The sequence below is a fragment of the Phyllobates terribilis genome, unplaced genomic scaffold (genome assembly GCF_046119375.1).
Source record: "Phyllobates terribilis strain yellow unplaced genomic scaffold, ASM4611937v1 Scaffold_5__5_contigs__length_657084704, whole genome shotgun sequence".
Classification (NCBI taxonomy): Eukaryota; Metazoa; Chordata; class Amphibia; order Anura; family Dendrobatidae; genus Phyllobates; species Phyllobates terribilis.
The window spans coordinates 458,391,745-458,535,923 of NW_027362765.1; the positions used below are offsets into that span (position 1 = coordinate 458,391,745).

Genomic DNA, 144,179 nt, shown 5'->3' on the forward strand with positions numbered 1-144,179 from the left:
TGATATGTTGGGGTAGAGCATTCCAGAGTAGGGGGAAGCACGGGAGAAATCTTGCGATTGTGGGAAGAGGAGATAAGAGGGGAGTAGAGAAGGAAATCTTGTGAGGATCTGAGGTTGCGTGCAGGTTAGTACAGGGAGACTAGGTCACAGATATATGGAGGAGGTTGTGAATGGCTTTATATGTCATGGTTAGAGTTTTGAACTGGAGTCTCTGGGCAATGGGGAACCAGTGAGGGTTTGACAGAGAGGAGAGGCCGGGGAATAGTGGCATCCTAACCTTCCAGCACCCCCATGTATGCAATTTAAGCCACTCCGGAGGACTAAACTGGCTCTGGAAATTATGCCTGCCCGGTTCAGAAGACAGGTGACTATACCAGAGTGTCATCAGATATCTCTCTGATGGTGTGCTCTTCTGATCATGTGACCGTTGCAGCCAATCACAGACTGCAACTGTTTTCTGACTTCCAAACTGGGCAAGCATTGCGTCTGGAGCTGAAGCACATATCTGGAGTGGCTTGTGCTGGAGGGTAAGTATTCCACTATTTTTTATTTAAGTCATATTCATGTCTTAAAAAATATTTTTTCTACTTTGGACTTATTAAAAATGAACTGATGTTGGAGTAACCGACTACAGTGAATGTGAGAATCAGAGTCCCTAAGCACATTTTTACAAATAGAAGTACAATGATCACTGTGTAGACACTTGTTTGCCCCCCAAAAATGCTACCTTTTTTATAGAGTTCTGATATGCCAGTCATTAGAAATCTCATGTAGAAGAAATATGCAAATCAGACTGAAAGTGCACTAGGGGCGTGTCAATGTATTTGGAAGAGACAGTCCCTTTGCACAGACACGTCTCCAATGTACTTCAGGCCTGATTTGCATATGTCTTCTACACTAGATTTCTCATGACTAACACATCAGATCTCTTTTTATTAGAGGACAAGTGCCTATACAGCCATACCACTACTTCCATATGCGAAAATGTGCTGACACTTTTTCTTTAATTATTTGACAATGAAGCATTGTTTGATTGGGGTTCACCATAGACCCCACTACTGTATGCATTGCACTTCTAAAATCACTGATAGTTGTTTTAGAGACACAAAAGACTGTTGACCCCCTCACTTTCTGATATTTCCAACAGCTCAAGCAATGTTAACTTCATAGAAACAGTAGATCTGGCTCTAAATTCACACTGAATATGTAACTAATTCCAGTATACGGCGTGTGACCTTTATGGAACCTATTTGGGTAATTTACGGGATTGCTGAAATTCCCAACCACCGGCAACTAAATCCCTTTGAATGATTCCCTTATATATTTTTGTAGGTTCTCCAAGGTAAGGTTATACTGTAATACAAGCTAGAATAGATATACATTGGCCCACCACCAATGACATCACGTGCCACCATGGTATATCGTACAGGATGTATATACATTTCTGAAATGGAATATTTATTTGTAGAGTGATTTAGATCTGTCCAGCTTATGTCATGGAGCAATTATCATTATTATTAATATTTATTTATGCAGCACCATTATCCTCAATACTACAAAAATGGTTTCCGATAGGGTAAAGCTTCCCGAATGTGGCCAATTACAGATGTGTGTGGTATAGGTCCAGATACATCACCATAGTCTGATCTGCCTTATATGGGAACATTGCCCAAAATAAGAAGTATGGAAATACAGTACAGACCAAAAGTTTGGACACACCTTCTCATTTAAAGATTTTTCTGTATTTTCAGGACTATGAAAATTGTACATTCACACTGAAGGCATCAAAACTATGAATTAACACATGTGGAATTATATACTTAACAAAAAAGTGTGAAACAACTGAAAATATGTCTTATATTCTAGGTTCTTCAAAGTAGCCACCTTTTGCTTTGATGACTGCTTTGCACACTCTTGGCATTCTCTTGATGAGCTTCAAGAGGTAGTCACCGGAAATGGTCTTCCAACAATCTTGAAGGAGTTCCCAGAGATGTTTAGCACTTGTTGGCCCTTTTGCCTTCACTCTGCGGTCCAGCTCACCCCAAACCATCTCGATTGGGTTCAGGTCTGGTGACTGTGGTGGCCAGGTCATCTGGCGTAGCACCCCATCACTCTCCCTCTTGGTCAAATAGCCCTTACACAGCCTGGAGGTGTGTTTGGGGTCATTGTTCTGTTGAAAAATAAATGATGGTCCAACTAAACGCAAACCAGATGGAATAGCATGCCGCTGCAAGATGCTGTGGTAGCCATGCTGGTTCAGTATGCCTTCAATTTTGAATAAATCCCCAACAGTGTCACCAGCAAAGCACCCCCACACCATCACACCTGCTCCTCCATGCTTCATGGTGGGAACCAGGCATGTAGAGTCCATCCGTTCACCTTTTCTGCGTTGCACAAAGACATGGTGGTTGGATCCAAAGATCTCAAATTTGGACTCATCAGACCAAAGCACAGATTTCCACTGATCTAATGTCCATTCCTTGTGCTCTTTAGCCCAAACAAGTCTCTTCTGCTTGTTGCCTGTCCTTAGCAGTGGTTTCCTAGCAGCTATTTTACCATGAAGGCCTGCTGCACAAAGTCTCCTCTTAACAGGTGTTGTAGAGATGTGTCTGCTGCTAGAACTCTGTGTGGCATTGACCTGGTCTCTAATCTGAGCTGCTGTTAACCTGCGATTTCTGAGGCTGGTGACTCGGATAAACTTATCCTCAGAAGCAGAGGTGACTCTTGGTCTTCCTTTCCTGGGGCGGTCCTCATGTGAGCCAGTTTCTTTGTAGCGCTTGATGGTTTTTGCAACTGCACTTGGGGACACTTTCAAAGTTTGCCCAATTTTTCACACTGACTGATCTTCATTTCTTAAAGTAATGATGGCCACTCATTTTTCTTTACTTAGCTGCTTTTTTCTTGCCATAATACAAATTCTAACAGTGTATTCAGTAGGACTATCAGCTGTGTATCCACCTGACTTCTGCACAACACAACTGATGGTCCCAACCCCATTTATAAGGCAAGAAATCCCACTTAATAAACCTGACAGGTGTTACGGGTCCGGGTGGTGGAACCTCTGTGCCGAGGTGCAAGGAGGGACCCAGAGGGGCGTGACTAAGTATCCACCCGAACCGACCCTGGTTGTACGGCAGCTAACGACACCGTGACCAGGGAGGATCCGGGCTGAGGGACTAGGTGCTACTCTGGGGACGACCTTGTAAGAGAGCAGGTGGCTCCCACGGGTCAGATGGCTGGGACTGACCGGTATGGCGGATGGACACGGCAAGCAGGCGGAAGTCTCTGGTAGCTGACAGGTGGTCACAGTTCGAGAAAGCAGGGCAAGTAGCAGTCTTTAGGTTTACCAGGAAGGTGGTCACAGCAAGTGACGGCAGGGTCTCCAGGCAGGCTGGCAGGAAACAGGCAGGTGCTCCCTGGTGAGCGGGCAGACAGACGAGGCGGGTAACTGACAGGTAACTGGTGGGCGCTCCCAGGTGAGCAGGCTGACGGACACAGCAGGTAACAGGCAGGTAACTGGTGGACGCTCCCAGGTGAGCAGGCAGACAAACGAGACAGGTAACAGGCAGGTAACTCGTGGACGCTCCTAGGTGAGTGGTCTGACAGACGAGGCAGGTAACAGGCAGGTAACTCGTGGACGCTCCCAGGTGAGCGGTCTGACAGACAGGGCAGGCGGATGCTCCCAGGTGAGCGGACAGATAGCCAAGGCAGGTAACAGGCAGGTAACAGGTGAGCGCTCCAGGTGAGCAGGCTGGCAGGCTCGGCAGGTAACGGGCAGATAACAGGCTGGCAGGCAGGACGAGAAGTCAGGCTAGCAGCGGGACCTGAGGGCTGAAGCACAGAACAGACACAGTGCAAACAACTTTGCTCGGGCACCTCCATTTTGGAGGAGGTGCCTTATATATGGGAAGTCCTCCGGCAATTGGCCGGGGACTCTTTAGGACGACGCGCGCGGCCCCTCTAAGAGAGGGGGAGCGCGCGCGCCCTAAGCACAGTGCCCGGGAAAGAGCGCACGCCGGCAGCAGCGAGGGAAGGAGCGCTGGAGGACGCCACGTGCTGAACAGGAAGGTGAGAGGGTCGGCGTCTCTGCCTAGCAGGAGGCAGAGACGCCGATGCTACAGTATCCCCCTTTAGGCCCCCCCTTTTTTAGGCCAGAGAGAAATTTCTCAAGGAGAAGCGGAGCGTTGATGTTCTCCCTGGGTTCCCAAGTTCTTTCCTCAGGACCAAACCCCTTCCAATCCACCAGAAAAAAGGTTCTTCCTCTTACCCTCTTGGTGGCCAGGATACTCTCCACTTCAAAGACGTCCTCAGCAGAAACCGAGGTAGGAGGAGTACCTGGATTGTCGGAAAAAGTGTTAAGGACAACGGGTTTGAGGAGGGATACGTGGAAGGAGTTGGGAATGCGTAGGGTGGCCAGGAGTTTTAATTTGTAGGCCACTGGGTTAATTTGCCTGAGGACTTCGAAGGGTCCGATGAACCGAGGGCCCAACTTGTAGGAGGGTACTTTGAGCCGCACATATTTGGAAGAGAGCCAAACCTTGTCTCCCGGACGGAATTGAGGTGGATCCAGACGTCTCTTATCAGCATATCTCTTCATCCGCTCGGAGGACAGAAGAAGAGCGGACCTGGTACTCTCCCAAATAGTAGAAAATTCGCTGACAAGAGACTCTGCGGCAGGGTTGTCCACAGAAGCGGAGACAGGAACTGGAATCCGGGGGTACTGGCCATAGACAACGGGGATTGGGAAGAGGATTCGCTCTCATGGTTATTATAAGAGAACTCGGCCCATGGTAGGAGATCCACCCAATCCGAATGGTGGGCATTAACGAAGTGCCGGAGGTAGTTGGTCAGGATCTGATTGATCCGCTCCACTTGACCATTGGACTGTGGGTGGTAAGCGGAGGAGAAATCCAGGGTGACGTCTAGCAGCTTACATGTGGCTCTCCAGAAGCGTGAGGTGAACTGAACCCCACGATCCGACACGATTTGGAGGGGTAGGCCATGGAGACGGAAGATGTGACGGAAAAAATCCTTGGCCAGCTCCGATGCAGACGGGAGACCAGGCAGAGGAATGAAGTGGGCCATCTTAGAGAAGCGGTCAACGACCACCCAAATGACTGTACAACCGGCAGAAACAGGAAGATCGGCGATAAAGTCCATAGCAATGTGCTGCCATGGAGCAGCAGGTACGGGCAGGGGCAAGAGATGGCCAGCTGGTAGATGTCTGGGAACTTTGTTACGGGCACAGGATGAACAGTCCGTGACGAAGTCTGCAACGTCCTTATGCAGGGTAGGCCACCAGTAATGCCAGGCAATGAGCTGGATGGTCTTCTTTTGGCCAGCATGGCCAGCTAGTTTAGAAGAACCCTCTCCCGATCTGGTACTGCTACAAACGTCTTACCGGGTGGAAGACGAGTCAGATCCAAGGGGGCCACATTCATCACCTTGGAGGAGTCAATGATGTGCATAGGCTCCTCCTCTTGATCAGAGGACAGGAAGGACCGGGACAAGGCATCAGCTTTGAAGTTCTTGTCCGCCGGGCAGAAGTGAAGAATGAAGTCGAAGCAGGCAAAAAACAATGACCACCGGACCTGGCGAGGATTGAGTCTCTGGGCATTTTGGAGAAATGCCAGGTTTTTGTGATCCGTGTAGATGATTACCGGGTAAAGAGCCCCTTCTAGCAGATAGCGCCACTCCCTCAGTGCCAATTTGATGGCTAGCAATTCACGGTCTCCTATGGAGTAGTTGCGCTCAGACGAGGAGAAGATTTTGGAGAAAAAGCCGCAGGTTACCATTCTCCCGGTAGAAGATATTTGGGTGAGTACCGCTCCGGCTCCGGAGGAGGAGGCATCAACCTCCAGGTAGAATTGTTTATTACAGTCCGGACGATGCAGGACGGGGGCAGAGGTGAAGGCTCTCTTTAAGGAAAGGAAGGCCTCCTCGGCTTCAGGCGACCATACCTTGGGATTAGCCCCCTTATGGGTAAGCGCAGATATGGGAGCAGTCCGGGACGAGAAGTGTGGGATGAAAAGACGATAGTAATTAGCGAAGCCCAGGAATCGCTGTATCGCCTTCAAACCTTCTGGACGGGGCCATTTTAGAACAGAAGAGAGCTTCTCTGGATCCATTTGTAGACCTGTCTGGGAGATAACATAGCCCAAGAATGGAAGGGAGGTCTGGTCGAAAAGGCACTTCTCGTATTTGGCATAGAGGTGGTTCTGCCGGAGCCTAAGCAGGACCTGACGAACATCCCTCCTGTGTGTGGGGAGATCCGGAGAGAAGACCAAGATATCGTCCAGGTAAACCACTACGCAGGAGTACAGGAGATCACGGAAGATGTCGTTGACCAGCTCTTGAAAGACAGCGGGGGCGTTACAGAGACCAAAGGGCATCACAAGGTACTCATAGTGACCATCCCGGGTATTGAATGCTGTCTTCCACTCGTCTCCTTGACGGATACGGACCAGGTTATATGCTCCTCGTAGATCCAGCTTGGAGAAGATCCTGGCACCCTTGTGACGGTCAAACAATTCGGAGATGAGCGGCAGGGGGTATTTGTTTTTCACTGTGATTAGATTGAGTCCTCTGTAGTCAATACAGGGACGTAACGAGCCGTCTTTCTTTTTGACAAAGAAGAATCCGGCTCCAGCCGGGGAGGTAGATTTTCGGATAAATCCCCTAGCCAGATTCTCTTCAATGTATTCAGACATGGCCCGGGTTTCAGCCGCAGACAACGGGTAGATACGCCCACGGGGAGGAGTGGCGCCAGGTACCAGGTCGATCGGGCAGTCATATGGTCTATGGGGTGGCAAAGTCTCCGCTTCCTTTTTACCGAAGACGTCCGCATAGGGCCAGTATGGAGCCGGGAGACCGGGTAGATTAGCTGGAGTAGGCGGAGGGTGAGCTGGGCGGACCGGAACCAGGCAGGTCTTATGGCAGTCAGGACCCCACCGGAGTACTTCGCCGGATCGCCAGTTCAATACGGGTTCATGTGTCTGGAGCCAAGGTAGACCCAGCAACAGGGAGTGAGAGAGTCCGGATAGCACATGGAAGGAGATCTGCTCAGAGTGCAGCATTCCCACCTGCAGAGTTAAGGGTTCAGTGACGAGCAGGATGGTACTGGAAGGAGTTTACCATCCACGGAGGCAACTGACAAAGGTTCAGTGAGAGGCTTGGTGGGAATACGGTATCTCTCTACTAAGGACTGGGAGATGAGGTTCCCTGCCGCTCCAGAGTCCAGGTGAGCGTTTTCAAAGTGTCGATCCTCTCCCCAGGAGAGAGAGACAGACAAAGTCAGGGAGAGAGAGGACTTACTTTTGTCTAGGACGACCTCTCTGAGCGATCCTAGACACCGGCGTTTCCCGGCCTCTCCGGGCAGGAACGGATCAGGTGCTCCTTGCTGCCACAATAGAAACAGCTCCCCTCGGCCCGGCGTGACGCCTGGCGGGATTTGACCAACTTGGTCTGGTCGACCTGCATGGGCTCGGGTGAGTGCAAGGCGGGGAAACTTTCTCTCACGGGTGGTTTCCTTGGTACGTTCCTGGAACCGGATGTCAATCCGGGTAGCAAGTGACACCAGGTCGTCCAGGGTGGTAGGGATGTCTCGACCGGCAAGTTCATCTTTAATCCGACCGGAAAGACCCTCCCAGAAGACGGACAGCAGGGCCTCGTTATCCCAAGCAAGTTCAGAAGCGAGGGTACGGAACCGTATGGCATATTGGCCTACGGTGAGACTCCCTTGGCGGAGACGTAGCAGAGAGGAGGCTGACGAGGTCTTTCGTCCCGGTTCATCGAAGACTTTCCGGAAAGCAGTGAGGAAAGCTGACAAGTTGGATACTAGGGGATCCCCTCTCTCCCACAGGGGATTTAGCCAAGCCAGTGTTCCCCAGTGAGATGGGACATGATGAAAGCCACTTTGGCCCGGTCGGTGGTAAAGTGATGTGCCAAGAGTTCAAAGGGCAGGGTGCACTGGTTTATGAAGCCCCGAGCTTGAGCGGGGTCGCCTCCGAAACGAGGAGGTGCAGAAATCCGGGGTCCGGAGCAGGATGCCATGGTATTGATGGGCAGCGGCGCTGCCGGGGTGCGAGTCGTGCAACTAGCGGTGGTTGCTGGTGGAGCAGTCAGTGTGTCCAGGCGGGAGTGGACATTCCGCAGGTGGTTCAGGATGGACTCCTGCTGGGATCTCTGACGGGAGACTTCCTGGTATAGGTCAGACAGCGAGGGAGCTTGGGTGCCACCGGGTTCCATGGCCCGAGCAAACTGTTACGGGTCCGGGTGGTGGAACCTCTGTGCCGAGGTGCAAGGAGGGACTCAGAGGGGCGTGACTAAGTATCCACCCGAACCGACCCTGGTTGTACGGCAGCTAACGACACCGTGACCAGGGAGGATCCGGGCTGAGGGACCAGGTGCTACTCTATGGACGACCTTGTAAGAGAGCAGGTGGCTCCCACGGGTCAGATGGCTGGGACTGACCGGTATGGCGGATGGACACGGCAAGCAGGCGGAAGTCTCTGGTAGCTGACAGGTGGTCACAGTTCGAGAAAGCAAGGCAAGTAGCAGTCTTTAGGTTTACCAGGAAGGTGGTCACAGCAAGTGACGGCAGGGTCTCCAGGCAGGCTGGCAGGAAACAGGCAGGTGCTCCCAGGTGAGCGGGCAGACAGACAAGGCGGGTAACTGACAGGGAACTGGTGGGCGCTCCCAGGTGAGCGGGCTGACGGACACAGCAGGTAACAGGCAGGTAACTGGTGGACGCTCCCAGGTGAGCAGGCAGACAAACGAGACAGGTAACAGGCAGGTAACTCGTGGACGCTCCCAGGTGAGCGGTCTGACAGACAGGGCAGGCGGATGCTCCCAGGTGAGCGGACAGATAGCCAAGGCAGGTAACAGGTGAGCGCTCCAGGTGAGCAGGCTGGCAGGCTCGGCAGGTAACGGGAAGATAACAGGCTGGCAGGCAGGACGAGAAGTCAGGCTAGCAGCGGGACCTGAGGGCTGAAGCACAGAACAGACACAGTGCAAACAACTTTGCTCGGGCACCTCCATTTTGGAGGAGGGGCCTTATATATGGGAAGTCCTCTGGCAATTGGCCGGGGACTCCTTAGGACGACGCGCGCGGCCCCTTTAAGAGAGGGGGAGCGCGTGCGCACGCGCCCTAAGCACAGTGCCCGGGAAGGAGCGCGCACCGGCAGCAGCGAGGGAAGGAGCGCTGGAGGACGCCGCGCGCTGAACAGGAAGGTGAGAGGGACGGCGTCTCTGCCTAGCAGGAGGCAGAGACGCCGATGCTACAACAGGGCACACCTGTCAAGTGAAAACCATTTCCGGTGACTACCTCTCAAAGCTCATCAAGAGAAAGCCAAGAGTGTGCAAAGCAGTCATCAAAGCAAAAGGTGGCTACTTTGAAGAACCTAGAATATAAGACATATTTTCAGTTGTTTCACACTTTTTTGTTAAGTATATAATTCCACATGTGTTAATTCATAGTTTTGATGCCTTCAGTGTGAATGTACAATTTTCATAGTCATGAAAATACAGAAAAATCTTTAAATGAGAAGGTGTGTCCAAACTTTTGGTCTGTACTGTATATATCCAGCATTCTTCATTAGTTGGAGGAACAGAACTGACAGAATTTTTTTACATTTCTATATTCTTCTTTATGAATCATCCTTTACGTGCCATACAGTGCAAAATAATACTGTCCCCAATCTCACTGTAACATGACACATTTAAAGGGGATATCTAGATACAGAAAACTCCTGTCCCCTTAAAAAAAACAAAGGGTGCTTTACTCACCCTCCTCGGGTCCAACGCTAAGTCCCCATTATTGTCTGCAGCACTGATATCACGTGTATAACTCTGTAGCCAATTGGAGAGTTTAGCGGCTGTGAGCGGGTCATGTAGTCAAATTGGGTCAAGTTGCCGAGCTCACTAATTAGCTACAGCGCTTCTGACGTGAAGATAATTTTTTTTAAACAATCTGCATCAGGGTATAGACGTTTTTGGAAACTGGAAAAATTCCTTTAATAGACTCTGCAATATCACATGATAGTATCACCAGCAGTGTCCATAAAGTCGTTTCCCACAGTGCCCCTGCATTAGTGCCTGGAAGTGCCTGGAGCACAGGAGTGCCCAAAAAATTATACATATATATATAAATATATATACTTTTATGTTTTTGGTTGTCTTTAAGATTTAAAAAGAAAAAACACAGTAGTTTGACAATAAATGGCTTCACCCAACCAATAACCATGAGTGGAGAAAAAGTTTTTTTGTTATCTCATATTCTCTGAAACAAGGCCAAGAAAGAAAAAATTCTGCCGGTGTATGTAAACTTTTGAGCACAACAGTATGTCAGAAAATCGCGACACAAACCAAATTTTTTTTTACAGATTCAGATTTTTTTTAAACACTAAAATATTTTAAAAATATGTTTGGTATTGGCATAATCGCACTGGACTGAAGAATCATGTTACCAGTTATTACTGCATGAAGAAAACTGTAATGCCAAAACCTAAAAAAACAATGACAACATTTTTTTTTCTTCATTTTTTAAAGCATTTTTTGGTAAAATGAATGGTGTCATTAAAAATTACTCCTTGTCCTGCATAAAACAAGCCTTCATACAACCTATATGTCATTGGAAGAATAAAAAAGTTTAGCACTTGGAAGAAGGGAAAGAAAATAAAAGCACAAAAACTAAAAATCGCCCAATCGTGAAGGAGTTAGGGCTCACTCACACTGCCGTATAACATGGCCGAGTGCTATCCGATGTTTTATCGGATAGCACTCGCCCCAATGTTATACTATGGGGCAGAGCTGACTAGCACTTTTTTTCTAATGCCAAATATAAATGAGAAGAAAATCACAGCATGTTGTGAGTGCATCCGATAATCGGAACATGAGCACCCATACAAGTCTATGAGCCCTTGTAAAACATCGGAGTGCACTCAGATTTGCGCTGATACAGACAATGGAGAAGATGGAGAAATTAAGTTCTCTGTCTTCACACCTGTGAGATGATTTTCTCATGCAACAGAATCGGATCACAGTAAGAGGACACTCAGATCAGACTCTGACAGAGTTTGAGCTGAGAGTCATTAACATAATTCTCTCACATGAGAGAATATACGGCTGTCTGACCACTGTGTTAAGATGCAAAGTTTGTTATACAGCCATTCTGACATGGTTTTTAAAGTGCGCACCCCAGTCCCATCATGTCTAACAGAGCTATTTAATAATGTATGTATTGTAAGATCTGGTGATTAATTAATCCCCTATCAGATTTTGGGGAGATTTGGATACTGCATGATTTCAATTTTGTATCCATAAATTAGACGCATATATAGTGGTATAGTGGGGTGCAAAAAAGTCTTTAGGTTCCCTTTTGCTCTTATTTTTATGAACCTTTATATTTTAATACCTTTAAGTGGATGTCAATTGCCAGCTTTCTAATATAACAAACCTAGATTCATTAATAAAGGGCTTTTTGTATGAGTCTTCCCTATGTGTCTATAGTCAGGAGGCTCAGCACTGACAACAATGATGTCTACTGTCACTGCAGCCATGTACACAGCACTGTACACGGGGCAAAGTGCAAATTGTGTCTAGAATCTGCTTGGTTCCATCCCAAGATAAATAAATGGTGAGGGGATCTTTGTCTCGACTCCTGTATTCCATGCGCCCTAAAAGTCTCCTCGCAGCTTCTCTTCCTCACTGTGTTTATTATTAGGAACTTGGTCCCGTCTTCTGTAATCGTGGAAGTAGTAGGAATATGTCTTTTCTTCACTTCAGGGGTTTTCTGTTCCTTAGTTTGACAATTACAGGCGTCTGCTCATTTTTATTTTTAATCTTTAATTACAAACAGTCCAGATGAGTAATAATTAGGAAACATTGGTATTTCCCCCAGTTATTATAAATTATTAACATATTCTCTTCTATCAAGTTGGTAAAAACATTTTTCCGTCAATTCTTTGTTTTTTTATCTTTCTGGAAAAGCTGAGTGACAATCAATATGTCACCCTTCTATTCTATGTTCTTAAATTGAAATGTGTTCTAAATGCTAAATTCCCAACTCCTGTATTGTAGGGGTTCAGGGAAAAAGACTCAAGTAGCTGTGGACATAGTAATCCTTTGAATGCCATGTTGCATGAGCTATTAGAGCATATGGACATCATAGAGGGGAGTTGAGCCGCCCGTACATGACACAGACAGCCATTCCTCTGAATGGTGCCATTTAATACCTGAATAAGGCCACGTTTACACAAGCCAAAACCAGGAGTGGAATAATCAGAGGAAAAGTATAATAGAAACACGTCACCACTTCTGTATTTATCACCCACTCCTGGTTTTGGCTTACAAATACTGATGTGAAATACCGACCAAATACTGATAGTGTGACCGTTGCCTTAAAGTGAGTCTGTCAGCAAAGAATAACTATTTAAACCAAGTACAGGCACTTGGTGCACCCTTGGCATGGTCAAACACTTTCCACCAATTTGTTTTCCCTTTATCTTCGCACCTCCCTCTATCTTGATTGACAGCTCTGGTTTTATAGAGCCATAGAAGGGTGAAGATTGATGGAAAATAAGCAGGAAGGAAGGTGCACTGAACTGTTTGTCCCCACCATGATGCACCGAGCGCCTGTACTTGGTTCGATTAGTCATTCTGTGTTGACTCCATTTATGGTCCATTTATACTGGTTAATAAGTCGTCAGAGTCTAATGGTAATGACCCATCATTCATGATAATTGCGTAATGTGAGTGAAAGGAATGACTGAATGATGTGTCCAAAAACGCTCGTTCATCGTGCCTATAATCGTTTAGGTGAGCAAAAAAAAATTCTTGTTCAATTTTCAAAAATTGTGAATGGAAATTGTTCGCTTGTTCAACGATTAGACAAGCAAAAAGGAGGAGTGGAAATTCAAGTCATAAACAGGGTTGACAGTGTTCCAAGGCAATAGTTCAGCAGCAGTTAGGGCATTGGAGCGAGTTCATATTCACAGATGGAACAAGAACATATTCGTAATTGGAGAAAAAAAAATATTTGCTTTGCTAATTTACTTCTTTTTAACCAATGGAAATGATTGTACAATACTTTATCAATTAATGTATTGGACATACAGTACAGACCAAAAGTTTGGACACACCTTCTCATTTAAAGATTTTTCTGTATTCTCATGACTATGAAAAGTGTATGATCACACTGAAGGCATCAAAACTATGAATTAACACATGTGGAATTATATACTTAACAAAAAAGTGTGAAATAACTGAAAATATGTCTTATATTCTAGGTTTTTCAAAGTAGCCACCTTTTGCTTTGATGACTGCTTTGCACACTCTTGGTATTCTCTTGATGAGCTTCAAGAGGTAGTCACTGGAAATGGTTTTCACTTCACAGGTGTGCCCTGTCAGGTTTAATAAGTGGGATTTCTTGCCTTATAAATGGGATTGGGACCATCAGTTGTGATGTGCAGAACTCTGGTGGATACACAGCTGATAGTCCATCTGAATAGACTGTTAGAATTTGTATTATGGCAAGAAAAAAGCAGCTAAGTAAAGAAAAACGAGTGGCCATCATTACTTTAGGAAATGAAGGTCAGTAAGTGCGAAAAATTGGGCAAACTTTGAATGTGTCTCCAAGTGCAGTTGCAAAAACCATCAAGCACTACAAAGAAACTAGCTCACATGAGGACCACCCCAGGAAAGGAAGACCAAGAGTCACCTCTGCTTCTGAGGATAAGTTTATCCGAATCACCAGCCTCAGAAATCGCAGGTTAACAGCAGCTCAGATTAGAGAACAGGTCAATGCCACACAGAGTTCTAGCAGAAGACACATCTCTTCAACAACTGTTAAGAGGAGACTTTGTGGAGCAGGCCTTCATGGTAAAATAGCTGCTAGAAAACCACTGCTAAGGATAGGTAACAAGCAGAAGAGACTTGTTTGGGCTAAAGAACACAAGGAATGGACATTAGACCAGTGGAAATCTGTGCTTTTGTCTGATGAGTCCAAATTTGAGATCTTTGGTTCCAACCACTGTGTCTTTGTGCGACGCAGAAAAGGTGAACGGATGGACTCTACATGCCTGGTTCGCACCGTGAAGCATGGAGGAGGAGGTGTGATGGTGTGGGGGTGCTTTGCTGGTGACACTGTTGGGGATTTATTCAAAATTGAAGGCATACTGAACCAGCATGGCTACCACAGCATCTTGCAGCGGCATGCTATTCCATCCGGTTTGCGTTTAGTTGGACCATCATTTATTTTTCAACAGGACAATGACCCCAAACACACCTCCAGGCTGTGTAAGGGCTATTTGACCAAGAAGGAGAGTGATGGGGTGCTACGCCAGATGACCTGGCCTCCACAGTCACCAGACCTGAACCCAATCGAGATGGTTTGGGGTGAGCTGGACCGCAGAGTGAAGGCAAAAGGGCCAACAAGTGCTAAGCATCTCTGGGAACTCCTTCAAGATTGTTGGAAGACCATTTCCGGTGACTACCTCTTGAAGCTCATCAAGAGAATGCCAAGAGTGTGCAAAGCAGTCATCAAAGCAAAAGGTGGCTACTTTGAAGAACCTAGAATATAAGACATATTTTCAGTTGTTTCACACTTTTTTGTTAAGTATATAATTCCACATGTGTTAATTCATAGTTTTGATGCCTTCAGTGTGAATGTACAATTTTCATAGTCATGAAAATGCAGAAAAATCTTTAAATGAGAAGGTCCAAACTTTTGGTCTGTACTGTAAATAGTATCACTTTTGTGATTTGATCGTTGAACACATAACTGCACCTTATCTGTGAACACAGTGCAGCATGTCCGATGTTACAGTGTATTGATCCTTATTCAACCATTTCATTCACGATTCTCGTCCTTTATAAACACCTGTCTGACATTGTTTGCTGGTCATGAGTTATGGTTACATTGTTCATCATTTAAACAATTATTTGCTCATGTGGATGAACCCTTACTCTAGTAAAATCAGAAGATCCTACTCCCAATCTCTATCCAGCACATGTTCAGAAGCATCAGCATCATGAGAACATTATACAGCATTGATGAGTAGTGTAGCTGTGAATCCAGCACTGAAGTTAGACTGCATTTATGAGAAGCAGCAGAATATGTATGTGTGTGTGCCTCTGCCCCTTTTCGTCTCCATAGACTTCTATAGGCATCATGTTAGCTAATTCCTCAGTGAGATGAAAGTCCATCTGGTCTCTCAAGACAGAATTTCAGAGTTTTGGAGACTGATCCCTGAAGGCACTAGAGCCGTAATCTCCAACTGTGGCAATCCAATTGTTCCAAAACTACTACCCTTATTGTTTTCTAATAGCCTTAAACAGTTATCTCCATTCTGTGTCTTTACAACATTTGCAAAACTATAGCTCCAACTCTTGGCTGTCCGAATATGCTGGGAGTTATAGTTTCACACCAACTGCAGGTATCTGCAGTTTTTAGGGTGACCAAGTCTATGCTGAGTCTTAATCATTTTATGGTTTGATAATTAACACTTGACGATGAGCAGGAGAAATGGATAAGAATCTTGTTAATTACTATGTCGATGGGGACCTGGAGGCGAGAAGCTGTCGTGCTGATTATTACTCGATGTGACCCTGAATATTAAACATATGGACGTAAAGCTGTGGGAGAACAATACTGCTTTTTATTTGTTTTCAGTTTATGTATCAAGCTGGAGAAGAAAGAACAATGATCTTGCAAAAGAACATGTTGCATAATTTCAATTGCATTATATGTGTCATTCCTGTGTTAGTATATTAAAATCACTTGTGCTAAATATCAGATATGGCATGTATTACAGAAACTGCTTGGGAGCTTGGAAGGTTTTCCAAAAAATCAATTTTCACATAATTGAAAGCAATGGCATTTTGTATTATTACCCTTGTATTTCACAACACTGTACATCTAGTGCCTGGGTAATTAGGAGTTCACACAGTGCAGATTTGGGGCAGATTATTGGATGTGTTTTTTTTTAATGAACAAAACTGGATAAAAAAAAAACTACAGAAATTGTTTTATTGTTGTTATTTTTTTATTCATTTTTTCTATATGCATCTTTTTTTGACTTCTTAAGGTATAGTAAAAATGTTATTGAAATCTGTTAAAAATAGCGTTAAAACCCTATGCTGCTTTTTGGAAAAAAAATGACACAAATTATAACGCGGTCACCCACATTAAGCAATTGCTTAGTACTTTTTTTAGTCATATGACTTACCTGTTGTGTGACATGTTTATTACTCATTTTCAGTAGAATTTTGTGCCAAATACAGCAAATCTGGGGTAGGACTTTCAGCTTGGTCAGGATTTAAAAACTTTAATAGAATTCAAAAAAATTTAAAAAACCGATCAGTTGCAAAATACATAGGTACACGGATGATGGCACAGAAAAAGTGCTGTATCTGTAATCGTGGGATTCATTGTCACTGTAGCCAGTCTATTCACTATCCATGGATCTGCTGCCAGAGAAAGCAAAGCTCAGTGCAATTTTAGACATTTGAAAAGGAATCTGTCATCAAGTTTTTGCTACCCCATCTGAGAGCTGTATATTGTAGAGACAGAGTCCCTGATTCCAACGATTTGTCACTTACTGGGCTTTTGTCTACAGTTTTCATTAAATCACTGTTTTATCTGCTACAGATCTATCAGTTTCCTGAATGCTGAGCTCTGGGGCTGTAGCCATGAGCTAGGTACTTGTCTTTAAGGCCCGGGCGCGTTACATCAAGATGGGGGTCCTGGCTGGGTGTGTGGACTTGTGCAATGGAGACGCTACGCCCTTGCAGGCCGCATGATTCTGGTGACTTTGCCTGGCCAGGAGCAAGTGTTGTAAAGTTCAATGAGGGAGAACACAACTCAACAATAAACTGTCTTTTACTCAACAGCAAATTGGTGGGAACTATGTACAAGAGATAGCAGGTGCAATACTTCACAAACGTTTCCTTTAATACATAGAGCACCTTCAACATCTTCACGTACATTCTTCCTGTGCTTCCCAGAATGACTCGGTTCTGTTTCACGCTTCTCTGTCTTCACCACTACCCAGCCCAGTACAACAGTCCAGTAAGTGAGAGTCCTGCTCTCAACCCGCTGTTCCGCATCCTCTTTCCTCTTAAGGGTACTATGTTGCCACTATGGCCGGTCCTTAGCTTCTCTGCTGCTGACGCCTTGGAACTTCCGCCTGGGGCATTCCCTACATCTCACGGTTTCTGCCCTGTCCTGGTCCGCTACCTCTCTGAGTTATAAACTCGGGGACGTACTGCTAGGCGTTCTGTCCCAGGACCTGTCTCCAGTGCATCACCCATCCTTCGGTCACTTCTCACTTTTTCTTTCTCTCTTTACTCAGGATCATGCTTTCCGCTGCCTCGGTCTCCACTCACATCAGGAACACCCACGTCATGCGGCTCTGCTCACTAGTCAGACCAAAGGTCTGCTTTTACAGCACACTGCGCCCTATCTGTATTCCTGACAGAAAACTGTCTCTGTCCCTTTACCTTATCCCCTCCGACTCTGGGCCAGTCCCAAATATTAACCCTAACTCTGTCTGTACAGAGAGAGAAAGTCCGCACCTGTGCAACTGGTGAACAAATCCCCTGGACCGCAATCCAAATGAGAGACAAAAGAAATCCACAGCTTCCAACATGACCAGGTGCTTACCAACAATAGAGTAAATGTGCAAAACAATGAAAAAAGGAAAAAAGGTAGCACTCACCTTCTTATTAAAAGCCAACAATTTATTGATCCATTAAAAATGGTACAGGGGGAGAATGGAAGGAAACCTCCGGACGACGGCCGTTTCGCGCCTTCTTGCGCTTCAACGGGTCCCGCTATGGAGCCCATAAGCCACTTGTACAGATGTATGTCAATATTGCGTTCTTTTGGCATTTGACATGATTACATCAGGATACCTGTCATGCACAGTGTAGGAAAGACAAAGTGTGACACAAAGGGATGAGGGGAAGGGAGCCCAGACACTAGGGAAAGGGGGAAGTGGAGACCTTCTAGGCTGATCTGCAATCATCCTGTCTCCCCTACCATCCGTATATTGGTTCCTTACCAATCGCCGTACAGGAACCTATAACTGTATTTCCCTAGTGCTTGGCCCCGGATAGGGAAGGGGGGTGGGGTGAGTGGTAGTCAATCCCCACTGAAAACTAAAGACAGCAAGGGGAGACAGACACGGGGGAAGTAGCTTAGCTTGAGTCGACGTCAGAGAGATGGCACACACATCCTCTTAGCACCGGAGAGGAAGAACTGCACTTGCTCCAAGCCTTCACAAGGGGTCATGTGAATATCACCGGCACCTCTGTGTAGCAACCAGGGAGTATTTAAACACCCCAGCCTGATTGTCAATTAGAGCAGGAGGGAGGTAACCGCTGGGTCCTAGAGTGAGACAGCTAAGAAGGTGTCTGTAATGCCAAAGAAAGATCTCCTGCAACCAACTGCAAGGCGACTGTCTGTCACATCTGACACACCCGTGATAATACCTTATTCCAGTAGTGAAATGTGTAGGTTACTTCATATTACAGAATTGCCAAAAATATTTAAATATATATCAGTTTTACTGGTGGCTTGAACACTGGCAGCAAGGGTATGGTGAGAAATCCTAAAAGTAAATGATTTAACAAATTGATTATTTTGAAATTTTTTGTAAATTTCATTGAACTAGTCAGTACATGACTCAATGTTTGTAATTGATGGCACTGGGCACTACTGAATAACTGCATCACTGTGCCATGGGCACATTATCTGCTATGAAATTTCAGCGGTAAAATTGTTGTAGAAATGGTGCAGATTTACTGTACTTTTCTCCCTTTGCATTTCAACAAGGGGAAATCTGCTCTGAGGTCCACAGCATAAAATGACATTCTGGGGATTTCAAATCCAAAGGAATGGTCAATTTACCGTATACTGCTAATTTTTGTGCATGATACTTAAAATCTTATTAAAAATGATGCTGCTGTAGTATGCAGTGGATTTTACATAGGTAAAATCTGGATCGAAAGGGATCTAAAGGCGACTGCATGTGTGATCCATGTGCACAAGAGTGAATTCCAACACTTTGTAGATTTTGATGCAGATTTTCATTTCTGTGGCTGAAAATTGATTCCATTTATCAGATTAGGGTTTTTACAGATGAGTGAGATAGTTATGGAACTTTCCACAAAAAAATCTGCAGTGCGTGAATTCAGCCTTAGGGCTTGTACACACATTACGTTTTTGCCACCTTCTATTCCATGACTTTTTCAAGGCTAAAAAATGCTTCAGTTTACAGTACCAGCAACATTAATGAGATTTCTGGAAACTCATCCACACGCTGCTTAATTTTTCCTTGCGTACTTTAACCATCAATGTGTATTTTCAAATCTATAGCACATCAATTTTCTTCAGCATTTTTTCACCCATTGAAATGAACGGAGAAAAAAATGCAACTAAAAACGCTACAAAAACATGTCAAAACTGGGCGTACAGTACACTGCGTTTTTCCTGCTCTGGTTTTTGCTGCAGAAAAATTTGATGCAAATGCTCAATGTGTGCACATACCGTATATATGTGTGCCCGCACTGTTTTTTGATCAGTTTTCAGAGCAGAAACTTTTTAACTCTTTAAACCTTTAAACAAAACTTGTCATTTTCAAACTCCTCATGGTTATTAGAGAGTTTCTGCTTCAACAGCTCTACAAAAAAGCTCCAATGTGAACACAACCTGAGACCTCATTCAAATGTCCATTTTTCACATACATGTTCTATCCATGTTTTTCTATGAATGGCACACATACCCAATATAATCTATGGGGCTGTTCACATGCCAATGATTTTTTGTGGACAGGAGACATGTTAATTTTTAATCCACGTCACGGTTCAAAATCGCAAATGACAGTCAAAAGGGCCGTGAAAAATCCACTTATCATCCAAGTGCTGTCCATTTTTCACTGTTTAATGGCTAGGAGAAGCTAGAATTTTTGTTGTTGCATATTAGAAAAATAGATGGCACCCTGATATATGCCCCATAGCACAAAAAAAAAATCACAGCATTCACAAGTTGGATCCGATTATCGGATCACACTCAACCATGCAAGTCAATGGGTCCGTAGAATACATCGGGCTGCACTCAGATGGCATATAAGTGCAGTCCAATTTCCACAGAGTGACCGAATGGAGAAAATGGGGACATTTTTTTCCCATTTGCTCCTCATCTGAGAGAATCGGGACACATTATAATCAAACTCTGATCAGAGTGTGATTAGCATAATTCGCCCAATCCTCTCGGATGAAAAAAATTATACGCTGGTCTAAGGATTGCAAAATTTCTGCAACAAATCTGTCACATATGAAGTCAGTTTTTTTTTTCATAGATATTTTAGAAATGATCTGTGTCATGTGCACTTGGCCTCCTAATTCCTTAAAATCTTCAGAATTTGTCCTCTTATTTCAACTGTTTCATAACTTTATTTATTTCTGGGAAAGCAGAGTGACACTTTACTTCTATCACTCATCTGCCCAGTTACTACTTTTACATCTCGCAATTTGATTTGTCATTCAGTTCTATGGGAAAGATAGGTGTCATCATCACCTCTGCGAGCTGTAACAGCAGCCATATTAGTTGTCACCCAGCTTTCCTAGAAACACATATACCTAATCCGACAGCTGTATCCATTTTTTTTTAAACTGATTGATTGTAGAGAATGGGTCAGAGACTTAAGCGCATTTATTAGTGATTTTAGGAGAAAATGTTCTTAAGGCCACATTCACACGTTCAGTATTTGGTCAGTATTTTATATCAGTATTTGTAAGCCAAAATCAGGAGTGGAAGAATCAGAGGAAAAGTATAATAGAAACATGTCACAACCTGTGCAAGTGGCCATAGACTTGCATTAGATGCGGAAAATCTGCAGGTAAAAAAGCGTCTGTGCATTTTTAGTGCGTTCTGCTGCGGAAACGCATCAAAAACGCACATAATCCGCACCTAAATGTATCAAGAAATTTTTGGTCAAAGACAAAATACCAAGAAGTATCAAAAATAAAGGAGCTTTATTTAAAGCATGACACACCAAAAGAGCCAAAAATGCATTAAAAACGCATATTAAAAAAACGCAAGTAACCTAATTTACATAAAGGTGAAGAAATGGAGCAGAAAATCTGCAGCATCAATAGCTCAGTGTGGGGAGGTAGCCTTAATGTTTATATGATACCCTGGGTGTCGGCGGCTGTGATGTCACAAATGGCGCTTTATCTGTATATAATTTAGGGTGTATATTAAAGAGGTAAAAAGAACTAGAGAGAAAGAGACGGAAAAAGAGCCAGAGCGCACATAGCATAGTAATTCCAATACAAACAAACCATCCCTCTGTGCAGCGATGTGTGCCAAACTCTGCAACACAGAGAGAAGGAGGGAATATGGATGGGAGGGATGCAGAGAAAAGGCTGCTGCAGAAAGCCAAAAGCAGGGACAGAGGATTGGGCAAGGGGAAGGACTAGAAGTTCAGATTGCAGACAGGGAGGAGTGGCCAGGGAGGAGGAAAGGGATGGGAATGTGCATGAAGAGTGAGGGGGAGGGAAAAGCCTCATCCACTTTCCATTGCTCCTCACACTCAGGCTGCCCTGCCTGCACCTCACCTCTCTGCTCACTTTTGGAAGTTCACATATTTGTTACATATGTTGCTTGTTTGTTGTTTTCATGGAGTTGATACAATTACACTGGTGTTTGGGGAAATGCTTGAACTGATGTGGATTGTTGCACCTTGGATTGCTACTTCTTAAAGCATTAAAAAAAAAAAAAAAAAGAGACTTTTTTTCATCTTCCAAGAAAAGAACACAGGACTTGTGCTGACCTCACTCATTCACCCTGGATGGGGGATCTGGCTGTTTCCCCTCTTTTGAACCTCACTCACTACTTGCTGTTGGGTCCTGCTGCTTGAGGATTACACACTCTGGACTGTGCTTTCCTTGGGATCCTTATGTCCATTTCTTGGAGAGAAGGGAATTAATTCTTCTGATTGCTAGAACTGAACTTGGGAATCTGTCCCTAGAGAGTTATTGAAACCTCTGTGTTTCCTCTTGCCAGGCACACGCCTGCTGCAAGACAGGGGGATCTTTTTACACCACAGTCTTTGCAGGTAATGCCAACAAAGTTCATTTCACTGCTGCCGTTTTACTTGCTACCCCCCCCCCCATATCCCGAAAGTTCAACCGGTGCTCCCCAGGTTTACCATTGATTGACGCTGATTGTTTCTTGACTTAATTCTTGTAAGAAACCTCTTTATTAGTATAGGAATGAGGCTAATATTCAAGAGCACTGCCATAGAGGGTCAATAGGTATATGGCTCCTAAGGCTACATTCCCACAATGAGTTTTTGCCGAGTTTTTCACGCTGCGTATTTTTGAAAAATAAAAAATAACCTATTTTACTTATCTATAACATCAAAAGCTCATTGTGGGAATGTAGCCTAATAATTCCCTTTTAAATGTTTTTCTCTTTTTTTTTTGTGGCTACATAGGGCGGTTGTTATTAAAAGGAATAATTAAGATCATTTACATAATGAGCATAAATAAGTAAAAAAAAAAAAAAGTAAAATCATAACACGTGTCTAACATTGATGTAAACCTGAGCGCTTATTGGCATTGCTACAATATTGTGTTACATGTAAATACAGGTATTGGCAGTACACTCCTTTTTTTTTTTCACGTAAATGATCCTCTAGGTAAAATTTTGCAAAAAATCAGCGAGTGATTAGTGGCAGTGGTGCACGGCTTAGGTAGGGTTAATCTGCCCCTATATGTGAACCTGTCTTGTTTCACGTGGGCGAAATATAAGTCTTAATTGTTGAAAAGTGGAACAATAGTAAAGGGAGGTCCTGTTTTGTCATTGTATTAAGACTCTGCTTTGGTTCACTGGGTTCGCCTTTGTGTATTATCTGTATTTTATCCTATGGGATTGGCTGGAAGTGTTTGACTGGAGAACAAGTTTCTATTACTGGTGAAGTTGTCCAAACACTTAAGGATTCATTCAAAACCAAGTGTCCTAAAACCTTGCAAAGATGCAGATTATTCATAGACACGTGCTTTAATGACTGCGGATTCGCTACCGGTATACTCAGTGTTCATCATATAACCGCTTATGATATTCCTAAGTATACATGACATCATTATGATATATGGCAATCAATCAGAAGTTACTAACCTGTCCAATAAATCTCTCCGGTTAATGGTTCTTGCACCATAAACTGAATAATTATTAATACAAGACTCAGTATTAGTCATATTATTCAAGAAATTGATGTGTGCATGGCCAACTGGACCAATAAAAAGGCTTGCTGCTGCAGCACCTCTTGGAATATGTCCTTTATTTGTACTTATTGGTAACTATACTGCTGCAATAAGTCTTTTCTTCCCATCAGGCTGTGTTTCTTCACTTTATGCCTGGCGTGCAGTGGGTTAAATGCTTTAAGGCGCTCCAGTCATTGCATTCTTCAATTCATAGTCTCTTGCACTGAATAGGTTGGACCTGACTGGTTATAAAACTGTCTTAACTAGTGACAGATTTACACAGTCTGGGGGTAGGTACAGGAGAATTGTAGGGTTTCACTCCTGTCTGGGGCCTGCTTGGAATGTCACATCCCTGTGTAGTGTAAACCTATTTTCTCTGAGAGGCCTTTTATGTTCCTCATTATAACAAAGGATTCCTCTTCTGTGCAGTGAAAGTTAGAAATCACTGCTTGTTTAACTAGTTATACCCCAAGAGAGCTCCGGGGGTAAGAGTTACGTCGATATATGCTTAGAATTTATACATCCATCCAAAATCTTAAGTATATGTGCATTTATTACTAAACTGTATTTCAGAGTTGGGCGTTTATTTCCAGCTTGTAAAAAAAAATTTGGGAATTTTTAGGCATTTTTTTTCCCCATGTATTTCAGTTTCCAATAGAAAAGTTTATAAAAAAAAATTTGAATAAAAATATGCACCAATATGCTAGCTTTCTAACCAAAAGAAAAAAACTTCAAGGATCCCCCAAAAAAGAACCAAAAGTGTTAAAAGTATACTATTTTTAATATGTTTCCTATTGATGGGCAACAAATGGCGACCGCGATTAAAAAGAAAAAAAAAAACGCTGCAGCTTTCACTGCTGAAGTGCTAGGGGTTTTCATCACATTCCACCCTTTGCAAATCTGCGGTAAAATCCGCAGTATAAATGGACAAACTGCAGGTTTTAGATCTGCAGTTTAGGTGAAATTTTGGGAAAACTCATTTATAGTGCAAATAAACTGTCCATTTTTCATGCACAAGTTCTTTCTGTCATATTCACAAATAGAACTATGGTAGTCTATGAGGCTGTTTTACATATCTGACTTTTTTTTTTCCTATTGGACTGAGTGGTCTGTGCATAATCACGGAGATGTGTCTGATATTGATCCGAGCGTCAGATCAATAACTGTAATGGAAGTCTATGGGCCTGTGAAAAAAATCAGACAGCACTTGGATGCCGTCCGTTTTTCATGGACTTATAGGAAAGGTTGGGGACACTTGAGTAAAAAAAAATCTGAGAAAAACTGATTAAAATCACTGTTGTATGTGAAAAAAAATGGATATCTGAATGAGCCCTAATACGCAGTCTAGGATGGAAATCCTGGCCAAAAATATGCTGCGTCTATGTACATACAACTAAGTTTTCCACTCCATAGATTCTTGTTAACAATCTGACCAATAAAAATTGCAGTGTCTATGGTTATACAATCATCAGTTCTGCTCAAAGTAAAAGCGTTTATGTATTTGAAACTTTTATTGGCTCGAACTTCAAAAATAAATGTGGCATGATGGATGGGAAAACTTATAGAAAGAAAACTTTGCCTCTTTCCCAATGGAGAAGCACATTGGAAGCTGGTCAGATTGAGGAGGAATCTTCAGGTCTTTGGCCAGCCTGAGTATTGTAGATAAATAGCCACAGGTTGCCATCCCCGACTCTAAACACTGGAGTGACTTAATTATGATGCACCTCAGGAGTTGAGTAACATATGCCAACTGCTGCAATTCTTCTGCTTATAATGTGCCCAGTGTTTGGATTCTTCCAGGGTTGTAAATGGTCCTTTCATGCTCGGATCTGAAGTGTTTGGGGGAAAAGTGCTATCTAATTAAAGTAATTATCAGTACTCTCCAAGCTATAAGACCAGAGTGTTTTGTTGAAGAAAAACCTAGATGTCCTTTGTATGAAACATGTATTGTGCAAGGCTTGGTGAATATACTTTGTGCTCTGGCATCTGGGACTTTTACGGTTGTATGTTCGTGTGAAATTCTGCATTCTTAACCTGTAGGGTGAAGTGTATGTGACGGCTGTAGAGGTTTTCAGGTCTCATTGTAACTTTTAATGGGGGTTGCAAAAGCTTCTTGATTCTAAGTAGTGAGTGATGGGGAAGAGGCTGCCCCCCTCCCATGCCTTTTACAGAATGCCAATTAAAATGCAGATTAGAAGCATTTTGTGATCCCTACAAAGCTTTAGAATTAATATCCATGGTGGGGTGTTAAGGGAGGAGGCCAGATCTTCTTGGAACTAAAATAAGAAATTCTATATGGGATTTGTAAGCACAATTAATGGCGATGAAGGCACTTTGCCTTCTAGGGATTTGGATTTAATGGGGAGCAGGGGTTAAACCCCTTTTTTACATGGAGGCTTTAAAGAACTTTAGAGATAGCTATGTTAAAGAGCGATGAATCGTGTAAAGAAGGTGCCATTTTAATGAGGCGAGATGTTCTTATAATTGGAATTTTTGGCCATAGAAACGAGTTGCTTGAAGTGGGAAGAAAAATGAGACTACAAGTTGGCTCTGACATTGCTTAGAGATGCTCTTCTAATTGATATCGTGCTGACAACTGTAATGATTTCAAAAGTGGCTTTGACAAAATTGCTTTGAACTACGTTTATCAGAAGAGTTGGAGGACAGCAACTCAACTTTACCATAGGCCTCTTATTTCACATGTGCAGGAGCTCTTCTAAGTCCTTCAAGTGCCCTCTTAAGCAAAACTGCTGAAATCCCAATTAATTAGGAACACGTAATAATCGCAAATATGGACGCCTTCAAAGCTTCTACATTCAGTTGTCTTTATATGGGCAGCACGGTGGCTCAGTGGTTAGCATTGTTGCTTTGCAGCGCTGGGGTCCTGGGTTCAAACCCCACTAAGGACAACATCTGCAAGGAGTTTGTATGTTCTCCTCGTGTTTGCGTGGGTTTCCTCCCAAACTCCAAAGACATACTGATATAGAATGTAGATTGTGAGCCCCAATGGGGACAGTGATGACGATGTCTGTAAAGTGCTATGGAATAAGATGGCGCTATATAAGTAAAATAAATACTCTTTCCCAGAAATAGACGCTGAAGATATTTTAGGTGAAACTGAAAACAATGGAAAAAGTCTCAATATTGCAGATTGAGGATCTTGATACAAAGGCTGTGGATGAATTGTTTCTGTGGAACTGAAAGACTTTTATTGTGCTAATGTCGTCATTTAAAGAAAACAATGCCTTATGAGGGGTGGAGAGGCACAATAGCCTTTTGTCTCTTTGTCTTGTTCCAATGTCTCAATTAAATCTGCCATCATCACAAAATTGTTTAAAGCTGTAGTGAGCCCTTTTCAGAAAATGATATTTAACACATAAGTATAGGTTAAAGTAATGTATCCAACTCCAACTCTACAAAGTTTCTTCTTTGAGTTAAACAACTTTTGTTTCCAAACTAGACCAAAGACAAAAGAAGCAGTGATACTGTCTGCCATTGTGCTTCTAATGAACTGCCTAGTGAAAAAGTAAAAATATCAATGATTGACCATGAGATCTTAAAGGGGTTAAGATGACAAAAAGGGTCCGCATTTTCACCAGAAACAGCAGTACTCTTCTCTATCTGATATTGCTTGAACTTTGGGCTGGGATCACATTTTGTGTATTTGGTGCCCATTCTACCCCTAGGTTTCTAAACTGAAATCCACAGCATTTCTATATAAAATAACAGCGTGTATTTTGAGTACTTATTCATATGTTTTTATGTGCAGATTTGTATCATCGGGTTAAATTTTATATATCTAGGGTTCACATTGAAAATAATGGGTAAAATTATCACCAAATAGGTTAATTTCCAAAGCAGAAATTGACATGCTGAGGATGTAAAAAATAATTAAATAAATAAAAAACACAACTAAAATTAATTACTGTGCGGATTCCGCAACTCACAATCCACAGCATGTGAATGTTGTCACTGTAAAATGCTGCGGATTTATATTAAGAAAATCCGCACCAGATCTGCAGTGTGTGATCCCAGCCTCAAATTGTATCTGTGCTTTTAGTTAACTTTTTTTGACACATCAGATATTTTGATCAGGTTTACAGGTGCTGAGATTCACAACTATCACTAAATTGAAGGTCCAGAATTTCTCAACTGAGCTTTGTGCTCCTTCGAGACAGAAGGATGTCGCCTATTTCCTCATCTTCAGTCTCAGTGCATGGCTCAACTAAGGTTTTCCACCTCCATGTTTTTTTGATAAGTGGGTATCACAGCACCTGGACCCCCCACATATCTAAACTTCTAATATGTGAAAAGTTTTTGAAAAGTGCATTTACACTTTTGGTAAGCTGCAATACCAGGCACAGCCAATGCACTAGGGTGGCACTGTTTCTGGGGATGGGGAATTAATATGTCTATTCATTGAACATAACCAAAATATTGCTTTTTTGAAACTTTTGTTTTACTTTGATTAGTAGAGAGAAATTCATATTCTAGTCCTATAGGGGTTTGAAAAAGTTTCTGCATATCCCCTAATGTATACAAGAGTATGTTCTACATATGTGACCACTGATATTCCTGTTGCTCCTACATTGGTAAGGAGGGAATTTCCTTGGCTTGAGGTGTCTCATTAGGAGAAAGATGTGTCTGCTTGAAATCTCAGTCATTTTGTTTATATGTTTTAGCTGAACTATGGACAGTCGCCCCCCCACTCTTTCTTCTCCAGGGGTCTATCTGACTGGCCAGATTGGGAGAGGTGTGATGGATGGATTAGTGACTGGGATATGTAAACTGCTCCAGTTCCCTTAAGATCTAGTCCTAAAAGTGAAAATAAAATAAACAAATATCCAGTAATGGTCTCCAGGTGCTAAAATCCTCACTCCCCTGATATAAACTAATTGATTTATGCAGCCCCATTCTGGAGGTGGACAATGGCTGTTTACATTGTAAATGGTCAGTTATTGTGTATTCTTTGCACTAATTTGGGAGGTATATGGCCTGTTAAGGATATCAGGGGAGGTAGACCTACCTTCAAATTGACTCTCTTTCCATGAAGATGAGTTTACTTTAGCTTTTTACCTTTCTTCACTTGAATTTTGGACAAGTACAAGAAATGGATCCTACATATCTATACAAAATGTAAGGTGATCCAAAATAGTTTTTCCATCTTATTCTTTATGGGGCATTCAATTGTGGCTTTCTGATGCAAAAACTAAAAGAGGATAAAATAAAAACTACTAGAATGATTTCTGTATACTTTCCCTCCCTTTTTAAGATCCATTGGCCTGTAAATCTGCATTACAACGGCATCCTCAGGTCAGTGTGTGACTTTGCTCTTCCCAGTGATCCAGTATCTGACTGACATTTCCATCATTATTAGCATTGTTCCTGTGCCGCAATTTTCACACACATGTTCTGCCATGTGCATCTAACCTATGGCTAACTGCATGTGTTGTTTATTTTGTACCCAAAGTCGGGATCTGCTCCAAAAGGGAGACATATGATACTTTCTTTTATGTTTCCCCTTTCATTAGGATCTGATCATGGTTTTGGGTAATAATAAAAATACATATGAAAAATGTCCTGGAAGTAAAACCATGTGGACTAAGCCTTATTTAGAGAAAAAAAATGGATGTGCAATATATCCAGTACTCCCTCTTCATTCACTTAAAGGGGATTCCAGGCTCAACTTATTTAACGTAGGAATTGAAAGTACACTTGAGAACCCTTGTGTCTTATGTCATGCCCCCTTATGGCATATGTTGGAGCCTTCCATTGGAGTTGTATGCCAAGAGCATATTTATCTCCGATGGAAGGTTCATGTGCAATGGAACTTCTACTACCTAGCTCCAAGGAAACGAGCCCTTGGTTTTTTGCCTAGTAGTAACCTAAATTTTTTTTGAGCTAGCAAGCCTGAGATACAATCCTATCTGCATTGTCCCTCTTAGCCATTGCTCTAGGTGTCTTCAGAGTCTACCAACACTCCAAAAAGTCAGGTGATGGCATCAATGTTCTCTTCAAGTTGGTTCCCTGGCCACTGGGTTTTGTCTTTTTGGATAGCTCTCTATCCGCATTAGATTATCCGAACATCTTGCAGCTGTCATGACACAAATGTCATAAATCTAGAATGTATCACATTGAATAAAACATGAGGGTTACAATAATATAACCTTTTTGGGAATAATTCTTTTTGCGAGCTGATGCTCAACAATGAACTTAGTGTCCGCACTCGTCCATTCTGCAGGGGAAGTTATTTTATGTGGGAATGCATTCATATTTTGCTAATAAATTTACTGTTATTTTTGCTCTAGTGCTAACACAGACACGGAGGAACAAGAGGATGTATTGAGTAACTCTACGACCAGCACAATATAAGCTTATTATTCACTGGACCACCCCGCAAGGGGCCATAATGTCACAGTTGTTTTGCTGTTAGGAAGGTATTCGGCACTTTTCCCTGCCAAATCTCCTTGGTCTCATTTCTTGAGTTTAGCCAAGTCATTCTGGCATTGTCCAGTGTGCATGGCTCACAATGGGAGGGATGGAGAGTATGCAGTGAATTGGTGATTGTGATTGCAGGCCTCTGCTTGTACCGGTGCGAGTTTAGCAGCCTGTACTTGGATGTAATTAATCATTGGCAGGTTGACAGCTTCACACTGGAGCTCTGCTCTTTGGTAGACGTGAAACTGGCATTTGGGGATGACATAAAACAGACCCCGAATCGAGTGAGGAAAAGAATCAACAATTAGGGCAGTTTGAGGCGGCTGCAGGTTTAAGGTAGCAGTTACAGACTATTCCAAGCCAGTTAATAAAAAAGCAAAATGTGGACTAACTCCTTGTACTGCACATTCAGAAGCAGCCACACTCCGTAGTTGCAAAGCACGGCGAAATTCACATAGTTTTTGAGGAGTTGATGGAGTGTATTCGCTCCCTCCCCAAAAAAATGAAAAGCTTAAAAAATGCTTTGAAAAGTTTACTTTTATTTACGGTATATGGGATTCCACTTTGCTTATTCAGATAAGAAATATTTTGAGAATTTTTTTTTAAAAACGCCCTATGGAAAACAAAAATATGCATGTCTCTTCTTTGATCCTGATGGACTGCACCCCAAACTAGTCACTGTTAACTCCAAAAGGCTGCAAAAGACACTTTAGGAAAAAAGAACTTTGCATGAGGAAAAGAAAAACTGCTCCAAAAACTTCCCAAAACAGGAGCTGTTGACCAAGCAGAATCCGCTTTAAACAACTCATTGTTTTTGAATGCCTCAAAAACTGTGTTTAACAAAGCCTACAAGTGACTGCAATAGATGTTATTTCTTCATGCAGATACATTGGAATATTCAGTGATATTTTTTTTCCATAAAGATTCAGAAGTGGTATTCCGTTGAATCCCCATACTTGGAGCACACACACTCCTTGTAACATAGAACAGCGCAGTCAGATGTGCTTTTATTTATCATGCTTATTGACTAATGATGTAGTTAGTGCTTTTTGCATAGTTCAAACATATTCTGCAGAGCTGTATTTCTCAATGATGCTCACAGTTTTACATGGACATGAAAAATCTTAGCAAGTGAAAGCATCATCCTACCATGTGCGACATCATTGTTTGGTCTCCTCCGGTATGGCTTTTACACTAGGGTCCAATATATAGAATAGTGGTTTGCAATTCTGGGAGTTGTTGATTGGGTAGTCCTACTCCAAGGTAGTGGTGTTTGCAGCTATTATATATGGTATATTTCTAGTTTTTAAGGTTGAAGGTAGACTTAAGGCTATCGAGTTTAACCTATAGCCTAAAATGTTCATCCAGAGGAAGGCAAAAACCTCATGGGGCAGACTCGAATAGCTCCATATTAGGGGAAAAATTCCTTCCCAGCTCCATACAGCAATCAGACTAGTTCCCTGGATAAACATCCCATAACCTGTAATATTCTATTTTTCAAGAAAGGCATCCAGACCCTTCTTGAATTTAAGTAGTGAATCAACCATATTGAGGTAGGACAATAGAATATGGAAACATTGGTTGCTGCCTGTGCTGTCTATGGATGACTCTTCTGTATCTCCTGGGGCAGGCGGGACAAACTTTTTTTTTTATGCCCGACTATCACAGTCAAGCATAAAAAAATATATATATCCTCAACATCACGTTGAGGATTGCACAGAATCGCCATTTGCCAAAATCTATTTAATTGAATCCAGTAAAACAAAATCATGGCGTTACTGCAACTCAACGGGTATGACTTATCAAAATTGTCTAAAAATAAAATGAGCTTTGTTTTTATTAGTAGCCAATCAGAAATCATCATTAAAGCTGATCTGGAAAAATGAAATCTGGGCTGTTTGCAGTGGCGTAACTAGAGTCCGATGGGCCCCGATGCAAAATTTGGACCTGGGCTCCCACCTCTTTCACGTCCCGCATGTTGGTCAGATGTATGGGCTCTTGTAGCGTTCTAAATCCTATGAGGAAATAACAATTGCACCCCCTCCCCCAATGTGTAATAATTTCCCCCATCTTGGGCTGCTTCCTGGTATATATGTCCGCCATCCTGGGCCCATCATAGTACATATGTTCCCCATCCTGGGATATATGGCCCTCACCCTGGCCCCATCATAGCATACATATATGTACTCCCTCCTGATATATATGACCCTTATCCTTGGCCAATCCTGGTATATATATATATCCCCCATCCTGGTATATGAATATCCCCCATCCTGGTATATGTCCCCTATTCTGCTTCTGTTCTTCGAAGCATAGAAAAAAAAATGATTCTACTCACCTTCCCTCCACTCCCTAGCCGCGTGGCATCTTCTTCTGAAGCCGGCAGTTGTCTTCAGCATGCAAACGATGGGAGCACATGACGTCACTGCCATGCGCCCCCAGTCGCGTGCACCCTGACGTCAGCTGCTGGCCTCTGATTGGCCGGCAGCATGTATTGCAGCCATGGGTCTCTGCACCACAGCTGATTTTTAATTTGAATTCAGCTCCAATTGAAGTTTGCACTAGCGTCGGCGGGACCTTCACCTGCATGGTCGCAGTCGCAACCTCTGCGACCTTGTGGCGCCCCTGAGGGTTCAGTCGCCACAGAGGTACTGCATCTCGCCAAGAGGTGTGGTATCCCACTCTCAGGTAAGAATAGAGTGCTGCCCGGGACCCTAACACCTGCATCCAACACATCCACTTCAGTAGGGCAGGGCGAGATTGCTCCTAAGGGAGAGCACAGTCCCTGGTCCCTGGCTGGAGTGGAGGGGAACCAAGTGAGGGGGAAACATGTAGTGGGTGTGGGTGGAGGACGTAGATCAGGGGAGCACAGGAAAGGAAGTTGTATAAAAAGGGGAGCCATCTTGTAAAGACAGTTCAGTTGGAGGAGGAAAGTGAGATGAGCAGGGGCTCTGCACGAGCTCTGCTCCAGTGTAGGCCTAGAGAGAGGCCCAAGACTGAGGAGAGGAGCAGGAAGGAAGGCTCCAGGAGGAACGAAGGGATCCTAGGGGTACAGGCAGTGCTGGAGGCCACCCATACGCCCAAATCTACCAAGTGTGGAAGGATCAAGCCGCAGAGGGGACCGGCCCCTAAACTAGTGGAGAACTACAATGCTCAGCTAGAAACCGGAGGCTTCTGTACTTTTAGGGTGCAGTTGCCACAGACACAATTATATCGCCGAAAAGGTGGCCACAGAGGGTCCAGGGGACTGCAGGTCGCCCGACAAGACCCGAGGCTACCGGATTGGGACACTGATTGTGAGGCGCAGGGCAGGGGAGGGTGAGAGCCAGTGCAGGAAGACGACTGAGGAAGGCATACAGAAAGGGGTCCCGTTAAGTGCTCTGGAATTACCTGAGGGATTGCTGAACCCCTGCCTGGTGAACGCAGCGCGACGTGGGAGGCTGTAACCTGTACAGTGCAACCTGAAGAACTTAACTGTGAGTAAACTCTGAAGACTGCACCCCACTGTCTTTGTGAATTACTGCTGCGCCATCACTCACTGCACTACAACGCCCAGCAACATCTACCACATCTCTACACTGCCCTGGAGCTAACCTCTGCCTGTGGAGAGCTGAACCAACTCTGCTGCACTAACATCAGCTCCAGAAGTTCTGCACAGCAGCGGCGGCTCCATATAGCCGCATACCACAGGTGGCGTCACAAACTTTATATATAAAACTATAAATCCCCTGTAAATATTCCCCTTTTGATTGACCGCCCAGGGTCACGGACCGGGTCACCGCCACTGTGACAACTCCCCTAGCAATGACCGGCCTGGCACCGAGTACCCCACGGCCCAGGGGGCGCGTCAACTGCGATCTTTACGCCCCTGACTGGTTGTTATGGGCAACAAGGCCAGTTTTACTTTTAGACAACAAGATAAATCTGCTCCAATTGTTTACTTTTTAGGATGGGGCTACTGTGCATTGAACATGAAGATCAAGGTTTTACATTCTGACATTGCTTTTAAAGGGGTATTCCCATCTCCAAGATCCTATCCCAATATGTAGTAGGTATAATAATAATATTAGCAAATACCTCCAATTAGAAATGTAGTATAGTATTTTTGATTTGCTATGCCACTTACCTCATGTGATGCGCAGGCAATACAGGACCTTAGGTATCCATGGTTACGACCACTAGCAGCTAGCTGTCACTTTATCAGTGGACGTAACCATGGATACCTAAGGTCCTCCAATACCTGCACATGAGGAAAGAGACATAGCGAATCAAAGATTCTATACTTCATTTCTAATTGGAGGTATTTTCTATTATTATTATACATACTACATATTGGGATAGGATCTTGGAGATGGGAATACCCCTTTAATGACTGTTAATAGGATGAACCATGACAAAAAATGCAAAGTTTCTAATTAGTTGTAAGTGGTCACTAATTTTTCCCCATGTGTAAGTTCCATTCAGCTGAAACGTGACATGTTTGCAATTTCGTCATTTTTTTGAAGAAGCAAATCCCAGCTCTAAAGTAGTCACAGACAAATCGCACAAACCTACTTGGTCATGACTTGTCTGAGAATTGCTGTGGTGCTACCAGAGTCGCTGTAGTCTTAGGAAAAAGCTGCTAGCAAGTTCTCACAATAGCAGGAACTCTGAGTATGGCCAAATTTATGAAACTGTCATGTGACTTCCTCTCTTTTCATAGAACAATTTTTAGGCAACGGGAGAGAGGCAGTGATGCTGTGATTCCACCAAAAATCAGACACCAACTGCCCAAGCATAATCTAGTCAAAATATACAGTTAAAAAAAAAAAGAATAAAAATGAAGAAAAAATTTTAGTTCTCGGCAGTGCGAGTCCTGTTTGCACAAGACAATGCGCCGTCGAGAACAATGATTTTTGACGCTGCGCGAAAGATCATTGGGTCTGTTTACACTGCAAGATCATGAAACGAGTATTCTTAACAATGCTTTTTCACGATTATTTTGCAGTGTGAATGCTCCTTTAGCTCTCCAAATTTACAACATTACTATTAAAAAAAATAAAAATGTAAAAACATCAGATACTACAAATACAGTTTGCTGATATAATATCAGACCTCAGAGCAAATATCTCTGGCAAAGTGCTGATGACTTTCATCTACTGTTGTTAAGTGAACATGGATAAATTGTAGGGTCAACCTTGGTGAAATTTACAAAGTATTATGGGATTGCTTTATTTTATTTTCTTCTAATCAAGGCTAAGGGTATATGCACATGTTAACTATTTGCTGCAGACATGTCTGCATGAAAAACATGACTCTTGGCAGAAAAAATGCTGTATAAAAAACCAGGCGATTTTGCATTTTTGATGCTTTTTTTCTTAAGCATTTTTCCCCATTTCATTAGAATAGGTGAAAAACGCTGCAAAAATGCTTAAAGACTTGACATGCTGCAGATTTGAAATCTGCAAAGAAAAAACAAGCAACATGTGTAATGACGTTTCAGAAATCGTATTCACTTTTCTGGAACAGTAAAATGCATTTGTTGCTGCAAAAAACGTGATGTGTAAACATATCTTTAAGGTTTTTTTTCTCATGTTCTTTCATCTGGAGTGCACTGCTCCCCAGCCACACAGATTGCTGGGGGGCGGTGTACTCCTGAAGATTGACAGTTCAAACCAGGAGCATGATCATGCATTTGTCACTGCAGCATTGAAGGAGCGCAGGGGCACTGAGGTTCATTTAATGAGGTTTTCAGTGATGCACTTGCAAGATGGCACTTTTTACCTAGGAAAACATCAGCCTGTGATAGACTTCAGAGGTGGCCGATAATTTAGGCAACAAGCCGTAAACTATAGAAATAAAATCCCTACATACTTGAGAACGGAGAGAACTTTTAATAAGAAGTAAAGTGTAAAGTTGCTTGTTTTCACAAGCACTTTGCAGTTATCCCCATTTAACAAGATGAGGCAAGACAGCGGGTAGTCTGGAGTTATGATAAACTGAGGATAGGTCACCTCTATCTACTCCGGAATGGAGTTGTAGTTTTCATCAATGGCCACTAAATAGTGAATAGAGCGGAGTTGTGATCAAGCATTGATCAGTGTGATATTAGCATAATCCGCCCAATTCTTTCAGATGAGAGAACACACGATGGTGTGACCCTGGCCTAAAGATAAGTCGTCAACATCATAAGGTTGGACATTCCATGTATTGTTGAAAAGTGATGGTAAGAAATGTGTAACTCTGAAGAATAAAGGTAGAGCTGTATATAAGCATTTTGGAATTACTACTGAAATGGGTCCTAATGTATTCACAATTCTGGACCTACATGCATATGGGGGAAGTAGTTATTCAATCTAATGAGCCCTAATGGGCAGGACACAAGCTCCCTGTGGCATAAAGAAGCTCAGCAATAGATGCTGGGTATTCTGCCCTTGGTATGGGACACATCCTTCTTCTCTTGCAGCTGAGATCGCTGCCAGCACATTGATGTGGGTATGTTGCTGCCATGTGCCGCAGATGTTACATATGGAAGATAGAAATCTAATATTTTTTTTTCTTGACTTGATCCATTTAGAAACTGTCTCACTCGGCCTTGAAAGGTTTTGTAAAACCTTTTGGAATCATTTCCATGTGGGTTGAACAATAGAAAAACACAGCAGCCTATTTACCACTCATGGCTGTATGGTTTTGTGTAGTTAATTAAAATTTACAGTTGCGTGAAAAAGAGCTGCCTTTGCAGTTGTGAATGATGTGGTGACTTGGAGCCAGATATTTAATTGGGTGCAGTCGGTAAGCGCTGTCAGGCGCCGTGAAGAGGAAGATGCCTTGTTTTAGAGTAGCCCAACTATTATACATCTTATTGCTATCTTGGGGTACAGTATAAATTGCACCTGCAGCCTTTACATGAGCTGAGCTGGGGACACTAATGAGAGAGCGAGACTGATGGTGGTGCCTCATGTTATAACTTTTAAGTAGAAATCATCCATGTTTCCGTTCTCTTGGCCAATGGTAACACAAGGTCTGGCACTTCTATTTCATCGTTACATTACATTTGTAATTTATTCCATAATGGAATATGTAACAGAAGCAATGGATGCCAAGCGGCAGGGTGTGAGGAAAGCCCTCAATAGCCAGCTAGTAGGTTTTCATTGTTTTCTTCATCTGTTTTCCTCATCACAAGCCCCATTTCCACGTGCTGTTTGGTCTGCATGGCTAAACACATGAAAACATGAGTTTATATTGTGCAGTCAAGGGTTAAAATGATGCAGGAAATCAAAAACAAATGCACCAGCATCCTCAATATAGGAAAAGAACCATAGGAAACAATGGTTGTACTAGGTCGTTTAGTGCGGATAGGCTGCCATTGTTCTTGGCAGCGCGAGTTCTGCTTACACCGGACGTTGCACCGCCAAAAACTATGATGATCTTTGATGCTACATAAAAGACCATTTCACCCGATGAATGAACCTTTTGCTCATTCATCTGGTGATCGGCAGCCTGTTTGCACTAGCGTTTTTAGCAAAACTCGTTCATGATTATCTTGCAGTGTAAATGCCCCATAAGTTTACGACTCTTTAGGTAAATTAACTTGGTACACTGTTTGTAAATGAAGTAACAAGCAGGGGCATTATAGGGGGTGCAGAAGTAGAATTTGTACTTAGACTCTGGAACATGAGGCCCTAAAGGCCCTTTGCCATCCAGAAAACCACCAGTACTATAAATGATACATGGTAGATGAGAGCCCTGATAAAAAAAAGAAAAAAAAAAAAAAATTGCATTGTGACCCAGGAGTCTCAAATAATTTTCTTTCTGATAACCAGTGTTATCTAAAGGCTCCCATACACATCCGGCCAAAGTAGGCTAAGCAATTTTGGGAGAAGCTTCACAGATTATATATACTTGGGTATAGGGAGTTTTCTGACTCTCATCCGACAGATGGTGTCAGGGTGAAGAAGGGACCGATATGGTGAAATCAATGCCTGATTATTCTTGGAGACAAGCCATCACAAGAGATGTCTCCTGGACCCATTCTGAATACATGCCCACTCTGCTCAGTTGAGTGCATGTGTATTGGGGAGTTCAATAAGTTAATCTTTGACAATTATCTTACGTGTATGGTCACCTTTGTCTTATTTTTGCTTCCTAAAGAACTGGATTGCCCAATTTGGATTTTCCATGTTGTCGTCTTTTTTTTTTTTTTTTTTTTTTACTCTGGGTGCAAGATTTTGGCATTGCCTGGCCGCCATATACCAGTGTTGCTAGCTTCTACTATCATGGGTATTTATTTGGATCTACCATCTAGACACCATAAAGGAAACCATGTTATTCGGGCTGATCTACTCTCCACCCACCTGCTTTTTCTAAAAACTGGTGAGATCATTACAAAATTAGTCGTGGTTCAACCTAGAAAGTGGCTGATTCCGCTGCACTTAAGTGGTGTCAGCTTAGAAACCTCCATTTAGTTATGTAAGGAGCCAGTAGAAGGGAGCGATTGTTGTATATAATACAGAGAATTCAATTATTAGAAAACACTTGACAATGAATGGGTCATAGTAGAGCAGAAGAAAGGAGTAATCCTTTAAGCCTATTAAAAATTAAGATAAATTAACTAGAATACTGATTACACATTATCGGATATAAAAAATAATAAAATCCCTTCTCCTCCTATAAAGGATATCTTTTACTTCTCAGCTAGAGTCTCCTGGACCGAATTGAATCTTCAAGCTTGTGTTCCTTGGAACAAGTGGACGTTCCTCGATGTTATGTGTATATTAATCCACATCTGCAAGCATTGGGCAAACAATCTTTTCAACCTGAAGGACCAGTAACCTGCCCCGAGCACAATCTGCAGAGACCAGCGTCATGTTTCATCTAGCCTTCAGTAATCAAGCCCTGTATTTACAATTCCTGGACAAGAAGTCTGTAAAACTTGCTTGTGTTTAGTCATCCTGTATTGTGTTTATGGGCTAATAGTCATATAAAATGCTGGGACATTACACTTTTACTATCTGAAGCTTTCCCTTTCTTAAAGGCTCGTTTACACTGGGTGACTGCGGATGTTAAATGACCGCCGACCGACTGCAAATTTACCAATCAGTGGTCGTTTACTAGTCTCTTTAGACATGCCGACAGCTCTTCTGTCATAGATCATTTTGTGCACTTAAACAGTCAGTGTTCTCGGCAGCATAGATCCTGTTTACACAATGTGCTGCCGAGAAACATAATTTTTAAGCAAGAGTGCTCTACTTGCTCGTTGGGTGATTGGCAGCCTGTTTACACTTGCCAGTGATCGGAAAACGAGCTTTCTAGGAATGCTTATTCACAATCGGCCAGTGTAAATGAACCCTAAAAAAACAGAAGTGGAGGTTATAAGCAGTTCACTGGGCACAGCAATCGTCATTGGGAACAACGGGGTTCATGCCATATGGTTTACATTTGTATTTTGTGCATTTTTTTAGGATAGGTGCTGAAGAAGGGTCTGTAAATAGACTGTGAATACGGTTGACTGTGCACTTGCCATAGATGTCAATTATTTCTATAGTAAAAGAGAAAGTATTGTTACAGAGAACAAACATTCTCCTTTTAGTTTGATGCCTCAGGCAGCCCAGTTAGATTTTGATAACCTTTATCCAACTTTGACACAAAAAATGATTTGTTTTCGAGCCTTCGAAAACTGAATAAACCATTGTATAACATGTTCTTCTCTATTAGGAAGGTCCCGATTTCAACACAATTATGTAGATGCCAAACCTGCTAAATATATATATATATATATATATATATATTTACTTATGCTAACTAGAGGTTAAGTTCTGCCTTAAGGGAACAAAGTCAGGCTGAAGCCATCTTCTTCCTTTTAGGCTACCATTATGGCAGTGATCTTATCAAACACTGCTACACTGGTACAAAGTAAACACTAGGTTTACCATCTGGTACATAATTACCTTTATATGACACATTGACTATTTACCCACAAAGGAAAAAATCCACAATTGGCTTTACTTTTAGCATTGCACAAGTTCTTCAAGACAAAAACATTGTATCTGGATAAAGTTGCATGTGGACACAATATGGAAGGACTCCCGAATAAAACTATTTTATAGCCCTAGCTTTGTTAAACTATAATCACATAATTTAATTTAGATTGGAATAATAACAATAGTGAGCAAGAGCCGTGACTTTTGATGGTAAAAGCATAGTAAAAAAAAAAAAAAAATGGCTAGAAATTTTTTATTTTTTTTAAACCTGCCTGAGATATTATGGATAAGAACTTGACTCTCTCTGCTGTAGGGTCCATTTACATAGACTAACCTTTTACCAATCGGCATTCGTTTAAATGCCTGTTTGCATCGCTTACTTTGGTATGCCTGTGTAATTACAGGCTGCAAATGACCCGATGAATGAGCAAAACGTGTGTTCACAGGGTCAAATTATCTTTTGCACAGCGCAAAATCTCATTGTTCTCATCGGTACATCATCTGGTGTAAACAGGACTCACATTGCCGAGAACCATGGCAGCCTATGTGCACTGAGTGATCTATTATAGATGGCTCAGTACAAGTCCTTTACTTTGGTTTGTCTGTATAAACAGGTAATTAAACGACTGCCAATTGGTAAAAATTTACTGATCAGCGGTTATATCATGCCCCCAGTTGGTCCATATATTCTCACAGCTAGTCAGAGATTTGATATTTTTGTTGACTGATCCAGATGAGGTTAATGGGATATGGCCAGGCTCGGACTGGCCGACAGGTGAATTCCCTGGTAAGCCCCTGTGCAGGAGAGGGCCACCTAGTCTTCTATATGAGCAGTAGTTGGCACAATAAACTTGATTGTCTATGTACAGACAATGGCAGTATCTTATCAATCATTTAACAAACTACCTAGCTTAATATCTAAAAGGTTTGTGATCAAGGGTAATGCATTATTTGCATGTAGCTGAAAAGGGGGCCCTCAGAGTCAATGTTACTGGTGGCCCTTTTGAATGCCAGTTCAATACTGGATATGGTCCTAATCTTATACCTGGGAGACATGAGAAAAATGGGATTGGAGAGGTTGGAATTTCTCATAAGATAAGCAGTGCCAGTTTTATTTTGCAGTCACTTTTTAACCTTCAGAGAAAAGTCAATTAAATTTTTGCCACTTTGCGATGACCATGCCACATTACACAAGTATTTTCCAAAAGAAACTTTATTTGGGGGCAAAAGCGTGCCGTATGGAGGCACCATACAGTGACTCATAGAGCACATATGGATCAGTGTTATGGAGCTGCCTTTTTAGACGTCAGTTGCTGGGGTTAAACTTTAGTCTAATACGTATGGGCACTTTTAAAGTTCTCCATATACACATTATATGAAACTGGGACAATGAGTGATTGTTCATCTGTTGAATGAACATTTGTTCTGTTGATGGCCCAAAACACATCACAGACTACATCAGCCATTTTTTTTTTAACTGAAGATGCAGCCGGCGTTGCACATCTTCAGAAAAAAACAACAACATGCCCAACCGGTGTGGATGATTCTATTCTATCAGTCGAAACAAAGAATCATATGTTGTGGTTGAAATCGTCCATTTTGTTCAACTTTAGCCTCTGTACGGGGTTCCTAAGATCCGAAGAGCTGCAGAAGCTCTTCCTGTAAGGGCTTGTTCACATGACTGTATATTTGGTCCTAGTGCTGACCGTGAAAAAATGTAGCCCACTCGGTCTAATATTATTCAATTGGGCAGTGCAGATGACCAATTTTTTATTTTTTTTTCCACTGATCAAATCTGCATGTGAAAAAAATTGCAGCATGCCATAGTTTCTTCCATAAATCGGATGAGACTCACCCATTCAAGTTTATGGGTGTGTAAGCAAAAATCAGTTGCCATATGGAGCCACCGTGAAGCATCCGATTTTAACAGAAACATTGGAATCCTGTAACATAGGAAATGGTAAATGGTCGTGTAAATGATAGCTGCTGGAGGAAAAAATGGATTGTATACGGACTGTACACAGTTTGCACATGGGTGACAAGTGATAAAATATTATTTTTTTCTAATATGCTCGTATGGACCTTAGCATTTTAGTTGTCAAACTGCAGAGATTACTAGCTCCAATTCAGAACCATCAACCTTGGATGATCGTAGAAAATTAAAGTCAAATAATAAGAAAAAAATAATAATAATTGTGTTCCATATAATCCGTGTTGAGCATTTCCATACATTATGTGACTTTTCTCTCTAAGCTCTTTTATATGGGTTGGTGGATCTGGCATTTTCTAAATTCATCACTGTTTACCGCGGCAAACAGCCTACAAGCCGGCTTACACAATTCCTGTCCTTCACAAAGCATCTCTCCCCAGTTTCTATAAGACCAAGGAGAAAGCTGAAAGATAAAGTTCTATTTACATATATAGCTTACAAAAGCCAAGTCTCCTGAGACGGTCAACAAACACAACCACCTGGGCACTTACATTCCGAAACGTTTCTTCCTTTCACCTTCTCACAAAAGAGGCTTTTGACTATTGTAACACACGGGCCTTTGTGCCTTTTGTGGTAGTCTGCTGAAGCATGTTGTGTGTTTGTGGAGGTGTGTGTATGTGTGTGCTTAGCGGTTGGAATGTGGGTTGGTTCTTACAATTAGAATTAATTGCCTCATTTTTCCTTCCATGCAGTTATGCTGGGGCACTACTACAAGTCTCCGATATAAACTTGCTCTTGGTATATGTGTCAGTGAACTGGAACAGTTCTTTCTATTGTGTCCTGACCGTGTAAATCAATTCTTTAGCTGACAAAATTGATTAACTCTCTCTCCTCCCCTCGTCTTAATAAAGACATGAAAGGTCACTCAAATTAGTAAATTCATTGAGTAAATTTTTCATAAAACTTCGTATTAAAAAGCAATACTTTGTTTTTTTTGTTTTTTTTTAATACACTAATGGCGCCTGTCTTTCTCAAGTTCAAGACACCAAATTCATTATTTAGCGCACCTTCTGAGTGACGTGTGCCACATCAGAATTTCCACTCGAGCATTTCTGCCGTATAAAACATCCTCACTTTTGATGAATTGAACAGGCAAGTGTGGCCACGCCACATCCCGCCCCTGACTCCTCCTCAGTTCCAGTCATTCAAAGTGGCACCAAAAACAACAAAAGTTGAAAAACTTTTTCACAACTATCTGTTGAGCAAAAATGTTTGTGCCTTTTTTTTCAAAGATTTTCCACCACTTTTCTGGTGTAAAAGCTTTGATAAATCAGCCCCTAAGGTTATATTATTTATTTATTTGGTATGCTTATTTATATAGCTCCATCATATTCCACAATGCTTTACTGACACCATCATATAACTGTCCCCATTGGGGCTCACAATCTACATTCCCTATCTGTATGTATCTTTGCAGTGTGGGAGGAAACCAGAGCACCCAGAGGAAACCCATGTAAGCACGGCGTGGCAATTTTGGAGATTTTTTTTCTTTTTGTTTGCAGACAAAACCTTCTCTCTTGAGAGTATAATCACTTCATATAAAATGTTTATTTTTTTTGGTGCAAATTGCATGTGTGATGTAACAACAGTACATTAATAAAGTTAGTTTTATACACCGGAAATGCTGCACAAATGTTGTACATATTTGCAATTTCTCATTACTTTCAATGGGTAAAAATAAGCAGCAAAAAACGCTGAAAGAATTGAATTCGCATGCTGTAGATTTTCAACATCGCAGCTGGGTATGAGATTTCTGAAATCTCATTGCTTTTGCTTCTATTGTAAAATGCAAAAAAATATATATTACCAAGAAGTGGCCTAAATTTACAGTTCATCTTATCAATATATGTTACTTATTGGCTAAATAGTGTTTTGGACGTCAACTATTAACTATTTCTAACTGATGTTAAAGTGACAATACGCTTTCAATAGCTGTTGATCACAAGCTTGTAAAGTCCCCCATAGCTGTTGGCTAAAAGATGGTTTAGCCAGTAGCTGTCTTGTCCGTTCCTCTGAAACTCATGAGCTCTCGCTCTGCTGAGTGCTTGTTTGTTGTCTAACCAAGAGCTGCTGCAGGACATCTCTGCTGGCGGCTTATCTCATGGAGAGCTAAAGAATTGACAGCCATACACAACCTGAATTTTATCTGAAAAATCTAGACAGACCCGGGAAATCCAGTCAAAAGCGATCTCTTCTGATCCCCTCTGATTCTGCTCGGCTGAGCATTCCTCTCCAGTTTATGAGAGAGTTGCTGCCACAATCATCGGCAGCAGCTTATCTCTACACTGAACCGAAGGATTGAATTCCAACGGCCCCACTCATATCATCCCATATAATCTGTCAGGTGACGATTGGGAGGTCCCAATACCCATTAAATGGTCAGCCAATCCTGCTCAAATTGGTGAGTTCGACCAACTTTTATCTAATATGTATGAGTTCTTTACACGAGTGATACTTTAAGGCTATGTGCCCACGATGCAGAAATGCTCTGGATTTTTTCCTGAGCGTTTCTGCATCTCCCTGGCAGAAGAAACGCATGCGGATTGTACATGTCGATTGTACATGCGTTTTTCCTGCCAGGGACAAGCGGAAGTGAAGCGTTCTTCACATGCATTTCCGCATGCGGGTTGACAAGCGCTTTCCAAGCGATTTTAGCATCACTTGGAAAGTGCTTGACAACTTGGTCACACTATATCAATCCATGCAACTGGCATGGATTTATATAGTGTGACCGTAGAATGTTAAAAAATAAAAAAATAAATCTATACTTACCTTCCGATGGCCCCCAGAGTCTTGCTTCGCTCCGTCCTGGCTTGCCGGCAGCTCGCGGTACACTACACTACACTGAAGGACCTGCCGTCACATAACTAAATGACGTCATCGCAGGTCCTTCAGTCCACCGCGAGTTGCTGGCAAGTGAAGAAAAGAACACCGCGGGCCATCAGAAGGTAAGTATCATATTTATTTTTTATTTTATTCTTTTTTTTTTTACAGGTACTATGGTACCCAGGTCCGGAGGAGAGTCTCCTCTCCTCCAGACCTGGGTACCATCCGCACATTGAAATGCATGGAATGCGCATCTACATATACAGTGATGCGTAATCCAAGCGATTCAATGCAAGCCAATGGCGGCGAAAACGCAGCGCTTCCGCAAAATAATTGGTAGTGCTGCTTTTTTTCCGCAATGATAGTCCGCAGCGGAAATTTCCGCAGCATGTGCACAGCACATGCGGATTATCATTGGGGAACATGGCAGGCCTTCTAACAAGCGTTCTTTAAGCGTTTCTGCGGCGGAATTGCTGCTGCAAAAACGCTTAAAAAAACGCATCGTGGGCACACAGCCTAAAGGTCCCTTTTGGTTTCCGTAAAGTACAGAGCAGATATCATTGATAGGTATGTGAACTAAAGAAATGGGAGTTAAAGAGGGGATCAGACTATTATTTTTTGCACTTTTCAGTAAACAATATTCTAAAGAATATCACTGTCGGCCTGAATTGTCTGATAATAGGGAATTCTATGTTGTACAGAGCAAGAACAGATGCAAGAACAAGGGAAAATTGGGCCGAGTGGGGGAGATGCATTAAAAATTGACCAGGTTAATGCTTTCATTTTCCAAAATGTCATTAAAAAATGAGAAGTGAAAATCTTTCCTTTGCACCAGTTTATCATTTATAGACATTCCTTTTATAAATGAGACATTGATCTAAAGAAGGGGTAACTACACACTATATAAAACCTTTGCAAGGCCTGTGTTAATATGGACTCATTCAGACATCTAACTTTTTTTGCACGTTTTTATCCCAGTTTTCATCCATTCTTGATGTGTGTGTCTGTTACTAGCGTCTGCTATGCAAAAAAAAACCCTCGACCCTTCTCCTGCCCATTAAAAAGTAAAAAATGGAAAACACTTGGATGAGCCACAATTGGCATCCAAGTGCTATCCGTTTTTTTTTCATGAACCCATTGACTTGCATTTCTGAGCTTTATCCAAGACTGGTAACAATCATGGACATGTCGCTGTGTTTTGGTATTTATTCTTTTTTTTTCTCCGATACTCGGGTCCTGATTCATCAAAGTGATTACACCAGAATTCTGGCATGAAACGCTTTGAAAAGTCATAGCATTTTTGCCCAATACGAAGTTGAACACAAATTTTAGAACTTTTTGCGCATTTCCATCAATTTTGGCCAGCAACATGAAAATGGGCGGAATGGGGATGGGGAGTGGCGATGCCTAATTCATGAGAAGCTGTGGTATACCTTTGACACAAATCTTACTCTAGTCAATGACTTGAGTAAGATTTGTAGTGAGGTGCACAGAGGCGCACGCCCCTTTTTAAGACAATCATGAATTCATTAATATTCTATAAATTTAAAGCTTGGATAGAACAAGTACGTGAAAACGGATGTCTTAATGAGATCTGATGCAAAGATCTCCATAACTGGTGCCATTTAGAGGACTTGAAAACAGGGTCTGCCATGTGCTGCCTACGGCTATTGTTTTTCTAGTCACGGGCAACAACTTTAATTGTAAACTTTCGAACTAAAAAACTGAGCAGCAGAAAGAAAGAATGATGACATTGTGGTGTTTATCGCAACTGTCCCAAATACTTGTACACGTGTATTTTTATACATTTCTCTATGAATTCTTAGTCCTCATGTTCTGGCTGAACACACTGCATTTTTAGCTCAGGGGCCTCTTGTTCTTCTTTTTTTTTTCAAGCTTTAGGTTAAGAAAAAAAAATCCTTCACATCAAGAAAGTTAAAAAATGATTCTAGTCTGAGGAGTTGGCACAAGCCATAAATATGTTTTTATGGAGCCAGCAAGTTTCAGCAGGAGATTGTATAAAGGGAATGTTTGTGGAAGTGCAGTTTTTATAGGGGAGTGTTTATTTAAGTCTTCCATGGTAAAGGCAGGGGGCTTCAGGAGAGGTGTGTATACCGCCATGCTCCTACACTTGTGTATATAGGTGCAACAGGAAAAAATGATTGTGTATTGTGAGAGAAACCCAAGCTTTAGCTGATGGGGAGGACTTGGCAGCAGTAGCTTACATGGTGTTTTGTTATGTCCATGAATGTTAATAAGATGTGTATATATACATACAGATGTAACGGAGCAGAATTTTCATTTTAACCCTTTTGGGGCATCAGCCTTGCTGCATGTGACTACATCAGGGCAGATATAAAACCTCATATCTAAAGCTCTAGTACAATAAATATATATAATGTATTTTTTTTAAACATTTCAGATTTGTGTAGTAAATCATAACCACAAGTTGAGATGTCGATAATAATCTCCATACGGTGCACATACCATACATTCTCTTATGTTTTTCCTCTTGGCCAGGGAGGGCAATCTTACTCCTTTGCACTGTGGGGCTCCTTATTGTAGTGCCAGGGTTTTGGCACTCACGATAAAGGTTGGCAGCATGGTGCCTCAGTGGTTGGCACTGTTTTGTGCCTCTATAATATGTGGTCCCCAACCTTAGAACAAGAGTCCACAAACTTTCTTACCGAGAGTCACATACAACTCTGTCGATTGTTGCAAGCCACAGCATATGCGGATAAATTATAGAAGCCCCCTGTGTGCCTCTTTGAAAATTATAATCCCTCGAGTACCCCTTTGTAAATTAATAATACTTCAAATGCCCCTTATAAGGTAGTAATGCCCCAAGTAGCATCTTATAAAGTAATAAAGACCACCCTTATAAAGTATGTGTGCCCATAGTGCCCCTTTATAAAATAATACCAGGTGACGCCATATAAAGTAATAATCTCCCAAGTGCCTCATTATAAAGTAGTAATTCTATGAGTAGCCCCTTAAAAAGTAATAATGCTACAAGTGCCTTCTTTGAAATTGATAATGCCCTGAATGCCCCCTTACAAAGTAAAAATACCCCCCCCCCCCCAAGTACTACCTTTAAAAAGTAGTAATGACCTGAGTGCCGCTTTAAAGGCCGGGGTCACACGAGCATATATTCTGTCCTCTGAGAGAATTGGATTGATTATGGTACTGTCACTTCAATCAAACTCTGATCCCAGTTTGATCCGAGTGTCAGCTTAGTGTCATGAACTGTAGCACTGGTGAGAAGATGAAGAAGAAAGTTTTTCCATCTTCTCCATTGTGTGAGTCCACGGAAATCAGACTGCACTCTGATATCATCCTAGTGCAGCCGGATGATTTCCATGCACCCATAGACTTAAAGTGGTGCGTGCCATCCGGTGAATCAGTATGAGAAATAAAACACTGATCTGCACTGCCCCATAAAATAACATAAACGATAAAACATCAGATAGCACTCATCCAATGTATACGCTCGTGTGAGCAAACCCATAAAGTAATAATGTCCCTACAGTGTCCCCATAACAAGTAATAATGCCACTGGTGTATTCCAATACAGTTGAGAGTGGCATTCACTTGAACAGCCGTGAGCCACACACAGGGCATGCGAGTCACAGGTTGGGGACCCTTGCCCAAGAATATACTATAAAACACCCACATTTTTTTTAAGCTGATTGTTAGCTTTATTCTTTACCCTGTCCTCAGACATAATAAAGCAGGGGGATAGGCATCTGGAACCGCTTATCCCAAGAGAAAACAAGAGTATTGAACTGAAAAATCTATGCTGTTGGATCCATGTTTTCTTTGACATTAGATGTCATGTCAGGAGGATTTTGTCCTTGCACAGACATTATGCTGTGTACAGGATCCTCTAGTGAAAGTGTATTGTCTTTTGGTAGTATTATTAATGCTGCCCTTTCAAGGTTTACATATAAACATTATTATTATTTTCCTTTTTGAGCTGCATACATCATAACATCAGCCTGTGTTATTAAGACCTTAATACATAAAACAAAAAGATATTCGACTTATGGGGGAGCGCCAATGAAAAGTGGAAATGTGTAAATGTTATGTACTGCTGCTTGAGTTCTCCTTTTAATAGTCAAAATCATAAGTACACCCCTTCAGGGCTAGAAAAAACTGATGGAAGCAATCCTGATAACCATGCAGCCAAAGGATTCAAAAGACGCCTGGCTATGTGCACATGGAATTTTCGGAGCAGAAACGGAGCAAAATCACTTAAGTTTTTGAGGAGGTTTTAGAAAGTTTCCACTCAGTTTCTGCTCCAAAATCTCATGGAAAATCTCTAGACCGTTTCCATTTTATTTGTTATCTTGCGTCCTGAAATAAGTTTCTAAAATCTTGATGAACTTCTCTACCTATATGTTTCTGTGTGCTCACATCCATCCATTATTCACTGTAGGTTGAAATATACAGCCGCTTTATAGTTTTGGAAAACCAGGTGCATAGAGATTTTATCATCTGCATTCCTAAAGCTGATTTGTGGTTTCTCAAAAATAAATAAAAATATTAAAATATAAATCTAAATATGATTTTTTCTACATAGTTGAATGAATACATCAATTTATACATAGTTGTTACATACATTACGTACAATGCATTTAGTGTTTTTTAATTATACAGGTCATTTACACAGACTTTTATGCAATCAAAACTGAACTTCCCTCCCACCCTCTCTGGAAAGTGACGCTCTTTATTCCTAGTAGGAAGGGGGGGGGGGCAAGTTGGAAAATGCAGCTGTAAAAACTCTGCAGGCAAGATAAAAAAAATGTCTGTAGGTCCTGCAAACAAACTGCTCTCACAAGAGTCCAGACTTTAGTTGTTGAGCAGAAACTTTCCCTGCCGAAAATTCCTGATAAGTTACACAGTGAATTGCCTTATATTAATTGTATGCATGGAATTGTGGAGTAGGTGCCATGCCTCCTAACCTCATCGCTTTGTATACATGGGCGTGAAGTAAAGTATCTTAAAAGGGTTGTCCAGGCTTTGGGCTAAAGTCTGCAGGCACTCTGTGAATCCCCACATCACGCAATGTGCACGCAGTCAGGATTCTCTGGTTCCGACACTGGGAGCAGGCAGTCATGTGGCAAAGTATGCAATTTGCATACTTCCGGCCACAGTCCTACTAGACGTATCTGGCCTCTCAATTTACTTGTATTGTGTGACTACAAATGTCTAGTCGGCATGTGATCACTTGTATACAAATTGCAGAATTCTGACAGAACACAATGTAAAGATTTACAAGTCTGCAGTCACATAGAGTGACTGCCGACTTGAGCCAGAAGTCTGGACATTGCCCTTAAGGCCACCATTCATATTAGACTAAAATCATTGGAACTGCATTTAGTCTGTGAATCGGGACGTCCCGACTCTCCCCCGACAATTGATATCGGAGGTGGGAAATTAGGATTTGACCTATTAGATTTCCAATATTGGATCATTTTCTTCTTTAGGAGATGCGCCACTGATAAAGGAGACTGGCACTGGATTTCTCAGAGAACACCAGAGCCAAGTGTTGCAGAGTATGGGAGAGTTGGGGAAGATATCTGCTGGCCGACAGCTATCCAATATGCATGGGGGGTCCTAACTTTTAATTTACAGAGGTAATAAATGTTATTTTCACATATAGATGTCATTAGTGCTATATCCAGTGATGATGGGGCCTATATTAAAATCAACATGTGCCATCTTCCATATTTTCCCTTCATTCCCCACCAATCCAGCACTAAATCGGCATCCATAGTGTCTGCAATGACTAATTTCTTAGTCTACAATCTATGTCCATGAATATATTATTTGCAAGCAAATGAGCACTGCTTTCCATCCCTTATACAAAGTCTAAATTGTATAAACTTGATCAACTTACCCCTACCTCCGTTGCCGGCCATCATACCCCAACATTTTGGGGCCAAACATCAATCCATAGAATTCACATGGATTCATGAATTCTTTAGTATAAACTTGATCTTAGAAAACTCTTCTAAGCATCTTACTTTTTGGGTTATTTTTAGCTTATATTTCATCCCACTGTAACAGCAGAACTATTAAAGCTTCCTATTGTGTAGGCTGCCCTTACCTGCTTTATGGGTCCCCTGTGATCCTTCCTACTATAGCCGTCCTTGCTTATTGATTATAGCTGTACACCCATCCTTTTCCTGCATCTCATTAGGGTCAAGCATCTGCTCGAGTATTTACGAATCGTACAAGACACAGCACAATCTCCTGAACCAAAATTCATAACCATTTTGATTCATACTTAATAAAGCCAACCACATTTTATTTTGAGATGAAAGCTTCTCACCACATCTTCATTTTCGAAATGGAGTTCTATACTTTTGGACTGAAGGAATTTTTATCGCCAAGATGTGGAAGCAAGTTATCCTCCGTGTGGTTTGTTTGTTTGCTTGCGTTGCAGAATTGTGTTCTACCACCCTAATAAAAGTGGATTACATGGGGAAAAATCTTCTCACTCTCCAGTACTCATGGAATTTTGGAATCATTTCGAAGACTGAAGTCTTCGCTTTACCATGGTTGGTATCTTAACATCTAAATTATGGTATTTTTTTTTAAATATCTCTGCCAAATGTGACAGGAGAAAGGGAAATATAGCGATGTATCCAAGCTGTTTTTATGAAGTTGACTCATAATAGAGATAATGATGGCAACGTTTAAGAGTGACAGTTCAATTTTCTTTATTGCAAGGATCGACTGGATTTCATGGACTCAACCATTCATAATGGGAGTAGTTGTTTTATAGTGTAAAAGTGTTAACTAAATGCTCAAAATAATGAACATATGTATTTATATTTAAAAATGGCTTGCTGTGCACATGTTCAGGCTTTTGAGCTTATTTTAACCGCAGTTGAAAGAGTTGACCTGACCATTCTTCAGGTGGTTTCTGCTTGAAAGACGTTCGCTAGTTTATACAATACAAAACCTAGTATAAAAACAAAATGAGCACATATCCTACACTAAGTAAATAAATAGTAATAGTACATGTAAATAACATAGGATACGAAGTTGACACTATCTTGATCAAAAGAGCAAAAAAGCCATCCCACCGCGACAAGGTGTACCCAATCAGGATGGTTCCAAACTCTTGTAGTTCACCTTGCTATGTGTCAGCAGACCTCAAAATAGACGGGTTCAGAGCAGGACCTAGATCCGACTGTTTTGCACCTGCCTTGGAAAGCTTTATTGACGAGATGCACAGCCCAAAAGGGGGGGAGCCATCCTCCCATATGTACAAAGTACAAAAAACTAAAGCAAAACTAAAGAAATGAGCCGGAACACATTGGTATAAGTACATTGTGTAGGTGCACATTCACACTGTGGTCAATAAAAGTAAAAAAAAATCTTAGCCAAAGATATTGCAAAAAAAAAAAAAAAAGCTCAGGAAAAGACACAAAGTCACTTCAGGACAAAAAAGGCCAGAGTTTCCTGGTAGGTCTTGCTCCCAAAAAACTTGGTGGGTTCACACTTGTCTAAAAGTCGTCGAATGCACATACCCTGTTTTTCTCAAATACTGTATGTCTTCAGGGAACGTCAACAGGCAATACCTTGAGATTTCCTATAGTGAAACATAAGTTAATTATTAACAGAATGAACATTTAAGGAAACCCTAAAGACTTGGCCTGTGGAGGTTCCCCAAGGATATTTTAGAGAAAGTTGACTTTAGAAGATAAACCATATCATGTTGGGCCAGGTTCACTAAAGCTGTTATGTAATAAGTGAAGAGCTCTTGGCCAACATTTATGATCCCCCGTGAAAGATTGGCTAAGCAATATGGTCAAAATGGCCAATTCTGCTGACAAGCAGCCGGCAAAGCCTGCCAGGGTCCATAGACATTAGATCATTGGCAGATTACTCCCAACTGTGGTGGGATCTGTCAACAAGTCATTTGTGCCAGAGCTTTCTATTAAGTTCTGTAAGAGTATAACTACCTTGAAATTATACTGCGTTCTTATGTTTTCCTAATGTAGACGCTTTTTCTAAAAATGGAAATTATTATATGTATTGAAGCCTATCCATATAATTAAGTAATAAGCGACACAACTGGTGTACAGTCTACATATGTAAAGAATATATAAAATTACTATTACAAATTACTATTTATTCTGTAAATCTGTTTTATTCTATTGGGTTACTCCCCGTATATTGTAAATAGTGTTGATATTCTAAATCACCAAGGGTTACTATAACCAATGAAACTGGTGCCATGTGAACTTTATTTAATCGGTGAGCTTTAATATCCATATAATTAAGAACAATAACTAATATAGTCTTCATAATGGAGTCTTAACCACTCCTTAGTAATCTGTTTGTAAGATGACATTTGCACAATTCCCCACACCTCTCTGGTTATTGGCCAAGTCCAGGGCGATTTTCTTCTCCATGAAGGTACACATTCCCTAGCTATTATTTTTTTTACAGGCATCTGTATGAATTTTTTTGTTTTTCTTAAAGAGGATACAAGAGAAATTGGAAGTTCGTAAAATACTGACTACACAGTAGTTTTGGCTTGATTTCAGAATAAGTGAGGTCAACGCAGGTTGGTTTTAGATTAGAGTTGGCCGAACTCAACAGCTCAACATCTAATGTGTATGGTGGGGGGGGGGGCTTCCGACTCTTTCCTTGATCCTTGATGAGAAAGAGAAGAATCAGGCAATTTTGATTAAAATGGCCCATCTTTTTGTTCTCCATGGAGCTGTACTTTTCCAGAAATGTCTGATAGCTGCCTTCTTCTCCATTGAAAATGTATAAAATTTTGGATCAGCTGATCATTCTTGTGTATGGGAAGTTTGGGAGAGATGACTTGTCGGCTGAACAATCGTTTGGCTGTCAGTTATTTAAAGTGTATCGACAACTTTTTCGATCTTTTTCATTAAAATCATTAATATGAACTCTGGTCACTTTGGCCAACAAGGATATCGTTCTGATATGAACATTTACATTGGCTGATAAGTGTCGAAGTGAAAATAGGCTTAAAAAAAAAGAAATTACAAATCCATTTTTCTGTTCCCATTAATCTCTTCCAGGATCTCCCAAACAGGATTGAGGACCACATAGTGGTGATTACGTCTCATGCTTGCTCACAGCCAGTCAGATGGGGTTGTTCTCGGTGTGGCGCTCAGGGAAAACAGGCGGTGGGTACACTGACATCATGCTGCTACTTCTTTGCCTGTTTCTGGTTGGTTTGGCGATTGCTCGTCCATCTTACAGCCGAGGAGAGGACACCACCATTGAACCAGAAGGTAAGATATAGCAATAGTGAGACCCACTATAAGACCAGAAGCATATCAAGGTAAAGTTATAGAACGTGGGAGATGGGCGCTATTGTTTTGATGTTTGATGTAATTTATTTAAGACAATATTTGGGGAGTGTCTGTTTATACTTGGAAGTGTTTTTTTTTTTGCACAAAAATAAGTACGCTACTCTGTGCAATAACCAGTGTCATTGGCATTCCTTCTTTACAATTAGGGTAGGTTCACATGAGCACTTTTCTCCACATTCGAGAGAGACAGACCTATGAGTTTGACCAGAGTTTGACCAGAGTTTGACCAGAGTTTGACCAGAGTTTGACCAGAGTTTGACCAGAGTTTGACCAGAGTTTGACCAGAGTTTGACCAGAGTTTGACCAGAGTTTGACCAGAGTTTGACCAGAGTTTGACCAATATGTGGAGAAAAAAAAAAATGTCTCCACCCTGTCCTTTCTGTCAGTCCGTGGTGTAAAACATACCGCACGTGGGTGTCATCCGAGTGCGGTCTGATTTTTTTTCACGGACCCATAGACTTGCATTGCCAATTTTGATCAGACTTTCAGATCAAAATCGGACATGTCTCCAATATTTTCTGCAGACCGCTCGGTATGAGAAAAAAAGGACATGTTCACAACACGAAAGGTGCCATCTGTAAAAACCATGGACAGCATTCATACAAAAAAATCTGCTATGTGCACGTGCCCCCTTATTAAGATATTTGATGTCATTTACAAGTCTCTGACATGAGGAGTTGAAAGGTAGCGAATCGCGATGCATAATCTACAATTTAGGCATGCTTCTTACACACTCTTTATATTGTAAGGCCCCCATCTCTGTAACATATTAAGAAGTGCGATCACTCATCTTCCCATCCTAAAGATTTCTAAGTCCTGGTTGCCCAGGGGGGATAGTTTGTAAGAACTCCGGTGACATTGCCCTGCAGGAGACTCTTCCTGCAAGCATGATGCATCAGAGCATATAGTCATCACTCGCCCTCTGAATTCCAGCCTGTCAATCCATCTGATATGTGCAGCTTTAAAAGGTATGGGAGCAATGCCGCCTGTCCTGTTTGTAGTGTCTGCAGGACCACACCTGAATCTACAACCCTCCATCCAGGGGAGATCGGCTTAAAGTTGTGCTGCCAACTTTCCTTTTGTGCCAAGGTTTAGGTATGGGAACAGTGAATTGACAACGTTTCTTAAGATAACCGGTTTTAAAACATTCTTACAACATAGTTTTCTGATGGCTTTTTGAATGGCTGGATAGGTATCCAATCTTACGGTAAAATAGTCTAACTTAGGTGTTTTTGTAAACTATTTTTGCCCTGGGTCTAGGCAGGTGGAGCCATCCATATAGTTTCATATATCAAATGTCATCACATCAGCATTCTTCTTTACTGTTTTCACACACTCGGGATTTTGCAGTCTTTTTATGTTTTGTAACAGTTTCTGGAAAACCTGACACTCTACATATTCTAGACGTGTGTCAGCGGGTACAATTTTTGACCAGGAGATTTAGTAAATAACAAGCTTTGAATCTGAAAACTGTGTTTAAAACACTTTTGGGGACTTCACTTACATGCTTGAAGATAGTAATTGGACGGTTAAGTGATATCACAAACCACTTGCTTTGGGCAACGCAATTCTATATGCTTCATTGAGGTTAGTTTAAAAACAAAGTTCCTTTTTATAAAACGTTTTCCATTTCATAATGAAATATCAAAATGTTTGATCTGTGCAGGTCTTGGTGTTCAAAACCTCCAACAATTACTAAAAAACATGGGTGTGAAGGTGCTCAGCCAGGTGCTGTCCTTCCTCAGCTGTGATCAGCTCTGCACTGGGTAAAAGGGTTAGCTGAAGGTGGACCTGTAGACATCTATGAACACATCTTCAACTAAGCTTACAGTTCTCCCAATTTCTGAGGATCAGTGAGGGTCCTACCAATTAAAACATCTGATATGTCAGTATAATTGTGATTTCATTTGACATATCGCTCCTTAAATTTGAACTTGACATCCAATGTGACTCCTGGATCTGGAAGACATCAGAAAGTCATGACATGTGAGAGTTGTATACTCTATTTAGTCAGCTGATGTAGATGCTATGTTACCCAATCCAAGTTGGCAAACAACCATTTAGAGACTTCACCAAAGGATCATGGAAAGAGTGAAGGGGTCCAAACAAGTCTGTCCCGCTGCCCTAGGTGGTTAGGAATAGGTTTGTGTTAAAAAATCAAAATACAGCAGTAGGGGTTTTAGAAATAACTACACAAAAAAAATAAATGTAAACACAAGTGACGCGCCCCTGGGCCTGCTGTGTCGCGCAGCGTCTCGCGCACGGGGGCTTACCCGGAACCGGATCAGATGAGGGTTGTAGTCTCCGAGTGGCGGGGACCCGGTCCGTGCCCAGGGAGTCAACTCAGTGTGTGGCAGTCTTGATAGATGTTATTTGAGTGTCGACTACGCCACCCGTTGATTTGCAGCTATGGAGCTGCCGCTGCAGGGCAGACCGCTGAGGCCGGTGTAGAATTGTGCAGCGTGATAGTATAACCCCCAACGGGAGGGGTATGGCCTCAGGGCAGCCGACGTGGAAGATGAGGGTAGCAGGAACCACTCAGAGACGGTGCGGTGTAATTCAGGGTCTTTACTGGTAACAACGATAGACCCTCCCGGAGTACTTGCTAGCGAACGGGGCCTGGTCAGTCCTTGAGCAGATGGGATCTCCCCTGGCCAGGCGGAGTTGTAGGCCTCCCAAACTGACTGTACTCTTCTGGCTACCTTGCTAGAAGCGGATATAAGTAGCCCACGTCCCTGAGTGTACCGTGTGGTGCTCACCCGTATGGCCGGTGACTCGGGGCCTTCTAATGGCTTCCGCTCCACGATGGCGGCGCTGGTCCCACGCGTGTGACCGTGCCTTCGGGTTTCTGGGCCTGAGGACCTGAAATCCCCTGCCGGTCGGCTTCTGCTGCTGGGTAAGAGTTAGTTCCCACAGCCTCGGACGCCGGGTCCGGTAAGAAAGCTTCTCAGTCAGGGCGAGCTCTGCAGCTGCCAGCCCCTGACTTGTAGTAGTATTGCTCCCACTGAGCTTCTGCTGTTTCTTCCTGTGACTGTTTCTTGTTTCTACTCTCCTTGACTGACTAACCCTGCTTCAGCCCCGGGCTTATATAGGGGAAGGTCTTCCCCTCCCAAGACTGGGCAGGAGGTGTGGCATGCACAGGATCCCTGACCAAAGGACCTCCCACCTGCTCTCAGACATAACATTACATTACTGTGGGAAACCAGACCCCTGGGGTGCCACATTCCCCCCGAGTAAAATTTAGTACTCCGGGACTAAACACATTTTTGTAAACATAACAGAGTACAACCAAAACATTATAATAAAGAGACACATAACAATGGTCACGGCGTGTCCGCAACCGGGTGCAGTCTTTGAGGGAAAGCAAGGTGTCCATTTCACCAAAACAGGGAGACGTAACCAGGTAGGGGTCTGTCCTACCCCGAGTCCTTAACAGTCTCTGGTCCATCCTGGGTTACGCTCCAACTATGTACAAGGATCCCCGGTAAATCCACCAAGGACTCCTACAAATAACTAGAAACACAAAATTATACACAAGCAACAATACACAGGTAAACATAAATAAAACAATTTATACACTTCAAATCCTCCAACGTGCGGGTAACTGGCCTCTAGTGGCCCTAGTGGACCTACGGAGCTGACTGTCTAGCCCTGAACTACAGGGTGTAGGAGCTGTCAAGGGTAAACTGGGCAGCTGTCTACCGGCTCTTTGGCTCACTAGGGATATGGCAGGCTCACTGCAAGCAGAGGGTTGATCCTCCTGGTCTGCTGGTGTGGGGTCTTCTGCCTCCTGGACCGGCTGTTCTTCCAGCTCTACCTGTTGCTCCGTAGGTGCTTGGGATGCTGGTTGGAGGAAGGTGAGTACGGGTACCACAACTGCACCATTGACTTGAGTCCAAGACCGAGGGAAGTCCCCGAGCACAGTACTAACCATATCTTCCCTTTCCTCTACGGGTCGATGGTCTTCTTGTTCCTCTTCAGGGTTCCTCAGTTGTTCGGGACACTTTTTCAGGTGGTCCCGGGATACAATGGCTGTGGTTTCCCCTCCGTCTTTACTGATGGTACAAACCTTCGGGTTCTCGTGGCTTGAGGGCAGTACGGTGTACGGGTCCTTCTCCCACTGGTCGTCCAACTTGTGGAGCCGTCTCTTCCTCTTCAAGACCTGCTCTCCGGGTACCAGGGGAACAGCGGGAGCATACTGGTTGTAAGTTTTCTCTTGTCTTTCCCTAGCCTGACAGAGACTTCGCTCCACGCTCTCCTGTACTCTCCGGTACTGCTGCTGCCTCTCTGTGTCCCAGTCTGCTTCTGGTGAAGTGTCCTCGGGTGTCAGGACTCCCATTTCCAGGTCAACAGGTAACTTACCAGGTCTTGCCCTCATTAGGTAAGCCGGGGTACAGTTGGTGGAACCTACCGGGATGTGGTTGTATAGGTCCACCAGATCGGGCAGCTTCTCAGGCCACAGACTGCGTTCTTCCAGGGGCAACGTTTTCAGAAGATCCATTACCACCTGGTTCATTTTCTCACAAAGTCCATTAGTTTGCGGATGATAGGGTGTCGTCCTTATCTTCCGGCAGCCATACAGAGTGCAGAATTCTTGGAAGACCTCCGCTTCAAAGGCAGGTCCCTGGTCTGTCAACACTTGGTCCGGATACCCGTGTGGACGGCAGAAATGCTGCTGGAAGGCTCTAGCTGCTGTTCGAGCCGTTAAGTCCTTGACGGGGACGACAACCAAGAACCGGGAGTAGTGATCCACGATGGTTAGTGCGTAGACGTAGCCACTTCTGCTTGGGGTCAGTTTTACATGATCCAAGGCTACCAGTTCCAACGGCTGCTGGGTGACGATGGACTGCAGGGGAGTCTTCTGGCTGGCACGGTCCTTCCTTCTTAGGTTGCACGGGCCACAGTCTCTGCACCACTTCTCAATGGTTCCCCTCATGCCTACCCAGTGGAATCGCTCGCGCAGCAGGAACTCCAGCTTCTTCCACCTGAAGTGTCCAGCTCCGTCGTGGTATGCCTCCATCACCATGGCTGCGTCTCTTCGTGGCACCACTACTTGCCAGAGTAGTTCATGCGTCCGGGAGTTAACCATTCTGCGGCACAACTTCCCCTTGTAAAGGAACAGTCGACTCCTCTCTGCCCATAGTTGTTTGGCTTCCTCCGGAGCGTCTGGTTCAAGGCAAGCCTCCGGGCGAGTCAGCATCTCCTTCACCAGTCGGACGGCAGGGTCGCTGTCTTGCGTTTCCGCCCAGTTGTAGTGAGGTAAGGGGTTCAACGTAGCAGCCTGCTTACTCCTTACCCGGTGGGAATACTGGATAGTCCCATGACGGTGGAACGCAGGGAGTTCAACTTCTTCCAGTCCCTCCGGATCTTCTCCTTCGTCCGGCAGGTTGGGCATCCTGGACAGGGCGTCCGCGTTGGTATTGGAGCGTCCGGCCCGGTATTTGATTGTGAACTCGTAGTTGGACAGACGGGCCATCCACCTCTGCTCCAGGGCACCGAGTCTTGCCGTGTCCAGGTGTGTCAACGGGTTGTTATCCGTGTACACGGTGAACTGGGAAGAAGCGAGGTAATGCTTAAAGCGCTCGGTGACTGCCCATACTACGGCCAGGAACTCTAGCTTAAATGAGCTGTAATTCTCGGGGTTCCTTTCGGTGGGTCGCAGCTTTCGGCTGGCGTAGGCGATTACTCGTTCCTTCCCCTGCTGGATCTGGGACAGTACGGCTCCTAGCCCGATGTTACTGGCGTCGGTGTAGAGGATAAAGGGCTGGCTATAATCCGGGTACGCCAGGATTTCGTCCCCCGTGAGGGCCATCTTCAGCTGGCGGAAGGACTCTTCTTCCAGCTCCTCCCATTTGAAGGGCGGCTTCTGGTTCTTGGCCTTCCGGGACTGGCCTATCAGGAGGTCCTGCATAGGTGCCGCCTTTTTGGTGAAACCGGGAATAAACCTTCGGTAGTAGCCTACCAACCCGAGGAACTGCCGCACTTCTTTTACGCTGGAGGGGCTTGGCCATTCCTTAATTGCGGTGATCTTATCAGGGTCGGGAGCCACTCCGTCAGCGCTCACCACGTGTCCCAGGTACTGCACCTTTGGTTTCAAGAGGTGACACTTGGAGGGTTTCACCTTTAGGCCGTAACTCGCCAGAGCTTCGAACACTTCCGCCAGGTGTTTCAGGTGGTCCTCATACGTCTTGGAATATACGATGACATCGTCCAGGTACAACAGGACCGTCTCGAAGTTTCTGTGGCCCAGACAACACTCCATTAGTCGTTGGAAGGTTCCTGGTGCGTTGCAGAGTCCGAACGGCATGCAGGTGAACTCGCTAAGTCCCATCGGGGTGGTGAATGCGGTCTTCTCCCGGTCCGCCTCTGCTACAGGAACCTGCCAGTACCCGCTAGTGAGATCCAAGGTAGAGAAGAAGTTAGCAGATCTTAAAGCAGCCAATGACTCCTCTATCCTTGGTAAGGGGTACGCATCCTTGTGTGTGATACGGTTGATTTTCCGGTAATCTACACACATCCTCATGGTGTTGTCTTTTTTTCTGACTAAGACTAGTGGAGCTGCCCAGGGGCTACAGCTATCCCTGATCACCCCAGCCTCCTTCATGTCTCTAAGCATCCCCTTGGCGTGTTGGTAGTGTTCAGGGGGTACGGGTCGATACCTCTCTTTTATGGGAGGATGGTCTCCCGTGGGGATGTGGTGTTCTACCCCCTTGACTCGCCCGAAGTCTAACGGGTGTTTACTAAACACTCTCTCGTACTCTTGAACCACCCGATAGACTCCCTGTTTCTGATGTGAGGGAGTGGAGTCAGTACCCAAATGTAGTTGCTGACACCAGTCCTCCTTTGTTTTCTTAGAGCCGTTACCTTCCTCCGGGTGAGATGGAGGCAAGGGTTCCACAGATTGTATAGCATTTCGGTTAATGGTATATAATTTGGCTAGCGTGGCATACCGGGGCAGGTACACTTCCCTCTTCCCGATATTGATTATGCGAACGGGCACCCTCCCATGGCGTACATTAACCACCCCCCGTGCTGTCAAGATGGTGGGCCTACTGTCTGAGTAAACTGGTTCTACCATTGCCTGGTAATCTCTACCTCTCAGACCAATAGCTGCCCGGCACCAAATCATCATTTCACTTTTTGGGGGCATGGCAATAGGAAAAGGGTCACACATTCTTACGCTACCAATCTCACCGCCGGAGAGTTCCACCTGTTGCCGTCGCATCAGTGCCCGGATCTCTTTCTGGAGCACCCGCTGCTCGCCGGAGCTGGCGTTCTTGGCAACCTGCTGTAAAAGGAAAATCACCTCTGCAAGACAATTTTCAATTACATTAGTTCCTAGAGTTATTTTTGGGTGACTCTCATGTTTGTCAATATCTACAATGATCAGTCCCTGTGCTGCCAGTTCGACTCTACCGATTTTGATGGTCACCTCTTTATATCCGATCTGTGGCACGGGCTGGCCATTGCTGGCGATGATACTCAAGTCGTCGTCAGGGTAGCGGGTAATATCCGAGTCATTCCAGTACTGCTTAAAGAGCACGTACGGGATGGTGGTGACCTGTGACCCGGTGTCCAGTAGGGCACTCATGGGAATGCCATCCAGTACCACAGGCAAGACTGGACGTCCTCCCACATATCTGTCGCGCCAGTTCGATGGGCCTGGTGATCTTTTTCCTGGGGGTTGGCCCTCTACCCCAGGTTGTGCCCGTTTAAAGAACAGTACCTTGCCATATGTCCGGGTTGATTGCTGCGGCGGCAGATGGGTCATCCGTCTTCGCTGTATCGGTCACTGGGTCTTCCTCTGGCCGGTGGGGTCCTCCTTGGTCGACGCCACGGGATGTCCTCCGGTCCGGATGCCAGCTGGATCTTCCCTGGGGTGGAAACCTGTAAAGACTGCACAGTTCGGGTTAGCGCAGCAACGCTCTTAGCTAGCTCTTGGACCTGATGGTGTAGGTCTGGAGCCGGGTCATTGTCCAAAGCCTGCGCATCAGCTCCCACAGGCCCTGCCGACAAGGGCGCCGCCTCCTGGTGGTAAGTGCTAGCTGGGCGCCTGTGGGTCACAACGCCACCCGGTGCCGGTTCTCGGAGCACCCGGATGGCTCTGTCCTTGAACTGTGCAAAGCCCAGATGGGGATCCTGTAAGGCCATCGCCCGCAACTGGGTTCGGTGGGCATTACAATATAGTCCCTCTATAAATTGTTCGGTCAACAGCCTGTCCTCGTTTCCCACTCCATCAGGGTCGGTCTGCTTAATGGCCCTCAGGGCCTCTTGTAGGTTTAGTGCATAGTCCCTTATACTCTCATGCGCTCGCTGCTTGCACCCGTAGAATCTAAGCTTAATCTCGGCTGAGGTGCGGGTATCAAAGGTATCCTTCAGCCGGGTTAGTATCCCTGCGATAGTCTTCCTCCCAGGTGGCCAGGATTTTACTTCCCTTTTGGCTGCCCCGGTTAGTTGGGCCACCAGGATGCTCACTTTTTGCTCTTCTGTGAGGGGGTACACCTGGAAGAGGCTATCCAGCTTTTCTCTAAAGTCATGCAGGGTATGTGACTCCCCTGAGTACTGGGGTAGCCAAGCTGCTCCCGGGATATAGGGCATGGTGAAGGGCATAACTGCAGCAGCGGTGGCGCTGGCGGGGGTTGAGGCAATGAAGCTCTCCTCCGCATCCGACATCTTCCTCCCCCCTAGTGGACCGTGGCCTACCTTGCGATGATCCTGTTCCGTAGGCCGCGGCTCCGCAGTAGATCGTCAGGGTTGAGGACCTTCCGTCGCGCTCCGGTGACGTCGGCGTCTGCTGGGCTCCTTCCAGGACCTTACGCAACGTCCGGACGTGAGGCGGGGCTTCAGTTCTCGCGCGCTTTCAGAGTCCACGCCCCTCTTCTTCCCGCGCGGCGTCCTCAAGATGGCGTCCAACGGCGGGAAAACTCCACGGATGGCGGGAAGAAGGCTGAAGATGGCGCCAGATGGCGGGAATCTTCACAGATGGCGGGAAGAAGGCTGAAAATGGCGCCGGATGGCGGGAATCTTCACCGATGGCGGGAAAACTTCACGGATGGTAAGTTTTAAAAGTCTCTTTTTCAGGCACGCAGTACCCGGTGGTTGCGGGCACGAAATCCTGCCGACTACGCCAAAGTTGACGCGCCCCTGGGCCTGCTGTGCCGCGCAGCGTCTCGCACACGGGGGCTTACCCGGAACCGGATCAGATGAGGGTTGTAGTCTCCGAGTGGCGGGGACCCGGTCCGTGCCCAGGGAGTTAACTCAGTGTGTGGCAGTCTTGATAGATGTTATTTGAGTGTCGACTACGCCACCCGTTGATTTGCAGCTATGGAGCTGCCGCTGCAGGGCAGACCGCTGAGGCCGGTGTAGAATTGTGCAGCGTGATAGTATAACCCCCAACGGGAGGGGTATGGCCTCAGGGCAGCCGACGTGGAAGATGGGGGTAGCAGGAACCACTCAGAGACGGTGCGGTGTAATTCAGGGTCTTTACTGGTAACAACGATAGACCCTCCCGGAGTACTTGCTAGCGAACGGGGCCTGGTCAGTCCTTGAGCAGATGGGATCTCCCCTGGCCAGGCGGAGTTGTAGGCCTCCCAAACTGACTGTACTCTTCTGGCTACCTTGCTAGAAGCGGATATAAGTAGCCCACGTCCCTGAGTGTACCGTGTGGTGCTCACCCGTATGGCCGGTGACTCGGGGCCTTCTAATGGCTTCCGCTCCACGATGGCGGCGCTGGTCCCACGCGTGTGACCGTGCCTTCGGGTTTCTGGGCCTGAGGACCTGAAATCCCCTGCCGGTCGGCTTCTGCTGCTGGGTAAGAGTTAGTCCCCACAGCCTCGGACGCCGGGTCCGGTAAGAAAGCTTCTCAGTCAGGGCGAGCTCTGCAGCTGCCAGCCCCTGACTTGTAGTAGTATTGCTCCCACTGAGCTTCTGCTGTTTCTTCCTGTGACTGTTTCTTGTCTCTACTCTCCTTGACTGACTAACCCTGATTCAGCCCCGGGTTTATATAGGGGAAGGTCTTCCCCTCCCAAGACTGGGCAGGAGGTGTGGCATGCACAGGATCCCTGACCAAAGGACCTCCCACCTGCTCTCAGACATAACATTACATTACTGTGGGAAACCAGACCCCTGGGGTGCCACACAAGCAGGTGTAGTGCTATAGAAATTTAAAACTTAACATTTATTACCACTAGATAAAATATGTGCAATATACAAGGACCTAAAAACACAGATGTACTGTCTGTGATATTAGATAGCCAAAATACTTCCATATATTGTTGCGTCCAAAGATATAGATATATGTCATATAAGCATATTGTATCTCCGACGCAACCAAGAAAGTGTGGCAAAAAGAAAATGATGGAGCCTACGGGACACTATAACAACTTATTGTGTCTCAATATATGAGAACGCAGAAACATTAACCCCATCAGTGGTAACCATTTAACCTTGCTATATATAGAAATGGAACATCCTCACCAATTTTGACATCCGTTCCTGCTCTCAGACTTCAAAATAGCTCCATATGATGGGGGCAGACCAAGTCTCATAGGGTCACCAACCCATCGCAATATACCGCTCCCGACGCGTTTCTTTGCCTTAGCTAGTCATCAGGGGAAAAAGAGAGAAGACATGCGGTATGCACGCTGCCCACAATCGCGCAGCTCATTCACCAGACAGCGCCATTTGACACTCTGATAAGTCCTCTTTTAAATCCTAGTCGCGCTATACTCGCGATCGTGTCACTTCCGGTTCCGGTCAGCTGACATCCGGTATGTGGAACGCAGGTGCCGGCCGTGACACGCAAGCGTCACATCCGGTGTGCGCATCACAAACACGGAAAACCGCACACTACGGAGTGACGATTAAGGGGCACACAAGATAACCAACTGACATCTTGTGTTGGATGGTGACATGAAACCCTCCCATCCATAAGTACCCCAGGCCAGGGCAAATGTCCAAGTTATACAGTAGCTGACACCCATCCAGGCACATACCGTATGTACCGCGGTATATACTAACCGCGTATATTCTGCCCCAATGGTTCATGAGCTGGAAATACCTCATAGGTCAAAACCGCACAGTGGTGCCACGGCCCAGGTCGAGAGCGCACTTAAAGCCCAAACAAAAATTATTATGAAAATAAAAATGGAAATCAAGATGAAATTATGAAAAAAAGGGGGGAATATGGAGAAAAATGAAGAGAAATGGGAGGGACCGCACCTCACAGAATTAGAGGGAGAGAAAAGAGGGGGGCCAAGGGACCTATAAAAAGCCCTATTGAGCAACTAAAACAACATCACCCTACCTGGCAGTGGAGGTTGGCACCCTAAAACCTGCGCAAATGGCGCCCCCACTCCTCGACGGCTGTCCCTACACTCCTTTCCCTAATTCACCCTACACTTATAGGAAGGACCTATAAGACAGCTGTTCATTGAGGCCTTGAGGAGCCATTGTCCGCAGCCTAAAGATCCACTTCGTCTCCCTTTGCAGAATCAGTTTGTCCCAGTCGCCCCCTCTTGGCGGGACCATTACCTTGTCAATTCCCATGAATTGTATCATATCCCTGCTATTCGGGTGTGCGTTATTCACATGTTTCGCCAGGGGGGTGTCTCTTTTCAGGATGATATCCCTTTGATGTTCCCCCACTCTTCTCCTCAATTCCCTCCTTGTTTTCCCCACATACTCCATTCCACAGACACATTTGGCCATATAAATGATTCCCTTGGATCTACAGTTGATAAAATGTTTGACAACAAATGTTTTCCCGGTGACATTGCTTGTGAGGTCCTTGTATATTGCACATATTTTATTTAGTTTATAGGTTTGTGTTAACCAGTATCAAAAGGTAGTTGATTTTAATCTGCCATATATACATATAGCCATGAATAACTCGTTCCTATCTCTGCAATGTAAGTCTATGAAAAAAATATACGTACACAACAGTGTCTCTTAAAGAAGGGTCCATGGAGACTGAGCTCTAGCACCAATGAGAAAATGTTAAAACATAACTTTTACTGTGCAATTAAAAACATGGTGAGAAAAAGCAAAAAAATAAAATAGATTAAAAATCCATAATCTTACGCATTTCGGGTTAACGGCTTTGAATAGGGGTTGCCAACCGAAAACGCGTCAGCTTATGGATTCTTAATTTTTTAATCTTTTTTTATTTTTCTCACAATGTTTTTAATTGCACAGTAAAAGTTCTGTTTTAACATTTTCTCATTGGTGCTGGAGCCCAGTCCTCATGGACTCTTCTTCCATTTCTGACCTGGATACCAGCCTGGTGTGTTCCTACACTCCCTGCACCCCACCCTGACCAAACAAGGTCTACCAGGGTTCCTGTGTGAATTCAAGTGGTTTTCACACTAGAAGGTGAGCTGATTACTATTTTTTTTCTAATTCACAGCAGTTTCTCTGCCTATAGAGACTTTTTTTGTTGTTTTTTTTCGCATGCATGCAATTCAGATCCGTTTCTGACCAGGGGCACAAATACATCACTAAAGTTTCTTTACATGTATCTAATAGACATTGTGGTTCACTATAATATTAAGAAAAAGACAGAATTCTTGCTGCGCTCAGTTTCATATTTCAACATTAAAGCCCCCACCCCAAAAAGCAGCACATACGGTAATTATCTTCAAGAACGTACATCAGGATATGAGGTGAACACTAGTATTATTATGGGATTTAGAAGGAAGTTATACCAGAAGCAAAATAGAAATGGCTTAAGACGTACATTCCTGCTGATGTCTGATCAGCCAAAGTGACAGCTTTGACATCAGATTGCTCTTGACTGCCTTCTTTGCATGCTGGGACCTGTGGTTCCATTACTATAGACGATCCATAGATGTCACTTTCTGAATTCAAACACAAACTCTTCGTAATGCCATTTTTTTTAATCGTTCATTTTTCTAAAGCTTATTAAAATAACTTGTGTACTGTACAGCATATAAATAGAAGGGAGTTGTTGGCAAATACAAGGTATTTCTGGCGCAATCTTCCAAGAACAGCTGCCATGCAGTCACCTTCGTTGTAACAGGACACAAAACATTAGTCTAGTAAAAGAAAGAATTAATATAAAGTTCATCATCATTGTAAAAAATTACATTTATAGAGAAGATGGTCCGGAGCACTGCCAGCAATCGGCTTACATCCACCTAGATAGACCTTATACTTCCCACAGGTGAGCGTTTGCCACAGTGTATCCTGTGTAAGCAGCCGGCTGTTACATTTTACTTACATTAATACTTTGAAAACTATTTGGACAGGGGAGACAGTTGTGCTTCTAGGACTTGGAGGAATTTTAGAAAACTGTCATTGGTGAAAATGATGGGGTCTGGATAAGGCTGTGTGCCCATGATGCGTTTTTTAAGCAATTCCGCCGCGGAAATGCTTAAAAAACGCTTGATAGAAGGTCTGCTATGTTCCCCAATGATAATCTGCATGTGCTGTGCACATGCTGCGGATATTTCCGCTGCGGATTGTCATTGCGGAAAAATCCACAGCACTACCATTAATTTTGCGTAATCGCGGCATTTTCGCCGCCATTGACTTGCATTGAATCGCATAATATCCGCATCACTACATCTACACATGCGGATATTAAGCGATTTAATGTGCGGATGGTACCCAGGTCGGAGAAGAGGAGACTCTCTTCCAGACCCGGGTACCATAGTACCTGTAAAAAAAAAAAGATTTTAAAATAAAAAATAAACATTAAACTCACCTTCTAATGGCCCCCGGTCTCCTTAGCAATGCGTCTTGGCTCCCCGGCAGCTCGCGATGGTCTAAAAGCACCTGCGCTGACATCATTTAGTCATGTGACAGGTCATGCGACCGCTGACGGCCGTCGCGTGACCTGTCACATGACTAAATTATGTAATGGAAGGTCCTTTTAGACCATCACGAGCTGCCGGGGAGAGTTACCAACACAAAACCTCCACTTATCAATGACGGGGAGATCTAATATATAAAATGTTTAATTTGCTTAGTTTTACTTTTAAACTTTTTCTTTTAAAATATTCACATAAACCTGGAGTTTCACATAAGCCAATAAAATGAGTAGATATCGATGTCCATTTTATGGTATGAACCAATAGTTAACCAGTTGATTCGCAAGGAGTGGATGACATGTCTAAGGCATGATGCATGTATTGATGGCCATCATTCTTGATAGGTTGCATTCTTAGGAATTAAAGTTAATCCTCTTCTAAAATTGCTGTGTTCCTACTGTGTGCAAGTAAAGAGTTAACTTCAAACATGTAGTCATGTAAAAAGAAATAATTTTGAAATGCCTTTTTTTTTTCTCTTTGCTTTATGGCCCTGTTAGGGCTTGTGCCCCTACATGCAAGCAGGGGCTATAGTTTTTCTGGTGGAGAACCCATCCCTGTGTAAACACCCTTATGTAAACATTGGGAGCCTGTATAGTTGACTTGTCTTGCTTTGCATTGAGATCAGACCAGCCATGACCAAGTACAGCGTGTACAGGTATTTTCCTTTTTGCTAGGTTTGCGAGAAGTCTGACTAAGTAGGCGTATGCTTGGAAAAAAAGAAAGGGATTGTGATTGTGGATTGATCGGGACAGCAAGGTCTAAGATCTGTTCCATTAAATCATATGAAACACAAACCAAGACCCATTAGGACAACCCGAATAGGTCACATGGACCTCGGTGAGGGAATTTTCCTGTTCCTTCAACACCAATATCGGGGAGTTACGCTAAGGCTCTGTTCACATCTATATGGGATGATCACAGATTTCCTCATATCTGATACATTGGATCCATCAGGTGGTGTTACAACCCATAATGTGATGATTCTGGCACTTCTTGATTTTCTATAATGCAACAGAAAACCAGAAATTACAATACAGATATAAACTTAGCCTAAAGAACCGCTCCCGTTCTGAAAAACTTGGCACAACTATGTGTTACATGTGCTTTGTAATAATCCATGACCTTCCAAGTTTCGATGGCAATGGCTACTGATTACCTAATTTTAGCTACCAGACCCCTTATTGATTGTCTGAATAGGAGCTGTGCCTTGTCCCTTTCTTCTCGCAACCAATGTATGGTTGTAAGACAACTGGCTGCAGCAGGAGCCTCCCCCCATCTGCTCTGTTTGTAGTAGGACTTAAAGATTGTTAAACCTTGTTCACTTGGCTTGGCCCACCACCATTCCCACATGTCACAGCCAGTAATGGAACAGATGAGGAGGAAATGAGATCTACTGATCATCTCAGGAAAATGCAGAGAACCCCACTGTCAAACAGTAGGAACTAGATCAGGGGTCTCAAACACGCGGCCCGCGGGCTGCATGCGGCCCCTGAGGCTGCTTTATGCGGCCCACAGGCACAGACCCCTTGACGATCCCGACCTGGTCCAGGAGGAGCCGCCGACAGCAGCGCTGAATTGCCACACAGAGACTGTTTCCCAGCACTGCATTTCCAATGCCAGCCGCTGGCCAATCAGAGGCCAGCAGCTGATATCTGCGTGTCGGCGCAGCGAGTATGACGTCATTGCCATATGCAGATGTCAGCTGCTGGCCTCTGATTGGCCGGCGGCTGGCATTGGAAATGCAGTGCTGGGAAACAGTCTCTGTGTGGCAATTCAGCGCTGCTGTCGGCGGCTCCTCCTGGACCAGGTCGGGATCGTCAAGGGGTCGGACTCTGTGGTGCCTGCGGACAACATCTGCAGGAAGGCCGCCGAGGGAACGGAGGACAGGTGAGAATCATCTTTTTTTTTTTCTATTTTATGTGTGTGAAGAACAACACAGGGGGCACATAGCCACAAGAGGGGACCTGGATGGGGCACAGAGCCACAAGAGGGGACCTGGATGGGGCACATAGCCACAGGATGGGGACCTGGATGGGGCACATAGCCACAAGATGGGGACCTGGATGGGGCACATGGCCACAAGATGGGGACCTGGATGGGGCACATAGCCACAGGATGGGGACCTGGATGGGGCACATAGCCACAGGATGGGGACCTGGATGGGGCACATAGCCACAAGATGGGGACCTGGATGGGGCACATTAGTACAAGATGGGGAACATTACTACAAGATGTTTTCTATTATTACTATATGATGCTAATTGTAAGACAATATTACTGTATGTGGCCAATTGGGGGAAATAAAATTGTAAAAAAAATAAAAAATAAAATAAAGCATGAAAAAATATTGGGCACTAAAAATGCTGTTTTATATGTAAACTAAAGTAAACACAAAAAAGTGCACGTTTATTATCGCCACATCCATAACGACCCAAGCCATAAAAAAATAAACACGGCAAAAATGTTCAAAAGGTGTATACAAAAAAAATGGTATCACTAAAAATGTCACATTGAACAAAGAATGCGGCCCCCCAAATTCAAATTTTTTCCATGTGCGGCCCATATACCCAGCCGAGTTTGAGACCCCTGAACTAGATGGAAAGAGTGTACAAATGAGAATGGATTTTATTATAATTTAGAATAAAAAATGTGAAAAATTTACTTAAAGGGTATCTGTCACCAGATGATTTTTGCTACCCCATCTGAGAGCAGCATGATGTAGAGGTGGAGACCCTGATTCCAGTGATGTATCACTTGCTGGGCTGCTTGCTGCTGTTTTGAAAAAATCACTATTGTCTCTAATGCCAATCTACCACTTCTATGAATGCTGAGTTGTGTATAACCCCGCCCACACCACTGATTGGCTGTTTTCTGTGTACACTGTGCATAGGCAGTAAAAACTACTAATCCGTGATGGGGGCGGGGTTATACAGAGCTCATGAATATGGAGGACTACATGGCAGCAGGTTTACTAGTCCTCTAGTGATGATCTGCGTGATTTTTATCGAAACTATAGCAAGCAACCCTGTAAGTGATACATCGCTGGAATTGGGGTATCTGCTCTTACATTCTCCTGCTCTCATATTAGGTGGCAAAAAATGTAGTGACAGATTCCCTTTAAGACTTGACCATGTCATCCTGGGGTACATAGTTGTCTTCTGCACATCTATCATGTTTCTTGGATTTCTGCACGGGACCTAGAATGGAGAGCACCCGTACCCCACAATGGAGAGCACCCGTACCCCAGAATGGAGAGCACCCGTACCCCAGAATGGAGAGCACCCGTATCCCACAATGGAGAGCACCCGTATCCCACAATGGAGAGCACCCGTATCCCACAATGGAGAGCACGCGTATCCCACAATGGAGAGCACCCGTACCTTTTTCTCCTACTTGTGTCTGAAGGAGTAAGCTTCTCACACGACTTTCTCCTTCTATGGGCATGCATGCAAATTGAGAACACAATTCTCTCTCCGCTTTAGTGAATTCCACGGTATATAGGGAGCTTCTCTTGTGTCAGCTGGAGTTAATTAAAATGAGCTGCAACTTTTTTTTTTACCAAAAGGGTTAATGACGAAGCTGCGATAGCTGTAAGTGAAAACCGCTTCAGCCCTCAGATACGCACAACCTAGTATAGCTAAAGCCGACAGATTCCTGAAGTCAATTTAATTTTGAACCAAAGGGATGAGCCTTACCAGGTTCCCATTACATTGCCCTTGTTACCAAAACAGATGGTCACTTAACTAAAGTGCTAGCAGGAGGCTCAGGCAGAACTGATAACTTGGTGTGGTGACATCACTCTAAGAAATGAATCTGTAGCTTCACCAAGGCAGAGCTTCTACTATCAGTTTAGTGTTTATTTTGTAACTACTAGAAGTTGACGTAATTCGGTATAGTAACATGGTTTCATGTGCACTATGTGCGGCTTTAATGTAAAATGTTCTTTGTGTCACTTTGCTTGTCTAGTGGAGGTTCGGGGAGAGGGGGGGTGGTGATCAAACTGCTTGCCGATATGATACATTACAGAGAGACTGTTTGGATAACAGGTGGTGAAGCTCTGTAACCTTAATTTATTTACATCATTAAAGGAGCTAATTATCAGCTATCCGCAGGATAGGTGATAACTTTAGGATCGTTGGGGGTCCAAACCACTTGGACCCCCAACAGTTGTCAAAACTAAGTACTTTAATCCCCATTAGAAAAGAGCTGCAGTGCGCATGCTTGACTGCCACTCCATTCACTCTCTATGGGACTGCCCGAGCAGTAAAGGCAATGAATGGATCATGTGCACTGTAGCTCCATTCATCTGGGGATAAACGTGCCTTATTCTGGATGACCAATGGGGGTCCCAACAGTAGGACCCCCATTGATCTAAAAGTTGTCATCTGTCCTGCGAATAGTGATATCTTGTTCCAATTCGACGACCCTTTTTAATAAGAAATACTCAGGGGTTGACACAGACAGCAGAGAGCCCCTGAGTATGAACAGTATGTGGACCCCTTGCACCTTCAACAGAAAAGTTGTCCAAATCTGACAATTTCTGCAGGACTGGCCGACATCATATCCGTTTGGGAGCCTCTCAAATTTCCCCTAACATCAGTGACCTACTCCCTTTTCACCATTAAAGGGAATCTGTCAGCAGGTTTTTTGCTACATAATCTGAGGACAGCATGAAGTAGGGGCTGAGACACAGATTCCAGTGATGTGTCACTTATTAGACTGTGTGCTGGTGTTTCCATACAGTGAAAGTTTTATCACCAGGAGATCATCACTGTCTGGACTGGCCACGCCCCCCTCCTCTGGTAAGCAGCTCACTGTCAATAAACAATGTACACGGAAAGCTGTGGTGTGGGCAGGATTAGCTTTCTGAGCTCTGCTTCATGCTACATCTAAAAACTCTGATTGGGTCACAACTGCTGCACTCAGAAAACCAAGTGATACATCGCTGAAATCGGGTCTCTGTCATTACATTATGCTGCTCTCAGATGAGGTAGCAAAAAACCTGGTCACAGATTCCCTTTAAAAACACATGCCCCCATACATGCTCCAACGTGCACATGCATATGTGTTTGAAGTCTGGAGAAATAGTTGTCAGTCGAATGGGTCAGCCTGACGTTCATGGACACTTTATCCCCCTCTCGAACAATCCACCGGTAGTTTTGAGGCAGACAAATCATTAGATCATGCCATATAATTGGCAGTGTGCTTACTCATATACTATGTATGAAATGAGGGGCGTTGCAGTTGGGCAAATTATAGGTAGTTAAAACTGATGGGTGCATTGTGCGTCTTACACTGGAGCTTTTTGGTGTTGCTGTACTCTGTACTGCTATACTACTACAATGCATGGTTTGTTTAACCTCACTAATATCTCTGCATAGCTTGTACACCAGCAAGTAGGACCTGCACTGCTTGCTGAGAATTGATTTGCTGTGGGTGCTTTACTGACATGTGGTGTCTTTCCGTTTTCTGCTGCTTCTCCTCTATCCTTTCATGCAGAACCTCCAACCAAATACCAAATCTCCCAGCCGGATGTTTTTACCGTTAGCCCCGGCAAGCCACTTGATCTGCGCTGTCCTTACAACAACGTGTCCCTGGTGCTTTGGACTAAGGATGGGGTGAAATTAGAATCCGGCAATAGGACGATGATTGTCATGAACTACTTGCTGATAAACGAGACGGCCCTCAGGGATTCAGGGCTGTATGCCTGTGCTGTGCATAAAGGCGGCCAAAGCAATGCGCATTTCTTCCTTGTGAATGTCACAGGTGAGTGACTGGAGAAGAGAGGTGTCACCTATCAGACCAGAATACTCTGTATGTCATCGCCATTTTATTGCAAACAATAGACTGGATTTAACAATTTGTCATTGAAAAGATTAATGAGCCCCCTCCGACTCCGCTCTATTCTTGGACTAAATATTAAAGAGTTCGACCCCTTCAATTTTTTTGCCTCCTTTTTGAGATAGTTCTAGAATATGGAGAGATTCATAAAAGCTCATAAGGGTTGCATGTGGTGTTAGCTTACTTCTACGCTGCACAGCTTTCTAAAATTCACTTTTACTGTTTGGTCACTAGACAACACTAATGCAACCAATGTCCAAATTGGGGTTTCAATATACCCTAAATTTGTTTTTCCATTGCATTTCTGTTTACGGAGTGTGATGCTCTTTTTGTTACAGAGGCCAGCTCTTCAGGAGATGATGAGGATGACAATGATAATGATGTTTCTGAAAATGTCATCAATGACAACAATAATATCAGTAAGTGCGTGAATGTGCGCTCATTAGTTTATATTGGTAATGGCCATTGACCACAATGGGGTTCTGGTGTCCTGGCTTCACTAGCAGGACAGCATATAGCAACTCGGAGAAGACATTCATTACAAATGTGATATTTTCTCCTTTTTGCAGAAGCTCCTTACTGGACCAATCCTGAGAAAATGGAGAAAAAACTCCATGCTGTTCCAGCTGCCAATACAGTTAAGTTACGCTGCCCGGCTGCAGGGAACCCTGTCCCTACTATGAGATGGCTGAAGAACAATAAGGAGTTCAAACAAGAACATCGGATTGGCGGGTACAAGGTAAGGTGACGTTTTATTAATTAGACTCTGGAAAAATCCCTTCTAGTCCATTTCCATATAGTTGCAGTGAATGTGTAGAACCAGGAGAGTATAATTGTCTATTTCTTTTATTGATATAACTTGTTCTTTAGTTACACATATTTTTGACATTTTGTACTTTTAGTTGTTCTGATCTTGTATATGGAAACCATCAGCAATCTGCTGATGGTTTTCTGTTTTTACATCTGCGTAAAATGGACCATTTTTCTCTGCGTCACTCGCTTTGCCTCTACTTTACATCCGTGTTGCACTCATTTTTTTTTTCTCAGCCATCTTTAAAAAGGTAAAGAGGTAGAATGTCTGAACTTTTTATTTTTAATCCATTAATTCTTAGTAATGGATCAGTTGAAAAACGGATGGAACACTGACATTAAAAGAATGTCATCCGTTTTTCATTGGCTCCCCATAGACTGAGTCTGGTCCGCAAAAAGGATGAAAATGAACATATGTTCTGAGTCTCACGGATCTGTTTTTAAAATGTATTCATGTGTGGATCAATGAAACTCAGAATCCATGTGCTGTTTGAAAAAAAAAAAAAAAAAAACGCACACAAATGTGCGTAATGGATGTATGAATGTAACCCAGGGGTAGGGTCACATGCCCGTTTTCTCGACATTCCAGAAAAATGGTCTGATTATTCTGATCAGACTTTGATGCCACGCTGATCAAACTCTGATCAGTTTTTTTCAGACATGGAGAGAAAAAAAAAAGTATCTCCACCTTCTACATTCTGTCAGTTCGTGAAAATCAGACCACACTCGGTCATAGACTTGCATTGACAATTTTGATCCGTCACTCAGATCAAAATCTGGCACGTCTCTGAATTTTTCTGCACGGCCCCACAGAACATCATAGGTACGAGTGCGATAGGTAAAAGTCATGGATAGCACTTGTCCGAGAAAAATCGGACATGTACACGAGCCTTATAGGGTTCTAGTAAAAATTCCCATTTCCCAAATGGTTAATCAGCTTATTTAGATGCTTTTCTATTATTTATGAAGCATAAGCTATAAACCAGACCATAGAGATGGCCATAATAGGATCCATCAACAGCAGCTACCTTATAGTTGTTAATTCAAACACTATACAAAAGTTGTCAAAAGAAGTAAAATCAGCAAGCTAGATAATAAAGATGTACTTGGTGGAGCTTTTGTTTAAGATCCTAATAAATAGACTACCTTTTTTCTTGAAGAGTGCATGGAAGAATGAAATGTAACTAAATAACTGGAAAATGACCTGATCGGTGCAAATTAAAGGGAAGATTTAAAATAAATTGCAGTTCTGTCAATATTTTTTACATAATAATGAAAAAAAAAAAGCAACCTAATTATATGTGGATAATAAAAGAGCCAGGTGCAGAGCAGTTATCAGACCATTAACATGGGCAATTACCCTTAATAGCAGAAATAGCCTCAGATATGATTGTAGTGTTTGGGTGTGTTGGTACTTTGTCTGGCCATAACGTTACTATATGGAGTAGTTTAGCAAGTAAATATTTTCTTTTTTTTTTCCCCTGTATAGATAAAAAATGTCCCTCTAAGTATGCAAGATGATGTAGCCACAATAACAAAAGGGGTAACTTCCTATTGACAGGGCTGTTTAGATGCCCAGGAAATGTAGAGAATGAAAATGTATTCATGCTTGTATAATCAGGATGTCCCTTGGCCTTAAAATGTCTTCTGTTGTAAATTATGGAGATGTTAGAGGCTTTGATCTCTTGCTCGTGTCTGAAATCTTCATGGAGACGTAAGAAATCCTGATTAGCATCTGTAGATTGTATGTATAAACTGTAAGAGAGTATTCTTCACTGATAGAATGAACAGTCGTGTCATTGGAACGTTGGGACCTTGTTGTGGAACAGAAAATATTGCATTAACTGGTGGGAAGACCAACTTATAGCGGTTAGTTTTATATTTTTCGTAGCTAGTGATGGTAGCCATCGAATCAGCATTGATAAGCCACTGAGGAGCAGGCAAAGCTCAGGTTGCCCAGAGTGCTCCACTATACAGTAGGTCTTACATCCCACCAGAAACCAGTGAAGTAGTATCCGACCAACCCAATCTCATATCCCACAAGACATAAGAACATGGAGGCAAAAAATTCTGGTAATGTCAGTTTTTTTGTATATCTCCTCTATCTACTTTTACTCCCAATGTGGATAGTTTTCCCACAGTAGCTATAATGATGTTGAAGAAAATGAAAAAAAACCTGAAAAAATACCACACTGAAAATCTTTAATCCTCTTACAGGATTGGAATGGGTACACGGCACTCCTGAAGAGAGAGGCACAGTTGCCCAAGAAGGATTCCACCCTATATAAACAAAGATTAAAGATACTTGGCACACCAAAATATGCAGTTGAGTTTTTTTATTTTGGCAATCCAGATAACAAGTCAGTGATGTTTCGGGCCAAAGATATGGGCCTTCATCAGACACAGATTGCTCTAGTATCATTTTAAAGTCTTAGGAAAGACAGGACAGCGCTGTGGAAAGGCGCCATGCAACATGTAATTAGGTTTGTCTTAACTCAGCGCTGTCACATCTATCCTAGGTCTTCACCATGATACTAAAGCAATCTGTGTCTGATGAAGGCCCATATTTTGGAGCCGAAACAACACTGACTTATCTGGATTGTTATCAACTGCATACTTTGGAGTGCCGAAATATTATTTTTTCCTTTACAGTCATTTCTCACTGAAGAAATCTAGCTTGAGTTTGAAACTTCAAGTGCCTGATCCTTAAGGCCTTCATACACATTAGATAAAAGTTGTCTGAACTCGCTGATTTCTGTGAGATCTGCCCACCATCATATGTTTTTAGGATACTTTGCAACTCTCCCCTGACAGAATAAATTAGGGAAAATTAAGGATTGGGAGGTTGGAATTTAATCGATTGATCCTTTTGTTCAGTGGGGAGATAAGACACTGCTAGATGATTCTGGCAGCAGCTTTCTCATAGGAAACACATGAATAATCTGTGGAGCAGAGTGTTCCAGTGTGATGGGTCGGGAAAATGTCTGTCAACCATATGATCGCTTGGCCAACAGCAATCTAATGTGTATGGCCAGTCTAATTTTCCCATGACATAATCTGTTTGGGAGAGTCATGTGGACCCCATACATATTCGATGGTAGCCGTTCAGGCAGAAATTGTCAGGTTTGGCAAACTTTAACCTAATGTGTATTGGGGCCTTACTTACAGACAGTGCTCTATTAGAAAAAGTAGGAATATATCTTCTTCCTTCTGAAGGAGAGCTAATTTTTCAAATCCATCCAACCAGATGCCCATCTGTAGACTGCTGTTTCAGAGTTCTTCAGTACCGAGCAGTGTCTAGTTTAGCTATTATGAAAATTTGTCTTCCGTCTGGATGAGAGCTAATTTGCACACCTGAGCATTGCCCGTAACTAAACCTCTATATACAAGCTTGATCTATTCAATAAAAATCAGTACCCTCAAAGAAATCGTTACAATCGCCACCCTACTCAGTATTCATGGAGGTCAAGAACACCAGAAAAACCTGTCTGCAGGTGGGTGTCTAGTTTGGGTGTTATTATTTTTTTTGTTTTTCCTTCTAGATTTTTACAGTCAGTTAGTAATTCAGCCTATGACGTAGTAATGGCATTCCTAATTGTTCATTTTATATATGTCAAGTTTTACACTGTGGTTCCAGAAAGTTCCTCGGATGCCCAGACAGAGGTATCATTGTTTTGTACAGTAACGTACAGTGCTGAGGTTGGTGGACCTTAGAAGTCTATTCAGCACACAGTGTATTGCTTCAACACTTTGACTCATGCTGTAATTGTGCTCGGTGGGTTGTGTACTGTATGTGTGCTTTTTATGTGCTTTGTCTGTTGGAGTTCATATGTGAGCTCTCAGACGGCTGCGTGTTGGTACTTGCGTTGGTGCCTGTGTGTTTTCACTGCACATTTTTATAGCAATATGTAAGTGCTGAACCGACCCCCTCCACAGGCTGGTCTCCCTCCCCGCCTGCAGTGTATATGTAAGCACTCCTGGGCGTGCGTTCAACAGCTGTTGTGTGTGTGTTTTCTCTTGTATAAATTACTGTGTTGGACATCTACCTTTATTTCAACTCTTTGTACTCTCTACACACTTTTACCTGTGTCCTGCTTCTTCAGTTTTGTTCCATTTACTCCTTCTTGTGTTTGCTTTTCTTCTTTGCTGATGAGACACAAAGCCATTTGTAAATCTGGACGAAATAAACAAAACGTACTTTCGAATACTGATAAGGTTACTTTGTAAGAGTAATTCCTACCTACACGGGATCCAAACTGACAGGGATTATAAAATGAGAACATTTTAGATCAAAAACCTAAAACATTTTTATTTCAATTGAGAACTTATTGTATTCTTCAGTTCATGATTCATTTCAGTGAGACAGGGCTAATAATCTAAACACTTTCTAGGGTTATTGTAGAAGAGCATATATTTAGAAATATATAGAAAATATATCATGGATATACAGATAAGGGGTAGGCTATATTCACACTACTGAAATTAAGAGTACAGTTCTATACTGGAAGGCAGGGTGTGGGTACCATCTTGTGTTGATCTTGATACTTGGTGTTTCTTGGTCTTGTTTCTGCAGTCTAGCGTATGCCTTTTGGTCCCTATACACTTTAGACTAACATTGGCCGAGTCTGCCGATTATCGAAGGGTTCGGCCGACAGACAGCCTAATGTGTATGGGCTCTCCTGACAGATGATATTGGGGTAGATAAAAATTCACCATGTCCGATTTCAGACTGCTGGTCCTTTAGTTCTCCAAGACATAAGCTGCCACCAGAGATATCTGGCAGCAGGTCTCTCATAGAAAACACAGCAGCGCTCAAAAGAGCGAGTGCTCCTGTATATGGGAGAGATTGGTAAGATAGTTACCAGCCAAAAAATTGGCCAACCCATTGTTTGACCAAAAAATATCCAAAGTGTAGGAGGGTATTCCCCTTAGAAAAAAAACATGTCTGGTCAACTCTTTCCATATCATTTTGGATCCTTTTTAGGTTCCACCTAAAGATGATATGAGTAGAAATGATGATAATATACAAGTGTCCTGTAAACAGCTTGGTGGGCTAATCTGTCACCTCAATTGTTCACTGCAACATTTTTCTATCTTGGACATTGCAGACCACTGTATCACACTGGGATATTGCCAATGATGTAGCAATATGCCATGATATATCACACTAAGTAGAGTCACCTTTTAGAGTTAAAATTTTTGGTATTATGCCGTTATACATTTCTGCATGGTTCTCCAGTAACAGCATGTTGTGTTTAATGTGGGAGAGAGGAGGCGAAATTCGCAAATGCAAGAAAAGTAACACCATGTATGGAATTTGCATGTAAATGAAAAACAAAAATTTTAAATCTATATTATTCTTTTTAAGTAGAAAAACTACTAAAAAAAATATTTACAATTTTTGTATTTCATTTACATGCAAATGATGTTTTACAATATTCTGAAAACTGCATGATAGCCTAGTTTGATGGATGTCTTTATATATTCTACCTGTTGTCTTTGGGATATTTGTGCCCATCTAAACCAACCTTTTCTTTATATGGCATGAAATCCCTGGTCACAAAATCCAGCATTTCTTTGTCTGCCCCTCCCCAAAACCAAACTTGCTTCATCTCGGGACTTAAGTTTAACATTAACAGAATTCTGTTCCCACATCTGCTGGCCCCGATAAGTCGTTCCCGCCACAGCCCTTTCTACACAGGTTGATAAAGGTAAATAAAAGGCTGAACAAACAGTTTAATCGCTGGGAATTGCCTGAGTACACAGCGCTGATTGTAGCTGAGATGACTGCCCTGGAATGAAGGGCGAGTGTCCTGGAATTTAGCAGACCAGGGCTATGCCTCTCGGTTTAATATGGCCTTGAACCCACAGACATGCCTTCTGGCACCTCGTAGATAGCTACTCATGTTTGTGCGTCTACGTCTTCTCTGCCTTTTAGACATGAAGAGTCAGGATTAAGAGATCGCTATTGATTGACAGCGAATGGCTTTAACATATTTAATGGGAATATAGAATTTGGGATGGGAGCTATAACACTTGTCACTTGGACTGTCAAGGCATGTAGAGCCTCGTCCTACTGGAGTGATTCTGTTTTTTCATTTTGCATGCCTGAGCGACACAGGTGGATTTATCCTGAGTGACCCATTAGCTAGAGATTAGCGAAAAAAGCTCTGGAATGCAATTTAACATGGAATATTACTGACGCTCAGTTGAGGATTTAATCTCCTAACCCCTATTACCTTGTAGTAATCAGCTATTACTCCCTATTGCTCAGTCAACTGGAGCATTGAGGAGAAGAGAAGTTGGTAGTAAACCTTTCACTACTACTATACTAACCTAGTAGTCACTCAATAAACAGACCTCCATTCTAGTTTAGGAAAAAGCCATCCCAAAAAATTATTTTTTTGAGGGACTGATTGACCATCTAATGTTTATGTAGGACTCCCAACTCTACCCCAACAAACAGTAAGAATGGAAAGAAAGGTCTGACCTGTTAAATTTTAATGTCTGATTTTTTTTTATTCATCTAGGACAGTGTTTCCCCAACTCCAGTCCTCAAGAGCCACCAACAGGTCATGTTTTCAGGATTTCCTTAGTATTTCCCAGGTGATAATCGCATCACCTGCACAGGCAAGAATTCCATCACCTGGGCAATACTAAGGAAATCCTGAAAACATGACCTGTTGGTGACTCTTGAGTACGGGAGATGGGGAAACACTGATCTAGGAGGTATGCCACCTTATAACGATAGAGATTGGCTTCTGTGTGAGGCTGGTTCACCCTACTGACCTCGTTTCATGTTGAGCAGTAGTAAAGGTCTCCATACATATTAGAAATAATTGGTTGATGGCCGAGCAACCGTTCATTGACCATTCATCTGGTGCACAATTCTGCAATCAAAGCCATACAGATTTAGTTGATATTGACCATTCTAGTTGTTTGACGTGGCCATATATGTTAAATTGCATTTGAGCAAGTAACAACTAATGTATTGCCGGAAGTGAAGCTTGTGATATAAGAGCAGAAGACCCGAAGACATTCCATAAAATGATTGTTCATGTTTCACCCTCCAAAAAATTAAGCATGGCCAACTTCGTTCCAGGCAATGACTGTGTCATTAGATGGTAAAATGATCCTTTGTTGTTGAATTTCACCTGATGAACAGTTGTTATGCTCAAAGTAGTCCCTGTTTGTACTGTAGTTTAAAGGCCCCATGCACATTGGATAGTTGTTGGCCAAATGATTGTTTATTCGGCTATCTCACCCTACACAAGAACACTGCCAGACAGCTCTGGTGGCAGCTTACCTCCATGGAGAACAGAAGAATCGGCCACTGAAATTCAGCCGCTGAGTAGGGAGGCTCCTAATATCGGCAGCATTGACTGTTTTTTGTCTGTGTATTGGCGCCTTTAATTTTTATACATCATGAACAACACCATTGTGTCTTATCTTCAGTTTCAGGTTCCATGTTATCTGGATGAGTATCTTCTTTTTTTAGAATATCTGCTCAGTTTGCAGAATAGCAGAACATTTACCAGATATGGATGGATCATTTTTTCCTAATCCAAGATGAGCTTTTTAAACAGTTTGAAGAGAAAGCTTTCCTTTCCATATGTCCTTTTGTAAAAACCCATATACTGAAAGGGAATTAAAAGGGATTATTTTCAACTGATTATTTCTAGCAATATAGTTTTATATTGCTTATAATAAAAAAAATTGAAAAATCTCTGCACTTGTTGGTAATAATTGTTGTACTCATTGTTTCTCCTGCTAACATTCTGTTTTTTGGTGCTGAAATTTTTCTGCAAATATACAGTGTGTGCACACACCCTTAGAGGGGCATAAAAAGTTGGGTCAAAGGTTTGGATGAGCTTCTTCAATAAAAATCTTTACGCATATTGAAGCACTCTTTTTAGGTGAATCATACTGTACATAAAACCTAAGGCCTGAGGAACGTTCTGGGATTCCTTTCGAAAAGTGACATAAAGAAAAGAGCCATTGCATACTCTGGATTCCCCTGATCAGAACTGTCCCTCATCACCCTAAAATGATTTCACAATATGAGCTGCTGACAGAACAGAGGTCTCTGCTGAATAGGACTTTGTATACTCTGAAAGGAGGCTTGTTATTCCATTAAAATAAAGCGATACCTGTTCTCCCTTCCCCCACTCCATGCCATCACCAGCTCTACTCCCCTCCTCTGCATTCCTCTGTCTCTCAGCTCTCTGCAATTCTTTCTTGATAGATAGAAGTTCCTTACTCTGTAATTACATTTGGGACCAGTAATGGGCACCAGATTTGCTGTGTATAGGTTTCCAGCATATAGAGAGACCAACTGCGCTGTCTCCGTATCAGTGATGATTATAGTCTGAGTAGTATAAGACTTTTATGTACATATGTAGCAGAGCTTGACTCTTTTTATGGCTGCATTTTTAGTGCATAGTGATAACTCGGAGATCTGATCCGTACTTCTGCCTCTACTTTTGTCCCTTCAATTGCTTACAAGAGAATAGGAAAAAAAATCTTAAACCGTTTTATCTAGCAAAACACACTAGTTTTGTCTATGGAGGTAATAGCTATTGTGCATTAAAATAGCCTCGGCCTTGTTACATTGACAGAAACCTGTCCTAGAATGTTAGGATTGATCGGGTACTTGTGAGCATGTGCAGAAGGAATCTCTGCTGCTGTGACCTGGAAATGGCTTGCCAGTATAGGTAATTTTTCAGGTCACAGCAGCAGAGCTTCCTCCTGCACATGCTCACATGCACCGGACCAGTCCTAACATTCTAGGACAGTGTAACAAGATAGAGGCTATTTTTATGTGCCATAGTGATCACCTCCCTAGACAAAGTTGAGTGTGATTTGCTAATTAAAGGTATTAAGGAATTAATTCATAATGACATTTTTTTTACCATTTTTTTACACTGAGAACCCCTTTAAATATTTTTTTTTATTTGGCCAACTGCATATGATATAGCCATTTTTGTGACGTGAAGAGTGTATTGTCTATAAAAAGATTAATGATAAACTTTGCCTATCTCGTCAGGTTCGTAACCAGCACTGGAGTTTGATTATGGAAAGCGTTGTTCCATCGGATAAAGGCGTATACACTTGCATTGTAGAAAATGAATACGGGTCAATAAATCATACATACAGCCTTGATGTCATAGGTGAGTGGCATTACAAAATTCATCATCACGTGGTCTCAAAGCAAGGAATAATTTCTGCAGCACATACCCGAACCCCAATGCACTGTTTGAGTGTTTTGAGTGTATTATTATAATTTTGCTTAGTTTTTCATGATACTGGAACGTTTTTTTAGAACATGCTTGAGCTTGAAATTAATAATGCCATATGTTGTTGGTGTATTGGAGAATTATGGACCTGGAGCATTGCCGTAAAGGGCAGAAGAAACATGCAAAGCCTTTGAATATATGTTACAGCAAGTATGACAGGTATGTGTGAACGCTTCCTTCACACATACCAGTCAGAGCAAAGTACAACTAGTATAGTTATTTGCTGCAAAAGTGTCACAGAAATTGAATATTTTAACCTTTTGAAAAACTCTTCCAAAAGTATTTTATTTCTTTTATTAAAAGACCACACGTTGTGGCGCGGTATTATGTAATAACCACAAGAACATGCACAAAAACACAATCCAGAGTGTATAGAAATATGGCTTGCTAGCTTTTCTGCTCCAGGTCTACTCCAAAAAACTGTGCCAATTTTTTACTAATGCATCCTAGTACGTTGAATTCGATGAACTGAAGCCTAAATAAATAGGGTGTCGTCCATCCTTGTCAACACTTTAAAGTGGTTGTATATGGAAAAACATGGCTTTTTTTTTTTTTTTTTTAGGAAACAGCACCAATCTTGTTTTTGGACCCTTTGTGGTATTACACTTCAGTCTTATCCGACAGAATAGGAATAAGCACAATACCAAACACAACCTATCGACAAGAAGGCAGCCATATTTTTAGAATCCGATAAAACACCCTAAATGCTAGGGCTAAGGCTAGGGCTGCACAACATTTCTTAGTCAAGTTGTGTGACCAAATTCATTGGTGTGACCTGCTATCACGTGACTATTGCAAATTTGATTTGGCTTTTAAAATTACAGTCAGGTGACATGGGAGTGAGAAGTCAACTTGCATTGAAGCCTATGAGGACAAGGTGGTCATGTGCAAAATTGTTGGAGTTTTTTCTGATGGCTGCACCGGAAAAGGTTGAAAGTTTGCAAGTTGTTAGATCTCATCTTCATGTTTCATGAACTATGTTGCTGTGTACCTCTAGCCTTACTGAAACGTTAATATATCACTGACCATTTCCACTCTCGTAGGCAGAGGTCTATATTCTCTACTCTGGGACTATATTCCTTAGGCTAGAGCCGGGTGATTTTGTCAAAATGCGTCAGTAGTACCAGTTTATTCTATAACTTCCCAAATGTTAAACCTGACACACTATCACAGAGGGCGGCCAGGAGCCGAGGAGGAAAATTCCAAATAAGTCTCCAGGAATAGGTTCTCCTTCCTGCCAAACTGGGCCCAGTAGTGCCATAGCTTACACAGTAAATTAGTTAAATTCAGCATTGCACTCGCACCTACACAATGGGCTGCTTTGTATGTGGCTAGATGGGATCTTGGCATGTAGATGTACTATTTTAAGGTAAAGAAATAGCCCTGCGTTAATGAAAGTTAAATGTTTGAATCCAACATGCTTAATGTCTTATGCAATCTTTGGCTTACTTGCTGTTGTCAAACTACAAACTACACCTTCCATCATCTGTCTCTTACCTGCCAAACTTTATTCCCCCTTAGTGCCGTGGACTACATATGCCTTCCATTCCAAGCAGCATAACCAAGGAGGAGTAACTTTTTTTTTTTAACTTTCATCAAATATTTTAATGCTAGTCATACACATTACATAGCTGTTAGCCGCACAATTTTCTGGCTAACCATTATCTCTCCCAACACCCCCATACAGAAGAACTCTTGGCCGAGAGTTCCTGTGTTCTCCATGACAGTGGCTTATCTTACCGCAGTACAAAAGGATTGAATTACAACCTCCTAAACCTTATGTTGCCTGACATAATCTCTAGATGGTCGTCCAATCCTACCGAGATCATCAGGTTCATTTGACTATTATCTAATGTGCATGGGGGTCTTCCCTCACGATATGGACCCAGCGAGGATGTATGACAATATACTGTGATAACCAGTCCCTTTCACCTCCATCTGAACTGCATTGAACCAGTATAATAGGATTTGTCTTCATTGTGCTTCGATAAGGTCCATGTAATTTTTTACTACCATGGCAGAAGATCTTGGCGGGAGCTAGCCAGCAGAGTAATGCATGTTATGATTTTCTACAAAAGTGCAATAATGGATAGACCAGGTGTGCAGCTATGGTGCTCGTGCCAATATCGAGATTATGTTACACCTTTCCTGCATTTAATGCAGACAGTGAGTGACAGGACACAACATAAAGATGAGATATTCTACAAGGTAACAGGAAGGATGAGGAGAGTGCAATGCTCCTCTATAGATTTGTGGGCTCAGGAGGCGTGAATCTGTAGGACAATAGTCATGGATTGCTGAAGATGAGATTATTAGATGTTCACTCTTTGCATGCTGTCCTGCCCTGACTTGCCTGTTCAGCAGGTGGGGAAGAAGTTGTTGACATACATCGAAAATGGTTAGGTGAGCTGGAAGCAGAGACATGACTGTGCAGAGCTCACGAAGCTGGAGGCATCTTCTGCACCGTGACTGCTACCACGTGTGGAGTGGTGATGAGCGCCAAGAAAGCACCAAGTGTAGTAGTTGTAGTAGTAGTGATTGTTGTTTATACTGTGCTGGATGGTAAGACTAGAGAATTTTTGGGAGGACTCTACAACATATATTATTTATACGACTTCAAACCAGATACTGATAAATAGTAATTTCTTCTAATCTGTTTTTATTTTCTGATTTTTTTTCTCTATATTCTGTACATGATTATTTATTTATTTCATTTTACTAAGTTACATAGCGCCATTAATTCCACAGCACTTTACAGACATCATCGCTATCCCCATTGGGGCTTTCAATATAGATTTCCTATTGGTATGTCTTTGGAGTGTGGGAGGAAACTGGAGAACCCGGAGGAAACCCATCTAGACATAGGGAGAACATACAAACACCTTGCAGATTTTGTCTTTGATGGGATTTGAATCCAGGATCCCAGCGCTGCAAGGCTGCAGTGCTAACCACTGAGCCACCATGCTGACCTGTAGGCACAGTATAGATTATGGGGGCCACAATCTTGGATTAGTTTTCTTTGCAGCATTTAGATATCTTTGCAACAGCCAATCGACCTGAGAGGTTCATTGACACCTAAAGTGGTGTGTTGTGGGCATGCCTTGTGATCTGTGCAAATGTCTTTATGCAGGGAGGGAGAGGAAGTGAGCTGTGATATCACCTATTGTCAATGGTGACTTGTACAATATCTACTGCATATAGAGGTGTTATGTGTCTGTGATATCTACAGAACAGGATTGTTCGACTTCAGTGGTCAGGGTGAAGACTTCAAGATTTCTGGGTTAAAAGAAAAAAAAAGGAAACATTTATATTATACAGAGAGTGTATTGTATGTAAAAGTAAAAAAAAAATCAGAGATTTAATAAAATATGATTACCATAATAATATTTTTTTATGATGATACATTATGGTTAGACATCATACATCTGAAAACATCAGATACTGTGAATCAGTGCCCAGCTTTTCACAGAAAACATAGTTTGAACAGTCGGCCAAGCACCATAGGGAGAGACGTAACTAGTCCAATATGGCCAACTTCTTCCCGCCCCGCTCCAGTTGATTGACAGGTCTCACCCATGTGGGAAGAAGTATTTCAGCATAAACCATAACTGGCTGCAATTACACAGTCAGGCTCAGATTGATACTGCCCATGGTTCGGGCAGCGTAAATCTAGTGACAGATTCCCCTTAAGGGCATTGTCCCATTATTCAGGGTGAACACTTTTTATTCATTCCTGGTAAAAAAAAACAAACAAACAAACTACAATTTAAGTGTTTGGTGATGGTGAACTTTGAGAAATGTGGCATTGTACAAATCACATCATAATATTCACTGTGATCATCCTGAGTGCTCAGGGAACGTATTACAATATATTGATTCATACAGTTGCTCTATGAAGGACATCATGAATATGATGACCAGGACAGCCGTTAACCCTGTTATTGGTGATGTCCCAGATTGGCCTAGGATGAGTTCCCTTGCTGGCCCCATTACCCAATGTGCTTCTAGGGCAAAGGAAATGAAATCCTGCTGCTGAGCTCTGAAACCCAAAGCTCGGAAAGTGAAGGAAAAGCAAGAAAGTAAGACTTGTAATAACACCGTGGCTGCTCCCATAGGAGGCAAATAGAGGCTTGTGGGGGAGCTGTAAGGTTCCAATTATGCAGGGATCATGTGCAGAAACCTGCCTTTTTTTTAACAAAGTCAACTTCCCACAAAATGTTTGAAGGAGAAATGAAAAGGCGCATAGATTCCAAGCCAGACTGCATTAAGCACGGCTTTCCAGCACTCACCGGCAGAGGAATTTGGTGGAGCAAGCACACTTGAAACCTGTTTGTGAAGGAACGGATAAGGGCACTCAAAGGATGTTGTTCCTTGATACAGAAAATCCACTGCACGCGGTTATAGAAAATTATTCCTAAAACTCAACTTTCTGAAGTCATCAGACTCAAATACTTCAATGTTCTTATCTCATCCTTGCACACAAAAAAACATATGGGACAATTTTGTAAGAAGATTTATTACCACCTCAGAACGTGTTAAAAGAAATTGGGCTATGTGGAGGAAACAATTGCAAATTTTTTTTATTTAAAGTTAGCCCCTTGCAATAGATATAATGCCTCTCATGGTGATCATTCTTCATAGTCCCAAAGGAGTCCACCTTTCCTATAGATATCCATCTCAGAGGAGTCTTCCTTTGACCCCCATGGATAATATAGATGTTCATCTAATTGGCCCTAGAATCTAAGAATATTAAGTGAGTTCAAGGACATCGATCACAGATCAATCTTTTATAGACAAAAAAAACCCATATATTTTTGTATAATATCCTTTGAAGGGAATTATACCTTAATTTTTATTACAGTTTTCGTTTTATAAGTCATTAATACATATGAAAATAAGCAACTTTGTAATATAATTTATTAGAGAAATCAGTTTTTTTTCTTCCTCCTGGACTAATCTTTCAATCTCAATTCATGGGTAAAACCTATATTCAGTAAAGACAGTCTTTCCCATTACTGAGATAGGAGATGACAGTTGGTACTTTTAAAATTCCATGGAGGGAGGAGCTAGGAGACAGTCATTCTTCTGAAACAACAGTTAGTGTTCTCCATATACTTTGAGAACCATTATCTTCTATCTCAGTAAAGGGAATATCTGTGTTCACTGACGACAAAATTCTCAATTTTGGGGTAAAATCTAAGATAAACATCAGCTCAGGAGGAAAAATAAGTAGATTTCTCTGATAATATATATTGCAAAGTTTCTTTTTTTCATATGTACTATTGGCTGGTGTATAGTTTGGTCTTTTTTGTGGTAACACATGGATGCGAATCATGAACGATAAAGAAACCAGGTAGAAGAAGAATCAATGCCTTTGAAATGTGGTGCTGGAGAAGGATGTTCTCAATACCATGGATGGCAAGAACAAACAAACAAATCTTGGAACAAATCAAGCCAGACATGTCACTAGAAGCAAGGATCACCAAGTTACGACTTGCCTACTTTGGACACATCATACGAAGAGAGCAATCACTGGAGAAGGACATCTTGGTCGGAAGAAGCCGAAGAGGAAGACCAGCAACCAGATAGCTTGATACTATCAAAATAATGGCGGAGAAGACCCTGGTGGATCTATCTAGGCTTGCACAAGATTGATCTTCCTACAGATCGTTCATCCATCAAGTCGCCATGGCTCGAGATCGAGTCGAAGGCAGTACACCGAATCTATTTATACATCTGTAGATTTGTCAGCCGACCTCTATTCTGTACACATCTGCTTTCATGTTGGAACTAAATAACGTCAACATGAAAACAATTTCCGTGAAAGTCAAGTTTGTGTTGTCTGCTATTTATAAGTTGATTGTAATATGACTTTAGTTAGCACAGGGTTAATGAAATAGTTCCGCTGCTAAAAGGTTGTCCAGGAAAGGATGCTGACATAGTTTAGGCTGGGTTGGTGATTGCAGCCGTGATAGTGTTCTTGGAGGCTCCACAGCTGTCTTCTGACCACCTTGCTCCTATTCTTTGCTTAATGTCTCTTCCTAGAAATGTAAAACGTTTTACTTACTCTCGAAGTCTTGTGCCTTTTTACCTCCTCTTTTTATTAAACTATATATTGGTTATACTGCGGAAAGAAGTAGACAACTACTTACATCACTCAAAGCTGCGGCTTCATTGAACATTTGGGATGCAGTTGGTTCATGTAGGGGAAATGGAGTCCTTCTGAGAATTGGCACCAAGTGTTAAATAGGGAAGAAATTCCAGGACAGTCCGTAAAAATAGGGCACTTTTTTCCCTTTCCATAAGAAAAATTTAAGTCATCTGTGATTTTTTTTTTTTGAAGTTGAAGGAACTTATACAGATTATTTTGATTGTAATTATCTCCTTTTACAGTTTATAGTGAATGCAGCTGATGTCTTCATATCATAATTGTAGGTGGCACATGTGTCACAATCATAATGACTTATGATGGTTTTCCAATGTGTCTGTAAAAAATATTGTCTTCTCTTGAGTTTTTGATAACCGTCCTGAAAAAATAAAAACTGAAGTTGGCAACCCTGCTCACCGAGTGCCCCATAGCAACCATGTTAGATCCTTATGGCGCACATACATACATACAGTAAAATTAGTAAAATCTTCACCTTGTTCTTTCTAAAAGCAAAAGGAATCCAGGGATAGTCACCCATAATGCGTCATGAGGCCATATTCCGAGAGCATTTATGGATCTTAGGAGTAGTATTTCACAGGGGGGCTATTTGACATTTGTTTTATGGAGTCCAGAATGATCTTCTTCTCCATTGCTTTGTTTCTGTCTGGTCTTGGTGAGCACAGTGTCCCTTGTTTAACTTAATGGGTAGTAAAATGTAGGCAGGGAATCATTTATTGTGACTTCAAAGGAAAAAACACAGTTTGATAAATGTATCTGTTGAACCACACATCAGTCTCCAGTACTCTACATCAGTGCCCCAAATCCGGAGTGATCGTTTTAAGATTCCTGTCCCTTTTTTATTTTATTTCTCCCCCTTTTCCTTCTATTCTTTAACTTACTGCAAGTTAAACAAGGTTGGCGCTTGTGCTTTGGCTGCCAGGATTACGTCAGCGGACCAATTCCCCACAGAGTGCCAGGGAGAGCAACCTGCATGAAAGCCGCCTTTGTTCCAGGGAGGTGTGCTGGCTTTACATGAGGCTGCTCTCTGGACGTCTGTTTGTGAAACAATTTATTGGAACATGGTATGTGTGTGTGTGTGTAAGACGCTCCCAGAGATTGGATTCATTTCGCTCCTTAACACCTTCCTTGCCAGTGGAATACAGAGCGCAATTAAACATCAGTAGCCTCAGTATTTGAAAGTTTGTTGCGAAGATTAAAATTAGAAAGTGTCAATCTCCTTTACTCATCCACATTATTACTCTTTTCCGCTCTTCTCATAACCTCAAAAGTGTGAAAAGTAACGTCGTTCTTGCGTAAGGAGTGACGAGAGCTGCTGCAGGTGGGAAAACTTCTGGATGGTAATAGGAACCCCAAATAGTATTGTGAAATCAGAGTTACCAAGAAATGAACCAAGATGGCATTCAGGCAAAAGTTGGTTATCAGATGAATGTGACAGGACACTGTAGGAGACATGGCATTGCTTGGCACCATGATTTCCTCTAAGTATTGTGTCCATATATAAAGGTAACAAATCCTGATTCAGGTCAATATTTCCACCATTGTTGGTGGATTCTAGAACCATACAGGTTAATTGGAGCACTATGTGCCACAGATGACAGAAATGTTGGCATCCAAAAGTAAGGGCAGGGAATCCATGCCCCCTGTTTCTTTCTTCTCTGGCCTGTATAAACTAGCATGTTTTCTATTGTCCTCCCCTTGGCGGTATGATTTGAAGATCGAGTTTTTCCCTCCTCCCTCCCCATTACTTACAAATACACATCTCCCTCCCTTCCAACTTGGCACTAATTTTGCTTCAGGGACCCTTGCCAGGAACTTAACGGGTTTACAGACTGGAGTTATTCCCCCCTCCTTCATTGGCGTCTCTACCCTTATTTATTTTATAACATATATAACTTTGAACATATATGCTTGTGGTGTAAATGTGTGATCTATTGTAGAAGGTCCTCAAATACACTTTACACATTTAATGTAGAACAGTCTTACAAAAATACCGACCTTAAGCTACAATTTTTTTCCTTTTGCTCACCAATGTATTTCTTTTTCATTTGTGATTTTTTTTTTGGGGGGGGACTAATGTTCTTTAGAATGCTCCATTAAGTTCCTTGTGTGCATTTCACTAAAGCAAAGTCCATGCTCCAAATCTTAAAGATCCTCGTTAAGGGCAAAAAATCTGAAAATTGTTTAGAGTTTTTTTTAATGCCCTGTCTGTTTTGTTTTTTTTCCAACAGAGCGCTCCTCTCATCGACCTATACTTCAGGCAGGCCTCCCAGCCAACACGACTGCCTATGTTGGAGGAGATGCAGAATTTGTATGCAAGGTATACAGTGATGCTCAGCCCCATATTCGCTGGGTGAGATATGTGGAAAAGAATGGAAGTCGATATGGAGTAGATGGGATCCCATACATGAAGGTCTTGAAGGTAAGAATCTGTTACGTAGCATAAATGTGTAAAGCGTTTTCTTGATGAATTCTTCCTTAAAACCAGAATATAAAGTTATTAGTCTTGATATCAGCCCTTCTGAAACACTTAACTCCTAGTGTTTAATGGAACATCATCAACCATCATCAACCTCCAGTACTTCCATTGTTGTAAAAGAAGAGTAGAAAATTATATAACACCTCTAGGACTTAAGGCCTATACACATTAAACTAATGTCAGCCAAACCAGTTGATATTGAAAAGTTCTGACGACGGTCTAATGTATATGTTGGTGCCGGCGACTGATTTTTGAGAGCGATGTCGATCGCGCGTGACCAATTTTGGACTACTGATCACATTGTTCTTCTGGAGATAAGCCACTGGCCAACGCGTCAATCGGAGGCTTTCTTCTAGTGAACACGAGTGCTCAACCGATCAATCACTCCTGTGTATGGGAGAGTTGGTTGAGATGACTAAGAGCCATATCGTCGTTCCGCTGACAGCCATCTAATGTTTATTACCAGATTTATACACTTGGATATGTCCTCAATGTTTTATTTGTTGGGAGCTAGACCTCTTGGGATCCCTATTGATTATAGCGAGGCAGTCGCATTATTATTTTAGGGTTACTGTACCCCCTCATTGTTGGCATTGGCACAGAACTCAACCTCTGGAGTGTCAGGTCCCTTATCTTCTCATCAGTCCTTACTAATCAAGCATTACTGATTAATCCTAATTGAAAAATACCTTTTACCTTACATCATAATAATGTATGCAATATATTTAATGTGTTGTAGAACATTCATAATTTATCATGAGTAACAAAGAGAAAAATTTATATTTTTGAATAGAATAATTCAAGTTACAGGGGTATTCCCATCATCGTATATGCCATCAATGTATGCTAGATGCAGGTCTCACCTCTGGGACCCCCACCGACCACTGTGAATGGAGATGTGACAGCACATGTGTGACTCTCTCCATTCTGAGATGGGAATACCTCTTTACGAAGTCTACCAGCAATAGCATTGCAGCCATTTTTAATGATCATGTTGCATATATAGGGACACCAATACCGATGCACCCAATAGTCAACAGCTGTATGTTTTTCTTCCTGTGTCACCTGCCCGTGTTTAGCACTCAGGAATAAACAGTTCCAGCGCTGAGGTGCTGAATCTGTACAATGTGACAGAAGCAGATGCTGGTGAATATATTTGCACAGTCTCCAATTATATTGGAGAGGCCAACAAGTCAGCCTGGCTCACAGTGGTGAAGAAAGAAACAGGTAACGTCCCCTGCCGCTGCACACGGGCTAAGGTGCTTTTGGCGAAGGTGGCGTTTGACAAAAATCTGGAGATGGTGTTATGCCGTACTGAATTACGGCCATGGAAAAATACCCATTGAGCTAAAGGATTTCATTAATTATTAACCCCTTCTGTTTTCCCCTGACATTTTGATACCCCAACCTCCTCTTGTTGTGTTACATGTTCTTCCATATTTGTCTACCTCAGTCTTCCTCCTATGACCTTCACACATATTGGAGCCCAAAGCTATATTCAGAAAGTTGCAACACATTAATCAGGACACCTTGCTTCTCTTAATGAGGTCAATGGTTCCTCTTAAATTAATAGGTTATCCTGATACGATTGTTGACTTGGACCATTTAGGGTATGTGCACACAGTTTTGTTTGGTTTTTTTTAGACGCCGGCGTACCCACAACGCTTTTGAAGCACAAGATGCTTATTTTCCCTGAAGTGTCCATTTTTATGTCTACTTGGCTGTCTTTTTTGGCAAGTTCCAGCCGGCATGTTTTTTTTTTTTTTCGTTTACTCCATTTATAATATAATGTCTCCAAAATAATTGATCAGTCACTTCATTTATCCGCGTCATGGTTTTCGAAGCCCGAAGCAATGAAAAGAAGTGACAAACGATGGACTATGCGCACAGCATGTCACTTTGACATTGCTGTGCATATGTTCTCTCTTTTTGGTGATTTTTAGCACTTTTTCAGGCTGAGCCCACCTGAAAAAGCCGTTTTGTGCGCATACCCTTATTGCCTAACTTTACTTTATGAAGCAATAGACAGTAAATAAATCTTATTACGAGTTGAACATTCAGCTACATTTTATGTTCTTCTTGATTAGAACTAGGCAAGTCGATAGCGTTCTAATACCTTCCCTCCTTATCTTGTATAAGAAGATGAAATCCTTACTTGTGGGTCTGATTTTTTCCATGTTCTGTGATTGCATTGCATGCATAAATGGTGGTAATTTCTGGTGAAGGGCAATGTGCATTAAACTGCTGTCTGATTTCATAATGTTTTCATGGTGGCTCTTGGTGTGTTGGGTCTTTTGGAGAAGGTCTCTGTGGAAAGCAAGGGAGATCCTCAAAGGTCAATGTGCCTCTCCAAGGCTTGAGACGTCTCCTGAGCACACGCCACGTGTTTCCTTTTCTCATGGGGTATTGCTTTTCTTTTTCTCTTTTTGCCATCGTTCTCTTCCAGGCTGCCGGTGTTAACATTACAGATGAAGAAATAGAAGTCTTATATGTCAGAAATGTTTCTTTTGAGGATGCTGGGGAATATACTTGTATAGCTGGAAATTCCATTGGGATTTCTCAACACTCTGCCTGGTTGACGGTTCTGCCAGGTATTATCCTCCTGTCTTGGGTTTCTGTCTTTAACTTTTCTGTTGCTGGGGTAAACCATGAACACTGCTCCTGTCCAAGGAAACCAATATAAATCCCGCAAGAAAAAAACACTACTGATCTATTTTATATTCTCTGTATCCTTTATGAATAGAACGTTAACCACTCTGACCTTAATTTAGGGGGATTTGGAGCCGAGTAACCGTGTTTACCTCTGCATCTACTTTCCTAGTTCCCGAATTGCATAGCATGGACTCTTTATGCAGTTGGGGGCGAGATGTTTTTGCTCTGTTGTGTTTTAACCCCTTTTAGCGCTGCTGAAAAAGTGTTTGAACCACAACGGACAAAACATTGCTGGTGTACAGGACTCTCCTCTCCTTACTATCCCGGTCTCTTAAGACTTTTCATTCTTTTTTTTTCTTCTTTTCCTGCTGCTATTTTACTTTGGGGGACAGACAGCTACGTGAAATAGAAAGGTAATGTCCCCCATGTCAGTACTAGTTACCTTTTTTGTTTTTTGTTCATTTGCCGAATAAGTCAATGCCGTGGAGGAATGCGTGAGTAAATTTGTATGTTTAGCATTATACATTATGGTAGATTCCACAATCCTATAGGGCAAGAATTTCCATTTTTCTTAAATTTTAATTCATAAAACCTATGATTAGATCCCTAAATGTAGGCCCATTACTTACAATTGTTTCTCAGTCTTTCAGTGCTTCATTGTCTAGTCGCTTTTCTGTCGAAACCATAGGCTGATGTCAAATCAGGTCAAAGCGTAGTGAGTCACCACCTTGCCGTGCCCGTTGTTGGGCATTATCTTTGCCAGCACTAGCAATGCGTGATTGCACTGTGCTCACAAATCAAGCATCGCTTAATGTCTAGTAGGTTCCCGGATGCAGAGATCAGGCGCTCATGCTGTGCCTGTAGTGTTTGTGGTCTGCCGGGTGCTTCGGACTAGGAAATATTTGCTAGGATTGAGATGCTGTAGTAATGAACTTGTAACGAAGAGTTAGTCTTACGATTTTTTTTTTCCATTAGTTTTAACAGTTAATTCATCACCACACATTGTGAGATCCCATTGGACGTAGGAGTTGAATGTTGGTGTGTCTGTGAGTCTTTATATGGACAATATAGAATATTTGAGATTCTTGGAAATGTTGCTCACTTTTCCACCCTAAATCCTTTTGTAGGTCTAGATCCTCCCGAAGAGGTCAGTTCTTTACCATACTACATGGAAATTGGAATCTACATTGGTGGAACCTTCTTCATCACCGGTTTTATTGCTATTTGCCTTATATTCCACTTTCTTAATGGAGCCAAGAAGAAGAAGACTTTAATTGGGCCACCTGTAGTCCACAAGCTCAGCAAGCGAATTCCTCTACACCGCCAGGTAACAGAAAGTAGATAAAGAGTTCAAAAAACTTTATGCGCCGACCAGCAGCCACCATGTGCCGTGACACCAATACCAGCCATCTGATTGTGAGGTGCGTCTCATCAGTGCTAGTACAGGGGTACTGCCCATAGTCTCCACAGTTCACACTAAACACTGTGATTGCAGTGATTATTCACAAGGTTTGGGCTATGTAATGGGCATGGTGTCCATTCAGTATTCTAATTGCTAACAGGGATCTTCAGATCTCCTCTGAACAGGGTTTCCCTATTTTGCATTATCTACCATTTTGTGTAACTTGTATTGTTATGGAGTTTCATCATTTATATTGCCTGTCCAATTTTTTTAGATTTGTTTTATTTGACTAGGGCCTAAAATACTATCAACATTGCACCATCCCGTGACCTTATACCGTCTGTCCACCATATGTATGAAGTTATTTTTAGTGACACTCAAGGCTGGGATAAAGGGGAGGCGAAGTAGGCAGTTGCCTATGATTTCGAGGGAAAGTAATGCACAATTCATAGGGTAAAAATAAAATCTGCCTTATATTTTTTTTGTAGAGCCAATTGGACACTGTCTTGATGACTAAACATTCAGTGAGTGCCGGTGGGTTTGGAGAGCTTTCCCACAATAAAGGGAACAGAGAAACACCTCCATGCTCCTCCCATTCCCTAATCATTAGCATTAGTTAAGAATATTAGCAATAGAAGAGTTAGCACCAACTGGAGGGACATTGTGATATTCCATACCTTGCCAGAAGACCTTGTATTGCACGTAGAATTATGGCTTCTTTAGATGGGCAAATCCAGGCCATGAAATGGCAGCCAACATGCAAGCCAAATGGCGGTCGTTTACTGGCCTATTTAAACTTTAAACAAGCTGATGAATATTCTATTCTCCCAGAATGATCATTGAAACAATCTTTCTGTACCTATAGAGTATCAGGTTAGCTGCAGTTGAACACCAGTTTACACAGGACAATGTGCTGTCGAGAAAGATGATTTTTAAGCCAGCGTAAAGATCTTCACAGCCAAGTAACAAAAGTTTTTTGTTTGTTCGAACCCATAGTCTGGAACGAACATTCGTTCCACAGTTTACGACCAGACAAATACATACATGTGCATACTGACATTGTGATTTTTTTTTCTTTAATTTTCTGAGGGTAGGAGGGATGAGAAATAATACATTTTGAGAAAAGAGGGTAAATATTACTAATCTGTAGATATATCATATTGAGGGTAGGATAGATACTAGACTATCGCTCAAATTTAAGATGTGGCTTTTTTATTACTTTTTTTCCCAGTTATTCTTCAGGGGTTGAAGGGGTTGTGCAGGCTATGTGACTGCAGATTTGTTAATCTTCACAGTTCGCACAGTATGTACTGTCAGTATTCGCTGGGAGTGGGCAGTCATGTTATCACAAATATGTGATTTGCATATTTCTGGCCACATTCCGACTAGTGGACACGTCTAGTTGGCACATGACCGCATGTTTGCAAACTGCATACTTGCAATTAAATGCCTGCCTGCTACCGGCATTGGAGAATCCTGACATCCCACACACTGCGTGTTGTAAGGATTCACAAGTCTGACGTCACATACAGTGACTGCAGACTTGAATCCCAAGGCTGGACAACCCCTTTAATACATTTTTGTATTTCTATTTCTTTATTATTTTGTTAAACATTACACATGACTTTTACTCCAGCATGAGTTTAGCTGGGCAAGATTTCCAAGGTTTGACTCAACATAGCAGGTATATTGGTATTGTGGTCATGCCAAGTAATCCAGTCATGATGGATATATGACTTTTCTCTTGAAGTAATAAATGGTAGTTCCTGATATCTACCGAGAATGGACCTTTTACGTCTTGTGAATCCTAAACTACCCAACAGCCAAAGCCTTCGAGATTGTTTTGGGAGAATGGAAAGTAATGAAGTGCCATCTGGACTCCTGCAGAATCATTTTTCACCCTTCTATGTAGCTTGCTATATTCTCATATATTGTATAATGAAGGTTGTAAAACCCAAGTGATGTAACTGCAAAACTTTACTTTGGTTTCGGATAGCTTTATGAACTAATTTTCCATAATTTAATTGGTATTTTGCTCTTGAAAAAGACAGCGGTATCAAGTAATCGTGATATGAGCTAGAAATACAACGTGTAACACACACTGGCTTCAGCCAGCAGACTAAATGACAAGACACTACTATAGTATGGTACTTCAAAAACCCAAACAAGTCTTCTGATTACTATATACAGATGGGAAAAACAGATCCAATAATGACGGTGCAGCCGAAAAAAAACTATGTGGCTTTAAAGTGACATTCTCCTCTAATAATTAGTAAATATACAGCAGCCTTAAATATATGCCCAAAAGCTAACATAGCTGATAAACCATAACAGTTAGATCAGCATAAATTCTACTCCAACAGCATACCAAACCAAGAGAAAATCAGGAGTAGCTGAATAAAAAACAGTCTTTATTAAATACATAAATCTCAAACATCAATATTCAAGTCATAGCATTGGCATAAATAGGGATACAAAAGGAGTCACATGGTACCAGCACAAAATAGCCTGTGATTCACCATGCACCCACATCAAATGAATAGTTTGCGGGCTGGGGACTCCTAAGGCAAGGCACCCATCATATTAAAGGAGAGTGGACAGGGAACATTGAATCATGCATAATAGCCAGAGTCAAAAACAGTCCATAGTGACATATAGAGATCCACAGACCCAGTATATATAAATGAAAGACAGGAAGCTTACCAGAGGAGGTGAAACACAGGACTAAAGTGCTGAGTGCAATGGACCCATGGAAAGGAGCGCCTCAATGTGCATTTTGCCTGAATGAAAGTGGCTTTCTCAAGAAGCTGGAGCGGTGGTGCATGTGAGGACCTTAAGTACATCATTTCCGTGGTCATGTGACGCGTCACGTGACCAGCTAGTAGTGTCAGACTTCCGCGTAGTGGCACCGTGGGTATCCTGTCGCGCGCTCGTCCAAGCTGTCACGCCCACCGCGCGTGCGTGAAGCGCACGGAGCAGGAGGCTACAGACAGCGGAGCGCGCGCTCCGAGGGAAACCAACGGTACGCATGCGCACAGCGTCAGCCAGCATATAGACAACGAACTGTATGATGTGGGTATTTAGGCAAGCCAGTAGTTGTGGTGTGTACGCAAATATTGGCCAGAAGACAAGTCAATAGTCATAGTGTGTACACAAACAGTGGCCAGAACAACCAGCATACAGCAGTACATATACAGTATTTCACAAAATGAAAAGTTCATATTGTATTCTCGAATGGCACAAGGCCATAAGTAACATGACGTTGCAGATAATGGATGTTCCTCCCAATGGCTGGCGATGATAGAGTAAACACGGACCTGATCACAGAAACACTCTGTACAAAAGTGTACAACGCGCCATCACTACAACAAGAGTAAAAGTATAAGGGTATGTGCACACGATGCAGAAATGAAGCAGAAAATTTCTGCATCATTTCTGCATCTCCCTGGCAGAAAAAACGCATGCAGATTGTGCATGCGTTTTTCCTGCAGAATACATGCGGATCCACATGCAGATTGACATGCGTTTCCGCATGCAGATTGACAAGCGCTTTCCAGGCGATTTTAGCATCACCTGGAAAGTGCTTGACAACTAGGTCACACTATATAAATCCATGCAAACAGCATGGATTTATATAGTGTGACCCGAGAGAGTGTATATACTTACCTCCGATGGCCCTCGCTGTCCTGCTTTACAAAGTTCCCGGCTGCCGGCAACTTTGAATTGAAAGACCTGCCGACGTCAGCGTCACGTGACCCGTCACATGACTCTGACGTCACCGCAGGTCCTACAACTCACTGCAAGTGCCGGGAACCAAGCGGGAGCGCTGCGCGGGCCGACAGAAGGTAAGAATACATTTATTTTTTATTTTATTCTTTTTTTACAGCTTTTTTAATGGTACCTGGGTGTAGATGAGACTCTCCTCTCCTCCACACCCGGGTACCATCCGCATATTAGAACGCGCCAATAACGCAAGTACAAATGCTGTCTTGCGGAATTGGCGCGTTCTAATGCAAGTCAATGGCGGCGAAATCGCCGCGTTTCCGCAAAATTAATTGACATGCTGCGGATTTTTGACCGCAGCGTTAACGCTGCGGAAAAATCCGCATCATGGGCACAGCACATGCGGATTTCCATTGGGGAACATTGCTTCCCTTCTACCATGCGTTTTTCATGCGTTTCCGCGGCGTTTACGCAACTGCAAAAACGCCGCGGAAACGCATGAAATACGCATCGTGTGAACTCAGCCTAAAAGTTAGCACCAGTATAAAACTAAAAAGTAAGTTAAAATACATTGCATGGGATATAATTACAGAGATAACAGGAGAGCAGTGCCAAAAGGAACCATGCTAGATCATAAAAATGCGGCGAAGCTAAGAGCCTCATTTAGTCCACGTGGGCTAACCGTGTCCAGAGTGACCATCCATCTTGCCTCCCTTTGGGCTAACCGTTGTTTAATATTACCACCTCCTAAACATTGTAACATTTAGGCAGAATATGCCATAGCAGTATGAACGCCGGGGTCCGATCTCTGGGGTAAAAATCTACTATACACAGCAGTGAATCAAGAGCATGCAGGGAAGGATTGGGATCTGGTGGGGGGCATTTATTGATTAATTTTAACCATTTTGCAATATGGAGGGAACCATAACTTTTACGAAGAATCAATCTTTTCTGGAGTGATGGATCCACATCTGCTGGTACTAGAGCTGATTTTGCACATGGACGGCTGCCTTGAGATGACTCTTTGTTCTGCTGTCATAAGACGTATATCACAGACTTCTTTCCACTTTCAGGTGTCAGCAGATTCCAGCTCTTCTATGAATTCTACAACTCCTCTGGTGAGGATCACTACGCGGCTCCTATCCAGCGCCGACACAGTGCTTCTACCAAACGTGTCCGAGTACGAGCTTCCCCATGATCCAAAGTGGGAATTTCCAAGAGAAAAGTATGTATTTCTACTAGTATACTAATAGTATTTGTTACACGCACGCCGCCTAAGTTCAGATAGGGGCGAGCCCGGTTACATTAATTCTTTGGAATCCTGGGGGAACTGTTACTCTGGGTGACCATAGTCTGCAGCTTCTCTCAGGCACACATTAGATTCAGTTGCTGACCAGACACATCTGACAAGAGTCTTCATAAACGGTAGAACAGTAACATTTAATGAGGCACGGCCAGTGCAATGCAAATGTCTCTTTGAGCAACAGGCTCCAGTAATAACAGTACAAGTCTCTTTTGCTGCACATCAGTACACAGTCTATTATCCGGTAGCACAGTACAGCACAGTTTTAATGCATACACAACCACAGGCTTTTCCTTCACAAGGACTCAATAGTACACAGCATTCTTTATCCTGCATGGAGATGGAGGGGGGAAGGCTGTGATGAGGGAGATGATCGCTATGACAGGCTTCCTTACAGTCCTTATCTTCCTGACCGATAATACTCTGCACTGTTAGTTCAGGGAGTCTATCTGACCTGTGTTTAGCTTCCCTCCTGACTTGAATTCTGTTCCCTTGCCTTCTGTGAGATACAGATCATAAGCCACCTTTCTCTTTGGCTCTGGCCAGACAGTAAACAACTTCCCCACAATCCCCCTGGGCTCTGCTAAAACACTCCCCTTCTCCTCTGACTGTGTTAACCCCTCTAGTTGCTGGATGCTCCTGGAGCACAACACTTCCTGTCTCCTGTGCTTGTGTTACTTCTAATAGTTGTTGAATGCTTTTAAAGCAACAGCACTACTTCTGCATGTCACGTATTTGTTTTATAAATGTAGTGGGTGTTTTTTTTTTTTTTAAAGCCTTGTTTTTTTTTATATTTTCTAGTTTTTTTATGCTTTGTATTAAATCTTAATTATTTTTTTATATATTGTTTTAAATAGGTCAATTTGATGGTAATTTTGCTTTTTAAGAAAACACTACACAAAATGTAAAATGATTAAGTAAACTTAAAGGGGTTATCCATCTTTCTGGACTATTTTTAATTTTTTACTTATATGGATCTAATAATAATTTTTGAAATTGGGTTTCAATAAAAAAAAAATTGCACCATTTGCTTTTCTATACCTTTTTGTTACACTGGCTGCAGAATGAGTTAACTGAGAATCCGTCAGTAAGCCCGCTATAACAGGGAGTTTGTAACACTTTTTTTTTTTTTTTTGTTGTACTTGTTATTTCTAAGCTCCTCTCAGCTGATTTATGACCACAGACCACATCAAAATTGAATGTGCAGGGAAATAAAAAACCTGTAAAATCTAAATTGTGCAAAATTTGTAATGAAACCAAAATGCAAAAATGATTTTTAACTTCAATTACATGCATTTAAGTTAATAAAAAAAAAAAGTAAAGTCTTCCCGGAAGTGGCCAACCCCAATAATGTTTTGATGTACTTTCAAATCCAGCAGATTTGGTTTCCTTAAAATGCGCTGGGTGACATTTTTCTGTATATGGATAGAATATCTACTATTAATTATTGTTGGTTGATATAAATATTATTTCTCCCATTTTACAGAATTTTTTTTATAATCTATTATTTTTATGATTGTATTGGTAAAATGTATGACTTATAGGTTAAGGATTTTTTTTCTTAAATCTATAGACTGACGCTGGGTAAACCCCTTGGCGAGGGCTGTTTTGGACAAGTGGTCATGGCTGAGGCTCTTGGGATTGACAAAGATCGGCCCAAGGAATCTGTGACTGTTGCTGTGAAGATGCTGAAAGGTAAAAGGGTGGGGATTGATGCTTTTCCCCTCTCAGTGGGGGATACCAGGTCACATTCCTGACCCTATAGATAAATCAGCAGCACTGCTGCCCCTCTCTGTGATTTAAAGACGGCAGCTATGGAAAGACGTGTAATTTACCGCCTCCCTGCCTGGATCCTGTGAATGCTTTTTTTTCCCATTAAATCCTGTCTGAAAATGTTTTATTTTGTTTTTCTTTGCCCTGCCCTCTCATCAAAGCTTTTTTTCTACTTTGTTACATGGATTCTTATCCATCATAAAAAAATGACCCTCCTGAATCTTACACTTGAATAAAAGCTGCTCGTGGTGAGAAATATCAATATTTTATAATAATGTGCTGAATGACATTTTGAACATTGGGTGTTTTATGTGTAAAAGAAAAAAAAAACAACAAAAAAAATTTTCACCATCATGAAAATGCTAGAAATACATGACGCAAGGTGAAAGTCATTAGTAGCCGCCATATGTTCTTACACTATTTCATGTATATTTCTCATAACTGAGTTTTAAAGAACAACATTGATTTTCGTTTTTTTTTCATAAATCAATAGTACACATAAAAATAAGCTACTTTGTAATATATCTTATTGGAGAAATCTGCTTCTTTCACCACCTGAATTGATTTTTCACACTCAATTCAGGGGTAAAATCTATATTCAGTGACGACCGATTGTGTCATTACTGAGATTGGGTATGACAGTTGGTGCTTTTAAAATTCTATGGAGGCGGAAGGAGGAACTAGCAGCAGATACAGACATTCTGCTGCAAGTTCTCCTGAAATGCCAGTTATGGTTCTCCATAGAATTTTATGAACACCAACTGTCATATAACTATTATTCCCAAAGAAATATAGCAGTGATGTCTGTCCGCGACTCACTCCTTTCGCCCTATTAAGAACACAAGGCCACTCGGCGAACATGCATGAACGAGCATTTGGCCAACGGCTGTCCAAAGTGTATATCCAACTTTACTTGTTCCTGAATAAAACAGGCATTTCCATATATGATCCTAAGTATTTCACCGACTTGTCCAAAGGCTCTGTTCACACAACCATCAAGGCATCTTTTTTTTTTTTTATTGAAGCCATGACTGGGATAATGTATCAATTTTCAAATAGATTCCAAAAAATTCTGATGCAGGTATCAAACTATAATGGGATCCGTTCAGTTTCCTTTGTGGTTCTTGTATTTTTTTATAGCAAAAAATAGTCCTGCAGGCTATCATCTGTAATAAAGCTCAGATAAAGGTAATCTGAAAAAAATCTTGTTTAAGTATAGAAAAAAAGAAATAAGAAAAAAAAATGTGGCTAAATAGTTGTACTTGCAAACCTAATCTTGAAATGCCACTTCCTACAACACAGAGAAAATTTTCAAAACCTCTCAATTTATTCAGTATAGAGTATGAGCATCAATCACCTTGGCTACTATCAATGAGGCTATTAATGTTTGTCTGGGGAATTTTCTGCTGCTCTGAATGCACTTGGGCAAATCATCAAGATCCGCATCTGGCAGCTCTCTTTGCAATTGCCGCCCAATGACCTCCTTGATGGGAAGCAAGTCTAGAGACGCTGCAGGCCATGGTAGCACGTTTAGGCCACCAGGCTGCTCACAGTAGCACCCGTAACATATAGCCTGGTGGTGTTGTGTTGAAAAACGGCTCCTTGGACACTTTGAAGAAATGGCTGATTTATTGAATAAATCGAGATGTTTTGAAAATTTACTTTCCACTTTTCCATAATTTGCATATCAGTAACTTGTCTATTTATCCCATGATTTCCACAATTCAACGACCTTTCCTTCTTGCTGTTGCAATTTCAATGTTGAGGAGCGCAGAAATATTAATAGAATGTTAGAGTTGGAAGGGACCTCCTGGGTCATCTGGTCCAACCCCCTGCTCAAAGCAGGATTCACTAAATCATCTCAGACAGATGTCTGTCCAGCCTCTGTTTGAAGACTTCCATTGAAGGGGAACTCGCCACCTCTCGTGGCAGCCTGTTCCACTCATCTAACCTGTATCTTCTCCCCTTCAGTTTCATCCCATTGCTTCTGGTGTTTCCATATGCATATGAGAATAAGGATGATCCCTCTACACTGTGACAGCCCTTGAAATATTTGTAGACAGCTATTAAGTCTCCTCTCAGCCTTCTTTTTTGCAAGCTAAACATTCCCAGGTCCTTTAACCGTTCCTTGTAGAACATAGTTTGCAGTCCACTCACCATCCTGTTAGCTCTTCTCTGAACTTGCTCCAGTTTTTAAATGTCTTTCATAAAAAATTGGGCCCAGAACTGGACACAGTTTTCCAGATGCGGTCTGACCAAGGAGGAGTGTTGTATAATAGTCAGTCTGATCGTTAGATATCATCGTTGACTATGTATTGTAATAAGACCTGCATGTCTATTGTAACCCATCCAGATGATGCTACTGAGAAAGACCTGGCGGACCTTGTCTCTGAGATGGAGATGATGAAAATGATTGGAAAGCATAAGAACATCATTAACTTGCTGGGTGCCTGCACCCAGGGAGGTAAGTGGCTTTTAAGAACAAAAGCGCCTTAATTTTGTCACTAGTAATGAAAGGATTTGTTGCAGGTCATTCGTTTGGCCCAGGTCACTAATGGGTGAAAGAGAAAGAACGCCCTGCAGGACATAAGAGGAGTTCAATTATAATGGCCACCGGCCGTAAACACTACATGTAGCTTTCTCAATAGAATGGTGACTGCTGCAGCCTTCCAGTTTTTCCCTGGTCCTATTATTAGTATACATGTTCATTAGTGAGGATAGCGCCTGTCTGCCTGTTTTAAGTACATAGTAGGTACTTGTTAGTGAACTCCGCAGTTATTAGACACCTTGCACTCAGCATAAATGGTACTCGTGTGTGTATATGTATATAGTGTGTATGCATCCTACTGACTCAACAATGCCATGTCTTTGCAGGTACCCTGTATGTAATTGTAGAATATGCTGCTAAGGGGAACCTGCGAGAGTACCTCCGGGCACGGCGACCGGTTGAGATGGAATACTCGTATGACATTAATAGGGTACCTGGAGAGCAGATGACTTTCAAAGACTTGGTATCATGCACTTATCAGCTGGCCAGGGGCATGGAATACCTGGCATCACAGAAGGTATAATAAAGGGAGATGACTGCACTGGGCGTACTCTCTTTTCACGGCTCCTCAGTTTTGTATTAGGAGACTACTGGCAGAGTACAGTTATTACTTTTAATAATGTATAATTGTCGTCTGTTCTGTTAGGCAAACTGTATATCTCTGCGCTTAGACATAAATGAATGGTGTTTCAGCACTAGCTGCAAATTAAATTGTATATTAAAAGGATATTCCCATCCTCGGGAAAGAAAGTAACTGATACATGAGGATACCACGTCTTGGACCAGCACCTACATACTCTTTTCTGAGCCATCGTGAATACAGAAATGGGTGCGCATGTGCAACTTTCTCCACTTTTATTGGAGTTCTCTGTAACTTCTACAGAAGTGAATGGTGAGAGACATCCATGCACGTTGGGGTGAGACGTGGATATGTCATGGAGATCTGATATGTCAATACCTTTTTAAGAGTTGTGTTCCAATTTATTTTCTTATTCAATTATTTGTAGAATAGTAGGGGGATATGATGTCATTGCCATATAGAAACACACATGGTAATTCTGCTGTGTGTTCTTCTTTTCTCCATAGTGTATACACCGGGACCTTGCTGCTAGGAACGTGCTCGTTACTGAGAGCAATGTCATGAAGATTGCTGACTTTGGTCTGGCAAGGGATGTGAACAATATAGATTATTATAAGAAAACAACAAATGTAAGTTATGCAGGATGAAAAAAGTGTTTCCACAATGTAATTAAAAGGGTTTCTGGGATTCCAATATTGATTACCATAGACTAAGAATATCAGATTGTAGGGGTCTAACAGCCGTCATCCCACTCATCAGTTGATAGGCGAGCACCTCGTTCCCTTTATTGTTCCCAAACACCGTGCTCTATATTTCGTTGTGTCTGTACCTGTACTGCAGCTCTTTTTAGCTTAGTCCTATCCAAGTCAATATGAGTTACATTCACAACGAAATGTATGGATCTCTGCCTGGCAAGCAATGACGTTAATGTAGTTCTTTCCCCTTTAGTCTGCTCATGCTACTGAGCGCTCCCTACTGATCTGATATTATACCATTTGTCTGGTCACTGGTGGACACACACAGAAGAGGGGCCCTCTGCAAGAACAGTTATGGGCCCTTTGCAACCCAATCATAATGCAAAATGCCACCTGCTTTGGAGGTAAAAATTGCCCCCCCCCTTACCTCTAGGGCCCCTGTGCTGCATCACAGGTTGCACCAATGATATGTTCGCCCCTGTGTCCGGTTCCACATGGGTGCCGATGTCACATACAGTACCTCCGGGGACGTGAGCACACTTGGCAGGTATCGTTCACATGGCCTGGCCTGTTGAAATCAATAGACTCCACGTAAGAAGCGAGTCGCACTGGACAAACCTTTTTAATGGCCTGCTCTGAGGATCGGTCCCAGAGAACCCATTTGAGGTCGAAATTTAAGGTTCTGTTCACTCTACCTTCATGCGAGGTATGAAGGATTACATGTGGCCAGCATGGTGGCTCAGGGGTTAGCACTGTTGCTTTGCAGCGCTGGGGTCCTGGGTTCAAATCCCACCAAGAACAACATCTGCAAGGAGTTTGTATGTTCTCCCCGTGTTTGTGTGGGTTTCCTCCGGGTTCTCCAATTTCTTCCCACTCTCCAAAGACATACTGATAGGGAATTTTAGATTGTGTGTCCCAAATGGGGACAGCGATGAGAGTATTTGCAAAGTCATGTGAAATTAATGATGTTATATAAATTAGCATAATAATAATAATAATAATTGGATTAAGAATAAAAATCAGGTCTTTTACATTTTCTTTGGGTTCCAGGTGCTATAGCGTTGCACACTAAGCTATTCTTGATGTCACAAATCACTGGACACATGATGTGACTGCTGTGAACACAAACTTTGAACCAGTGACTGCAATGATTATTATGTTTTTCATCATCTTTTATAGTAAATTGTTGTATTTCTTTTCTCCATCCAGGGCCGACTTCCTGTAAAATGGATGGCACCTGAAGCACTTTTTGATCGGGTTTACACTCATCAGAGCGATGTGTAAGTTGTGACACATAGCTGCTGTCCATCTGGTCGTAGTATTTTTTATACTCCCTTGGTTGTTGACTGTGTGCACCAAGTGGTATGACTGTGATGGTGCACGCTAGATCACAGTCTCGGGCTGTTCAAGTATTACAAATGGTGAAAAATTACAAAATATATTATTTATATTGCAAGATCTGAGCTATGTTGCATTTACCTGACTGATGAAGTAATGCTTAAAGCAAATCTGTCACCAGATTGCACAATAAAAACGGCATACATTACTAAATTAGTCTTAGATCTGATGAGGCTGGTGTACTTACTTCAAACATCATGTGAAAATGACTATGCAATGGTTTTTTTTAAAAGCTTTATCTGGACTCTAAAATTCTCATTTTTTTTGTTTCATACCTAAACAATTAAAAAGGATTATACAGTCATTCTGATACCGAATTTAAGAGTAAGTACACCAGCCTCATCAGGTCTAAGATATCCTTTTAATAATGTATGTAGTTATTATTGTGAAAATATCTTTAAAATTACAGTCCGTATACTTTTAATGGTAATAACTCGTCTGGAAATGTTCTCTGGGGTTTATACAAGGGCAAAGAAGATAACCATCAGTTTTACATTATCAGAGACTAGAAAGGCTGCGGCATGGACAGTTAACTCCAGCACAGGTTTCTATCATAAAGGCACTCTAGACGTATGAAGGCTTGACACTCGATACACAGCCAACTTGTATGGGCTCTGCAAAATAAATACATTGAGGTTTAATGCTTCTGCTTTATGGACACTGGAGTGAATGGGGAATGATTATTCTGTTTCATTAAGGAATTTTTCCTTTTATTTATAGCTGGTCATTTGGTGTGTTAATGTGGGAGATTTTCACCCTGGGAGGTTCTCCATATCCAGGAATTCCTGTTGAGGAACTCTTCAAGCTACTGAAAGAGGGTCATCGGATGGACAAACCAGCCAACTGCACCAATGAACTGTGAGTGGTGGTGTGATAAGAGCATGCCCCCGGTTCTTGTTCTCGCGATTTATCATTAGGTTCCTCCTTCATATGTCAAGAATTACTGACGTAGACGATAACAAAATATATCTTATTATGACACTTGGAGCTTTTTCCATTACAGCACAGTTTTTTTTTTTTTTTTACAGATCTGACTTTGATTACGATGATCTAGTTATGCCATTTACGAAATCAATTATTCATAATGTGCAGCACCATTTCTCTTTGATCCTATTTTTTGCCCAGGAAGCAATGGTGTCCAGGAGGTCAGTGACCTCTTTGGAGATCAGATGTCTTTGGCAAATTTCACCCAAGGTGCCATCACTTCTCCACTAATAAAACCCATTTGCTGTTCTTGATGGTGACTAATAAAGGTAGTAACTGACTAGGTAAAGTAGTTATGCAAATTGCCCCTTCAGAGAGGAAGAGGACTAGAACTCTATAGCACCACATGTTGGAAGCAGCGATCCTACAAGTCACTATCGACCCTTACAATATGACTTAGGATAAAAGCCAATTCAGAATCTCAATTTGCAGACACTGTGTTTCGGGGGTATTGCCCCTCATTAGTGCAAAGTATGAGGTCTGATTTGGTTAGGTGAGAGGCTCTGGACTGAGGTCTAGGTAAAGTAGTAACATGTAGTATCATGGGTAGTTATGCCCTTAGTCAACTTATCCATTATCTAAATTTCTGCAACTTTGAGGCATCTAAGGTTATTCTCACACACTTCATTAGGCATTCTGTGCACAGAAGGCATTTGCATAGTTCCGATGTCCTTCAGAAGTCAGTGACAAAGGACTAAGACTATGTTCTGAAAATGTTTAATTTTTTTTACTTGGTTGTATAGAACATTTATCATTTGCACCCGCCATGCATTGTTTGGGGGCAGTTCTCATCAAGTAGTATCTGATACTACATGCATTTAACTGCCTACAGATTTTCAATCAACTGAACTGGTAGTGTTGTCTACTCCTGTATCCAGGGGTGTAACTGCGAGGTTTGTAGTCTCACCAGGGATGTCAAACCAAGACGTGCCTAAAGGATGCCTGAGGCTTATATAAGAGAACCAATACTATTAAAGACATGTGATAATCGGGAGCTCTGTTGGTAATTTTGCATTGGGGTTTACAAGGTAATATCCATGCCCTTCTGCTCCCTTTTGCACAAGATTGTTGTTAAATAGGGATGAAATGGTGATTAATTGTGGGCTGAGGTCATAGTTACAGGCTGGTGATCAATACACTAACTCGTAGATTGCTATCAACCATTGCAGGTAGGGTCTCACATGGGCGTCTGCCTTACTCTTGTACTCCGTTTCATGTCTGATAAAGACTCTAGCCAAGAAGTCGCTTAAACATTTCCCCATGTGGTTTAGAAAAGTTTCTTTTTATCTTTCGTGCTGTCAGTCCGTCTTCTAGTAAATCATCCTGATTAATGATGGTTGTTAAGCCGAAAGCCACAGTTACATCTGCTATATCCGTCTTCCATGTATATCATTTTACTAAACTTTCGTTGGCTCAATGATTAGCTTATCCTAATACATTATCATCCTTGGCACATGCAGATAATTTATTGGTCTAAGGATGTATAATATATCCATGTGGAGTGTGTGTTGTCTGACTTCCAGACCTCACAATTGTGCACCCTCTTCTCCGCAGGTACATGATGATGAGGGACTGTTGGCACGCCATTCCTTCCCATAGGCCTACTTTCAAACAGCTGGTAGAGGACTTGGACCGAATACTCACGCTAACCAGCAACGAGGTCAGTAGGAAGGAGATGGCGAAACCTCATGAAAAGATCTTAACCAGACCTTGCTACATCAGACAGATTTTCTGTTCCACCGTACCCTATGAATACTGGCCATCTTCTTCAAGAAAACACGTTGTAATATAATTTTGGGTGGTCGTCTTAATAAGACCCTACTATTTGATCGAATACGTTTTGTAAATTCTAAGCATATTAATGGAATTTTCCATTCCCCTTTACAGGAATACCTCGACCTCAGTGTCCCTTTGGAGCAATATTCTCCAAGTTTCCCTGACTCCTCGTGTTCTGCTTCCTCATCCGGTGACGATTCTGTTTTTTCTCCTGACCCCATGCCACATGAACCCTGCCTCCCCAAACTCCAAAATGTAAATGGCAGCGTAAATACATGAGGCACCTTGCGTTCTGCAGTTCGGCTCTAAAGAGCACTACCAATAGCACTGACTCATTCTGCAGAACGCCAAAGCATGTGGACCTTTCTGTGAAAGTGGACACACGTGGTGGGAAGAGAACACAGGGCAGAATCCACTGTTTTTCTCTTGCAAATTCCATGGGCATGCAACAGCTGGTAAGAAGCATGGACCCCAAGTGGATAACGAATGCAAAGAGACAGCAGGAAGAGTGTGCCTGGTTCGAAGCTACGTCAGGCATGGCAGAGCCAGCTACGCAGTTACTCCCAGATGGATTTCTATGGACTCAAGGCTGATACACTTATTTCCCTGCCTTTCTTGTTAATTTTGTAATATGAGAAAATATATTCCAGCACCCTAGCCCCTTCCATCCTTCACCAGAGCACATATGCAGCATTATCGCTGTTGGATATTAATGTAAATATATTCAATATATGTACAAATATATAAATATATATTATATTTACAATGAATTATTTTTTTGTATTGATTTAAAAAAAAAAAAAAAAACTAATAAAGAGCAAAGAAATCCTGTGCTAGACAGGAGTGGCAATTTTGTGCCAATCTCCTTTTGTAGCAGAGAATGGTTGGACAGAATAGATATCTGGGGTTTTGAATTCCTCTTTTTTAAAGTATTGAAATATATACAAAATTTGCAAATGCCCTTTCCCCTCCCGCGAAAAAAAAAAAAGGTCAGTGGATGTTCTAAAAATGTAAGTAAAACAGGGTCAACTTTTATTATATTTCCCTATGGGCCCTGAGAATTCCACAAACCGTTCCAGAGATCTAAGGACTTTGTGCCGGTGGTTGACTTGGTGTTAAAAAAAAAACAAAAAAAAAAACAACCCAACTATGTTGAATATTATGAGATCTAAAAATTAAAGGCCTTATTGTAATAAAAAGATTTTATATGATATTTATGCTATAAATTAGAAAGGAATGGATCGATCTTTAAAGAAATAAAAATGTCTATTTGTTTCTTTTCAATGCAAATTAAATGTACTTTGTGAATAACGGCGACAAGATCGAGGATATGTTTAGTTTGTAAATAAAGAGACGAGTTGCTACTCTGATTTAGTTATTACCGTGTTTCTGCCAATGGTTTGTGAATTGAAATGTGGAACATCTAGACATGTAGATTGTGATAACACATTAATCTCTCACCCTAAATCATGAATTTACCCTTCTTTAATGCACACCTAATTGATCCTGTACAGAGGGTACATAGCCTTAAGTAATGAAGACCTTTCCACTGGTACAATCCTTTAGTGGACCATGGACCACATGTGAGGCTACTGATGTCAGATTTTTTTCGTGTCAAGCTCACTTCTCTGAGAAATGTATGAAATAAAGTTCATATGTAAAAACTTGTTTTGGTCGTGAGAACAAACTTATGTAATGATTTAGTCAAGTTTCATAGTTTTACAATGTGAAAGACCTTACATTTTTATTTTCCCAAAAATTAAGATTTTTTTTTTTTTGCATCTTTGTTGTACCACAGTGTTTTCATCTTCCTACCAAGACAGTCATCGAAAAGGAAATTAGACTTAGAGGGTGTCTGTCAGTAGGATCAACTCTCCTAAGACATCTATATCTTCATGTAGGTCATCGGAAGCCGAATAAAATGACACCTTGATATCTGCGATCCGGTGACTTATTCCAGAAAAATCTCTTGTTTTTTTTTTCTTATGACCTGCATGTCCATAGAAACGATCCTACTGACAAATTCCCTTTAAGGCCACAATACACATTAGATGAAATAAATTTTAATCTGCTGGCGGGACCAGCCAACTATTTGATGTGTATGGGGGGGCCTCTTGACTTTCCCCTGACAGTTGATGTCACCAGAGAGAAGGGTTGGGCGGTTGAATTCTAAACGCTCCATCTTTTGTTTTCAGGGAAGATAAGCCTTTGTCAGAGATGTCTGAAAATTTATTTTTTAAGCTTCCCCTTGGTTATATCATCAACATTGTCATGTCATCACTTATATCAATGTCTGTCCACAATGGGGCTTACAGTCGAATTACCCATCTCAGATACACAGTAGAACAAATTTGATAGGGAGCTAAATTTACCAATTTTTTTTTGGGGGGTGGATGGGAGCAAACCTAGGCAGATGTGGAGACACTCCATATATGTTTATTTTTATTTTATTCCTCTTGCCTATAGTGTCCACATATTCCACAGTACTTTACAGACCTCATCACTCTGTCCCCATAGGGCTCACAATCTAATTTCCCTATCAGTATGTCTTTGGAGTGCGGGGGGAAACCAGAGAACCCAGAGGAACCCCTCACAAACTCCTTGCAGAACATACAAATTCCTTGCAGATGTCGTCATCGGTGAGATTTGAGCCCAGAGCCCCAGTGCTGCAAGACAACAGTACTACCACTAAATTCTGTTTTGTGATCTTAGCAATACAAAGCATAAGTAAAAGGAATAAACTAAAGAGGACCATAAATATTAGCTAGATATTGTTCATACCAACTCTGCCTGTACATCAGAGAGGTGTTATACTGCTGCTTGTGCGAATGCTTCATCATTTTAGCATCACCGATTGGCTGTGATGGTAGAAATCCACAAGGCAAAATACAACTTTTTTTCTGCCAAACTCAGGAATGGACACAAAAGAAGAAAATTTGAATTTTTTTGCTTCTATTTCTATTTGACTCCATGAATCTGTACTATGTGCTCATAGCCTGCTGTTTGCCCATCTTCCTGAAAACGAAAATTTTATACTGAGGCAAAGAAAATATAAAACAAGAGACCCATTGGTTTTCAGTATGTTGCCATACAGGGCTAGTGACACAATCACAGACCCTTACAAGGATGTCATGTCCTACCTAACTCTTCTCTTGTGTTTAAAGGGATCATAGACCAGGGATGTGTAAAACGCCACTCCAAGATTTTAGTGTAGTAGCAGGGTGTGCGACCCTTAGTGGGATTCATGTCACACTAAACATCAAATGATGCTTCCTTTCCTGCTAGTTTATTTTGTTAAAGGGACTCTGTCAGCACAAATGACTGTTCAAACAAAACACAGGCTCTCTGTGCACCCTTACTGTGGCCGAATAGTCAATGTGTGACATGCCATGTCCATTGTGCACTGGCACAGATAGAAAAGGGCCCCCGTGCAAGACCAGTACATGTGCCTTTTACAGTTCAATTATTGTGTCTACAAGACAAGCTGATTTGGAGATGCATGTGGGTCCCTTTACCTCTTGGGCTCCTGTGTGGCTACACCAATGATAATGTCCACCCCTGCACTGAGCGCATGTGCTTGGTTTGAACAGTCATTTTATGCTCGCAGATTCCATTTAAACATACAAATCCTATGTCACTAATGTGGGACATAGACATATACATTAAGTTAATTTTAACCTGCATTTCTGAACTCCTATATAAGCTGCCATTGCCTAACAGTATAAATTTGTACTACAATCCACTTTTAGGGTGTGCCAAACTAGGCAAATGCCCAGGGCCATAGATTCCTATGAGGATCCCCAGGAGCACCCTGAATTTACTGTTAACTTTTAAAAATAAATGGTTAGTATCTACAATAAACTCTAAAATCTACAATTAATTTGCTCACTGCATTATTAAGCCATCAGTGAGGGGGGGGCTATTTTACTTGTTGCCTACAGAATTATCTTCTGTAAACCAGGCCTGAATACACTGTAAATTACAGGTTTACCGGGTGGAGTATTAACCACTACAAATTGCAGATATCGTACATATTTAATTGTAAGGTGCTGCAGAATATGGTGGCGCTATATAAATATATTTATTGTTAACGTGTCCATGGTTTCAGAAGTGAGCCCCAAACGTTTAATCTATTGCATGGTTGCTCTGTCCACATATCTTTTTGCTTATTATTATTTTTCTGGCATCTTGGTAGATGTACAACCTAACTGTTGGCTCTGATCCTTCATCTTATTTCTCTGCCATTTATAACTAGATGGTGATGCAAGCCTAACGCTTATGTGTTCATACTCCCATTGTTCTACATGGAGCCTCTCCCTCCCTACAGACCCTGCACGTTTACTCCCAGCAACTCAGAAGACAAGAGAAGAAAATGAGGATTTATGGAATCGCTTCGGTTTCTGCAGGGAGGGAGAGCGGGCAGCTTGTCTAGACACGCTCACCTGGCAGCTGACTAGTACTTTGTTCAATCCAATCTAAAACTATTTGTGAGATCAACAAATATAGGTATGTGTGCACTAGTGCTTCCCCACTCTACTGACATGCATTACGCTGTTTAAAGGGGCGTTCCACAGTTAAACATTTTCACTTTAAGAAGTATTTTCAATTTTTTTTTTCAGTTTTCAATAATGATTTGCGAAAGCTGGAGCAATTCAAAATTGCTGTCCTCTGTCCCTTCCGCTTCCAACCATGCTGTGAAAGGATGTGAGCCAGTCTAGTCTACTGCAGAGCATGTGCAGGACTAAGTCATGCATGCATGTGTGTGTTATATAATATATGTATGCACATGAATGGTAATGTAGTTTCGTCTGGATACCTGTATGTAATTGTTCATGTATGCATTTGTAATACCATCAACTTGTCTATAGGGAGCAGTATAGAAAGAAGAGGAAATTGGATGGATCACTCCCCTCTGCACCTTGATTTAGTGCCTGCTCTGCACAGGTACACTGCTGTGCAGACTGTCGGGGAGTGATTACAGCGCATTCACTGTATAGAGAGCAGTGACCTACAGTTCTTGTACCGCCCCAATAAATGCAAGCAAGTGGTTACAGAGAGGATATAACTTCATTTTCTCCCTGTAGCTACTGTTCCTGTAAGCCTGCCAGATATGATTTAAATGTTAATTACCTGCAGATTACCACTATATCTGCATTTAAATAGAGTTTTTGTAGGGGTCAAGCATTCCTTAATGTAAATTCTAGGAGCTATGCCAAAGTATATTGCAAATGGATACTACAAACATATCCTTAAAGGGATTGTCCAGCCTTAGGCTACAAGCCTGCAGTCACTCTGTGACTGCAGACTTGTGAATCTTCACATTGGGCACACGGCGCACTGTGAGGATTCTCCGGTGCATATGTGGCACCCCAGGGGTCTGGTTGCCACAGTGGTAGAAATACCATGTCTGAGAGCGAGCATGGGTTTTCCTGGTCAGGAGCAATATTGCATGCCACACCTCCTGCCCCAGTCCAGGGAGGGGAGGAACCTGCCCTTTATAAACTGGATCTGGGGCGGGGTTAGAGTAGTTAGTTCCAGAGAAAGGGACAGAGCAGCAGCAAGGAGCTCTGTAGGAGCCACGGAGACTACAACCCCCAGCATTATACAGAGACCCGACTCCGGGTATTTCCCCTACACACCTGGACCAGGGGGCGCGTCAACTACATAGAGAGCGGTGGGCATGTGACCGCAAGTATGTCATTTGCACAGCCTCACTAAATGCAAGTTTATTGACTGAGGCTGGATATAGTCTAGTCATAAAGTGGCCAGAGTATGCAAATCATATACTTATGGTCACATGATTGCCAACTCCCGATGCTAGCGAATGCTGCCAAGCTAAAAAAGCTGCCCCCGCCCACACCAGGCTTTGTATATACAACATCTATAGACAGTGAGCTGCTTATCACAGAAGGGGTGGAGTCAGACCAGAAGGCATGTGCTGCGGTGTCCAAGCAATGCTAAGCTTCTGGTGCTAAAACAATCATTGCAAGTAAACAAAAGCTTGATAAGAGAGACATTGCTGAAATCTGAGTTTTAACCCCTTCAGCATATTTAATTCAGCTTATATAGCAAAAACCTGTTGACAGATTCCCTTTGAAGAGGGTATGGCCATTCATTTAAATTTTACCTCTATTAATAAAATAACTTTCCATAATGACTCATTCAGATCAGCATATTTTCTGTCAGTGTTCTTTCCATGTGTCCAACGAACAGAATATAGACAACACACTGACCAATAAAAACCAATGTGCAAGCGCACATAGTCCACAAAAATCACAGAATGCATTATTCTGATCCATTTTATTAATCAGAATAATATATGAAATAGGCAAATCCTGCACGTGTCCGTGATGAACAATTTGTGGACATGACTTGAACCCAAGCTAAATCAACATTACAAGTGAGGATAAGAAACCTTGTAATATAGTTAATTACAGAAAAAAATGCCGTGTTCTCCACCACTCAGATCCATCTCCTGCTGTAATCTTTCAGAAAGCTAGTCGCTATGATATTTGCCATACACTACACTCAAGGAGAAGAGGAGTTGCTGATCTTGCTATCCCTATCTCTTACAAAGAAACAGAAGCATTATACAGTGGGGAAAATAAGTACTTGATACACTGCTGATTTTGCAAGTTTTCCCACCTACAAAGAATGGAGGAGGTCTGTAATTTTTACCATAGGTACACTTCACCTGTGAGAGGCAGAATCTTAAAAAAAATCCAGAAAATCACATTTGTATGATTTTTACATAATTATTTGCATTTTATTGGATGAAATAAGAATAAGTATTTGATCAACTACCAACCAGCAAGGATTCTGGCTCTCACAACCCTGTTAGTTTTTCTTTAAGAAGCCCTCCTACTCTGCACTCATTACCTGTATTAATTGCACCTGTATGAACTCGTTACCTGTATAAAAGACACCTGTCCACACACTCAATCAATCACACTCCAACCTCTTCACCATGGCCAAGACCAAAGAGCTGTCTAAGGACACCAAGGACAAAATTGTAGACCTGCATGAGCACGCTGCTTATTTTTTCCTTTCAGATTTGAACCTTCAAAACATTTTTTAAATCTGCAGCATGTTGTCAGGAATGATTGCTCCATACTTGAGCGGGCCCCTCGCGCTTCTGTGCGGGTTCCGTCTCCCCGGAGGGTCACGTGTCGCCCTTCACTGGCCATGGGGGACGTGGTGTCACCTCTGGGGGTGGAGCTTGCGGGGGTGCTCGCTCAGCCCAGATATCACATTCTAGGTGTTAGCTGCTGCCAGCGGGTGTGAGATGCCATGCCCCTCCAGTCTTCTCTCCCCTCCTCAGGTGTCTCTGTAGTCTGGGGGTGGAGACTGGGCGTTGCCCCAACATGGTCAGGTGACTGGTGGGAGGCAGATTTAAACCTGTCATTTCGTGCTTTTCATTGCTGATTATTTCAGTTCTGGTGAGTGGTTAAGGTTGGCGTTTCTGTGCTTCTGAGGTAGTGCATGCTTTGGTGCCTGTACTTGGTTAATCATAATTCACCTTAGTTTATGCAGTTGCACTGTGTTTTTTTTGGTTCTGGTGCGATTGCCCCATCTGCTGTTTGTGTGTTTTGTCACAAGCCGCCATGCTGCTCTCTGCCTGGGAAGGGCTCTGCTAAACTTCCCCCTGCCAGGACTGGGACGCAGGTGAAGAGTATACCTGGCGCTCAAGGGTGTGCGGTAGTGCGACGGCTATTGCGAAGTGTGACCAATACACTGCTCTTGCCAGTTAGCAGTGGGTCATTTCATCATCACCCAGCATTACATCAACAATCAGCCCAGATTGAATGCATCCAGCCGGTCAGCTGGTGGAGCAGATACAGAATCTGCTTAGCGTGTTTCAGGATTTGGCTGCTACTGTGGGGCATCATACCCAAGCCCTGGCTCATTTAAGTCCTGAAGCGCCCTTTAATGTGGAAGCTTCTATCCCCAATGTACCAGACCCTGTGGTTGGGGCCGGAAGATTCCGTGAACCTAAAGTTCCATTTCCAGATTTTTTTTTCAGGAGATCGCAAGAAATTTCTTAATTTTCGAGAGAATTGCGAGTTATTTTTGCAGCTTAGGCCCATGTCTACAGGGGACGGGAGGTCTCAGGTGGCGCTGGTTATCTCCCTACGTACGGGGAATCCCCAGACATGGGTCTTTACTCTGGGAGATGATTCCCTGGACTGTATCTCCGTTGAGGAATTTTTTAGGGCACTGGGACTTATTTATGATGAACCGGATAGAGCCGCTATTGCTGAATCTAACCTCAGAGCACTTGCTAAGGCTTTGGTGATTCCTCTCTGGGCCTTGGAACCTGTCACTAAACTTAGCTCACTGGATAACTCTCTTCTTTCTCAGTGTGTAGAAACTTGTACTTATTGTACAGTCATGGCCAAAAGTATTGAGAATGAGACAAATAGTAATTTTTCTAAAGTTTACTGCTTCATTTTTTGTAATGGCAATTTGCATATACTCCTGAATGTCCAAGAGTGATCAGCTTAACAGCAATTACTGTACTTGCAAAGTCAATATTTGCCCAGAAAATGAACTTTAACCCCCAAAACACATTTCAACATCATTGCAGTCCTGCCTTAAAAGGAGCAGCTAACATCGTTTTAGTGATTGATCCATTAACACAGGTGTGGGTGTTGATAAGGACAGGGCTGGCGATCAATCAGTCATGATTAAGTAAGAATGACATCACTGGACACTTTAAAAGGAGGTTGGTTCTTGGTATCATTGTTTCTCTTCAGTTAACCATGGTTATCTCTAAAGAAACACGTGCAGCCATCATTGCACTGCACAAAAATGGCCTAACAGGGAAGAGTATCGCAGCTACAAAGATTGCACCTCAGTCAACAATCTATCGCATCATCAAGAACTTCAAGGAGAGAGCTTCCATTGTTGTCAAAAAGGCTCCAGGGCGCCCAAGAAAGACCATCAAGCGCCAGGAACGTATCTTAAAACTGTTTCAGCTGCGGGATCGGACTACCAGCAGTGCCGAGCTTGCTCAGGAATGGCAGCAGGCTGGTGTTAGTGCTTCTGCACGCACTGTGAGGCGGAGACTCTTTGAGCAAAGGCTGGTTTCAAGGAGGGCAGCAAAGAAGCCACTTCTCTCCAGAAAAAACATCAGGGACCGACTGATATTCTGCAAAAGGTACAGGGAGTGGACTGCTGAGGACTGGGGCAAAGTCATTTTCTTTGATGAATACCCTTTTCAATTGTTTGGGACATCTGGAAAACAGATTATTCAGAGAAGAAGAGGTGAGCGCTACCACCAGTCTTGTCTCATGCCAACTGTAAAGCATCCTGAAACCATTCATGTGTGGGGTTGCTTCTCAGCCAAGGGAATCGACTCACTCACAGTCTTGCCTAAAAACACAGCCATGAATAAAGAATGGTACCAGAATGTCCTCCAAGAGCAATTTCTCCCAACCGTCCAAGAGCAGTTTGGCGCCCAACAATGCCTTTTCCAGCATGATGGAGCACCTTGCCATAAAGCAAAGGTGATAACTAAATGGCTCATGGAACAAAACATAGAGATTTTGGGTCCATGGCCTGGAAACTCCCCAGATCTTAATCCCATTGAGAACTTGTGGTCAATCATCAAGAGATGGGTGAACAAACAAAAACCAACAAATTCTGGCAAAATGCAAGCATTGATTATGCAAGAATGGACTTCTATCAGTCAGGATTTGGTCCAAAAGTTGATTGAGAGCATGCCAGGGAGAATTACAGAGGTTTTGAAGAAGAAGGGGCAACACTGCAAATATTGACTTGCTGCATTAACTCATTCTAACTGTCAATATAACCTATTGGTACTCATAATATGATTGCAATTATATTTCTGTATGTGATATAAGCATCAGACAAACACTAATAAAAACCAGAGGCCAGCAGATCATGTGAAAATATAATTTTGGTGTCATTCTCAAAACTTTTGGCCATGACTGTACAGTATCCCTGTGGGTGGGGTGCCTCCACAAGGAAGAGAGAACATTCTTGGTCCTTCAAACTCTTGCAGCTCCCATGGTACTGGGTCTTCCTTGTCTCATAAAACATAATCCCCATATTGACTGGGTTACTGGGGATGCTATTGGGTTGGGGGAACAATGTAGGGGCAAATGTTTTCACAAGATTCTACCACCCAAATCCCTTGGTATTTGGAAAAATATTTAGATTTGAGAGTCCTCAGTGGTTGATACCTTTTAATGGCTAACGGAAAAGATGGTAACAGATTGCAAGCTTTCGAGACTACTCATGTCAAACTTGGTATTTGGAGGAGTTTCCAGAGGTATTCTCTGAAAAGAGGAGCTTGATTTTGCCTCGCCCTATAATTGTGAGATACAGCAGATGTCCGATGCCCCATTACCTAAGGGTAGAATCTTTAATCTGTCTGAACCTGAGAGGGTAGCTATGATGGACCATGTTAGAAAGAACGTATCTAAGGGGTTCACCCGCCCTTCTAAATCCCCTGTGGGAGCTGGGTTCTCTTTTTGTGGCTAAAAAAGATAGAAGTTTAAGACTATCCATTGATTACCAGGAGGTTAATAAGATTACTGTTAAAAACTAGTATCCTCTTCCTCTTATCCCTGACTTGTTTAACCAACTCATTGAGGCTAAGATCTTTACTAAACTGGATCTTAAGCAGGCCTATAATCTTGTTCACATCAAGTCAGGAGATAAGTGACCCAACTGATGAGACCCAAAGCCCACAACAACAATATTCCCATGAATAAACAAGACCACACAATATAACTTTTAAAACAACTCCTTTTAATGGATGGAGGTCGGTCACAGCATAATGGATGTAAACGGTTGAGGAACATCTCTGTTCCAGGAGCACTATAAGTACAAAATTGTGCAAAACAGCCAGACTCCAGGCGAGAATAACCATTAAAACATAAAATACCATAACTGACCCCCAAGGAGGGGCGCAGGGCTAAACTGCGCTCCGACCCCCATCCATTAGCATCAACGCCTGCTCAATACCATCCTGGATGCCAGACAGGAAATTATCCATCATTAACATGAGCCTAGAATTGTCCCCCTCAAGCTGGCGGTGTCGTATAACAACACCCCCTTTGAAACACACAAAGCGGGACATGCGAGCATTGAGGGTTCTACGAGAACGTTCAACAGCCACCGACTCCCTAGCACCCTGCCACACAACGCGAGGAATGACCTCGGACCAAACCAAAACCAGCTCTGAGAAGAAACAGTGAAACTTGTCCACATCAGACCGCATCATCGTCAGCAGCTCGGCAAGGCGGAAGGAGCAGAGATCATTCCCACCAGCATCAAGAACAAGGATGACGGGGAGGAGGCAGGCTGAGCAATCCTCACGATCTCCGGTAGGACTTGGGACCAGGTTAGGCCACGAATGCCTTTCCAAAACACCTCCAAACCCCGGAAACCGAGGCCTCTTCCTCCTGGATGACTGTCTGCTCTTTGGGCGGCCCAGAAAATGTAGGCGTGACCTAGGATCCACACAGTAGGTCTGGTAGCACCTAAGGGAAAAAATTATGTTACTAAATTAGCAAATCCGGTCTGATATACTTTGCAAAGCAAGCAAATCGCCACCTGCCAATCCGTTAAATATCGACATTGGATAAACCCGCTCGAGCAGCTTCGGTAGCCACCCCGATTCTAAACGAGTGGGTGCCAACGGGGGAAGACCTAGTAGACCCAGGCCTTTACGAAACAGGAAGTGAGGCTATGTGCCCACGATGCGGAAATGCTCCGGATTTTTCCTGAGCTTTTCTGCATCTCCCTGGCAGAAAAAACGCATGCGGATTGTACATGCGTTTTTCCTGCCAGGGACAAGCGGAAGTGAAGCGTTCTTCACATGCATTTCCGCATGCGGGTCGTCAAGCGCTTTCCAAGCGATTTTAGCATCACGCATGGAATCCGCATGTACAGATGCAGTGATGCGGATTCCATGCGTTCCAATGCAAGTCAATGGTAGCGAAAACACAGCGCTTCCGCAAAATAATTGGTAGTGCTGCGGATCTTTCCGCAATGATAATCCGCAGCGGAAATTTCTGCAGCATGTGCACAGCACATGCGGATTATCATTGGGGAACATGGAAGACCTTCTACCAAGCGTTTTTTAAGCGTTTCTGCAGCGGAATTGCCGCTGCGGAAACGCTTAAAAAATGCATAGTGGGCACACAGCCTTAAATTGAAACTTTGTCAGAGGGGAACCGTCTTCATGGGACAAAAATGAATGACCACAGCGTCTGTGTTGAAGGTAATTCGTCACTAAGGTTAGTGGGCATATCGGGCCCGGAATGGAAAACAAAGGGACCCTTGTCCCTGCGCCTGAAGGGTCTGTTTTAGATTTACGTATGCGAATAAGTAAGCCACCTTGACAGAAAGATACATCATTGTGGCGAAGGCCTCCTGGGCTGCGCTTAGAAGCTGATACCAACTCACTAATGCGAAATGCACCAAAGAATGCAAGACCAAAAGCGGCTGAAAATAAAGACACCTCATAAGGAGAGGAGCAGAGGGCGGGGGTGCACTCAATGAGGCACTTAAGAAGGAGGTTAAAGGAAATGGGCCGTCTGCTCTCCACCCGGAGGTGACTCCTTCTCCAGCCCCTGACAGCCCGCCGTATAATAAAAAATTTTGTCACATCCACCCATTCACGAAGCTGAAAGTGAAAATACAAACCTGACAAACAGCTCTGGGCAGCCGCACCAGACGCACCAGTACTGTGAAGATGAAGAAGATACTGTATAGTAACTTCTAAATGGGTAGAGTCGGAAAAGGAAACCGGTTTGTTACCTACGAATACAAGCCTGACCGTAAGCCCGCTAAGTCGCTGGGGCTACAGATGATCTAACCAGCGGCATTAGCTGTTCTCCACCACCTCCCATACACTGGATGGGCATGGGAGACCCTCCGACTGGGCACTGGGACACAGCTGTCGAAATCTCTGCAAATCAAAATGTGAAAGTGAGTCAGCGACAACATTCATAGAACCAGGAATATGGTGTGCCCGAAACCATATGTTGAAAAATAGACATTGTAATACTAAAAACCTAATTAGCTTTATCACCGGAATGGACGAGGATGCCAGATGATTTATCGCGTAGACTACACTCATGTTATCAGACCAAAAGCAGATGCGCTTATTGCGCAAATGGGGGCCCCAGATGCAAATTGCAACTGCAATGGGGAAAAGTTCCAGTAATGTAAGATTTTTGACCCAGTCCCTGGAGTGCCAGGACTCAGGCTACTTTTCAGCACACCACTGGTCTCCAAAAATCACACTGAAACCTAAGGATCCTGAGGCATCAGAAAAAAGAGACAGATATGCTGACTGGAAATAAGTACGTCCATTGTAAGAGGAGAGGAACTGTCTCCAAACCACCAGGTCAGCCCGCAAAGGGGGGGTTATACGGATCCGGTGATGGGGAAGCTTTATGTCTTTAGTAGAAAGGGACAAACGACGAGAAAAAATTCTCCCCATGAGCATGACCCGACATGCAAAAACAAGGAGGCCCAACAGGGACTGCATTTGACGCAGAGTGACACTTTTGACAGCGAAAAAACCTTTAATTTTGAAATCTTGTCCTCGGGAAGACGAAAAACCATTTCTACAGAGTCAATTTCAATACCCAGGAAAGATAGAGAAGATGTTAGTCCAACAGTTTTTCGATGGAAAAGGGAACTCCAAAACGAGACATAAAAGAACAAAAAGTGTTCAACAAATATTGACAAAAACTGGAATCCCGAGGGCCAACGAAGAAAAAATAATCAAGATAATGAATGATTGAAAAGGAATTTGTTTCATACTTAATGACCCATTCAAGGAAGGAGCTAAACAGTTCGAAATAATGGCAAAAAATGGCGCAACCCATTGGAAGGTAGGTGTTGTAGTAGTTTTGCCCGTCCACTAAGCAACCCAAGAGGTGATGACAGTCAGGATGAACCGGCAAGAGGCAAAAAGTCGAATCGATGTCAGATTTTGCCATTAAAGCTCCTTGACCGGCATCCCTGACCAGGGCGACTGCTCTATCAAAGGAAACATATGTGACAGACGCATCACTATCAGAAATGCCGTCAGTAACAGAGGAACCCTTAGGATGCGAAAGGTGGTGAATCAAACAAAACTTTCCGCTCTCCTTCTTCGGTACAATACCTTACTGAGATACCCGTAGATTGTAAAACGAAGGGGTTGAAAAAGTACCTTTAATTCTTCCTGAAGATATTTATTTTTGAAGCTTCTCAGACAGTATATAAGGGAAATCTCTGCCAGATTTTAGATTTGAAGAAAGACAGGGAAACCTGCTGAAAGTGAAAGGAATAAAGAAATCAAATGTGAAACCAAAGCGAAGTTGGGCCCCTGCCTCTTTATTGGGGTACAGGTTGAGCCAAGGCCCCATCTCGGACACGCTCACTGGAGTCCTTTTTTTCTGATTGACCAGAGGGCATTGTTGGAAACTTTGTGGAGGGGCGGGAACATTTAATGGCTGCATGGGGGGATCCACAGGCGGAACACTCATGCTTATATTTACAGAGTCCGTAAAAACGGCAGTGCCCCTCATTGAAAAGCCAGCCTGTGCCCGGTCTGCGAACGGCCGCTGACCCGGGACCAGCGAGGGGGCCAGGGGCCATTGACTGAAAGGAAGATGATGCCTTTTGGGCCATCATTAGTCTGACCCATGTATCCGTGGCTTTTACGCCCCATCCCAGATGAGGCTGAAGGGACAAGCGCCTTCTAAAATCCTCATCATAACGCCACCAGGCACTGCCTCCATGGGACTTGTAAGAATTATATATTGAATCTATATAAACAAACATCTCCGAGCATCGCTCAGGGTGCCTCTAACCCATGATACAACCCATAACAAAGGCCTGAAGCCAATTATTCATAGTCCTCGCGACCTTCGGTTTGGGGTCATAAGGTCTATCGGCCTCACGGCGTTCATTGTCAATGGTGTGTTGGTCAGTGAAAACCAGTGACCAAATATCAATGTATTCATTTGACCAAATTTTATTTTGAGTTTCCTCATCTAAGTGGTATCCTAACGGGAAAATACCACAGAAGAAAACGTCTTTATGTATACTAGCCTGGACCGGGGTGGGATCTCGCTGAACCGGGGGGTTCTGCATTAACATAAGTGGGTTGACTAAAATTTTTCTACCTGAGGTGGGAGCTACTACCGGTGATGAACCATCTCCCCAAGCCCCAGAATATTGGTACTCACCGCAGCCTTGCTGAATCGTCGGGACGGGAACCGAAGTGGGAGTGATCATACCATCCTGACGTTGAGGAAGTCCGGGTGACCTGTCACGGCGTCGTGAACGACGATGTGAACACCTCTGTGAATCAGCTGAAGAGTTAGATGACTCGTCCGTGGATGACTGTGAACGCCAGCGCGAGGACCTACAGCGGTAGCTCCTTCTTGCTGATCTTGAGCTATGTGAAGAATGTCTGGTACACTGTTTATACGACTTTTTAGAATGTCTGAGTGGAACTGGGCTGCAGGAAATTGAAGGGGATGAAGAATCCGTGGTGCAGGTAACGTGCCCGCGATGGCGGCGATGATGAGCCGGAGATCCTGCAGCCGCAGATGGACCAACAATGCGAATAGATTCCATATCAGAGCCAGAGGACATAAAATGTGCTGTGGAAGAGCTGATTGGGTCAGGGAGGTTAGGAAGGGGGGCTAGAACCTGCGGGATGGGTGGGGGCTGTGAGGAGAGAGGGGGTGGTAACGTGGCTAAAATCACTGACTGTGATGGATAGCTGATTGGTAGTGGTGGAGGCGGGGTGGGGGGATTAATACACATGAGGGTGCCAGAGGTTGTGGATTACTGGCAGCCTCCTCAACAGAGGAAGAGCTGCAACTAGCATGGCCACCCATGGCTGAAAAAGCAGGCTGCTGTTGTAAAATTGGGCAAACTGAGGAGTAAAGATGGGGCTCTGCAATGCTCTGCAGCATGCAGCAATTATTGGTCTCTTTAAAAAACCCTTGTGAGGGGGGTACACTTTTACTGGGCTGTGAGGTGGGGGTTGGAACCGCCGGCTCTGCAATGCCTGACAAACAGCGTGCAGCAGCCACGGGTACAGTATGCGTGATATTGACCGGCGCTTTTTTTTAAAATTGGCGCCGAGAATGAGGAGTGAGGGGCCTGCCCTGAACTGCTGCACACGCAGCGTGCAGCAGCCGAGGAGAAAGCATGATGGCGGGTGGGCGGGGCAACGATCAGACCCGGCGCAGGAAGCACCGAGCCTGACAGTCGCGGTGGTGGCGCTGTGTTGCCTTCTATGCATGCAAGGCTTACAGCCGCCGCCATTACGCACCGCTATGAGGATGGCAACCCAAGGGTCTGGTTGCCACAGTGGTATTGCTTCCCTCAAAAGAAGTAATGCCATGGCTGGAGGCAAGCAGGGGTTTCCTGGTCAGGAACACGATACATGCAACACTTTCCTGGCTCCAGGCCAGCAAGGGGAGCTCCTCCCCTTGGCAACTGGATCTGGAGGCGGGGTTAGTTTAGTTTAGTGCAGGAGTTGAGTTTAGGACATCGAAGAGAGAGGAGCTAGGGACTGGAGCTGGAGATAGCTCGTCCTAGCTGGACTACACAGAGAACCGGACACCGGAGTCCGAAGCTGTGGGGATTCCAGACCCAGCAGCAGATACCGTAGGGCAGGAGATTGCAGGTCTCCTGGCCCCCATCAGACGCCCAGAGGCTCAGCAGCACCGAGGGACCAGTACCGCCAAGGAGGAGTGAGGCATCCACAAGGCCCGAGCTGCCAGCCATACGGGTGAGCACAGCACGTTACACTCAGGGATGTTGGCTACATCACAGCTGCAAGCAGATTAGCCAAAGAGAATAGCGAGAACGACAGGCCTACAACTCCACCTGCCCAGGAGGACTCTATGCTTGCTCCGAGACTGACCTGACTCTTATCTCTAGCCAGTACTCCAGTCCAGGCCTGTCTAATTGCTACCAGTAAAGACCCTGGGACTGCACTGCATGGACTCTGTGGTTATTTCTGCACCGCGACACCCTGCACAACCACCATCATCCACACACACTGCCCTGAAGCTAACTCTTCCTGTGGGGAGTTATACCACCTTTGCTGCTATACCACCGGCTTCAGAGGACTGTTCCGCAGCGGCGGTCTCTATTACCCGCACTCCACAGGTGGCGTAGTCGGACATTATATAACCTATATACATCTACTACCCTTGGATTGACCACCTGGGTCACGGACCGGGTCACCGCCACGGTGACTACAACCCCCAGCATCTACAGGCCCGGCTCCCGGTACCCCACAGCCCAGGGGGCGCGTCAGATGATCTCACCGCCGGCGAGCGCACAGCCTTCTTTCTGATACACCGAGCGGACCGCAGGCTGCCAGAGGGGTCTTTAGTCTGCTGGGGAGGAGGAGCGCCCGGCTCACCAAGTATTCAGGTAAGCCAGGCATTCCCCTCCTTCCTGATCTTTTCCCTTATAGCTTGTGCAAGGCTGTCACTGTCTGTCATCTTACCGGTCTCTCACCAGCAGACAACCAGTCTCCGGGTCCCACGCTATGGGGAGAGACTGGAAAATGAAACACAGGGACATTTATAGGAAAGGGAATGGGAGGAGGACAGGAAACAGGGGACCATTGGGCAGGCCAGAACCGGAGGAGGGGACATGGGAATACAGGGGATTTTAACCCCTTATAGCAGGGCACCTCAGTCAGAGGCATCTGACTAAGGGTCAGACTGCCTGCAGACCGCTTAACACTCCCGAGGGGCATTATGAATATTTGGTAATGCCATTCGTTCTCTGTAATACCCCTGCAGTATTTCAGGCTTTGGTTAACAACATCTTTAGAGATATTCTGGGGAGTTTTTTATTGTCTATATTGATGATATACTTTTATTCTCTAAGGATGTGTCGTCCCATAGGGATTATGTTCGTATTGTCCTCAATAGACTCAAGAATAATTTTTTAGATGTAAATCTGCCCAAATGCTCTTTTTAGGTGGAGGAGGTTGGATTTCTTGGGGTAAATTTGTCCTCCATTGGTTTCCGTATATGGACCCTGCTAAGGTACAGGCCATACGGGACTGGGTGCAACCCAAGAACCTCATGGCTCTTCAAAGGTTTTTTGGTTTTGCTAACTTCTACAGAATGTTCATCATGGGATTTTCCAAAATTGTGAAACCCCTTACGGACCTCACTCATAAGGAGGCCGATGTAGCTGCTTGGGGGGTTGAAGTTGATAGTACATTTTCTAGACTCAAAGAGATGTTTGGCTTTGGCCTTGTGCTTTTTTTCTAGGAAATTTTCGCCCACAAAGTTAAATTATGATGTAGGCAACCGGAAGTTGTTAGCCATTAAATGGGCTCTTGAGGAGTGGAGGCACTTCTTGAAGGAAGCCAGACATCTGTTTGTAGTGCTCACTGACTATAAAAATTGAATCTATTTGGAAAATGCCAAGAGGCTTAATCCCAGACGGGTCAGATGGTGCTTGTTTTTTTCACGATTTAATTTTTCTATTACCTACATTCCCGAGTCTAAAAACACCCTTGCAGATGGTCTCTCCAGGAGTTTATGCCCTGTTCAGCAGGAGGAGGCCCCCCCTCTATGTTTTCCCCTGGTATGGTGGTCGCCACTACCAATGTAGAATGGGAGATTGTTAAATCACAGCATCTGGCCCCTACTGATAACCCGCAGGATAAGTTGCTTGTGCCTGTTAACCTTAGGCTCCGTATTATACAGGACTGGAACGATTCTGTCCTGGCTGGCCACCCAGGGGTCAAGACTATCACACACTTGGTGAAACAAGGGTATTGGTGGCCCTTTTTGGGTCAGGATGTGGAGGCACTTGCTCAGTCCTGTGAGGTGTGCGCCAGGAGTAAGGTACTGTTACGGGTCCGGGTGGTGGAACCTCTGTGCTTCGGTGCAAGGAGGGACCAGAGGGGCGTGACTAAGTGCCTACACGGCCCGACCAAGGTCACACGGCGGCTTAGTCGACTCCGTGAACCAGGGAGGAACCGGGAAGGTGGACCAGGTGCCACTCTGGGACCAAGATTGTGTGAGAGCAGGTGACTCCCACGGGTCAGATGGCAGGAACTGACCGATACAGCGGATAAGCACGGCAGGAAGGCTGATGGGTGGACCTGGTAGATAAGCAGGCTGGTTCGGCAGATAGCCAGACAGGTGCTCCGGGTAGGTGAGCAGGCGGGCACGGCAGGTAACTGGCAGGTGCTTCAGGTAGACTGGCTGGCGGGCACGACAGATAACAGGCAGGTGCTCCAGGTAGGCAGACTGGCGGGCACGGCAGGTTACAGACAGGTGCTCCATGTAAGCAGGCTGGCGGGCAAAACTGTAGACAGACTGGAGAACAGAACTTTTAGACAGGCTGGCGGGCTGGACTGATAGAAGACTGGCAGGCAGGACTGACAGGCAGCGGGACCTGAGGGCTGGAGCAAGTGTTTAGCACACGGAACAACAACCTTGCACAGGCACCTCCATATTGGAAGAGGTGCCTAATATAGCGGAAGTCCTCTGGCCATTGGCCGGGGACTCTATAGGACGGCGCGCGCGGCCCCTTTAAGAGGGAGGGAGCGCGTGCCCTAAGCACAGAGCCCGGGAAGCTGCACGCAGAGCGTGCCACAGCAGCAAGGGAGCGGGAGGACGCCGCACCTGGACCGCGGCGGTGAGGGGAACGGTATCTCTGCCCAGCTGGAGGCAGAGACGCCGATGCTACAGTACTCCCTCCTTTACACCCCCTTTTCTTCAGGCCCGCAAGAAATTTTTTAAGAAGATGAGGGGCATGAATGTTCTCCTTGGGTTCCCAAGACCTCTCCTCAGGGCCAAACCCCTTCCAATCCACAAGAAAGAAAGTCTTTCCTCTTACCCTCTTGGTGGCCAAAATGTTTTCTACCTCAAAGACGTCCTCAGCAGAGACAGGAGCTGGAGCGGTACCTGGATCGTCAGAGAAAGAATTAAGGACAACAGGTTTGAGGAGGGATACATGAAAGGAGTTGGGAATCCGTAAGGTGACCGGGAGTTTCAGCTTGTAAGCCACGGGATTGATTTGGTTCAGAACCTCGAACGGACCGATGAACCACGGACCCAACTTATAGGAAGGTATTATAAGACGAACATATTTGGAGGAAAGCCAGACCTTGTCTCCCGGACGGAACTGAGGTGGATCCAGGCGTCTCTTATCAGCATGTTTCTTCATCCACTCAGAGGACTGAAGAAGTGCAGATCTAGTGTCTTCCCAAATGGCTGAAAATTCGCTGACCAGAGACTCTGCGGCAGGATTGTCCACTGAAGAGGAGACGGGAAACGGAATCCTGGGGTGTTGACCGTAGACCACAAAGAACGGGGATTTGGAAGAGGACTCGCTTTCATGGTTATTATAGGAGAACTCGGCCCAGGGCAGGCGCTCAACCCAATTGTTATGGTGAGCATTGCAAAGTGCCGAAGAAAGCTGGTAAGAACCTGGTTGATACTTTCCACTTGACCATTGGACTGAGGATGATAAGCAGAGGAGAAATTCAAGGAGATATCCAGCAGTTTACACATAGCTCTCCAGAAGCGCGAAGTGAACTGAACCCCGCGATCAGACACAATGTGGAGGGGTAGGCCGTGGAGACGAAAAATGTAATGAATGAAGTCCTTAGCCAGCACAGATGCAAGCGGAAGACCAGGCACAGGGATGAAGTGGGCCATTTTAGAAAAGCGGTCAACGACCACCCAAATAACAGTACAACCAGCAGAAACAGGGAGATCCGTAATAAAGTCCATCGCAATGTGTTGCCACGGAGCGGAAGGCACAGGAAGAGGAAGAAGACAGCCGGATGGAAGGTGCCTGGGAACCTTGTTATGGGCACAGGAGGAACAAGCCGCGACGAAGTCCGCAACATCCTTGCGCAGGGAAGGCCACCAGTAATGTCAGGCAATGAGCAAAAAGGTCTTCTTCTGGCCAACATGACCGGCTAGTTTGGATGAATGGCCCCAGAGTAGAACCATCTTACGATCCGGAACCGCTACAAAGGTCTTACCGGGTGGAGGATGAGACACGTCAAACAGGGCCACAGTCATTACTTTGGAGGGGTCGATGATATGTAGAGGTTCCTCCTCTTGGTCGGAAGACAGGAATGAGCGGGATAGAGCTTCAGCTTTAATGTTCTTTTCTGCCAGGCGGTAATGCAGAGTGAAGCAGAATCATGCAAAGAAAAGAGACCACCTGGCCTGGCGCGGATTTAATCTTTGGGCGTTCTGCAAATAAGCGAGGTTTTTGTGGTCAGTGTAGATGACCACCGGGTGCAGAGCCCCTTTCAGCAAGTAGCGCCACTCCTCCAGCGCTAATTTGATGGCCAGCAGCTCACGATCTCCTATGGAATAATTGCGCTCAGACGAGGAGAAGAGCTTGGAGAACAAGCCGCAGGTTACCATTCTCCCGGACTCCCAGGACTTCTGGGTGAGCACCGCTCCAGCTCCGGAGGAGGATGCATCAATCTCCAGGAAGAACTGCTTGTTGCAATCCAGACAGTTTAGCACAGGGGCAGAAGAGAAGGCTTGTTTCAGGGAGATGAAGGCCCCCTCCGCTTCGGAAGTCCATTCCCTGGGATTTGCTCCTTTATGGGTGAGCGCGGAGATGGGAGCAGTCTGGGAGGAGAAATGAAGAATGAAGAGGCGGTAATAATTTGCGAAGCCCAGGAATTGCTGAATCGCCTTCAACCCCTCTGGACGGGGCCACTTTAAGACAGCAGAGACCTTCTCGGGATCCATCCGCAGACCAGTCTCGTAGATAATATAGCCCAGGAACGGTAGAGAGGTCTGCTCAAAGAGGCATTTCTTGAACTTAGCGTATAGGCAATTCTGCCGGAGCCTTAGCAGAACCTTTGGTGTGAGGGCAGATCTGGAAAGAAGACCAAGATATCGTCCAGGTATACCACTACGCAAGAATACAGAAGATCACGGAAGATGTCGTTAACCAGCTCCTGAAAGATGGCTGGAGCATTACAGAGACCATAGGGCATCACGCGGTACTCGTAGTGACCATCCTGGGTGTTGAATGCCGTCTTCCACTCGTCTCCTTGGCAGATCCGGATCAAATTATACGCCCCACGAAGATCGAGCTTAGTGACGATCTTCGCGCCTTTAAGGAGGTCGAACAGCTCCGAGATGAGAGGCAGGGGGTATTTATTTTTTATGGTAATCAGGTTAAGACCCCTGTAATCGATACATTGATGTAGGGAGCCGTCTTTCTTCTTGACGAAGAAGAATCCTGCACCAGCCGGAGAGGTGGATTTCTGGATATATCCCCTAGCAAGATTCTCCTCTATGTACTCAGACATGGCCTGGGTCTCAGCCAGCGAAAAGGGTAGATACGCCCGCGGGGAGTAGAAGCACCAGGTACCAGGTCGATGGGGCAATCATACGGCCTATGAGGTGGTAGTGTCTCTGCTTCATTTTTGTCTAAGACGTCCGCATAGGACCAGTTGGGTGCCGACAGACCAGGTAGATTAGCCTGAGTAGACGGGGGTCGAGCTGGACGAATCGGAACCAGACAGGACTCATGGCATTCCTGACCCCAACGGAGCACTTCACCAGATCTCCAATTCAGGACGGGCTCATGTCTTTGTAACCAGGGTAGAACAAGCAAGAGGGGGTGAGAGAGACCGGACAGCACATGAAAGGAGATCTTCTCCGAGTGCAGCATTCCCACCTGAAGGGTTACAGGCTCTGTGACGAGTAAGATGGTCTCCAGAAGAAGCCTCCCATCCGCGGAGGCAACCGCCAAGGGTTCAGCCAGGCGTACAGTAGGAATCTGATACCACTCCACAGCAGCCTGTTGAATGAGATTCCCAGCGGCTCCGGAATCCAGATGGGCAATCTCGAAGAAGCGGGTCTCACCAATGGAAATAGAAACAGACAGAGTCAAGGACGGAGAAGAGTTACTCTTGCCTAGGACGACCTCTCGGAGCGGTCCTAGACACTGGAGTTTCCCAGCCTCACCGGGCAGGAACGGATCAGATGCTCTTTACTGCCACAGTAGAAGCAACTCTCCTCGGCTCGGTTCGTCTCCTGGCGAGACTTGACCATCAGGCGAACATGCCCGGGGAATTGCTGGTTGCAAGGCTGGCTTTTGGAATACAGGAGTGAGACGCGGAAATCTTCTCTCCCGGGTAGTCTCCTTAGCATGTTCCAGAAAACGGATGTCAATCCCGGTAGCTAATGACACCAGGTCGTCCAGGGTGGAAGGGATGTCACGACCGGCTAACACATCCTTGATCCGTCCGGAAAGACCCTCCCAGATGGTGGACACCAGGGGCTTGTTGTTCCAGGCAAGAGGGTTTGGAAATGTATGGCATACTGGCCCACAGAGAGACTCCCTTGGCGGAGACCGAGAAGTGAGGAGGCAGTAGAAGATTTTCGTCCGGGCTCATCGAAGACCTTCCGGAAGGCAGCGAGGAAAGCTGGAAGATCGGACACCGGGGGATCCCTCTTTCCCACAGAGGGTTTAGCCATGCCAATGCCTCCTCGGTGAGGTGGGACATGATGAACGCCTTGACCCGGTCGGAGGGGAACTGATGTGCCAGGAGTTCAAAGTGCAGCGTGCACTGATTTAAGAAGCCCCAACATAAGACGGGGTCACAATCAAAACGTGGAGGCGCAGAGAGCCGGGGGCCAGAGCCGGGTGCTATAGCGCCAGTAGGTTGAGGTGCCACCAGAGCGGGTGCCGCTTGGCTAGAGACGGACTCAGACGGGGTGGACAGCGTGTCCAGGCGGGAGTTGACAGTCCGCAGATAGGCCAGGATAGTCTCCTCTTGGGATCTCTGACGTGAGACCTCCTGGTACAGGTCAGAGAGTGAAGGAGCCTGGGGGCCGCCGGGTTCCATGGCCTGTGCAAACTGTTACGGGTCCGGGTGGTGGAACCTCTGTGCTTCGGTGCAAGGAGGGACCAGTGGGGCGTGACTAAGTGCCTACATGGCCCGACCAAAGGTCACACGGCAGCTTAGTCGACTCTGTGAACCAGGGAGGAACCGGGAAGGTGGACCAGGTGGCACTCTGTGACTGACCTTGTGTGAGAGCTGGCGACTCCCACGGGTCAGATGGCAGGAACTGACCGGTACAGCGGATGAGCACGGCAGGAAGGCTGACGGGTGGACCTGGTAGATAAGCAGGCTGGTTCGGCAGATAGCCAGACTGGTGCGCCGGGTAGGGGAGCAGGTGGGCACGGCAGGTAATTGGCAAGTGTTTCAGGTAGACTGGCTGGCGGGTACGACAGGTAACAGGCAGGTGCTCCAGGTAGGCAGACTGGTGGGCACGGCAGGTTACAGACAGGTGCTCCAGCTAAGCAGGCTGGTGGGCAAAACTGTAGAGAGACTGGAGAACAGAACTGTTAGACAGGCTGGTGGGCTGGACTGACAGAAGACTGGCAGGCAGGACTGACAGGCAGCGGGACCTGAGGGCTGGAGCAAGTGTTTAGCACACGGAACAACAACCTTGCACAGGCACCTCCATATTGGAGGAGGTGCCTAATATAGGGGAAATCCTCCGGCCATTGGCCGGGGACTCTATATGACAGCGCGCACGGCCCCTTTAAGAGGGAGGGAGCACGCGCCCTAAGCACAGAGCGTGCCATAGCAGCAGGGGAGCGGGAGGACGCCGGACCTGGACCGCGGCAGTGAGGGGAACGGCGTCTCTGCCCGGCTGGAGGCAGAGACGCCGATGCTTCAGGTACCATGGTCCGCTGAGGCTGGTAAACTCCTCCCACTTCCCATTCTGGACCGACCCTGGTCGCACATCTCAATGGATTTTATCACTAATCTAACTGCTTCCGATGAGATGACTGTTATCTGGGTTATCGTTGACCGTTTCTCCCACCAGTGCCACCTCATCCCTCTGGCACATTTGTGGTCAGGTTGCATGGTGTCCCGGGTAATATAGTGTCTGATCGGGGTTCACAGTTTATCTCTAGGTTCTGGAAGGCTTTCTGTGGTAGGATTGGGACGGAATTGTCGTTTTCCTCTGCATACCACCCCCAGTCTAATGGTCTTTCGGAAAGGACGACCCAGTCACTGGAAACGTACCTTTGGTGCTTTTGTTCTCATAACCAGCTTGAATAGGGGTCCTATTTACCTTTGGCAGAGTTTGCCCTTAATAATAGACATCATGAGTTATTGGGTACGTCTCCTTATTTTTGTATCTTTGTCTTCCATCCCAGGTCTCCTGCTTTCCTCATTGGTGGCAGGAGATTCCCAGAGTCTCTGAGACTACTAATAGGCTAAGGGCAGTTTGGGAGGGGATTTCCCGGCAGCTTCTGAAGGCGTCCTCCGGGCAGAATGTTGCAGCTAATCAACGTTGGTCTCAAGGGAGCAGTTAACGGTGGGGGATCTGGTGTAGATGTCCACTAAAAACCGTAAACTCAAGTGTTTGTGCAGCACTTTTCACCCAATCAAAAAGGCAAGCAAAAATGCATGGTTTTTACATAGCGTTTTTTCTGCCAGCACTGCCAACAGAAAAAAACAGTGCAAAAATGCTACATGTGAACAGACCCAAAGGAGAATTTCTTGAAGCGGTTTCTGCTTAAGACACTAATTTTTGGACGCCTTAAAAAAGTAGTTGTACATTCTCCTAACACCTTTCTTGAGCTAATTTTGCTTGCAGATCCCCATACAAATGTGACAGAAGGTTTGTTAGATGCCAGATGTATTGTACAGTGTACTGCTGCTAAGGGAGAATATCGCTTTCATACGGCCATCCTGAACAGGGCTTTGCCATGTGCATAAGCATAAACACGTGAACCAAGGTTTACCCAGAATATTTCCTTATATGACAAAAGCAAATGAAAGAAACATGCATTTTTTGTGTATTTGTAAAAATGTCAATCATTCAAATAAATGAACATTGTGATAAATTTAGTAATAAAAAATACAAATTAATATTTAACTTGTGTTTCCGTATTCCCGTTTTTTTTTTATTACTATTGTTTTGGGTCTTTTTGCTCTCTGTAGACATACTCTAGAGCCAGGTGGCACCTCTGCACACCCGCTGGGCACAGAAGAATTCCCATACGCCAATGTTAGCAATTCCTTCACACAAATGGACTGCCTTGGGGTTTCTTCCTGCTGCATCGTATAAACTCGATAATGCTGCCAGGCAGAGGAAATGGAAGGAGCTTTGTGCTGAAGACAGTTACTTTTTTTGGTCTACAGATTCTGTATTGTATTCCAGTCCCGTGCATGAATACCAAGCCGAGAGATACAGTTGGTCATTTGTTAAATTAATACTCCATGCCCACCAGGTGTGTTGGGACCAGAGAAAGGGAGAAGTAATTAATAGGAGAGACTGTCTGTCCTAAGAATGCAGGGTATGCAATTTTTATTTTCTTATATTACATTACAAATACAGATCATCCTTGGGAAAATATTACTCCTGGCATTTTGCCTGGTAACTACCTGCATGTACTTGCTCCTATCAATCTGATGAAGGCAGAGAGAGGAGAACCTGGCTTAACCCCAGTGACTGTTCAAAAGCTGAAAAAGATGAAATGCGTTGGCACATGGAATTCAAACAAATTATTTTTTTTGTACTTTATTCACCAAGTAAAATACAAGTGATATGAGCTACTCTGTTATTTCAGGTGCAGAGCTGCAAACAATGCTGCTTATCTGTTGAATGCTAAAAGCATATGTCACAATTAATGGCCCCCATACAGATTAGACTAACGATGGCCAAACCTGCAGATCTCATCGAGCTCGGACAATATTCTAATGTGTATAGGCCCCCGACAATCTGCAACAGATGTCAGCAGAGAGAAGGATCCGGCATGTCTGATTTCAGACTGCCGGTTAGAGATGAGCGGATTGATCTGTGGAGGATCAAGTTCGAGTCGAATTTCCTGAAATTCGAGGTTTCAAGAAAATTCGAACACTTTGAAATTCGATTTGAGGTTTACAAAAAAAATAACCTTGCCCGCCGCCATTTCCCACATCAGAGTGCAGGCTAATATCTTTTTGCGTGCAACTGCCCTGCAACTTTGTCATCTTACAGATATCATAACTTATACAGTGGTGGTCAACCCCTGGGCCATCACAGATCAGCAGTTCCCAGTGGAGCACAGTTTGTAGAGAAGTGTAATTTTCCATCTACAGAGTCATTGCTCAAGTCTTTCTCTTCTGTACAGTGTAAGTTCTTCTGGTCACCGGGGTCTTATCTCTCTCTCTACAGTAGAGTGTAAGGCTGTGTGCCTACGATGCGTTTTTTAAGCGTTTCCGCAGCGGCAAAAATGCTGCAGAAACGCTTAAAAAACAAATGGTAGAAGGAATGCCATGTTCCCCAATGATAATCCGCATGTGCTGTGCACATGCTGCGGAAATTTCCGCTGCGGGTTATAATTGCGGAAAAAAACGCAGCACTACCAATTATTTTGCTGAAGTGCTGCGTTTTCGCTGCCATTGAAACGCATGAATTATGCATCACTGCATCTGTAGATGCAGAATTCAAGCGTTTCAATGTGTGGATGGTACCCGGGTCTGGAGAAGAGGAGACTCTCCTTCGGACCCGGGTACCATAGAACCTGTAAAAAAAAAGAATAAAATAAAAAATAAATATTATACTTACCTTCTGATGGCCCCCGCTGTGCTTGTCTTTGCTTGTCGGCAGATCGCGGTGGACTGAAGGACCTGCGCTGACGTCATAGTCATGTAAGTGCAAGTCCTTCAGTGTAGTGTACCGCGAGCTGCCGGCAAGCCAGAACAGAGCGAAGCAAGACTCCGGGGGCCATCGGAAGGTAAGTATAGATTTATTTTTTTATTTTTTACCATTCTTTAAGGTCACACTATATAAATCTATGCTATTTGCATGGATTTATATAGTGTGACCAAGTTGACAAGCACTTTCCAAGTGATGCTAAAATCGCTTGGAAAGCGCTTGTCAACCGCATGCAGAAATGCATGTGAAGAACGCTTCACATCCGCTTGTCCCTGGCAGGAAAAACGCATGTACAATCCACACGCGTTTTTTCTGCCAGGGAGATGCAGAAACGCTCAGGAAAAAATTCGGAGCATTTCTGCATCGTGGGCACATAGCTTAAGCTTCTATAGTCAACAGGGTCTTCTCTCTTTCCTGTGGAGTCTATGTAAATACTTTTATGCCCAAAAATGACAAAAGTATTCTCGGAGTGATACTTTTATTGGCTAACCAGAAAAAAAAATATATATGCAAGTTTTCAGAGCACAGGGGCTCCTACTTCAGGCAATATTACAAATGCATTGAGGTTTAAGGAGTGATGCTGTGGCGCCCTGCTACGCACAGGTGCCACAGAACCCAGTAGGGTGCATGGATGGACTTCGCCACAAGAGGCCCTCACACATTCACACACCTCCACCTTACCACCTCAGACCACCAGAGGGAGCCCTGTTAGGGATATATATATGGAGGGTGGAGCCAGGCAGCTCAGTTTGAGTTTAGTTTAGTGTTTAGTCAGAGTGTGCTGACGCTAGGAGATCAGTGAAGAAGCAGCACGCAGGCTGCTGTGCTTAGGCGAACCAAGGCCTACAGCACGAGTTGAAGCCTAGTGAGGGCCCTGAGTGGGGCCGACGGCAAGGAGGAAAAGAGAGAGGAGTTAAGGGGGCAGAGGAGCATACCAGGGTCCGCGCCTACAGGGTCCTTTACACCCAGTAGGGACCACTGGATACCTGGAGGACTACAAGTCCCAGGCCGGCCAACGCCGACTACTGTACCAGGGCTAGGAGTCACGGAGGCCCCAGCGTCCAGGGAGAGTGATCTCCAAGAGAAGGCCCTATCACCAGGTCAGCAGGTGCAAGAGAGAGAGACAGTAATTAAGCCAGGCCAAGCTCCAGGCAGGTCAGAAGCTTAGCAAGTGGAAGCAACGGATCAGGAGGCCCTATGCCCGCTCACTGGGGAGAGTCCAGAAGTGCACCCTGCCTACCGAGTACCCTGGACCATACCTGCATCTACACCAGTAAAGGTACCGAAGCGAACCCCCGAGTGAGTGTCCGTTATTTCTTCCTGAATCGCCCTGGCCGTCTCTCCCCTGTACCACCATCCATTAACCCACGCTGCCCTGAGGCCCGCTCCACCTGTGGGGAGCCGTTCCATCACAAGCTGCCCTACCATCTGCCTCAGAGGACTGCTCCGCAGCAGCGGCTCCCTTTAGCCGCATTCCACAGGTGGCGTCACAAACACTTTACAAATCCCCTATAAATAATTCCCCTTTTGGGTGACCGCCCTGGGCCATGGACCGGGTCAGCCACCGTGATATCCCCCACCAGCATCCAGAGGCCCAGCTGCCGAGTACCCCATTGCCCCAGGGGGCGCGTCATCTTTTGGCGTCATGAACAGGATTCCGTGCCCGTTGCCACCGGGTACTGTGTGCCTTAAAAGACTGTAATACTCACTGTGGTGAAGTTTCCCGCCATTGTCTGCCATTTACCTGTCGCCGCGCGGGAAGAAGAGGGGCGTAACCGTGGGAATCGGAGAGGCGTAACTGCTGGAAGCGCGCGAAGCCCAGGACACGCTCAGCCCCTGACGTCGAACCAGGAAGCGTCGGGTCCTGGAAGGAGTCCAGAGGACGCTCTGACGTCAGACGCAAGCGACGCAAGGTCCTGGAAGAAGACCGTCGCCCGCGGAGCTGCGGCCTACCTGATAACAAGTGAAGAAGGTAGGCTACGGTTTACTAGGGGGGCGCAACCATGGCCGATGACCAGCAAGCCGCCGGAGCACCAGTTAACGCTCCTGATGTCCAACTTCCCCAGTATGATGGCAAACCAGACACCCTGTCTGGGTTCAAGAGAAAAATATGCGGTGCACTGGACATGTATTCTATGACTGGTAAGCAGAGAGCTGCTGTTGTGCTGGGACAATTGACTGGTGCAGCAGAGAGGGAAGTTGAAACCTGGCCAGCCGCAGACCAGGAATCAGTATCCACTATCTTTAAGAAACTGCAAACTATGTTTGAAAACCACACTGAGACAGATCTCCGGATGAGGTTCTACCACTGTGCCCACAAACCTAAGGACAGTATCCGGGACTACGCCTGGCGCTTACAGGAGGCCCTGCGGGCCCTGAAACAGGTTAGTCCAGCCAGCATACAAGATGAGAATAAAATTCTGACGGAACAGTTCATCCGGGGGTTGAGGCCACAGGAGGAGAGCAGAACTGTACAGTGATGGGCTTTAGATCATCCAGACGCCACCTTTGACACCCTCAAGGACAGGGCTATTAAGGGTCTACAGCCTCTGGAAACATCAGGGACTGCTATCCAGCGCTACCAGGGTGGGGCCACCCCAGTGCCCGCAGCACCCACTGCTCCTTTATTAACGGCTGAAACAAAGACGCAAACAGTGCCCCCTAGCGAGCTGGACAGCCAGCGCTCTGAAGTGCACCAGCTAAGTAAAACCCTGGCCACTGTCCTGAGCACCCTGCAGCTACAGACAGAGCCCGGAGGATCCTACTCGCTGACAGCCCTGAGGATGTCCCCTGGATGAGGAGAGGAAGGAGGACAATGCCACCCCGTAGGAGGACAACGCCATCCCGTGGGAGGACCCACGACCAACGTCGCCCTCCAGGAGACTTCATCTGCTACCGCTGCCAGAAGGCAGGCCACACAGCGCGGAACTGTCCTTTAAACGAGCAAACCCTGGGGCCGAGGGCCGACACCCAGGAGTAAGTCAACCAGGCCCATCAAGCTGGTACCATCGGTTCGTAGGAGGGAGGCCTTTCCTGTCCATCGTGCTGGATGGCATAGCAACACCCACGTTACTTGACACCGGCTCACAGGTAACCATCATACCTGATGTCCTCTACAAAAGGTACTGGTCCGTAGATGAACTCTGCCCGCCATCCCCGAACCTCTCGGTGTATGCCTCTAACGGCCTTCCTCTTAACCTAGTTGGGGTTAAGGACGTGACAGTGAAGGTGGGGAGAGCGGAGCTAAAGGACAAAGGACTGATTGTAGTAGAATCTAACCCTAGTGATACAGACTTGTATATGATACTTGGTGCGAATATTGTTGGTAACTGTTTGGGAGAATTGTTTTTGCTCCAACAGATTGCTGACACTGCCAAACCTGGGCAGAGGAAGGTGCTCCAGAGAGAGATTCGAGCCCTCCTGTACCAGCAACAGGTAAAGCTATCAGGTGGTGAGATTGGTAATGTACGGTTGACAGACCCGATACCCATTGTGATTCCCCCAATGAGTGAGATGCTGATTTGGTGTAGGGCAGCAATAGGTCTCTAGGGACATAACTACCAGGCGGTAGTGGAGCCCATTAGCTTGGAGCACAGACCTGCACTCTTAACTGCTAGAGGGGTAGTTGATGTACGCAATGGGAGGGTACCCATACGTCTCCTAAATTGTGGGGAGGAGGAAGTTAAATTACCAAGATACGCCACTGTTGCCAGATTGTATACTGTGAATGATGATGCCATACACACAGTAGAGTCTTTAACTTCATCAGACACAGTGGAGGGTAATGACTCAGAAACCCAGGTGGGGGATTGGTGTCAACAGCTCCATGTTGGGACTGACACCACTCCTGTCCATCAAAAGCAAGGTGTACACAGTGTGGTCCAGGAATACGAACAGGTATTCAGCAAACACCCACTTGATTTTGGGAGGATTAAAGGGGTACAACACCATATACCCACAGGTGACCATCCACCCATCAATGAACATTACAGGCCCATAGAAGCAGCACACTACCAGAAAGCGAAGGAAATGCATAACACATAAAGATGCATACCCTTTGCCCCATATAGAGGAATCCCTGGCTGCACTAAAGTCTGCAAATTACTTCTCTACCCTTGACCTCACTAGTGGGTACTGGCAAGTAGCAGTTGCTGAGGAGGACCGGGAGAAGACGGCCTTCACTACCCCGATGGGACTCTGCGAATTCAACAGTATGCCGTTCGGACTCTGCAACGCCCCTGGAATGTTCCAGAGATTGATGGAGTGCTGTTTGGGACACCGTAACTTCGAGACCGTGCTGCTATACCTGGATGACATGATAGTGTACTCCAAGACGTATGAGGACCATTTGAAGCACCTGGCGGAGGTATTTGAAGCATTGTCCCGGTATGGGATGAAATTGAAGCCTTCCCAGTGCCACCTGCTCAAACAGAAGGTTCAGTACCTGGGGCACATCGTCAGTCCAGAAGGAGTAGCACCAGACCCGGAGAAGGTCACTGCCATCCAGAAATGTCCGGAAGCGAAGAATCTCAAGGAGGTACGTCAGTTCCTGGGACTGGTCGGATATTACCGGAGGTTTGTAAAGGACTACACCAAGAAGGCAGCGCCTTTGCAAAATCTCCTGGTAGGATAGTCCAACAGAGGCAACCCCCCCCCTTCCAGTGGGGTAAAGAGCAGGCTGAGTCCTTTGCAGTGATGAAAGAGATCCTGACTGGCGAAGAAATCCTGGCCTACCCTGACTACAGCCAACCTTTCCTGCTGCACACTGATGCCAGCAACGAGGGACTAGGAGCTGTGTTAAGCCAGAAGCAGTATGGCAAAGAGAAGGTGATTGCCTATGCCAGCAGGAAGCTCTGTCCTACCGAGAGAAATCCAGAAAACTATAGCTCCTTCAAGTTGGAGCTCCTGGCCTTTGTATGAGCCATCACTGAACGATTCAAGCACTACCTGGCCTTCACTAAGTTCACGGCCTATACTGACAACAACCCCTTGACACATCTGGAGACAGCCAAGTTGGGAGCCATGGAATAGCGTTGGGTGGCCCGACTGTCAAACTATCAGTTCACCATCAAGTACCGGGCAGGCCACAAGAACGCCAACGCCGATGCCCTATCTAGAATGCCTCACCAGTCGGACACTGAAGAAGAAGTGGATGACCTGGAGGAGATTGAGCTACCTGCCTTCCATAGAAATGGGATGGTCCACAAGCAGCGCACCTCCAGGAGGTATCGGGGTAAGACGCTAAACCCTTTACCTCATCAGAGTTGGAAGGAAACCCAGGACAGCTATCCGGTTGTCAGCCGTATCAAAGAACTGATAACCCAGGAAGGTTCTTCCCTGGAGAAAGACGCTTTTCCACAAGCCAAGCAAC

General features: G+C 43.7%; 1 protein-coding gene across 7 annotated transcripts; it reads left to right on the forward strand.

Moving 5' to 3' along the window:
• The first annotated feature begins 21,557 nt into the window (after nt 1-21,557).
• Nucleotides 21,558-112,781, forward strand: FGFR2 (fibroblast growth factor receptor 2). 7 transcript variants are annotated; one of them, XM_073685374.1, is made up of 18 exons: nt 21,558-22,121; nt 53,559-53,774; nt 73,187-73,453; nt 73,867-73,947; nt 74,098-74,267; nt 83,385-83,508; nt 92,032-92,222; nt 93,359-93,506; nt 96,059-96,258; nt 101,130-101,281; nt 102,933-103,054; nt 105,486-105,596; nt 106,007-106,197; nt 106,767-106,889; nt 108,165-108,235; nt 109,074-109,211; nt 110,892-110,997; nt 111,225-112,781. In XM_073685374.1, the coding sequence occupies exons 2-18, from the start codon at nt 53,627-53,629 to the stop codon at nt 111,390-111,392; spliced, it is 2,511 nt and encodes an 836-aa protein (XP_073541475.1). In that variant the 5' UTR covers nt 21,558-22,121; nt 53,559-53,626; the 3' UTR covers nt 111,393-112,781. The 7 variants fall into 7 exon arrangements, with proteins under 7 accessions (XP_073541475.1, XP_073541473.1, XP_073541476.1 ...); XM_073685372.1 differs by lacking the exon at nt 93,359-93,506 and adding an exon at nt 94,726-94,870 and having other exon boundaries at nt 96,059-96,264; XM_073685375.1 differs by lacking the exon at nt 93,359-93,506 and adding an exon at nt 94,726-94,870.
• The last annotated feature ends 31,398 nt before the right edge of the window (nt 112,782-144,179 follow it).

Excerpts from the sequence above, each read along its gene's own strand:
- FGFR2 (XM_073685371.1), top strand. The coding sequence starts at position 53,627 with ATGGGGTTGTTCTCGGTGTGGCGCTCAGGGAAAACAGGCGGTGGGTAC. Across the intron at positions 73,454-73,866 it reads CTTCCTTGTGAATGTCACAG|AGGCCAGCTCTTCAGGAGAT; the intron begins GTGAGTGACTGG and ends TTTTTGTTACAG. Across the intron at positions 74,268-83,384 it reads ATCGGATTGGCGGGTACAAG|GTTCGTAACCAGCACTGGAG; the intron begins GTAAGGTGACGT and ends CTATCTCGTCAG.